This window comes from Bos indicus x Bos taurus, chromosome 13 (genome assembly GCF_003369695.1).
Source record: "Bos indicus x Bos taurus breed Angus x Brahman F1 hybrid chromosome 13, Bos_hybrid_MaternalHap_v2.0, whole genome shotgun sequence".
NCBI classification, from domain to species: domain Eukaryota; kingdom Metazoa; phylum Chordata; class Mammalia; order Artiodactyla; family Bovidae; genus Bos; species Bos indicus x Bos taurus.
In genome coordinates this window covers 42,755,977-42,900,155 of record NC_040088.1, presented here as the reverse complement: position 1 = coordinate 42,900,155, position 144,179 = coordinate 42,755,977, and the positions used below count along the sequence as shown (strand labels likewise).

The 144,179-nt window shown below is 44.4% G+C and overlaps 1 protein-coding gene across 3 annotated transcripts; it reads left to right on the top strand.

Moving 5' to 3' along the window:
• Positions 1-32,219: 32,219 nt before the first annotated feature.
• Positions 32,220-125,973, top strand: KIZ (kizuna centrosomal protein). 3 transcript variants are annotated; one of them, XM_027559585.1, is made up of 14 exons: positions 32,220-32,893; positions 40,519-40,581; positions 42,614-42,767; positions 47,547-47,639; positions 55,919-56,564; positions 56,947-57,262; positions 80,534-80,647; positions 87,297-87,447; positions 97,988-98,153; positions 99,028-99,087; positions 110,957-111,061; positions 113,081-113,177; positions 125,384-125,427; positions 125,825-125,973. In XM_027559585.1, the coding sequence occupies exons 1-14, from the start codon at positions 32,235-32,237 to the stop codon at positions 125,890-125,892; spliced, it is 2,736 nt and encodes a 911-aa protein (XP_027415386.1). In that variant the 5' UTR covers positions 32,220-32,234; the 3' UTR covers positions 125,893-125,973. The 3 variants fall into 3 exon arrangements, with proteins under 3 accessions (XP_027415386.1, XP_027415387.1, XP_027415388.1); XM_027559586.1 differs by lacking the exon at positions 47,547-47,639; XM_027559587.1 differs by lacking the exon at positions 80,534-80,647.
• The last annotated feature ends 18,206 nt before the right edge of the window (positions 125,974-144,179 follow it).

Genomic DNA, 144,179 nt, shown 5'->3' with positions numbered 1-144,179 from the left:
TTTCCCACATTTCAAGTTTCCAAATGTCCCAAGGTCACCAGGCTAATGACAGAGGCAGAACTGAAACTTAGGTGTGACCCAAGTCCATGCTGTACTGCTCTGCCTGTCCCAGAGCCAGTGTCCACGACAAAGTCACCAGGCCCATGAAAGTACATTTTCTGCATGTCCTCCAACATCAACACACAAAAAACTACTAGGCATGATAATGTGCAGACACATCTGATATCCTTAGCCATGAGGTGGGCTGCAGCAAGCCTTCTTTAATTGACAGAACAGAGAAAGTTTTGATCCAAAAAGGCAATTCAGAGCATTTAATTAAAAAGTGACTTGGGGTTGCATATAGGAGCAAACATGAGAGTCTCATCAATTTTTAGCCCTGGTGCCCACCCATCCCGGTGGTCTGCTGATCTTCCATTAGTGGTTCTACTAAAGGCCCAACTAACACACAACATTTATTTCACTTACTGCAGACACCCTGAGTCAGTTTTCCCACAGGCTTCCCCTGCCTTTGGAAACCTAGTGACTAAGGGTCCAGTCACATCGTAGAAGACTGGATCCCAGAAATGGAGGGGTTGTCCACATAGCCAGGTTCACAGGTTCTGGGATCTTCCTCCCACTCATATTCCCATTTTTCTCAGTTGTCCATGAGACCACTAGCCACTTTTGAATGCCCAGAAAGATGAATTATTCAGAATGTCTCCCGCACACCTGGCCTGGCTGATATGAGCAAGGTGACTTGTCTGCAGGAAGCTCCCTCCCTCTTTTCTCCTTTTTTCAGCATCAGTGGCCTCCAATCTTCCAACACATTCATGCTGCTGCCCCAGCTTCTTCTGCAACAGAAAAATAAACACTGATTTTATCAGATATTTTTCACTAAGACATCAGAGATTCAAATTTTCATCCCACTTCCCACTATTTCCCATCCATCTTCAACAGGTCATACTTGTATTTTTACAAGAGGACAATGCTTCCCTGGTGGCTCAGTGGTAAAGAATCCGCCTGCAAAGCAGGAGATGCAGGCTCGATTCCTGGATCGAGAAGATCCCCTGGAGAAAGAAATGGCAACACACTCCAATATCTTGCCTGGGAAATCCCACAAACAGAGGAACCTGGCGGGTTACAATCTGTGAGTTAACAAAGAGTTGGACACAAATTAATAACTAAATGACAACAGCAATGCTTGGGGCTTCCCTGGTGGTCCAGTGGCTCAGACTCCACATTCCCAATGCAGGAGGCCTGGGTTCCATCCCTGGTCAGGGAACTAGATCCCACGAGCCACAACTGGAAGATCCCTCATGCCTCAGTGAAGATCAAAGATCCTGCGTGCGCCAACTAAGACCCGGTACAGCCCAATAAGGATAATTTTTTTAAAAATGAGCGGGGTGTGGAGGGGTGGGAATCTTGACACAGGAAATATTGCCTCCCAGGGAGGGAAGTCTTCTAGGCACCTTCCACATGATCCCATCCAGTTACAGACCTGGTGATTTCTGCCTGCAGTCTGTGTCACCAAAACCTCCTGTAAGCTGGGAGGAATTCAGAATGATTAGGTTTTCAGAATAAGCAGCTGAAGACTCTAGATTAATCGACTAGAAATGAGCGCTAATGATCAAGTACACATCACTGCCTTCATCCAGCCCCTACTTCTCCGTCCTCCCTTTGTCTTTGTACAAATGCACATTGAAAGCCCATTGTGTGCTTCCAACACTATAAAGTTGGGACTTTATACTGGAACTCTAACCTGATTTCTCTGTCCTCAAAGAGCCCACGAGAAATAGTGACAAAGTCTCACAAGACAGTAAACAATTAAGGACAAAATAAAAAGTGTGTCTAACAAGAGGTGCCTTTAGTTGTTCAGAGAGGGCTGGGAGACCCGGGTGGACTAGCGTGATGGGAAAGGCTTCCTCTGTGAGGCAGGACAGGAGTCTGACTTGGGGATCTGAGTAAGTAGAAGAGGGAGCAGGGCAGGGGAGACCATATCCAGTTGCGGCCAGGTCAGTTCCTCCCACTCCCTAGAGGAGAAGCCTATCTCCCACCTTCTTGAATCTGGACATACCATGTGAACTGCTTTAACCAACAGAATGAGACGGGAGTAACATCTGTAGACCTGCAGTGCACAGGTCTTACAAGGAGCAGCTTGCATCTCCTCCCCTGGGAGCCCAGCTGCCTGCTGTGGGCAAGTCCAGGCAGAGCTACTGAACAATTTGGGACCATATGAAGAGAGTCCTGGAAGATAGAGGACACCTGGGTCATTCCACGGGAATAAGCCCAGCTGGCATTTCATGGAGACATGCCCAGCAAGCCCTGCCTGAATTCTTGACTCACAAAGTTGTGAAAAAAAAAAAAAAATTGCTGTTGTGTTAAGCCCCTAAGTTTGGGGTGGTTGGTTAAGCAGCAATAAATAATGGATACAGGGACTTCTGTATCCATTCTGTATTTACTATTGGTGGTTCAGTGGTTAAGACTCCTTGCTTTCAATGCAGGAGGCATGGGTTTGATCCCTGATCAGAGAATGAAGATTCTGCATGCCCGTGCAGTGCGGCCAAGAAAATTATTTTAATAAATAACTAACAGATAAAGTTTGGTAAAAGGGAAGGACACAGTGCTGAGCTGTTTTCCATATATGAAGACAGCACAAATAAAATGAGAATGAATGCACAGTGTTTGGGGGGCACCCTAAATTGAGTAAACCAATCTGGCTAAAGCAGCCATTTCAGATTAGCAATTAGGAGAACGCAGATCCAGAAACTGGGCCTGGGTAACTTTAATGTGGGAGGAGGATCTTCTAGGCCCTTCATCAATGCCCTCTGTAACAGACGCTGTCGATGCCCCATCGGCAGACCCCTGCCCTTATGCTTCATTGTGCTCCAGCTCAACATTCAGCCACCAGTACAGGCATTTCATTACTTGTGTGTCTTTTTGTTGTTTGGCCCCTGAACCCCACCTGCCTGTGCAACAGGCCAGAAATGCTGGGGAAAAGAGACCCTGTGTGATGAATGACTGATGGGAGTTGATACATACATACATCTCAGCTCAGGTGGACTCACTCTAAGGCAGGTATTCTACACTGGGTCCCAGAGTTCCCTTGGTAGAATTAAATCTCAGTTGCCCACAGTGGTAGCTTGGTTTATAATATACTCTAAGGGTTGTCTTTCCTTCCCTGTCATTCAACCCTGCTTCCTACTAGTATTTCCTGAGATCATCTCCCAGTAAACTGCTTGCCTTTGGAGAAACCCAAATGAAGATACTCTCATTTTACAGTTAGGAAAAATAAAGCCAGGATGCAGATTCCTCTGAGTGAGTGCTATAACAAAGTGAACCAAAATATGCAGTTTTTCAAACAAAATAGAAATTTATTTCTTTCCAAGTAATGGTCCAGGGTGAGAGAGCTCACTCTGCTCTAGAAAGTCATCTTATAAACCCAGGCCATTGGCGGAGCTTGGTCACTCTCGATATGTAGCTTCCATTAGCATCATTCCCAGCCAGCCGGACAGAACAGGAAGGTGCAAGTATGAGATGATGACTATGCCCATCACTTCCGCTTGCCTTCCATTGGTGAGAACTTAGTCACATGGGCCAAGTGCAGCTGCAAGGGAGGCTGGGAAATGTAGTCCAGATGAGCAGCCATATGCCCAGCAAGAAAAGAATAAATTTGCGGTTTGTGGCACACAGGAATCTCTGACATGAGGGTATTGGGTGATTGCCCAAGTGCCTGCAGCTAGTTAGTGGACAACTAGAACTACAAGCCTCTGCCCTCCATTTTTTTTTTCCCTTCTGCCCCCACACTGATTCCAGCCCTTACTGTGGCTGGTCTCAAATGTTATGCTTAAGAGTCTGACATGCTGCAGGGTCCACCTCCCCGTGTCACAGAGTCAGTAAAGCAGAATAAGCTTTTGGAACCCCTCTCAAGTTCAGTCCACATTAGATTGAACTTTCAAGACAAGTCAAATGGCATAGGGCCCACAGTCTCTACTGCCTGTGACCCTCTCTTCTAAGCAGAGACAACCAGCCTCACTGTTAGTCCATGCTGGCCCTTAGTACAAGTTTTTTAAAATTAATTTTTATTGGAGTATAGTTGATTTAAATGTTGTGTTAGTTTCAGGTGTGCAGCAAAGTGAATCAGTTATGCATATGCAAATATCTACTCTTCTTTAGATTATTTCCCATAGAGATCATTACAGAGCACTGAGTCGAGTCCCCTGTGCTATACAGTAGATTGCTCTTCATTATCTATTTTATATATAGTAGTGTGTATATGTCAATCCCAATCTCCCAATTTACCCGCCCCAAATTTCTAAAAGTAATAACAATGGTCCTCCCTCTTCCTCAAGGAAATTGACTGCCTGCCATTCAGCATAACAGTGTCTTTAAAATCCATATAAGTCTGAAATGGCAGTGATGTGAAGAGCACCCCTGGAGTTAGGTGAGGTTTTTCAAACTGTCAGTTGTATCACAAGTCCAGGCTAGGGAGAAAAAAGAAAGAACCGTGGGGCTGGCTGACATCTGTGATGATCAGGGACATTTTACAGTCATCACTGAAGAACTCAGACTTGTTCTTGGTTTGCCATTATCCACACACAAGCTAAGTGGTGAAACTCTTTCCTCTTGAGCATAGTATCAGCTCATTGCAGCCCACCCAGCATCAACACCTAGCACTGGTCATTGAAATATTAAAACAAGAAAAATGAGAGCAGACGGGACTAAGTGAATGCTGTTCACATTTTTTACATGCTAACCTGTATATTTTGAAATTCAGTTTTTCACTAGATTTGGATCATATATGTAAAAATTGTCTCTTTTTTTAAGGGCAGTGGAAGCAAATGACTTGAAAGAATTTGTTTGATGGCTCCACACTGTTCTTATCCCTCAAATTTAAAAAGTAATCTTTTTATCCTTGATAGAGATAGCACTGAGTTTTTAAATCAGTAATCTGCCCCTTAGTCATTCTTTAACTTCTCTTAAGAACATATATATATATATATATATATATAAAACAGTTAGGTTGGAAATAACCAGGGTGCATGTTGTTTAAGTTATTGACTGTCACCTGTTACTGTACATCCAATATTTTCAGTACAAGAATACATGGGTGCAGTTACCTTTGCATTGAACTCTACAAAGTCAGGTGGTACTCTGGATTTTTTTCCCCCTAAATTTCCCATGATGCTCAGCAAAAGCCCCTCCAAATGCAAACCCCAGTCTCATATGTGTTGAAAGTATGTGTCTAATCACCAAGAAGCCAAGCATTTATCAGGATAATCCTTCCAAACTCATCAACTTTAATGGTATACAGACGGCTTTTCTGGAGAGGGCTCATTAGTTAAAAAAAAAAAAAAATTCTCAAAATGTCAGTGTTCTGTGGCTTTACTTAGAGAGTTTAAAACATAATCAGAGTTCCCTGCCTTCCTCTTTAATAGCCAGTTTCTGCCTATATACTGCTTTGAAAAATAGTCAAACAAATGTAAAAAAGATAAATATCAGGCATAAACGAACTACTGCCAAAGGGGATAGGTTGGATGCATAAAAATGAGTAACATCAGAGCTACAGATTAAGAAACTGAATATGTTGGTGTTTAAAATTAGAATGGTTCCCCAAAGAATTGATAATGTTCCATTTAAGAAAAGAAATGTTTTCAAATCACCCCGCTGACTAGAGAAGTCTGAATCAAAGTCAGAAATTAATAAAAAAGATGCAGACAGAGACCCCCTAGTCATAAATAACAGAGCCGATTTGTATGCTTATAAAAAGCCTGCAAGGCCTGGCGGTGTCTATAGTTCTAAGGGGGAAAAAATTAATGAAATGCAAGAAGAAAACGGTAAAAGAAGAAATGAAGGTACTTGGTAGTAATGCTATTGTATTCTTGTGACACAATGACTTGTTTTCTTGGAAAGTAATTCCTTCATTGAGCCCAGGCAAGCACTGTATTCATTGTAAAGTTGTATATTTAGACCTATAATCTGGAGGGCTTGCCTGTGTTTAAAGCTCAGTGCTACCCCAGGGTCATTAGAGTACAAGAACAAAGCTCTATCATATTACTGCTTTGACACCAACTCAGAACTTTAGGGTAGTTTTCAGTGGCTTCAAGTACTTATATGGTCAGCAATGCAGGAAATAGAAAGTAGAATACTGAATGGGTGCGGTGTATACATCAAACGTGTAGGAACGTATAGACAGAGATAAGGACCCTGGCTGAACACCCTGTTACAGTGAGGTCAGCGCAGAACAATTCCAGGATATAGACAGACATGGAGTAAATTGAGCTGCAATGCACAGCTTGCAAAAATTAGAGTTGTCTGGGTCCCATTCAAGATCAAAGGGTTCCTTTCCAGACCCTATATCAGGAACAGGGCTCTGTGATGGGTGGCAGAAAGATAAAGGGACATAATCACAGCCGTGAAATCTTTAGTGTAGAGACAGGGGAAGCGGAGACAATGTGTCAGTTCAGGTCTGTTTCAATAAGATGGCATCATTCTGCAAGTGTTCTTTTTGTTGTTGTTTGTTTTTTAATTATGGGCCAACTCAGTGTTTTGGCTGACATGCTTGTGCTTTGTGGAAGACTGGTTGGTGGGTGGGGTGGGATTGGATGTGGATGAAGGTAGGAAGAAGACAGTGTGGTCAGGAGGAGAAATGGAAAGAAGTCAGGTAAGGACTTTGTCCAGTAGAATCAACTCACTCCTGCTGTGATAACTCAATTTGTGGCTTATGTATTTTATTTTTGGAATAAATAATATGCATAGATAAGGAGACCATTGAAAGGTACAAGAAGCAATATGGTGAAAACTTGTCCCCTTCCCACCCACCTTCCTGGTTCCCCACTATGACTCTCCCCTGCCTTGTAAATATTTCCATGTACAAATCCAATTGCTCAGTTTCAATCCCAATATTAAAGGAAAACAGTCTCCACCACAACAGCCTCCTCTCCCCCCAGTCCAACACTCACATCCTCCCTTCACTCTGTCCACCTTCCCAGGACGTCTATCCATCTGAGGGTCTTTAATACACGACCTACGGGCACCCTGACAACCCAGGCGTTTTTGTTTTTTTTTTTTTAAGGGGCAGGGTTATTACTTAATGATAATGACTTATTTTACACATTGTCCTCTGCTGATGTTTGAAAGATAAGACATTTGTCTGGGCAGACGCCTGAAGCCCTCGGAGAACGCAGGGAGACTCTGCCAAAACGTTTCCAAACAATAGTCACTGGACTGCCAGATAATTCAGAAACTATTTGTATGAGCTGTTTATCAAATTATTAACCGCACAGATGTTGTTTGGCTGAAGACCAGCTGAATCCCCTCTCTGGCAGCCGCGGAGACAAAGGTCTCCAGGAATAATTGGAGATGTGCATGGAATATTAAATTAATTTACTGCTCTTAATTCTTATGCAAATTCTGACCTCCGATGGCGCCTATCAATTACCCTGCGCGCAGTGAAAGCGAAGGCGACAGTTTCTTTTCTTCTCTTTGCTTTTTTTTTTTTTAAGAACTCGAAAAAAGGAAATATTTGCAATAAGCAGGCGGTAGGAGCACCGCGTAACTGGAATTATTTAATTGAATCTCCAAGTTTTCAGGGTTGTCCGTAGAGAATAAAATCTCAGGACTCGGAGGAGAGGGACGGGAGGGATGCGAAGGGCGCAGGAATTTGTGGGTTTGGCTGCACACCTGCGAATGGCGGGAAACACGGCCATGGGTAGAGACGGGTGCTGGCAGATGAAACACGCGCCTGCAGCCGGACGCGGACCTTAGCGATTCTGCGGTTTCAGCGCTGGTGCGCGATTCCGCGTGACCCCCACGCACTTGGCAAACCCGGGTCAGACATGGAAGCGCCTTTACGTCGGTGGACCGGGGGCTGCAAGGTCTCCATCTGAGCTCCGGTTTCCTTTTACTTATCTTGTAAAGGTTTTAACCTGTGTCTAACCCCCAACCAAAAATAAACAGACAAGCAAAACCAACCAACTAACCAAAAGCAAACAAAATCAGATTTTATTCTTTGCTTGAAAAACCAAACCACCACGCGAAGCGCGCCCGTCCAACTCCTACTGAAATCCCGGGTGGGCCGAAACGCATTTAATTGTCTCCTGCGTGGAGAAGTGAGCTTACTTTTCTCTCTGAACTAAGCAAACGCCCAGGCTTTGTTTGCGCTTGCGGCTTCAGCTCTGTGCGGCTTCTCCGCCCCAGTGGTGGGTTGTAAACCTGGGGTCTCTGAGTCTTTCATCATCTTTCTAATAAGGAAAAGCAAATCGGGCGCATAATGTCATCGGCCCCGGCTCGACCTCGCCAGGACCTCGGCGGCCCGACGATGTCTCCAGCGGCCCCCCGGCGCAGTCACGACGCGCCGCCTTTCAGCTCCTCGCGGCCCCCACAAAAGCCAGACAACAATATCAATTAATCATGCAGCCGGCAAACAAGGAGATTTATCCCGCGACAAACAGCCCCACCGAGAGCCGCTGAATGGGCGTGATTAGCATGTGAAAAGACGAGCAAAACTCCGCGGTTCAACAGCTAAAGAGCAATTTGATGGGGCTGGGATGGGGAAATTACTTGATTAGCGTCCGTCGGAGGAGAGCACGGTGACAGCCCCTCGGCCCGGAATCCGAAAGGGAACAAAACGCGCTGGTAAACTCGGCGACGTGGAGGGATAGCACGCGAGGGAGGGGAGCGCGGGGCCCCGCACTGCGGCCGTGAACCGGGCCGGGGCGGGTAGGGCTAGCGAGGGGATGACCCGCAAGCCGCGGCCAGCGCCCGAGGCCGGAGCCGAAGCGAGCCACGCGACGACGGGGGTCTCATCAACCTTACCCCGGGCCCCCAAGCCGGCACAGGGTGGACTCCAGTAATCCCCACCCGGGGCTGGATGTCAACCGCGCTGCCTTGCTCGGGTCAGAAAGAGGTGCGCGCGGAGGGAAAGGCCCACCCACGCGGTCCCGGGGTCCCCTGGTCCCGGGAGTACCCTGCGGGGGCCTCAGGGACACAGCCCGCCGGGCAGCAGCCTCCGCCAACTCTAGGGCTCCGGCCCCGGGTCCGAGTGGCGCAGACCGTTCTGCGACCGTTCCCCGCGAGGCTCTGAGGTTCCATTCCCGCGGACAGCGAAGATGGGAGCCAGCCAAGACCTGTTTCCCGGCTGTTATGAATTTCATCACCTTGTTCCTGTTTACTCGAAAAGCTGTCTCGTTTGAGCAATTTTTTTTTTCCCCCCCGAGAAAAGGGTTCCTTGGCTCATTCCTTCAGGGAGGAGGTGGGGAGCTGGGGCAGAGTGCCGCCCGCAGTGAGGACGCGAGGGCTCGGGGGAGGGACCTGAATGCAGCAGATCCGGGGGCCCTTCCTGGGCTCGGGTGGGCAGCCCCGTGCTTGCCTTGGATCCGCACATGCAGGGCCAGAGCTGGCGGCGTGGGAAGCAGCTTCTGCGCGGCCTCCTCCCAGGCCCCGAGTGCTGGTCGGGAGGCGCACGACCCAATCGCGGCCCGGGATCTGGGCTGGGTACACTCGGGCCTTTGGGGAGTCGCTTTTATTTTCTGGGGAGATGGGTGGCTGGGTCACGCGCTAAGGAGCAGGGAGACTCAGGGTTCGCAGGACGAGGACCAGTGCCCGGTGCCGGCACACTCGGGCGCCCACACTTTCCCCTCAACCTCCCAGTCGGTTCCGGAGCTAAAGTCTGCACCAATTACAGCGTTTCCACTTACTTTCCACTCTCTGGGCTCCCATAGCCTTCCCTCTAGACGCACGCCCACAACCCACTGCTCCTGGCTCCTCCCTGCGCCAGGGAAGGGAAAGAGTCCGACACCCCACCCCGGTCACCAGTCCCAAAAAGCCCAGACTAACTCCGTCTCCATCTCAGGACACCTTGAAAGGGTCCTTCCAGCTCACGGCCCAGATCTCAGTGTACCGCTGTCTCTGGGTAATCCTATGATGCGGCCTCCAATTTACCTGGGTGCGGGGAAATCTAATTCGGCCTTCGGTGAAGTACATTAACACAAAGGTATAAAGACTTCAATAGATTCTCCAAGGCCCCGGCCGTATTAAATTCACCCTGTCCCTTGGCACAAATGAACCGAGCAACGAGGAGTCAAATCTTGTTGTATATAAAAGGGTGGGGGCAGATCGCCCCCAACAAGCTGAACAATTGCCACCCAGTTGAACAGTGTCAATTAAACCGCAGCTCGTGGCCAACTTCAGAAAGCTCAATTCTTAATGAAACGTCTCCGGCGGCGGTGCGTGGGCAGCCCACTGGATCTCGCCCCCTTCTCCCATTTCCCTTCGTCCTCGCTCTCTCCCTCTCCACGCCGCGCTGAAGCCAAGTGAGGCCCCTTCTTCTTTCTGTCCCCAGTCGGACCCCGAAAATCAAGGCTCCTAACTGAGGACAGAGAGAGGCGCCGCGGCCCGCAGGCCTGGAGGGCGCCCTAGAGGCCAGGGCGCGGCGGCAGCGACACTCCAGCCAGGACCCCTAGACTCGCGAAGCTAAGGGCGCACATCAGCCGCGGAGCCCCAGACCCCCGGCGTTCTCCAAGTACGTCGGGCCGGGCGGACAGAGATCTGGGCGGTGCGCCTTTGCCACCTTTCTCCGCTCGACACTAAAGTGCCGCGTGGCCCGAAGCGCTTTCTGCGCGCCTCTAGGGCTGCGTATTTTAATTCCAAAGCTAAGAGGTTGAACCATCTCTAAGTTGGCGGGCGGAGGGAGCGGAGGCCGGAGACCGTTGGCTATTGAATGCCTTTGCCTGCGAGGTGGCAGAGCTGTTGCCACCAATAGCGATGGCTCTGGGCTGGCTCTATAGTTCTTTCTACGGGTTCTGCCCGGCGCCCAACATACTGCCCTGAAAAGCAAAAGAGGCCGCCGCAATTTATTCCAATGGGCGGCTTTTAAGAAGCTGGCAATTTGAACCGGCTGGGTGTTATTTAGTGCAATATGAAATCAAACGATCCTATTTCTCAAATAACAGTGTCTGTGTGGAGAAGCGAATCCTCTGAAAGGGTAATTGTCTGCTGATAGTGTGTCCCATTATACCCGATCTTGGCCTAAACGGTGGAGAGCCAGGGGTGAAATGAATGCGCAAACTCGGCCCGGAGAGGCCGCGAAGAGGCCGCGAAGAGGCCGCTGGACTCCCGTCCTGGCACGCTGGACCGACAACGGCCACCCGGTGCGCCACCAACTTAGACGTCATTTTGCAGGTGGCCGACATCACTAGACACGAGTGGTCTTGTGGATGAAAGAATAAAAGTAACTTCCTCCTCTCGAACCTTGGGGAGTCGTTTGAAATTGGAGATTGCCCTCGCCCTCACAGTGTCCTGGCGGCCTTTAGTCAGACAACAGATTGACTATAATCTGCGAAGGAGAACCTAGCTTGGCTCTCCTCACCACCACCACCAACCACCCCACGCCCCAGGTTAATATTAATATTGGGGATTCAGAGTCCTTCTTTCCAAGGACACACTTGCATCTAGGATCTTCTGAGTCTGGTTTCTTTAACTCGAATTTAATACCTGGGGAAGATGTGGGTGTCCGGGAAGTGCCCGTTATTCACTCGGCATGTGGCCTCTTTTTGGGGGAAAAAGTTGGCCCCTAGCTTTTAAACCGTTCTCTGTGGGTCCAGCCGCTGTGTTTGGTGGCAGCCGGATGCAGGAGTTCAGCATGTGTCTGAGAGAAGCACGGACGAGGAATAGATTTAAGGAGTGATTTTATGAAAAGAGACAAGGAGCAGCCCACAACCTCCACTTCTGAGCTTGGAGCAGGTGGGTGCCTGGGGTACAGTGCCAGTGCTCACGCTCCTGGTACCCGAGGTCACCTCTCTGTGGAATGACTCCCGTTTTCAGAGGCAGGAGCCTTTTTTTACTCATTAAACCAGCCCTACGAAGGCAGCAGCCTCCTCTGTAGAGCCTGGGGGTCTGAAGAGAGAGGGTGCAAGTCTGGACCAGTCCCACCCCAGAGAAAGGCACCTCCAGTGCCATGCCCGTGACCAAGGAGGAGATAATGCTTCTGGTCTATTCCTCCACCCCACCCCACCCCACCCTTTGAAATTTTTTTCTTAAAGAATTTTTTTTTTTTTTTTTTTTGGTGTGTCCCAGATAACCAGGAATTGTAGGTACCCTGTGCTAATAGAGGCGTTTCAAGCTGAGCCTACCAGAACCAATTTGTGGACTGTTTCTGCTCTGTGCTGTGCTGTGCTTAGTCCTACAGTCCTGCCAGACTCTGCAACCCCAAGGACTGTAGCCCGCCAGGCTCCTCTGTCCATGGGATTCTCCAAGCAAGAATCCTGGAGCAGGTTGCCACGCCCTCCTCCCCGGGGATCTTTCCAACCCAGGGATCGAACCCAGGTCTCCCGTATTGCAGGCGGATTCTTTACTGTCTGAGCCATCAGGGAAACCCAAGAACGCTGGAGTGGGTAGCCTACCCCTTCTCCAGGGGAATTTCCCGATCCAGGAATGGAGCCGGGGTCTCCTGCCTTGCAGGTGGATTCTTTACTAGCTGAGCTACCCCGGAAGTTTTGTTCTTCTGTTTTTGTGTTTTAATATTCTTTGGGGGTGTTTTGAGACCAAATATGTATTTCCTTTCACCCATCCCGTCCTGTGATCTCTGTTTACAAGTCCATTTGGTTGTTCATCACTCCTTCCCTTTCTTGGCGCTGCCTCTGAGTATCCGAGAAGCTGAGGCCGGATGGAAATTCCGCAAGTCGGAGCAGCCACGCCAAGGAAGCTCCCCCTCTTTATGGGAGGCGGTTCTGCCACCGCACCTGGAGCCCAGGCCACCGGACACCAGGCGGTCACTACTGGCGCAATCTCGGGGCTCTCCGGCAGAAGGAAAGCGGGAGCCTGGGTTCAGCCCGCGGCGTCCCCTCCAGGATTCGTCGTCAGGCTGAAAATACAGCCAGCACCGGTCCTCCGGCCAGGCCCCGGGCACGACCTGGACGCCCGGGCCCTTCGGAGCCGGATCGTGGCGCTTCCTCCTCGCTCTCCTGCTCAGCGTCTGTACCGCCCGGGGCGGAGTTTCCGAGGGGCTCCTGGGGACACACATCCCGCCTCTCGAGGGCCTCTCCCGGCTAAGCGTGAAGCCCCCACGACGCGATCGTGAAGTGATAGGCCACGCTTCCAATGCCTGTCAGTGGCCTCTCGGGTCCCCCTCCGAGACCGCGGTCCCCGCGCAGCCTCCGGGCGCTCAGCCCGCCTGCAGCACTAGCAGCGCCTGCCTGGCTCGGGGCAGGACCCTGCCTGGGCGCCGGCGACAGCGCGAGGACAACGGGCCCCTTCCCCGCGCAGGTCAACGCGGGCCTGTCGCCTCCAAATCTGCGCTCCCATTTCCCCTGCAGGAAGGGATGTTCACGCCCGAGCCTGGTCACCGGCCTTTAAGATGAAGGGAGTGACAGCAAGGCCCCTCCCCCCCACCGCCCCCAGTAACCTCGAAGGGGCTTAGATCGCATTTCCTTGCCTCCTCTCTAGTACATGAAGCCAGGAACCCCGAGATGCGCCCTGCGTTTTTTCGTCAGCCTGGAGGGGGTCTCCTGCAGCTGAGGGCTCCTGCGCAGCGTGAAAGCCCGTCTGTTCTCCTGGACGCGCCTGGACCTAGGGGTGCGCACCCCGCCCCGACCGCGCGGGACGGCGCTAGGGGCATCGGCAGGGGGAAGAGGAGGCTTGGATGGCTCAACCCGTCGTCCGCCACTGCCCCGCCGGCACGGAAACCCTCCCCAAACCCAGGAGCCGGGGGCGGGGGCGGGGGGGCAGGAAGAGACCCCGCGGGGTCAGTCCCCACCCCCCATTTTCCCCAGTGGTCGCGGAGTCCCAGGGACTCCCCAGGCCCCTGGGGCCGAGGAGGCCGGGAGGTAAGAAACATCTCCGCTTGCCTGGGGCCATTTTCCGGCCCCTCCGCGCCTTTGCCCGGGGAAGAGCCGGCCGCTTGTCCAGCTCTCCGGCTCAGACCTGGGCAGCCCGGGGCGCACGCTCCCCTCCCCTCTCCGAGCCACCCTCCCCCGAACCCCGCCCCGCCGCGCTCCCCTCCCGAGACCCACTGACCTTGGGAAGGCGCGGACCAGCCTCTCGCCGAGCCTCGCCAGGCGCAGCGCCGAGGATGAGCGCGGCTTTGCGCTCAGCGGAGACCCGCTCACTCGGCGGCGACCCGCTCACTCGGCGGCGTCGGCCTAGACTCCCCTCCCCCACGCCTTATAATTTAATCACACGCGATATTAAATGATCAAGCCGCTCATTAATCATCCTGCAAGTTATTGGGACCCAACACGCCGCCGCGTGTTTTGCCAGCCTAGGGATCCTTTCGCGGGGTCGGGGTGTGTCTGCGTTTGGGGGACGGGGGAGGGTGTTGAACCACTCGAGAAACACTGCGAGCCCCACGCAGGCTGGTGGGGTCTCTTGCCTGGAAAAAGGTTTGGAAAAGCACCGGCTGGGCTTCCGAGTTTGGTCGAGGGTTTGTTTAGAGCCCAAACGCAACCCTCCCGGGCCCCTTTCCTGACTATTTGGATTTTGATCACGGCGATTAAGACAGCCGATGGCGTTATCAATCAACAGCATCTTAATTTGCAGTTTTTCCGGAGGGTGAATTTGACCTGAATCTGTGCATCTTCATTACCTACTGTGGACGGTCTGAAATTAATGCGTTTGAAATACAGATGAAATCATATCCCTGAAGTCATTTCAAAGAATAACTTTCTCCCCAACTCAAAGGGGGCTCTCTCTTGCCTTTTGCATGATTATAGTTGTGAAAAAAAGAAAATAAAGGATTTTTTTCAATTAAATCCTTAATTTGAGGTTTTCTTTTTAAAAATAATCCATGTGTTTCACGCTAAAGTTTTTAGAAACTGGTTTTATTTTCTAGTTTTCCTCCTTCTATTAGATGGATTTTTTTTTTTCAAAAAAATAAACCAATGAGTTCATATGATTTGATTCCATACAATGAAAGAAAAAAAAGGCTCATAAAAAGTTGGCCTAGTGGCACAAAGGAGGGTAATTAGTTCTCAGCATTCAGGATCAAAAACACCGCAGAACAAGAAACAAAAGAGCGCCCCCCTGCCTCTAGAGGTGGTGGTGTAGGTAGGAATCTGTCAACCAGCATTTAAAAATTTTTCAGTTTGAAACTAGTCTTTTAAAGAAAGGAAATTCCCAAATGAAGTCCTTCCCACTGTGTTAGCATCAGCTAAGGCAAGTGTGTATCAAGAGAAGGCCAGCTTCTGTAGGAAAAGGCTGTGAATATAGTTTAGTTGGCAGTTTTCTAAACAAATCTTAGATACATGAAATTATTTCCCTTTTAAAAATATGAAAACAAATATCAAACCCAGGGCATGTTCAAAATCCTTAGCAGGTAAATTGCTTTTCACCTTTTCTACCAGAAATTGTGATCAATTTAGTAAGCAAATATGTACATACATCTTGACCCTGCAGTTATGCTTTACCATAGAATATTATTGATATTATTAAATGTATCCAAGACCTTTCTTGAAATATTTTCTCTCCTGTTAATACGTTGTCTGAACATTTCTACCCTATGAACACAAAGAGATAGGTATCAAAAACTCAACACACACAAACACACACACACACACACACTGCTGGGTGAAATTCATAAATCTTAAAAAAACTAGTAAAGAGAAAAATGCACCATAATATGGTGTGAATTTTTTTTTTAATAAGCCAACAGAGGAAAAAAATTGTCTTGAATATCTTTATCCAGAGAGTTCATGCCTACCTATATATTCTGCTATTGAGACAATTATTGTCCAGAGTGAGAGTTGACCTTCTGTTTCAGGAGCTCTTTCTAGCTACAGTGGGCCATTGGCAACTGCCTGCTGAAAATAAAATCTGAAGACTTGGTTTTAAAACTGGAGACTTCAGTATAACCTGAAATGATCCTGACGGTGTGGACAGGTGGACTGGGCAATTGACTTACTTTTGAAACACAGCAGGAGGACAAAGAGTACATGGAAACTTGTGGGAAAAAAACTGAAACACAAGTATTTTCTTGAATGGATCCACTGGAAATGAGAAAAATGAATTCCTTCCATTCATTTGAGTATTTTTATTCACGAAAGCTAGTAGCTTGTCTGTAAGCAATCTGCCTGCAATGCAGGAGACTTGGGTTTGATTCCTGGGTCAGGAAGATCCCCTGGAGAAGGAAATGGCAACCCACTCCAGTATTCTTGCCTGGAGAATCCCATGGACAGAGGAGCCTGGCAGGCTTCAGTTCGTGGGGTCACAAGAGTTGGACACGACTTAAGGACTAGACCACCATTCACGAAACTGTTCTTGCAGACATGATCTCATTTGAATCCCATGGGAATGCACAGATGAGACTGTATTCCTGCCCAGTCCCACCCACTCTCCAACCTCTGTGCATCCACCAAGTTCTTTCACCCAGACCATGGAAGGGCAGTTGAACAGTTTCCTTCTGAGCACAGTCATGGATGATAAGCCCTGTAATAAGTCTTGAAATCAGCCCTACTTCAACTTTCTTCTTTTTAAAGTTATTCTGGCTATTCTAGGTCCTTTGCACTTCCATATGAATTTTAGAATCAGTTTGTCAATTTCTATTTTTTTAAAAAAAAGCCCACTGGAATTTTGATTGGGATTCCACCGAATCTATTAATCAATTTGGGGAGAGTTAACATCTTAAAATTGTTGAGCCTCCTGACCCATATTTCTCTTCATTTCTTTAGATCTTCTTTAATGTCTCCTGGAAAAATATACAGTCTTCAGTCTACAGAACTTTCACATCAATTGTCAGATTTATCTCTAAGTATTTTATATTTTTATGCTGTTATAAAATATTTTTTTCAATTTTTTATTTCCTATTATTTGTTGCTGGCATATGAAAATGCAATCATTTTTTGTTTACTGATCTTTTGTTCAACAATTTTAATAAAGCTCACTTGTTAGTTGAGAGGCAGTAGAAACCAGAGATCAGACACAACCTTAGTCTGATGAGAGGGTATTTGTCATGTTAATGACATGTCAATGGGTGGACCTCTATTTCTCTATCAGCTGTAGGACAAGAGGATCAATCTCTCTGAGCTTCAGGATAATAATGCCTACCTTGCTACATTATCTTAGGGTCCACGGATCATGTGTGTTAAAGAGCAAATACTCAGTGCCTGCTGCATATTCTAAGCTCTCTATGGAAATTTGTGTTGTGCCTCCAAGTGCTAAGCACTCTTTAGGCCCTAAGTAAGTGCTTGAAAAGTCCTTATTTATTTACCAATCAAGAAGTACTCTCCATTAAGAGCCAAAGGCTAAGTTCTTAGTTAATGTATATGCTGTTTTTAAACATAGAAGAGTCTGTCAGAGTCCATTTCCCCTTGGTCCACCCTGGAATTTACCTTTATGGCTTCTCTCCAGCCAAAGGCATCCTGCATCTCTTTACCTGAGGACATTCTCTGGTTCAGGGGCTGCTTGGAAGAGCTCATGGAAGATTGGAACTAATAGGCAGCTAACATCCCAATGGCAACTCCATATCCCCCCATTAGCATGATTTCGTTCTTTTCTACACAGTCCCTTAGGAGTCCCTGCTGAATTGTGCCCACAGTGGTCACTGGCTCATATAGGCACACAGACCTGGCTTCTTCTCTCCTCTGTGTCACATCCTCTCTTTCTCAATCACTTCAAGGAATCACCTCCTCAATTAGCTATTTGTGCCCTAAAACATCACATGAGATCTGCTTTGGGGAATGGAACCAAGGCAGGTCATTTGACAAATGATGAAGCAAGTTAGAAGCAGAGCTAGAGTTAGAACCCAGGTCTTCTGAATCTAGACTATATCCTCTAGTCCTAGCGGGTATGGAGTGATACACTTGACACAATGATAACACGATGTCAAGAAGCATTTAGCTGGACACCGACAGAGCAGCACTGACTCTGTCTGCCTGCCTCCTAAGCCTGGTTTTACCAAGTATGAGCCTGACTGGATGTGGTTTCAAGCAGCAACATAAACAGCTAACAACTGAATGAGGGGCTCAGGTTCTGGTCACTAAAGCCGGGGAGGGAAATTTCTCTAAGGTAATGGAATAGTTGTGGTAAGGGGTATTTTTAAAAACTCTGCTAAAGCTGAAACTCCAATACTTTGGCCACCTCATGCGAAGAGTTGACTCATTGGAAAAGACTCTGATGCTGGGAGGGATTGGGGGCAGGAGGAGAAGGGGACGACAGAGAATGAGATGGCTGGATGGCATCACCGACTCGATGGACATTGGTTTGAGTAAACTCTGGAGTTGGTGATGGACAGGGAGGCCTGGCGTGCTTCGATTCATGGGGTCGCAAAGAGTCAGACAAGACTGAGTGACTGAACTGAACTGAATGAAAACTGAGAGAGGAGGCTTAAGGCAGTAGAGCACATCTGGACATTTGACTTAATAATGCAAGTTTTTAAAATCCCAGAAGTAGGTATCAGCAGCATCTCCTGGAGTACATGTTTCCATAAGCAGGGCATGTGTACCCATCTGACCCATTGGTAATGGTGGGTGTGGAGTTTGATGGTGTTCTGGGGTTCCAGAAAGATGCCTATCCCCATAACATTATTAAGTCAATTTTTAGAAAGTAAACAGAAGGTGCTACATTAAATATCACCACTGTCAATAGCATAGTATACTAAAAAAAGCAGGAAAGAAGTGATGGATTTGCTTCTCATGCAGTACCATATGGCTGCATATAGAATGAGGTAGAACTATGGTCCTATGGATATGACACAGAAAGATCTCTAAGACATATATATTAAGCGTAAAAAGAAGATGCAGAAATGTGAAAAGAATATTACCATTTATATATTAAGTGATACAGTAGCTAGAGATATAGAAATGGAGGTGGAGAATAGTATGAAAATTCCTTAAAAATATAAACATAGTTGCCATATGATCCAGCAGTTCAACTCCTGGACATATATCCAGAAAAGACAAAAACTCAAATTGGAAAAGTTTCAGGCCCAATGTTCATAGCAGCACTGTTTACAATACCCAGAACATGGAGGTAATCTAAATGTCCATGGACAGGTGAATATATAAAGAAGATTGTATACACACACACACACACGCAAATATATACAATGGAATATTACTCAGCCATTAAAAAGAACAAAATACTGCCATTTGCGGCAACATGAATGGACCTAGAGATTATCATACTAAGTGAAGTAAGTCAGACAAAGACAAATATCACATGATATCACTTATATGTGAAGTCTAAAAATACATATATAAATGAATTTAATTATAAAATAGAAATAGACTCATATACATAGGAAAACTTATAGTTACCAAAGAGGAGAAAAGGAGACAAGGGGATAAATTAGGAGTTTGAGATTAACAGATACACACAACCATATATAACACACATAATCAATAAGGACCTACTGTATAGCACAGGGGACTCTACTCAATATTCTGCAATAATCCACATGGTAAAAGAATCTAATAAACAATGGATATAGGTATCCATTGTTGAATCACTTTGCTGTATACCTGAAACTAACACAGCATTATAAGTCAACTATACTTCAATTTAGAGAAAGAAATACAGAAACATATGTGAGTTCCTGATGGAAAGGAACATGGAGACTGTTATGGGCTGAATTGTGTCTTCTAAAATTCACATGTCAAAGCCCTAAGCCCTTGTACCTCAGAATGTGACTGTGTTTGGGGACAGAGTCTTTAAAGAGGTGATTGAGGGGCCTCCCTCGTGGCTCAGTGGTAAAGAATTCACCTGCCAAGGCAGTAGACCCGGGTTTGACCCCTGGTCCGGGAAGATCCAAAGACTGTGGGGCAACTAAGCAGGTGCACCACGACTACTGAGCCTATGCTTGAGAGTCCAGGAACCACAACTTATGAGCCCATGTGCAGCGACTGCTGAAGCCCGAGTGCCCTAGAGTTGTGCTTGGGAAGCCACCTCGATGAGAAGCCCACATATACAACTGGAGAGTAGCCCTGCTCACCACAGCTAGAGAAAAGCCCGAGCAGCAATGAAGACCTAGTTCAGCCAAAAATAAATAAATAAAAATTTTAAAAAATTGATTTAGATTAAAAAAAAAACTTGATTGAGGTAAAACGAGGTCACTAGAGTGGGTGGGGTTAATCCAAAATGACAGGTGTCCTTATAAGAAAGGAGATTGGAATACACATGTGCACAGATGGAAAATCACATGAAGACACAGGGAGACTATGGCACGTCTGAGCCAAGGAAACAGGTTTCAGAAGAAACCAGCTCTGCCCAAACCTTGATCTCGGACTTCTGGGCTCCAGAACTGTGGGAAAAGAAAGTTCTGTTCTTTAAGCCACCCAGTCTATGGTACTTTGTTATGGGAGCCAGAGCAATTAATACAGGGCCACCAGAGAAGCCAGCTTCCACACTGACCATCTAGTCACACGGAGAAAATAATATCTTCTTCAGATAAAAGGCTCAATTCAGTTCAGTTGTTCAGTCATGTTTGACTCTTTACGACCCCATGGACTGCAGCACACCAGGATTCCCTGTCCATCACCAACTACCGGAGCTTACCCAAACTCATGTCCATCAAGTCAGTGATGCCATTCAACCATCTCATCCTCTGTTGTCCCCTTCTCCTCCCGCCTTCAATCTTTCCCAGCATCAGGGTCTTTTCCAATAAGTCAGTTCTTCTCATCAGATGGCCAAAGTATTGGAGTTTCAGCTTCAGTATCAGTCCTCCCAATGAATATTCAGGGATGATTTCCTTTAGGATTGACTGTTTCGATCTCCTTGCAGTCCAAGGGACTCTCAAGAGTCTTCTCCAACACGACAGTAAGCATCAGTTCTTCAGCGCTCAGCTTTCTTTAGAGTCCAACTCTCACATCCATACATGACTACTGGAAAAACCATAGCTTTGAGTAGATGGACCTTTATTGGCAAAGTAATGTCTCTGCTTTTTAATATGCTGTCTAGGTTGGGCATAGCTTTTCTTCCAAGGAGCAAGCATCTTTTATTTTCATGGCTGCAGTCACCATCTGCAGTGATTTTAGAGTCCCCCAAAATAAGGTCTCTCAGTGTTTTCATTGTTTCCCCATCTATTTGCCATGAGGTGATGGGACCAGATGTCATGATCTTAGTTTTCTGAATGTTGAGCTTTAAGCCAACTTTTTCACGTTCCTCTTTCACTTTCATCAAGAGGCTCTTTAGTTCCTCTTTGCTTTCTTCCATGAAAGAGGTAACATCTGTGTATCTGAGGTTACTGATATTATTCCTGGCAATCTTGATTCCAGCCTGTGCTTCATCCAGCCCGGCATTTGGCATGATGTACTCTGCATAGAAGTTAAATAAGCAGGGTGACAACACCATAGTTTAAAAGCATCAATTCTTTGGTGCTCAGCTTTCTTTATAGTCCAACTCTCACATCCATACATGACTACTGGAGAAACCATAGCCTCGACTAGATGGACCTTTGTTGGCAAAGTAATGTCTCTGCTTTTGAATATGCTATCTAGGTTGGTCATAACTTTCCTTCCAAGGAGTAAGCATCTTTAGGGGGTGATAAATGTTCTAGAATTAGATAGGTGTGATGGTTGCACAACTTGATGCATATGCTAAACACCACTGAACTGTACACTTTCAAATAGTGAATTTTATCTTCTGTAAACTATACTTCAATTTTTGGGAGGTTTTTATTTTTATTTTTAACTATTTTTTCTTATTGAAGTAGAGTTGATTTGTTAATACAATGTTGTGTCAATCTCTGCTGTACAGCAAGGTGACTCAGTTATACACCTATGCATTATTTTTTTAATATTCTTTTCCATTATGGTTTATCACAGGATACTGAATATAGTTCCCTGTGCTAATATACCTCAGTTTTTTTTAATGGCTACTTTGTCCCATCAGCCAGTATTTTGGGATGGTTCGCTGGGCTGGGTTCTGGTCCCAAAGCTGGGCTGAAGAATTCCAGAGAAATAGATGCCAATCTCTCTTTCTCTGAAGAAGACTTAAAGTTGACTTATGGTAGCGAACCATTGCTTTAAAATACTCGCTGTGCATTATTTAACTAGCTGAAGGACTTCGCTACTGTTTGAGTGGTTAAGAATGTACCTTCCAAAGGAGGGGACTCAGCTTCGATCCCTGGTTGAGGAACTAAGATCCCATATGGCACTGGGCAACTAAACCCACGTGCTACAGCTAGAGAGTTCACATGCCTCCATGAAGACCTAGCCCAGCCAAAAAACCAAGATTCGAGTTGAGTCCAACCCCAAAAAGTCCATTCCAAGAAGAAGCAATGCCTCTGTCACACCTCCACACACCCATACCAGCTTCTGCTTCAGGGGCAGCGGCCCATTCCCTCCTATTTCCCTGCACCCACAGCCACTTGCCATTGTGAGAAGCCAGGGAAGACGGAGGCTGAGAGCCTGGGCTCTGTGCTGTCTCATGCGGGTTGAAGCACCATACCTCCTCTCTTGAGCTGTGTGGCCTTGGCTGGATGGCTTACCCTTGCTGTGCCTCAGACTCCTCGTCTGGAAAATGGGGATGATGTACGTAAACAGCTAGGAAGAGCCTCTGTTCATTTGAATTGTATGATGCTATTTACCAGTGCATGCACGCACACACACACACACACACACACTAAAAAATTGAAGCAGTCGCCATTCCACTTTGGTGACATGGGAAAGTCCTAGGAAAGTAGGAATGCTCTTTGTCCTCTAAGAGATGTGGGGACCATTGCTTAATGAATATCTTCTATGGGCCAAGCCTGTTCTAAGAGTTTCTCAAATGTTACTTCCCTCTTGCCACACATATAAATAAAAGAAATCAATAAAAATTATTTAAGGGAAGCCCTAATAAATAAAACTATGTATTAATTTATTATTTATTAAGCAGAATTTTCTGATAAACAATTTATTACTTATCAAACACATTTATTAATAACTTATTATTTATTAAGTAAAACTGTTTAATACATAATATATTATTTACTCAATAAAAGTTAAAGTAGAATTTAATTTTTAATTGTCTACTTCTAGGCTATTTTTACATTAGAAATTAGCTTATTACTTATTAAATTATAAAATTTATTAAATAAAAATTCAGTACTCTCACTTTAAATCAGCAAAGTGAAGTATTTAAGATGTTAAGAAATGTCACAGAGCTGCATAGCTGATAGGAAGCAGTTGTTGTTTAGTTGCTAAGCCGTATCTTTGCATCAGGTGACCAAATTATTGGAGTTTCAGCCTCAGTATCAGTCTTTCCAATGAATATTCAGGGTTGATTTCCTTTAGTATTGACTGGTTTGATCTTCTTGCAGTCCAAGGGACTCTAAAGAGTCTGTCACTATCACCATTTTGCAAATGAGGAATTTGAAGTACAGCAGGGTTAAGTAAGCTGCCTAAGGTCACACAGCTTGTAAGAGGAGGTGATAGTATACAGCACAGAGGGGAGCCCAAACCCTCAGCCTCTGTATTCTGTGTCTTTTCTAGGACACAATAGCAAGTGTTTATTGCCTCAGGGAGGGTGTTCTGGGTGCCAGTCACCATCCAGATGCCCCAGGAATGAATAAAGCCGACGTTTCTACAGAGACACAAGCCATGGATAATTGCAGACAATATGAAGAGTAGAGCATTCTACACCCAGTGCCCCGTCACCTGGTAAACACGATCACATAGTCATCAAACTCAATGGTATTTATTATGGAGAATCCTTTGGTTTCAACCTGTCTTGAGTTTTAAGAGCAGCGCATCCCTTTGTTTCCAATCCTTGTAGTTAGGAGTATTGTTGAACCTTGGCAAGAAGTGCATCCAAGTGGCATACAATTATGAAATCCACCAAATGAATTTTAAGGAGATTCTCAGGATTCAAAGATAGTTCACATGCGCAACCAGGGATACGGATAATCCTCAGCCAGGTGGAACCAAGCCACCATTCAGTCCTATGGTGCAGGGTTTGTCATTCCAAATCTATCGCCTCTGATGACTACTTTGTCAACAATGGGAGGATCCTAGAAACCTCATGGAAGCACAAATTCAGGGATTTCAGGGAAACTCTAGGTTCACAAGGGCTATGGGGCAGAGGGAGCCCAGTTCCTTTAAGCGACAAGTCTCTAGTACAGCCATTCAGTCACTCTGTTATTCTATTTTTCAGTTGTTATTTAGCTTCCATAGAATTTACATAATTTAGAGACTTACACATTAATTGTTGTTTGACATGATATGAAGTCAAATGAGATCTATGTTTTCTTTCCTGGAATTTGAACACAATTCTTATTGTTTTCAAATTAGCTACTACTAATGCCTTAGAACCAAATGCTCTTCCTAAGTTCATATATTGCTGTGTTAATTAGTCAGGCTTTTCCAGAGAGACAGACCCAGTATGATAGATAGATAGGTAGATAGATACACAGACATGCCTCATTGTTCTGTGCTTCACTTTATTGTACTTTGCAGATACTTGGTTTTTCACAAATCAAAGATTTGTGGCACCCGGCACCAAGCAAGTCTATGGATGCTATTTTTCTAGTAGTACTTGCTTATTTTATGTCTCTGTGTTAAATTTCAGTAATTTTCTCAATATTTCAAAATTTTAAATTCTTATATTTTTGATGGTGATCTGCAGTCAGTGTTCTTTCATGTTACTATTGAAAAAAATTATGACTCACTGAAGGCTCAGATGATGGCAAGCATTTTTTTTAGCAATAAGATATTTTTAATTAAGGTATGTACATTTTTTTAAGATATAATACTGCTGCACACTTAATAGACCAGTAAAGTGTAAACATATGTACTGGGAAACCAAAACACTTGTTTGACTTGCTTTATTGCAATACTTGCTTTATTGAGGTTGTCTGGAAATGAACTTGCAATGTCTCCAAGGTGCACTTAAATCTGTACCTAGACAGAGTGAGAGAGAGATTAATATATTTTAAGGAATTGGCCTATGCAGTTATTGGGACCAGAAAGAGCTAAGTCCATTGGGCAGGCCTGCAGACTGGACATAACAACAGAAGATGATGTTGCAGTCTTGAGTCTGAACACAAGTAGTCTGGAAGCAGAATTCCTTTTTATTCTGGGGACTTCAATCTTTTCTCTGAAGACCTTCAACTGATTTAGATGAGGCCCACCCACATTATTGGAGAAGGAAATGGCAACCCACTCTAGTATTCTTCCCTGGAAAACTCCATGGACAGCGGAGCCTGGCAGGCTACAGTGCATGGGGTCGCAAAGAATCAGGCACGACTGAGCAACCAACACTTTCACCTGCATTATGAAGAGCAGTCTGTTTTACTCAAAATCCTCAGATTGAAATCTAAAAAATACATGCACAGCAACATCTAGACTGGTATGTGACTAAATAAGGAGCATTGTGGCCTAACCATATGCAGATATGCAGATGACACCACCCTTATGGCAGAAAGTGAAGAGGAACTAAAAAGCCTCTTGATGAAAGTGAAAGTGGAGAGTGAAAAAGTTGGCTTAAAGCTCAACATTCAGAAAACTAAGATCATGACATCTGGTTCCATCACTTCATGGCAAATAGATGGGGAAACAGTGGAAACAGTGTCAGACTTTATTTTTTGGGGCTCCAAAATCACTGCAGATGGTGACTGCAGCCATGAAATTAAAAGACGCTTACTCCTTGGAAGGAAAGTTATGACCAACCTAGATTGCATATTAAAAAGCAGAGACATTACTTTGCCAACAAAGGTCCGTCTAGTCAAGGCTATGTATGGTCATGTATGGATATGAGAGTTGGACTGTGAAGAAAGCTGAGCACTGAAGAGTTGATGCTTTTGAACTGTGGTGTTGGAGAAGACTCTTGAGAGCCCCCTGGACTGCAAGGAGACCCAACTAGTCCATCCTAAAGGAGATCAGTCCTGGGTGTTCATTGGAAGGACTGATGCTGAAGCTGAAACTCCAATACTTTCGCCACCTCATTCGAAGAGTTGACTCATTGAAAAGACCCTGATGCTGGGAGGGATTGGGGGCAGAAGGAGAAGGGGATGACAGAGGATGAGATGTTTGGATGGCATTACCAACTCAATGGACATGAGTTTGGGTAAACTCCGGGAGTTGGTAATGGACAGGGAGGCCTGGCGTGCTGCGAATCATGGGGTCACAAAGAGTCGGACACGACTGAGCAACTGAACTGAACTGATGGCCTAACCAAGTTGACGCATAAAATTAATGACCACACTTCCCCTCTTGATCACTATTACCTACCACCAAGGATGGCATCTCTCCTTCTACTTCCTGCTTCCTGATGAGTTATGACCTCCACCTCTCCCCCACCATGCTTGACCATCTTTCTACTTTATTTCTAGATCTTCATTGTTCTGTGTAGAAGCCATCAGATACACGGTCCTAAAATATTAATTTTAACAAATTAAAATAAAATGAGATTCAAATTTCAGTCCCAGGCTTGCACTAGCTACATTCAAGTGCTCAATAATCACATGTGGCTGGTGGCTACCATACTGGACAGTACAGAGTAGAACATTTCCATCATTGCCAAAGGTCCCAATAGGCAGAGCTGCTCTAAATGTTTATTCACTCTAGCTTTGCCTTTGCTATCTAAGCCTCTCTCCTCAGACATTGACTCTCACTGAATCTCAGAGTTCTACTTTTGCCATCTCCTTTTCCTTCTGGAGAGTCCTTTGAGTGCCCTGCAAGTTTAAGCAACTGGCCTAACATCACACTGCCACTTCAATTCCCAAGTCTATCCTTTCTTAGCCTCCATTCTATACGGCCTTGAAACTCACCTTAGTTACTTATCTTTTTTTATTTTTCTTGAAAGAGATGTGTAAAGAATATACTATGTGACCCAGAAGGGTTTTCATATATACATAGTTTACTGTTTGGGAAAGCAGTATTCTATATGGCCTTGAAACTCATCTTAGTTACTGATCTTTTTTTATTTTTTGACACTACCACAAGTTTATAATTTCGACACTACCAACAACTGGCCAAGAACATGGTGGTAGTGTGATGTTAGGCCAGTTGCTTAAACTTGCAGAGCACTCAAAGGTCTCTCAATAAATTCTCATTGAGGATGTTGCAGAAAGATAGTTTGATGCATCTGTGTAATTCTTGCATATGGAATGTTTGTGTATGGGTTAGGATGAGTAATGCTAGCTGCTGAAACAAACAATCCCAAAAGATCAGTGACTCAACACAATAAAGGTTTACTTCTTGCCTAAGTTATAGTCCTATGCTCTTTATAGCCATTCACTCTTCTTCCAGGGCCTCTGATCTCTTTTTTGCATCCAACTGGTCACCTAGTTAAAAGTGGGAAAGATAGTACAGGATCTTCAGGTCTGGAAGTGGCTGCATCTCTTTTGCTCAGTTTTATTGCCCAGATTGGGTCAAATAGACCCAAAGCACTGCTAGAAAGAATGAGAAATGTAGTCTTTCTGAAGGCTAAGGAGGAAAATTAACACAATGGCAACCACACAGTGATCTATCACAGTATGTAGAAGAAAGCATTCTATGTCAAGGAATACTGCTTTCCCAAAGAATAAACTATGTATATATAAAAACTCTTCTTGGTCACATAGTATATTCTTTACACATCTCTTTCAAGAAAAATAAAAAAAGATCAGTAACTAATGTGAGTTTCAAGGCCATATAGAATGGAGGCTAAGAAAGGATAGACTTGGGAATTGAAAGAGTCTGTGTTTGAATTTCGACACTACCACTAACTGGCCAAGAACATGGTGGCAGTGTGATATTAGGCCAGTTGCTTAAACTTGCAGGGCACTCAAAGGACTCTCATGGGGTTTAAATGAGGACTCTCATGGGTTTGCACTGGTGTATGCACTCAGTGGCAGGAGTGGCTAAAGACATAAATATATATATAGTGGCTAAAGACACACACATACACACACACACACATATGTGATGCTGTGGACTTTCTCCCACTTTCTATTTTTTGAGTCATCTCTACTTACAGACTGTGCAGTGATTGCAAAATGATACTTTCTTGTGTTAATGTCTGTTATGGGTTGAATCATTTATTGTCTAACCATGCCCCCAATTTATATGTTGAAGTCACAACTCCCAGTATCTAAGAATGTGACTTTCTTTCAAAGTAGAGTCATTGCAGGTATAATTAGTGAAGATGAGGTTATACTGGAGGAAGGTGAGCCCCTAATCCAACATGACTGGTATCCTTATAAAAGGGGAAATTTGGAAACACACATACACATAGGGGGAATGCCATGTGAAAATAAAGGCAGGGATTCAGTGATGCATCCACAAGCCAAGGAATGCAGAAGATGGCTAGCAAGCCATGGAAGCTAGAGGAGTGGCATGGGATAGATTCTCCCTCAGTGCTCTCAGAAGGAATCATTCCTGCCAACACCCTGATCTCAGACTTCTGACTTCCAGAACTATGACACAATGAATTTCTGCTATTTAAGCCACCCAGTGTGTGGTACTCTATCATGGTAGCCCTGGGAAACTAATATAATGTCCAAGCAGTTATTGACTCAAATACAGAGAATTTAATTTTAAAATGTTTGCATGGTGTCCACATTTTAAAATGTATAATGTTAATTTCAGCATATTTCTGAAATCAATTTTCCATCCATTGATTCAACTGTTTCAGAGCTACAAAAACGGCAACTTCCTAAGAGTCACTCTAAGATCCATATGACTAGCAGGATTAGAGAGTGGCTTTTTTTGCTGTTTGCTTAATGGGACTATTAGGGAACCATCTTTGGAACTAGCTCATTAATATTACATAAGTGACTGATTGCATCACCTTTGCCAAGTCCCTTATCTAACCCATACCTTTCTCCTCCTCTGAAAAACAAGAACCTGAGGCTACATTCCTCAACTAATTTCCAACTAACAAATTCTGTGGCTTTCCAACAAGCCGTTCTGTGGCTTGTAAGAAACCTTGCCCATCAAGGAAGACATGATGGCCTGTCATCCACATAAGCTAAGAGCAGAGCTGCTTACAGAAATCAGCTCTCCTAATATAAAGGGACTTAAGAGCAATAGTAAAGGAGAGTGCTCCAGAAAATTAAATATTCAAAGTGAAGAATGGTATATTAAAGGTCTGTCACCATTGAGAATGCATAATTTTAGCATAAATACTCTAAAAATATTCATTTAATTTGCTAGGTGTTATTGTTAATAAACAGATCCCGCACCTAGGTTTGTCATATGTCATTAATAAATCAGCCCAAGAATGCAAATTACAATGATTTTGAATTATCTATTAACTGTTTAATTGTATTTAATTTTAGACTCCTAAAATGGCCTAATAAAAATCTGGGATGCTAAAAGACTGCTTAATCTGCTTACTCTGTGTATTTGCTGAAAGGAATTAATTATATTGTTTGGGGATTTTTTTTTTCCTTGAAAAACTAATACTGGTAGGGATGGACCTACATAGAGTATTGTCAAACATGCATTTGTTTTTTGCCAGGGTTGTAGTAGAATATTGTTTGCAGTAAAATTTGTAAGGTAAACCTTTGCTCACTACCATGGGATCAACTTGGTATAATGATTTGCTCTAACAACTAAATAAAAGTAACTTCAGTACTACCCTTAGATTCAGGCAGAAGGCCCCTGCTCTGGCTTCTATATGTTACAGAGCCTGCTCTGGCCTTTGTCTGTTCATGCCACTCCATCCAAGGTGAGGAAGCCCCAGGGCCAGGGGACATGCTTTCCTGGAGGTCTCATAAACACATACACACACCCTTCTAGGACATATTCCAGGTGTCCACCACCCTGACATCTCCTGGTCAAAGGGGCCTAAGCTCCTTTCCAAGGATTAAAAGACCCTGCAGGAATTCTCCCTTTTATGAAGCCACCTTGGACAAGGTAGGAGAACATATTTTATCTACAATTTGTCATCTTGATTTATAATTGGTTAATATTTGGACAGATGGCATGAAGGTCTCCATGCATCCTCTTGCTCTGGACCTAACATATGTGAAAAGGAGGCTGAGTAACACCATCATTTTATTTTTAAAATTTTATTGGAGTATAATTGCTTTACAATGTTGTGCTAGTTTCTACTGCACAGAAAAGTGAATCAGCTATACGTATACATATATCCCCTCTTTTATGGGTTTCCTTGCAGACCTTTGAATGGTCCATCTCTTCTGTTGATGATTTATTTCCTAGTTTAAGTCACACCTGTCACACAAGTAAGTGAAATTAATGGCTGAGAAAAAAAACACAAAAGAAGTGAAGAATAAGAGACTAAAGAAATTCTACAGCTTCTTTTTTCCTGTGGGTTTTAGAGAACGGTTATTGTTCTTCAGGAAGTTTTCCCCCAAATGAGTGATGATGATAATGATAAAAATGGATTCTTCTTCCTATGTCCTGGGCCCCCTTCTAAACACTCATACACACTAATGAATCTTATCATTACAGAAACAACACCGGCAGATCCTGCAGTAACGGCCTCCCAGTTTTACACATGAGGAACCCTGAACGTGAAGAGGTGATTTGTGCGTGGTCACACAACTGGACAGTGGAAGAAGCAGCAGGCTCCAGAGTCCCAGATGAAGTATTGTCCACCCAGCTCTGTGCAGAAATGTCAACTTTGCAAGCAACTTGCTAGCAAGTTCCCCCTCTTTACCAAACATTAATGTAACCTGCAGCCTTAGCCACAGCCTGAGGGGCAGCACAGACTTTCAAGTAACAGGGTTCTACTGTCAGGGTTGAACACTGTTGCTAAGGACTGAGCATTTTGTCTTTTTCATATTTTGTTCTGCATTTAAGTGCTGGTATGGGAACAAACCCTTTCGTGGATCACAGCCGTGTCATGGCAAAGGGGCTTGTGTAACTCAGTGAAGCTATGAGCCATGCCATGCAGGGCCACTCAAGGCAGAGGGGTCATAGTGAAGAGTTCTGACAAAACATGGTCCACTGGAGGAGGAAATGACAACCCACTCCAGTATTCTTGCTGCAAGAACCACGTAAACAGTATGAAAAGGCAAAAAGCTATGACAATTACTAATAGCCCCAGGAAGAATGAAGTGACTAGGCCAAGGCAGAAACGACACTCAGTTATGGATGTGTCTGGTGGTGATAAGCAAAGCCCAATGCTGTAAAGAACAATATTGCATAGGAACCTAGAATGTTAGGTTCATGAATCAAGGTAAATTGGGTGTGGTCAGCAGGAGATGGCAAGAGTGAACATTGACATCTTAGGAATCAGCACAATAAAAAGGACAGAAATTTATTTCAGATGACTACTGTGAGCAAGAATTCCTCAGAAGACATGGAGTAGTCAACAAGTCCATAGTCAACAACAGTTGACCCTCGTAGTCAACAACAGTTGGAAACGCAGTACTTGGATGCAACTTCAAAAATGACAGAATGGTCTCAGTTCATTTCCAAGGCAAACCATTCAACAACACAATAATCCAAGTCTATGCCCCAACCACTGATGCCAAAGAAGCTAAAGTTGACCACTTCTATGAAGACCTACAACACCTTCCAGAACCAACACCAAAAAAAGATTTCCTTTTCATCACAGAATATCGGAATGCAAAAGTACGAAGTCAAGAGATATCTAGAATAACAGGCAAGTTTGGCTTTGGGGTGGCAAAATGAAGCAGGCAAAGGCTTACAGGGTTTTGTCAAAAGAACATTCTGATCATAGCAAACACCCTTTTCCGACAATACAAGAGATGACTCTATACATGGATATCAGATTATGTTTGCAGCTGACAATGGCACCCCACTCCAGTACTTTTGCCTAGAAAATCCCATGGAAGGAGGAGCCTGGTAGGCTGCAGTCCATGGGGTCGCTGAGGGTGGGACACGACTGAGCGACTTCACTTTCACTTTTCACTTTCATGCATTGGAGAAGGAAATGGCAACCCACTCCAGTGTTCTTGCCTGGAGAATTCCAGAGACGGGGGAGCCTGGTGGGCTACCGTCTATGGGGTTGCACAGAGTCGGACACGACTGAAGCGACTTAGCAGCAGCAGCAGCAGCAGCAGCAGCAGTGGCTCAGAAAATGAGCTCTTTACTGCAAAATTCAGGCTTAAATTGAAAAAAGTAGGGAAAGCCACTAGGCCATTCAGTGAAAAAAGAGTATTAGTTACTCAGTCCCATCTGACCCTTTGCTACCCCATGGACTATACAGCCTGCTAGGCTCCTCTGTCCATGCGATTTCCCAGGAAAGGAAAAGTCGGAAGGGGTAGCCATTCCCTTCTCCAGGGGATTTTCCTTACCCAGGGATCGAATCTGGATCCCTGCAAGGCTGGCGGATTCTTTACCCGCTGCGCCCTTAGGGATGCCAACACTCAGCAAATTCTGGGAAGAAGGGAGGGAAGGAGTGTATGCACCTAGTCAAATTAAAGCAGTTTGATGCCCACCCCCGCAAAACACACCCATCACGGGATTACTCTAGCCCAGCCTCCATCCTCTTTACCGTGGAGGGGCGAGGATCAGGGGTCATCTTCAGACCTGGCCTTCAGAGAAGGGCCCCGCCCGAAGGAGGGCCAGGGTCTCTCCCTCAAGAACTCCGAACGGTTAGAGGAGAGGAAAGCCCCAGTCTCGCGGCAGGGGTTGGGTGGGGGTGGTACAGTGAGGCCTTGGATACCAAGTTACAAGCCCGCCTCTCCACCATCCGTACGCAGACTCGGCCCGCCCTCTTCCGGGGCGCCCTGCCCCTCTTGGCCGTCTGTCACGCCCCTGCAGGGCGTCCCGACACCGAGGCGTGTGCCCCGGCCTCCACAGCTCCTCGCCCGGGCCCTCTTGGCCGTCTGCCCCGCCTCTGAACGGCGTCCCGCCCCCGAGGCCGTCTGCCCCGCCCCTCCACGGTCCGAGCCCCGCCCCCTGCGCGGCGTCCGGGCGCCGTGTCGGCTCGCGGTGCATGTTGGGGCTGTCGCCTGGGACAACCAGGACCTCAACCGTCCCATGACGGAGCGGAGCGGCCGCGGCGGTGGGACGCGCGGGGCTTCCGCGCTTCCGAGCCCCGACTACTATGAGCAGGTGGCCCACCTCCAGCAAGGGCTGCGGAACAGGTACGGCCTAGCTGGGGCGGGGGCGGGGAGTCAGCCGGCCCGAGGGTCCACGGGAGCCCCGCCCCCGACCACGGTTCCCCTGGGCTGGAGTCCAGACCAGCCCTGTCCCCCAAACTCCCGGAGGACGGAGTTTACCGGAGACACTGCCCTCCACCCCGCCGTGGGAGGTCCCCGGCGGGAATGTCCCTGGATGCGCCCAGGAGTGAAAGCCGGAGTCTCCTGCCTGTCACTCTCAATCAAAGCGTGTGAGTTTCTCTGGTCCCCTTCCACACTCCCCTCCCCGGCCCTTCAGGTTGTCATCACGCCCTGACAGCCGCGCTCCCTCGGTGATGACAGGCCCAGGAACGCAGGCGGAAGAGTGTGTGTGTGTGTGTGTGCGTGTGTTTGTCAAACATGCGCCCTGTTTAAATGCACGAGACTTTTACAGGGCCAGATTTCCAGCGGGAGAAGTCCCAACTTTAAGATGGTTCGTGATACGTTGATTAAGACATGAAAAGATGAGAATCACTGAAAACCGCTTGATCACTGTAGAGAGAAAATTACAAAGCAATTTACTACAAATATCTACATAAAAGATTGGTTGTTGAAGCTATTATTTAGCTGCTAAGTTAATTGGAGTTGGAAATCTCATTAGTCGACAAGAAAGGAAATAGAATTTTGGATCTTTTGATAAATAGCACTTTTAATGAGTGTTTAAAAGTTACAGAGTCATTTTACTGAAGAGGGGTGCTGCACGCAGTGATGATTCTGAAATGACAATAGTTACATGTAAGGTAAAGGCAGAAGTTACTGGTTTTGAAAAGGAATTGTATTCATCCTATGCTAAATTTAATTCCTATCAGATTATTTATAGAGCATCTGCAACAGGCTTCCTTAATCTTCCTCACCTTTTAATTTATTATTATTTATTTTGTTTAACTCTTAATCTTTCTACGTCTTGTTTTCTTTCTGACATACCACTGCACACCCACCCACCCACTCACCTCTCCTCCAACTTAAAAAAAATTCAGTTCTTGTAGTGCCTTCCCTGTGCCAAGTATGAATCAACCAATTCCTGACATATGTGCATTCTTCAAGACTTCTAGGTAATGCATCAAGTGCATTATCCTGCCTACACTGAAAATTCCAAGAGGACAGGAGCCATATAGAGCTGGACCTTCGGCTCATGTTAGAGTACCTGAAATGGCAGAGGGACTGGATACATGTTTACTGAATGAGTAGAAGTGTCAGCCAGCTAGTGTCCCCCAGCTGGTGTCCAAAGTCAACCAGCTAGTGTCCAGGAGTTGGGAATGTGTTATGTAGAACTGAGTAGCCACTCATTTACCACTAAATAGTGATCATTTTCTGGTCAATCAGGAAAACTGGCATCATGATATTTCAAAAATGGTATTAAATGCACACACCTGATAATTAAGGGACAAAACATTGCTCTGTGCATCATACACTTAAAGGGCTCGTTGACTCTATTCTGTTAAAAGAGTGGCTTCCTTACCACAGGCCTTGAGTTATTTGTATCTCTTAACCCATGTTCTAATTTTATTTTTATTTTAATTTTTTGGTCTTACCATGTGGCATGTGGGATCTTAGTTCCTGGACCAGGGATCAAACCCGCAACCCCTGCATTAGAAGTGCAGAGTCTTAACCATTGGACCACCAGGGAAGTTCCCCTTAACCCAGGTTCTAATTTTAAAATGTTACTAGTTTGAATGATAGCATTAAAAAAACAAAAACGAAGTTAATTGTGAGTTATCATTTTTGTTTCCTGTGCTCAGAACACCTGGCCATTTATAGTCCTTATGGTATGATAACTGTGTAATGATTATTACTCACTTTATGTTTAATACTTAATGGTTGCACTGTTAAGCAAGGTGAGGCTGTTGAAATTATATAAAGAATCTGAGTCATGCTTTATAGCTTATTCATGGTTCTGCCTTGGGAGATTTTTTTTCATTTTTGAGTCAGTACAAATCTGTTACTGTGTGTATTCATTTTTCATTTTAAAAAGTCCCTAACTAACTCTAATGCATAGGTAATAAACACAGAGGCAAATAACTTTGGATGCAGAGAAAACTGCAAGAGAAATGTAGAAACCAAGCTTCTAGTCCATGAACAGTTATGTGACCTTGAGCTGGTCATTCAGCTTCTCTGACATGTTCATCACCAGAGATAGGGGCTTTGAGGTAAAGTAAGGCCAGAGATTTTTTTTTTTTGTCTAGTAGAGCAGTGAGATTCTGTTTTGTCTAACAGAAGCAAAAGATATTAAGAAGAGGTGGCAAGAATACACAGAAGAACTATACAAAAAAGATCTTCACGACCCAGATAACCACAATGGTGTGATCACCAACCTAGAGCCAGACATCCTGGAATTCGAAGTTAAGTGGGCCTTAGGAAGTATCACTACGAGCAAAGCGAGTAGAGGTGATGGAATTCCAGTTGAGCTATTTCAAATCCTAAAAGATGATGCTGTAGAAGTGCTGCGCTCAATATGCCAGCAAATTTGGAAAACTCAGCAGTTGACACAGGACTGGAAAAGGCTGATTTTCATTCTAGTCCCAAAGAAAGGCAATACCAAAGAATGCTCAAACTACCACACAATTGCACTCATCTCACGTGCTAGTAAAGTAATGCTCAAAATTCTGCAAGCCAGGTTTCAACAGTACATGAACTGTGAACTTCCAGATGTTCAAGCTGGATTTAGAAAAGGCAGAGGAACCAGAGATCAAATTGCCAATATCTATCAGATCATCGAAAAAGCGAGTTCCAGAAAAACATCTGCTTTATTGACCATGCCAAAGCCTTTGACTGTGTGGACCACAACAAACTGGAAAATTCTTCAAGAGATGGGAATACCAAACCACCTGACCTGCCTCCTGAGAAATCTGTATGCACGTCAGGAAGCAACAGTTAGAACTGGATATGGAACAACAGACTGGTCCCAAACTGGTAAAGGAGTATGTCAAGGCTGTATATTGTCAGCCTGCTTATTTAACTTATATGCAGAGTACATCATGAGAGACGCTGGGCTGGAAGAAGCACAAGCTGGAATCAAGATTGCTGGTAGAAATATCAATAACTCACATATGCAGATGACACCACCCTTATGGCAGAAAGTGAAGAAGAACTAAAGAGCCTCTTGATGAAAGTGAAAGAGGAGAATGAAAAAGTTGGCTTAAAGCTCAACATTAAGAAAACTAAGATCATGGCATCTGGTCCCATCACTTCATGGCAAATAGAAGGGGAAACAGTGGAAACAGTGTCAGACTTTATTTTTTTGGGCTCCAAGATCACTGCAGATGGTGACTGCAGCCATGAAATTAAAAGATGCTTGCTCCTTGGAAGGAAAGTTATGACCAACCTAGACAGTATATTAAAAAGCGGAGACATTACTTTGCCAACAAAGGTGTGTCTAGTCAAAGGTATGGTTTTTCCAGTAGTCATGTATGGATGTGAGAGTTGGTCTATAAAGAAAGCTGAGCACTGAAAAATTGATGCTTTTGAACTGTGGTGTTGGAGAAGACTCTTGAGAGTCCCTTGGACTGCAAGGAGATCCAACCAGTCAATCCTAAAGGAGATCAGTCCTGAATATTCATTGGAAGGACCGATGCTGAAGCTGAAACCCCAATACTTTGGCCACCTGATGCGAAGAACTGACTGATTTGAAAAGACCTGATGCTGGGAAAGATTGAAGGTGGGAGAAGGGGACGACAGAGATTGAGATGTTTGGATGGCATCACTGACTCAGTGGACATGAGTTTGAGTAAACTCTGGGAGTTGGCGATGGACAGGGAGGCCTGGCATATTGCAGTCCATGGGATCGCAAAGAGTGAGACACGACTGAGCAGCTGAACTGAACTGAGAGCAGTGAGCCTTAAAGTAAAAGAAAGTTGAAAGCTGTTAGTTTTGCAAAGCAATGAGCAATGAATATTATTGTCTATATCCTATTTCAGTGTTTGGATGTACCTGTTTGTTTGATCAATCCCAGTGACTGTAAGGACCTTTGTCTCCTAAAACTGGAGCTGTTTTGATGTCTGCAACCGCAGGTAGTCACAGCTGGTTTGTCAGTCTGGAAATGTCCTGGGAATGAAAGAGAAAAACAACTTGTCTTTTCTCAGTTCTCTTAAGAGGTGGGCCATCGCAGTGTTTAGTTCAGGTCAGTTGCTTAGTCGTGTCCGACTCTTTGCGACTCCGTGGACTGTAGCATGCCAGGCCTCCCTGTCCATCACCAACTCCTGGCAGTCCACTTCGTAAGTGGTATATTTTTAACCCACATTGTCTTAGCTGTTGTCACATATAGATGTAATTTTATATTCTGAATTTTTTCCTTTTTGTTTAAGGTGTTTTCTGGTGTTTTCTCCTCATTGTGATGAAGGCCAGTCACTGAATCTAAAAGAGCTTGATGCAGTGATTTGTTACAATGTATCTAGTGCCACAAGCATGGTAGCAACATGAATGTGGAATCGACTCTTAAAATCATATAAAAACATCCCTTTGAAAGGCTATTAACCAACCCCAGTTTTTTCAGTGCCGGTATTGATTCAGAGTGAGATACCATAATAGTCCAGAAATTGATGCTGCGATATTTGTTGAGTAAAGCTGAAGATGGTATTGAGACAAAAACAGAGTAACAAGTGGCTTATAAGGAGAAAACTAAAGCTGGTGGCTATGCTTTGAGGACCACCCAGGTGTGTAAAACTTCAAAAGGTCAGGTCTAGGATGAGGTGATGCAAACTTGGACCTGTGAATATACATCCCAGGGCTGGGTATTTAAAGATTTTGAAATAGAGATTTAAGGTGCAGAAATTGCAAGATGATCCTCCCAATAAGCCTTTCTCTGGCTTTTTTGTTGGGGTAAATATCTTAAGTCTTAGATTGAGAAGAACAGATAGGAAAGTCAGTGTTGGAGTGCTGCCGTGTGGATGTGTTCAGAAAAATGAGCCTGTGAGGAAGAGGTAATGAGATCAGCATCATTTTGTCTGGAATTAGAAGGCCAAGAGGTGTTTGACTGTGATTTTTCAGTTTTTGAAGTGTTAGAGTAGAGAAGTGTGACCAGTGGATGTCTGTGTGTAGTGAAGATAGAGTAGGAATGAGGAAGTTTTACATTCTTTATTGAAAAGAACTGGTTGTTTGAGAGCTGATGGATTTCCATAAAGACTGTGGTCCTTTTCCATGTGAGGGGTGAATTTTTAAAATTATTTTAAAACAAGGCCAAGCTTACAGAAAAGTTGCAGGTAAATAGGACAAAGACTTCTAGTATTCCCCTCACCCAGATCTCTCAACTCTTAACTTTTTATTTCATTTTCTTTCCCCCTTTCTATTTGTCTGTCTGCCTGTCTAAGAGCACGAGACTTGTCCAAACCATTTGAAAAGGGCAGGTATGTGATGCCCCTGACACGGTTACCAAATAACCCTTCTTGTCAGGAAACTAACATCCATATACCAGTCCACAAACTCCAATCAAATTTCAGCAGCTGTCTTAACACCTTTTTTTTCCTGGTCCAGGATTCCACCTGTGAACCTGTGTTAACATGTCTCTCCAGCCTCTCCCAGTCTGGACACATTCCCCTGTCTTGACCTGTCTTTCGTGTTCCTCGCAGTTTCATAGGCTACACCTCTCATCCCAGAGGATAACCCTCCAGCTGGGTCCATCTGATGGTTCCTTGCAAACAGACAATGATCACGCTTTACTGGCAGGAGCACAATAGGCCTGAAGAAGGACATCAGGGACAAAAGTCATAGCCATGTTTAAGGACCCTCTGCCCTCGTCATTTAGTGTTAAATTGCTTACACTGTCCAGTCAGCCACTCCTTGTTATCATACTGATTGTGAAATCTTAGGGAATAAAAATCTCTAACATGGAAGCCGTTATGCCATATTTACTTCAAGTTCACTCTTAGTAATGAGAAAGTAAAGATCTGTTTGAAGCTACTAGTTTAAAACTGGTGATTCTACAAGTTTTTTTTCTTTTTTAAACATAGGCACTTCCCAGCTAAGGAATGGGTTGTGTTCCACAAGCAGAGATTAGGTGTTTGGGTTTTGGACACCATTTTCCCTTTAAAAGAATTTTGGCTAAACAGTGGTTTTCATTCTAGATTACACTGAGCAGAGAAATTTACTTATAATAAAGCTAACAGTATAACCTTTGGGGGTTTTAAGGGAAAAAAATGACTGAAGGAAAATAGAAACTAACAATCAAGGGCTCCCAAGTGACCATGCCTCAGCCCTTTCCCACAGGGAGCCACTGAACCCTTCCTTTGCCGGAATCCTTGTCTTTGATTCACAGTCTTTTTTTTTTTTTTTTTTTTAAAGACATTATACGATTTCTTTTTCACCCTTAGTTAATGTTAGCTTAAATTAGCAGCATGGCTTCAGTTGAAGCTGTTACTCTGGTGGTCATGGAGCAGAGTCTGCGGCTGAACCTCCCCAGGGCTCTTTTTGAGGCTGGAATGGCCTCCTGTCCAGTGGTTTTCCTCTCCAGCCCCTGGGTTTTGGCCACTGCCACCGTTTCTGCTGCCCAGTTTCCCCTGCTTCTCACCAGACCAGGTGTGCAGGTGGGCATGCCCGCTCTGTCCTCCAGCTTCCTGCCAGCACTCATCAGAAAGCTCAGAAGCCTGCGTGGCGTAGTTCCTGGGAATGGCAGTCAGTGACCGATCATGATGGTGTTTACAGGTTATACAGGGAAACACCCCCAGATCACAGTCATGGTGTCAGGGACCTGGTCTCCCCTAAACGTGAATGAGGCCAGGTCTGCTTCTCAGAAACCCCTTCCTGACTCAGCCATGAGGTCCTGCCCAGGATCATCTGGTGGAAAACAGAATGAGCCCCCAACCTGCAGTCCAGGATGGTTTTAGGGTAGCCTCGTGTCTAGACCTGGCGGAATCCTTGTAGCTCTCAGAGATGCTGGCCATGTTGTATTTTACATGTTTATCTTGTGTATTGTCTGTCCTTACCTCTTGAATGTCACTGGTTTAGGGTAGGAGCCTTAGTTGGCTCATTCACCAAGTCAATCTCCAGGACTAGAGCAGAGCCTGGCTCATGAAGGCACTCAAGAAATAACACTTGCGGAGTGAATGAACCTGCTTTCCAGGCTTTTCTCACTGCATTTCCACATTTATTTTGAAAAGCTTGTTCTTTTTGCTTCATACTGGTGTCCTTTCTGCTTTTTGACTTGCCTAGTGACTGCTAAGTTCTTTTGTGTCTTGAGTTTCACATGCAGCTGGCATTTTCTGCTTCTTAAACCAGAGAGGGTTTCCCTAGTAGCTCAGCTGGTCAGGAAGATCCCCTGGAGAGGGGATAGGCTCCAGTATTCTTGGGCTTCCTTGGTGGCTCAAACAATAAAGAATCCGCCTGCAATGCGGGATACCTGGGTTCGACCCCTGGGTTGGGAAGATCCCCTGGAGAAGGGAACGGCTATCCATTCGAATATTCTTGCCTGGAGAATTCCATAGACAGAGGCACCTGGGAGGCTATAGTCCATGGGGTCGCAAAGAGTCAGACATGACTGAGCGACTTTCACTTTCTTTTCACTTCAGACCAGAGAAGCATTTTCAAAAAGGAGATCATGTTCTAAATTTGACTGCCTGTTACTGACCAGTGTAATTTATTCATGAAATACTTCTTTATTATAGCGAAAAGAAGAGATTGGACCTGGAAAGGAAACTTTATGAATATCATCAGTCTGATGTATGCAGGTAAGATATGACAGCAGAAAATTTTAAGACCAGTTTGCCTGGCTCAGATGGTAAAGAATCTGCCTGCAGTGCAGGAGACCTGGGTTTGATCCCTGGATCGGGAAGATACCATGGAGAAAGAAATGGCAACCCACTCCAGGATTCTTGACTGGAAAATCCTATGGACAGAGGAGCCTGGCAGACTACAGTCCATGGGGTTGCAAAGAGTCGGACATGACTTAGTGACTAAACAACAATCAAAATTTAACCCTAATGTATGTTACAAATACCATAGTTGTAGTCCTGTTATTATTCCTTATTTTTGATGTGTAAATGTTTCAAGTAAACACTGTAATTTCATATAATCACTATCAAGTATAAGAATAAATTTGATTAAAATAGATTTTAAAAATTATTATATTTTCATTATTTGGTATCTGTATAATTTCAGGAATCTATTTTGCTTAAATATCTTAAAAATAAGATACATTGTAGTCTTATCTTTTGGGTCACAATTTAAACATGGTGCATCTGTGAGTGATTAAGGCATAATTATTATAGCTGACCTTTCAACAAAATATTAGGCAGGGTTATGTGGTATTTCATTTTGGAGTTTCCAAACATTTCTTTATTTTGGGGAGCTCCAAAATCACTGCAGATGGTGACTGCAGCCATGAAATTAAAAGACGCTTGCTCCTTGGAAGAAAAGCTACGACCAACCTAGACAGTATATTAAAAAGCAGAAACACTACTTTGCCAACAAAGGTCCATCTAGTCAAAACTATGGTTTTTCCAGTAGTCATAGGTATGGATGTGAGAGTTGGACTGTTAAGAAAGTTGAATGCTGAAGAATTGATGCTTTTGAATTGTGGTGTTGGAGAAGACTCTTGAGAGTCCCTTGGACTGCATGGAGATCCAACCAGTCCATCAGGAAATCAGTCCTGAATATTTACTAGAAGGACTGATTCTGAAGCTGAGACTCCAATACTTTGGCCACCTGATGCAAAGAACTGACTCATTGGAAAAGACCCTGATGCTGAGAAAGATCAAAGGCAGGAGGAGAAGGGGACAACAGAGGATGAGATGGTTGGGTGGATTTGATGAACATGAGTTTGAGTAGGCTCTGGGAGTTGGTGTTGGACAGGGAGGCCTAGTGTGTTGCAGTCCATGGGGTCGCAAAGAGTCGGACACAACTGAGTAACTGAACTGAACTGAAACGTTTCTTCACAATTTGAGCAGAGTTACAATCCATTTGCTATTATAAAATATTTTCATAATACAGTGCATTATTGCAGTTTCTAACAAAAATTTAAAATATCTAAATGAGACCTTTTGGAGCACTTTAAATTTCTAAATTTTTTAAAATGTTTATGGGTTATAGTGTATAGTTTGATTCTGTTTCTATATGAGCAGGTAGGAGAAGGCAATGGCAACCCACTCCAGTACTCTTGCCTGGAAAATCCCATGGATGGAGGAGCCTGGTGGGCTGCAGTCCATGGGGTCGTGAAGAGTCGGACACGACTGAGAGACTTCACTTTCCCTTTTCACTTTCATGCATTGGAGAAGGAAATGGCAACCCACTCCAGTGTTCTTGCCTGGAGAACCCCAGGGATGGCGGAGCCTGGTGGGCTGCTGTCTATGGGGTCGCACAGAGTCGGACACGATTGAAGTAACTTAGCAGCAGCAGCATGAACAGGTAGTTTTGAAGCTGTCACATAAAAGAATGTAATGGGCTGTTTACCTGCACAGGGCCACATAGACCCTGCTCTTGACACCACACTTAATTTTGAGAAAGAAATCCATGTAAATATGTGTGAATGGTGTAATGTGGTCTTGTGTCCATTTCTCAGGAGAGTTATGCCTAGAGGTGATACCTCAGTGATGTTGCATTAATTTCCTCTCTAAAGATGCATATACATTCTGTCCTTTGGGCTGCAGCATTTGGGTAAAATATCTTAGAATACACTGTCTCATTAACAGTTTTGTTAAAGCAAATCCTTAGATTTGTCCAAGTCTAACTCCATTGTTTAAAAATCTGCTTTTACTCTTCTAGAGCTAAGCTGAAGTATATAAAACTAAAGAAGTACCTGAAGGAAATATGTGAATCAGAAAAGAATGCTCGTATTCGAAACCAAGAATATTTAAAGCAGTTCGAGCGGATCCAAGCTAACATTACTGCAAGTTTAGAGAAGCTGCAAGAACTGAAGGTGGTGTTTTGTACTGTTTTTTGTTTATGTTTTTGTTTTCTTGTCTTTTTTTGCTAAGATTGGGACTGGCGAGAATAAGTTTCAGATCTGTGACAGTCACTAACGTTAGGTTGTTTATCCAGAAGATTAACTGTCAGTTTTTTCCAGGAATTTATTACCATATGGCCACATTTTGATCAGACAGGTTGAAATTGCATGTTCTCAGATTTCTGCTTTAGTTGACTTACTGGAATATCTGTGCTTTGTTATACTATATAAGTGGTTAACTTAAACAGGCATGGCCACCAGCCATACCTGGCCCCTCACCCGGTACCTGGTATCTCTTGGCATCATCAGGATATCTTGCAGAGACTGGCTCCTTCTTCAGAGGGTTCTTTTTCTCTGGTGTGGGCCCCTCTGTTCTGGGCAGGCCAGGTGTCAGGAGGAAACTGAGGGGGAGAACTGGTCCAAGGAGTTGGTCCTCATGCCCATCGACTCTGAGAGTCAGAATAGCTTCCCCTTCCCTGCCGTCTCTCACCCTGGCTCCCCACTCCCTTAGGCTGCTTGACAAACTGTGCCAAACGTGGAAGGCGAGGCTTCATTTCTATTTGTGCTGCTCAGGGCTTTTACCTGACTTAACCCATCTGCTCACCGGTTACAGGAGAAGTTGGCTTCAGCATTCCTTTTTTTCCCTCTTGAACTTTCCCTCTGCTACTGCTGCTAAGTCACTTCAGTCGTGTCCAACTCTGTGCGACCCCATAGACGGCAGCCCACCAGGCTCCCCCGTCCCTGGGATTCTCCAGGCAAGAACACTGGAGTGGGTTGCCATTTCCTTCTCCAATGCATGAAAGTGAAAAGTGAAAGTGAAGTTGCTCAGTCATGTCTGACCCTCAGCAACCCCATGGACTGCAGCCTACCAGGCTCCTCTGTCCATGGGATTTTCCAGGCAAGAGTACTGGAGTGGGGTGCCATTGCCTTCTCCGGAACTTTCCCCCTAGCCTTGTATTATAGAAGTTTTAAATATACATGAAAATAATTATTATAATAAACATTCGTGCTATGGTCTGAACGTTTGTGTAAGCCTGCCCAAATTCATATGTTGAAATCCTAACCCCACAAAAGTGTATTATTAGTGGGTGGGGCCTTTGAGAGGTGCTTAAGTCACAAGGGTGGGGCTCTCATGAATGGGATTAGTGCCTCATAACAGAGGCTCCAGGGCACTCCTGGCCCCTTCCACCTGAGGACACAGTGAGAAGATGGTAGCCCTGAACCAGGATGGGGGCTCTCTCCAGAAGGCCACCTTGATCTTGGCTTCCAGCCTCCACAACTCATCAACAATTCCAATTGTTTATGAGCTGCCCAACCAGTACTGTTTTATTATAGCAACCTAAATGGACTGACATCTTGTGATCTATCCAGATATAAATATAAATATTTATAACAGTTATAAATATTTTGCTATATTTGCTTGGCCTGTGTCTCTGTATGTGTATTTATTTTAAGCTGCAGAAACCATGACATTTCTCCCCTAAATACTTAAGTGTGGATTCTCTAAAAACAAGGACAGTCTTCTCCATAATCATACCATTATCACATCTAAGAAGATTACTAATGATTCCATAATATTTAATATTCAGTTGATATTTTAGTTTCTGCAGTTCTCTTCAAAAGTCTGTTTTTCCAGACCAAGAGCCAACCAGGGCTCACATGTTATATTTGTTATTGTGTTCTATTTTAATCTGTTAATCTGATTTGGTCTCCTACCCCTCTTCCTTTTTTTTTTCCCCCAAATGATACTGACTTTTTGAAGAAGGCAGGCCAGTTGTTTCTAGGATGACTTACATTCTGAATTTGACTTGTTATTTCTTTGTGGTGTCATTTAACTTGTGTAGTGTTCCCTGTATTTCTTGTGAACTAGAAATTCAGCCTAGACTAGCACCTCCCAGTAGAGCTTTGTGGCGATGGGAACCTTCTCCCTATAGATGCTGTCTGATACAGTTGCCACTAGCCATACGCGGTTGTTGAGCACTTAAAATGTAGCTTGGGACACTGAGGACTGAGTTTTGGTGTTAGTTAAATTTAAATAGTCATGGCTGAAGTTATATACACCCTGATGTATCCAGTCAGAAGGTATATGAGCTATGATGTCGGGTGGTCCTGCTTGAGCGAGGCTGAGTTTGATGTCTTGGTTAATACGGCAGTCTCTAGGTCTCTCTATCGTAAGGTACCTTTCTCTGCTTTGAAAATTAGTAAATAATCTGCAGAGTGGTGGCTTGGCATCTTGGGAATACCTTGTTTCTCAGCAGCCTTTTGCCTAGTGGTTTTAGGATCCATTAATGGTGCCTGAATCAGTTATAGTGGAAGTTGTGAAATGTTTCTGATTTGATTTTATCTTCTATCAATACCTTTATTAGCTGGCATTTCATGAAGAAGACCCTCCTTTCCTCCTCCTTCTCCCTCCCACAATTCACTGTGGGCTTGTGAATTTTTATTTCATCATTACATTACCAGTTACTGTAATTATTCTTTTGCTCTTCACATTTTCCTGTCCTTTTGACAGGATGTTCCAGGTTTACCTTCTGCTTCCCTGCCTCAGACCTGGAATTAGGCTCTTATGTGAGGAGCTGTGAGTATAGTTCACAGTGCAGCTCTGTACCCCTTTGAGTGCAGAGGGGTACTTAGAAATCAAGGTTTGGAGGTTGGCTGTGCTCAACTAATAGTCTTGACTACAGCCCTTCAGGTTGTCCCCTCTCAGCATTCAGGTAGAGTGCTTAAGCCTCCGTTCATGAATGTAAACCAGAGAATCAGCGGTGCTGTGAAGACATGCCCCACCCCTCCTGCCCACTTCATCCTCTCCCCCAACCCCCACTCCCCACCGTGGCAGCTTGTCATTAGCATTTTCCTCAGGTGTCCTTTGGTCTTGTCTGTTTGGCTTTTCTCTGAAGCTGATCCTGAGACAGGGTCTGGCTGTAAGTGGCTTTCATGGGAAGTGCAAGGATGCTGCAGGTGGGTAGCTGAGACAAGGAAGAACAGGTGACCGAAACGGGGTGTTGAGTCAGCTCCAGTCGGCACATGGAGATTAATCCCACAGGGACGCTCCACCGGGTGGTTCAGAGCATTTGGGAGATGCAGCTCCCGGCTGCCAAGCATCACTGGTTGAGGGCTGATGGAGGAGGGGTACAGAGGGTGAGGTTTCATTACCCATGTGCTCTTGTGGGCAGAGCAGCCTCCCCAAGGGCTGAGGAGCCTTCAGCACAGAGACAGGGTCGCTGGAACCTAGGAGCACCCAGAAAGCTTCTGGGGTCGTATGAGGAGCATTGCCAGCCTCCACTTTAGCCTCCTTCATTCAAGTGCCAGGCACGGGGCTGGCATGACAGGGCTCAGGGAAGGTCCCCAGGGTGGGGGAGCAAGTCCCCATCTGGTCCTGTGTCTCCTCCCCTTGAAATCCTTGAGCATAAGAAAACATTTGTAAGCCATAGGAAGAAAGAGTTTTTGCTTAAGACTTATTATTTAATAAACCTCTTTATTTTTGGTGTTTATTTTGTAAACCACCTCTCATCTCTTTTTAAAGATATTTTCTCTTGGCATTTGTAGAGGATGCCTGCTTAAAGCTCTTGGGCTTAAAAATTAAATATCTGTTGAGTTCAAAAGAGTAGATATAGAACAGAAAGAAGTAAACTGGATTTTCTTAATTGCCTTATTTCTTTATCTTTTCTTGGCTTATTTTGTCATTTTTACTGGCCTTATGAAACTTTGATTTAATTAGGTATCTCTTTATAACATTACTGCCATCTATTGTGTTAATAGCACTGTGATAGAGAAAAAAGAAGTCCCTGCTTAACTTTACTAAAAATGGGGCATCATGTAATACGTTTTAAGATATTTTGAGGGAGACAAGTCAATTTTGGTTATTATTGTCTGTTCACTTTTTGAGTGTCAAAACAAAAACTTGGGCCCATTTTGTATTTAGACTGAGAACTGAGAAAACAGTTTTCTAATTTTATTATCTTATAGGTGTGTTTCTAATTGCAGAGCATCACTGCCTCGTTTGGAAAGTGTTCTGTGATGGAAAATTATCTGTGATGACCATAGTCAAGGGCTTTTTAAAGCTTTAATTACTAACATATGAATCAAAGTTTTATTATACTTTGAACAAAGCTTTTTATGCCTTGCTTTTAAGGAAAAGTCACTTCATAATGGAGTCATTTTCATCAGTTGGAGCGTGACAGTGACACTGACATCTCTACGTTATTAGGGCCAGAATAAACCTGATGGCTGCGGTGCTGATCACAGAGGTCCACAGTGCATGTGTATCCCTGAGAAATGGCATGTGTTTCCAGTTGATGGTCTAGCAAATAATACCTTCAGTGGCTGTGATGAATAGGACCGGGATACTGTGTAGATATCATTCAGATAAGAAATCAGTAGGATTGCTTTCTTTTCCCTTTTTAAGGACAGAACTTTTCAGAGAACATCATCTAATGTGTTACTTTCAAGATAAAATAACTGGATTTTCATGTAGCTTAATATCATCAAGGTTTTATTTCCTGAATTGATGAAAGGCTAAGTAAAACTTCCATCAATGCTATTTTATTTAAAATATATAACATTTTACAGAATTCAGCTCTTGATATGTGTTGTTTGTGAAATTGTGTGGTTTCTAAGATAAGCTAAATTTCTCAGCTGTATCAGCTTCTACTGTCTCTTCACTGTTCCTTTTATGTTGTAAAGACTGAAAAATATGGACAGGTGTTGGTTGTAATAATATCCTCCACAAAATCAAACTTTGTTTATTTTTAGATTGAATTTGAGACTCAAATTAAGAAGATGCAGCTACTCTCAAAAGATAGCCTGGGGAAAAAAGGTGAACTGAAAGATGAAGACAAAGAAAAGGTAGTAAGTTAAAATGATAAACTTTCTGTTAACAGAGGATTTTTGGAGTGTTCATCTTTTAAGATATTGTTTTAAATAAGATCATCTTGTTACAAAGATCTTTTTGATTACACTCTAAGTGATTGTTTAAAGACATTTGCTTATAGAGTATGGCTTTAGTGTATAATTCAATTAAACTTGCCGAAAGGCAGTCACTGTGGCTGCAAAAGAGATAGAGCCCAAAGAAAACCTCAGTGTTGTCAGCAGATGAAATTGTGTTTTTATAATGCTTTGTAGCTGCTTTTTTCTTCATTCCAGAAATGTTTTAAATGAGCGGTAAACAAAATGGGCATTTTGCTGCTTTTCTTTGTATACATAATTTTGTACATTTTAACCTTTTCATAGATAAAGTGGAAAGAAAGGATTGCATATCTCAGCAGCAGACAAAAAAGAACGGCAAGGAATACTTAAATAAATTCTGCTATGTATCTGCCGTAATGCAGGCTTCTAATCCTCCTCCCTATCTCCATATAAATGATTCTGTTCAAGACCATAGATGTTTTCTTCACTAAAAGCAGTAAAGCTCTTTTAGATGAAATGTCTAAAAACATCTTGTAATAACTTGGAGCATGCTGGCAAGAGTAGTCACTTGTGACTATGTGTGAAACCCCCTCAGCAAGTCGATATTGTAATAAGCAAAACCGGGAGCATCACTCCATTATTCAGAGAAGCCAACAGCGTGCTTGCTCCTTAGGCTGCAGCATTCATTAAGAAAAGCTTCCTGGGCTGAAAGCTGGAAACAGATGATAACGGGATATGATTTTCATATTTAATGCTTTCCTTGGAAGAGTATGTGTGCTACAGATTGATAGAAGAATCAACTGCTACTTTACTAAAAGACTTTCAGGTTTGCCCTATAGCTACCGATGGAATCATTCAGCCAAGAAATTAACTTTTTCTCCTTTTACCTGCTTTATATATCTGCTAAGCAGGCTGCCTGGCTGCCAGTAAATGTTATTATGCAGTTAACTGTTTGGTATTTAAGACTCTTATCAGAAAAGAAACAGAGGCCACACTATTTTGTTTTTATAGTAGGAGCAAGGTTTTAGTTTTTCTTTTTTTTCTGTGCATTAGCAGGCATTAATCTGAGTTTATAGAAAGTTTTAGTTTTCTTTCCTAAAGATTAAAAAGTTAAAAAACCTAGAATTTAGAGCATTCTTTAAACTGTAGGATACAAAACACCAAGCCCCAGCAACCTTGACCTATATGAAAAGGCCTTTAATGATAAATGACTTCTTTGCCATTAGATGTACACCAAATGTGGTGTGATGTGATAGACTTCTGAGCCATTCAGGCAGTCTTTCTGTTTGACATTTGGTCGCGAAATAATTGACATGTTTTTAAATCTATGATCCAGTTTGTTCTTTCTGTGCTGTTCCTGATAGTCACGTTGTTAGTATGGCAGTGTCAATGGTACTTAAGTAAAACGGGAGATTTTTTTTTTTCTATTGGTACAACTGATTCCTTACCTTATGTATAGTTATACAGTTTCCTTTTCAGTCATATTTAACATTAGGGCAAGAGACATATAGCGGCCAACCCCCTAACATGTTACACAGAATAATTAGAAGTGTTTGCTTTTTACTGAAAAGTGTTACCACCTTAAAAGCTTTGTCTGTTTGCATATGTAAGAATCAATTAGGTAACACTTTGAGACATATATAAGTTTCCTTTTTTCAATTTCCCATTGATGTTCCATCAATTAAAAGGTAAAGCATTACAGCAAAATCCCAAAGTAGTTCAGTCAGTTCAGTTCAGTTCAGTCGCTCAGTCATGTCTGACTCTTTGCGATGCCATGGACTGCAGCATGCCAGGCTTCCCTGTCCATCACCAACTCCTGGAGCCTACTCAAACTCATGTCCATTGAGTTGGTGATGCCATCCAAACATCTCATCCTCTGTCGTCCCCTTCTCCTTCTGTCGTCAGTCTTTCCCACCATCAGGGTCTTTTCCAATGAGTCAGTTCTTCGTATCAGGTAGCCAAAGTATTAGAATTTCAGCTTCAGCTTCAGTTCTTCATATGAACATTCAGGGATGATTTCCTTTAGGATGGACTGGTTGGATCTCCTTGCAGTCCAAGGAACTCTCAAGAGTCTTCTCCAACACCACAGTTCAAAAGCATCAATTCTTCAGTGTTCTACTTTCTTCATAGTCCCACTCTCACATCCATACATGACTACTGGGAAAACCGTATCTTTGACTAGACAGACCTTTGTTGGCAAAGTAATATCTCTGCCTTTTAATATGCTGTCTAGGTTGGTCATAACTTTTCTTCCAAGGAGCAAGCATCTTTTAATTTCATGGCTGCAGTCACCATCTGCAGTGATTTTGGAGTCCAAAAAAATAAAGTCTGTCATTGTTTCCAAAGTAGTTAATACTTACTAAATACTAAACTAGAACAATTCCTTATCATTTGGGGGTGTGTTTTATCTTTCATTGGAAACCTGTGCACCTCTTCTTTCAGCATCATATGAGTTAGTCTCTGTGCCTGGAGCACTGGTCTCCAGGGACTGGCCTTAGCCCCGTGGTTGAATTCAGTGGATCATTGTTGAGCGAGTGCTCTGTTTGAGAAGCAGAGGTCCCTCTAGGAATGCCATGATGCTTGCCCTCCAGGTGTTCTCCACAAAGTGCTATTCTTTCCCAGGCCCAGGATAGTGTGTGCTGAGGGCCAGCTCCATGGAGAAAGAGGGTTCACTTCCTCTGCAGTGCATCCTCTGCGGCCTGGGGAGGAGGTACCGTGTGAGCTGACATGAAGGGTGGGGCAGGTGCCAGTCCCTGGGGATGTGATAGATATTCTCCAGTTTGGAAATGTTGTGAATGAGGGAGTGGAAGCTGGAAGCCTGGTGGGCAGCCGTCAGCCTGGCTAAGGGCCAATGTTCTTACAGGAAGTGGGAGAAGATGAGCTTGGAAAGGACCATCGTGGAACTCCGTCCCACGCTTAGTGATTGACATCCCCCCCCCCGCCCCCGCCCTGAATCATTGTGCGTGCACGTGCACAGTGGGGCAGGTGGAGGAAGCGCTGGGGCGCAGAGCAGTTCCATCAGAGGTGGGGGAAGGCAGGCCTGGTAGTGTGGTGTGGGTGCCCTGGGGGAAGGAGCTCATGGAGCGAGGAAACCAGGCTTTGTTCAGACGCAAGGAATGAACCAGAGACCCTGAGTTGGGGTGGCCATTGAGATGGAAAACACCAATGAAGGGGAGAGGAGCTTTCAAATTCATGATAATTCTGAGTTACAGAAGGATATCTTTAAAAAGTGATTGTGCACCTTTCAACCAAAAGCAGTAACTTGGATGCTCTACTAAGAATGATCAGATAGTAGTTGTCTATTTTTTCAGGGTGGAACTTTGGCTCGGTTTTATAAAAGGGCACCCAGTGTGTCCATGCCTCCGGTGGCTGCTCTTCAGAGTCATGTGTTCTCTTCAGTAATCATTGGTCTGTTCATCCCCCACACTTGTTTCTAGTATTAATCCACTTAGTAAACTCTCATTGTTGTTAATTAGCAGGAAAGACAAAGTTCAGGTCTCAGTTTGAATCCTCACAAATTTTACTATCATATAGTCATCCTGCTCTATTATACATGGTCATTTTTCACTTTGGGGTAGACTCTAATACCATTGGTCTCTAGGCATGTTCTTCTCCTTGCCCAGTTTTATTATTGTATCAACAGTGACTAGGACATGTACCTAAAAACACATCGAAACATATGTTCCCAAAACATATGTACCATATGGAGATGGCATTTGTGAATGAGAGCATAAACTTTGAGGTGGGGTTTCTGAAGTTTCTAAACTGTTATACTGTAAAATATATGCCCCTAAAAGCAGAAGTGAACTGGATACTTCACAGAAAAATTATACCCTACCAGGGCTGAAGAATGTAAAGGACGAGAGAATTTCATCACAGGGCTGGTTGAGGAGTTCCACTTCCACTGTTGGAAACTTCCCTGCCAGGGTCACATGGAAAATGGCTGTGCAGGTTGTTATTTCTGCTTCTAATCCTAATAGTAAGAACAGGGAACAGTCACTGCACATCTATTTTACCAAGGCCTTCAGTAAGTACTTTATATTCATCAACTCATTTAATCCTGTCGACAGTTCTGGAAGTAGATACTGTTGTTACCCTCATTATAGAGGAAGGCTCAGAGAAGTTGGTTGACTTGCCAAAGGCTGCACTGCTTGCAGGAGCCCAAGTTCAAACTCAGACCGTGTCCATCTTATTAGCTATCTTGCTGCCACTGCCTTCTAAGGTAGTCTGGGTGAAAGCTCTTCAAAAGTTAGGAGAAATCCCTGGTCGAATAAAAGCAGCCTTGTCTCGTGGTGCAAAATATTTCAGGTATCCATTTAGATGCATTTTCAGCTAAGCATAGGAGAGACTGAAATGGTCTCCCTTGCTGCTGGACTAGTCCAGTTGGATCAGGTGAGATGGGATTCTGTACTGGTTGAAGTGGAGTGAGAAATTAGACATACACTTCAGATTTCATTATGAGGAATTCTTGTGTTATTGTGTAACCCAGTTTGAGTTTAACTCAGTTTTGAGTGCTGTGGCGTAACGGATGGGCAATGGAGTCCTTGTATCTGGGTTTGAATCCTGTGACCAAGAGCAAATTGTCTGCCCTTGCTAAGTCTTCCTGGAGTGGGTATAACAAAAATGGTCATTTCAAGGGTTTAAAAAGTAACCAACGGAAGTTGGCTTGACACCTGGTAAGTGCTTGGCACATGTCCACTGATCCTTCTGTCGCTGTAGTCAGCCATCTTCCTGTTCCCCTGGGGTGGCCGTGCTGAGGAGTCCTGACGTCACACCACTTACTGTGGTACTGAGGCCAGAGGTACCTACCAATTAGGAAAAGGAAAGGAAAGCCACCTGGTGGTAACATGTATTAGATGATTTTAGCATGATGTCAGTACCAAAAAACTTACAAGATGTACCTTTAAAGCCTGAATTTAATGGACCCATTTTGAAATTTTGGTAGTTCCGACTTCTATTGGATTTATTGGCCAGAAATGTCTCCTTTTGGCTACAGTTGTGAAAATTTGGTTGAGTCTCTCATCTACCCCAGTGGCAAAATGAAAAGTTAAAAATCACATTGTCATGGAGTCTCAGTCTGCCTGGACTGCCATAACAAAACAGCCCAGACTGCGTAGCTAGAAAAACAAATCTATTTTGTCACGGGCTGGACATCTGAGATCTAGGTGCCAGCTGGGGTGGTTTCTGGTGCGAGCTCTGAGTTGCAGACTATCCTCTCTCTCTGTTCTTGTGTGTCCTTTTCTCTGTGCATGTGTGTGGAGAGAGAGAGATCTCTGGTCTGTTCCTAAGCACAGCAGTCTACTTGATTGATAGACCTCATTTAACCTTTATTACCTCCTTCTAAGTTCTATCTCCACATACAGTCATACTGGAGGTTAGGACTTGAACATAAGAATTTAGGGAAGGACACAATGCAGTCTGACATATAATAAAGTGAAAGAATTCCTTCAGGATTGTTATATGTAAATTTTTATTAAGGGATTTGGGGAAGTCTCACTGGGACTTAAGGACTTGTTTACATAGAAACTAAGAGCAGTAATAGTACTGTGTGAAAAGATGGAAATTAGGTCTGACAGCTCCATTTTTCTATTCTGCATTCATCATGATACTAATTTCCTTATCTGTGGGGAAAAATAATAAGAAAAATAAAGATTACTGCCACATTCTGCAAAACATGCAGAATAACATAAATATATTTTTCAAAGTGCAATAACGGTCAGGGTCCACCTGCTTTAAAAACTGTAGTTGGTGATTATTAGCTGAGACATTGTTACAGTAGTTCTAAATTTGCTGCTGTCTCCAGCAGTGTGGCCTTTCCCCCTTCCCTCAGTGAAGACGAACCCCTGGTTTTAAAAGTTACCTTCTGTTCACTAATAAGTCTTTTCAGTTATATTCATTTGCTTTGCTATAACTTTCTCCATATGCTTTCAGTTTATTTAAACTAAAAAAAAAAAAATTTCACCCATTTCTTCTGTTCCCCACTCTTCCACCTCTGGCAACCATCAGTCTGTTCTGTGTATCTGTGAACTTGGTTTGTATTTGTTTTTGTTTTTGTTTTTTTTAATCCAAATGTAAGAGAGATTGGGCTTCCCAGGTGGCTCAGTGGTAAAATTAAAAAAAAAAAAATCTTCCTGTCACGCAGGAGATGCAGGTTTGATCCCTGGGTCGGGAAGATCCCCTGGAGGAAGGCATGGCAACCCACTCCAGTATTCTTGTCTGGAGAATCCCATGGACAGAGGAGCCTGTCGGACTACAGTCCATAGGGTTGCAAAGAGCATGCACACATGTAAGAGAGATTATACAGTATTTGTATGACTTATTTCGCTTAGCATAATGCCTCAGATTTTTTTCACATTGTTACAAATAGCAGGATTTCCTTCTTTTTTACAGCTCAATAATATGCCATTGTGTATTTGTACCACTTCTTTACCCGTTCAGCCGTTATTGGACTCTTAGATTGCTTCTGTATCTTGGCTATTGTGAATAATGTTGCAGTGTACATGGGGGTGCAGATATCTTTTCAAGATAGTGCCTTTGTTTTATTGGAATTGCTAGATCAACTTTTGAGGTATCTCCATACTGTTTTCCTAGTAGCTGCACCAGTTACATTCCCAGCAACAGTACACAGGGGTTTCCTTTTCTCCACATTCTCACCAATACTTGCTATTTCTTGTTTTTAGTAATAGCCATTTTAACATGTGTGAGGTGATATCTAACTGTGGTTTTCATTTCCTTTTCCCTGATTATTAGTGAAGTTGAACATGTTTTCCTATGCTTTTTGGCCCTTTGTATGTCTTCTTTGGAAAAATGTCTATTCAGACTTTTCTGCCCATTTTTTTTGCTCTTGAGTTGTATGAGTTCTTTATACATTTTGGATATTGGCCCTTTATCAATATATCAAGACTTCCTGTTGTTTCAGCTGGTAAAAAATCCAGCTGCAATGCAAGAGACCTGGGTTCTATCCCTGGGTTAGGAAAATCCTCTAGAGAAGGCAATGGCTACCCACTCCAGTATTCTGGCCTAGAGAATTCCATGGACTGTATAGTCCAAGGGGTCACAAAGCATCAGACACGATTGAGTGACTTTCACTTTCATCAATATATCATTTGCAAATATTCCCTCCCATTCGATAGTTTTCCTTTTTGGTGATGGTTTTCCTTGCTGTTCAGAAGCTTTTTAGTTTGAAGTAGTCTCTCTTGTTTGTTTCTGCTTTTGTTACGTTTGCTTTTGGTGTCAGATTCAAAAATCATTGCCATGGACTTACATTAAAGAGCTTACCATCTGTGTTTTCTTCTAAGAGTTTTATGGTTTTGTAAAACATTCAAGTCTTTAATTCATTTTGAGTTAATTTTTGTGTATGGTATTAGCTAATGATCTAGGTTCATTTTTTTTCATGTGGCTGTCTAGTTTTCTCAACAACTTTGTTGACGAGACTGTCCTCTTTCCATTGTATATTCTTGGCTCCTTTGTTGTAAATGACCACATGTATGGGTTTGTTTCTGTGGTCTCTGTTCTGTTCCATTGATCTATGTGTCTGTTTTTTTTTTTTTTTTTTTTATGGCAGTACCATACTGTTTTCATTACTGTAGCTTTGTAATATATTTCAAAATAAAACAGCATGATGCTGCTAGCTTTGCTCTTATTTCTCAAGATTGCTTTGGCTATTTGGGTCATTTGTGTTTTCACAGAAATTTTAAGATTGCTCTGATTCTGTGAAAAATTCCGCTGGAGTTTTGATAAGGATCACATTGAATCTGTAGATTGCTTTGGCGATTATGGCCCTTTTAACAATATTAATTCTTCCAATCCATGAGCACAGACTATTTTTCCACTAATTTGTGTCTTTTCCAGTGTTTTTCACTAATGTTTTATAGTTTTCAACATGAAATCTTTCACTTCCTTGGTTATATTTATTCCTAGGTATTTTTATGTAGTTATGAATGAGACAGTTAATTTCCTTTTCTGATATTTCATTATTAATGTATAGAAACCTTCTTTACAGTCCAACTCCCACATCCATATATAACTACTGGGAGAACCATAGCTTTGACTATAGCGACTGAACAACAACAAAACACAATGAGTTTTATAAAACATGGTAGGTGTTGATTTCATTGGTCATGCTTCCTTACCTCATTTTGTTCCTGAAAACAACCTAAATAACCTCACTGTTCACAGACAGCATGTTTAACTCTTATTCATGTCGTTTGGGGCTGCAGGTTGTAATGCCGGCAGAAATTAACTCAGGGACAGCCATGTCAAGAGGATTGTATCAACCAGCAACCATCTTTATGGGCCGCCAAATGTCAGCTGTCTCAGGCATTGGAGATTTCACTACAGAGCGGAAATCTCCCCAACCCACAAAGAACTTTTCAATTCCTGACCCACATTCACACCAGCAGACAGCCCAGAGCAGTGATGTGACAGGCAGCCGTGTAGTACAAACTCCTGGTGACACACAGTGCTTAAATAAGTCTGACAAAATAGATGGAAAGACATCTCTTCAGATTGGTGAGAAAACGCCAGTCACAGCCAGCGCATTGTCTGAGGAGGAACAAACTCATTGCTTCGAGATAGGAAGCAACGCATGTCAGAGCAAGAGTAATTTATCTGAAGGCAAAAAGTCGGCCGAACTCCATTCCCCGTTATGGGAGAGATTAAGTCCGGAGAACAGAACCACTGATTTAAAGTGTGACAGTTCCAGGAGATCAGAGGGATCAGAGGGAGAAATACTGACACGGGAGCATATTGAAGTCGAGGAAGAAAGAGCCAGACCGCCAGTCTCTCCGCTGTCAGGCTCAGAATCCTATGCATCTGAAAACGAGTGTCCTCAAGAGAAGCCCCCTGCCAGGAAAGCTTCCTCAGGTGGGGTGAGAGGCTAAGACGGTTTGCTGATTTTTGTCAGTATTTAGTTTTTCTGGGTGGTGATGTGTGTTAAAAATACAAAATACCGTCTTGTCGTATCTGTCTCAAAGCAAAGTAGTGACTGTGCCAATGAATTCCGTTCTAATGCATTCTTAAATATGTCCATAGAAGTACCTTTACAAACAAATTCTCTGATTTTTAAACCCACTGTGATATTTTAAAAATATTTTTAATGTGCTTTAAAAAAACACCACAGTTACTTGTGGATTGTTTCTGCATGTTCCTAGCTGATGAGTAGTTCTGCTCTGAGAGGTAGAGCATCTTACCTCTCCCAGCTCCCTGAAGTCAGTGATTGGCCATCTGTTCATATTCCCTGTTACAGATCACCTTCCTTGTGAGGACTCACAGTCACAGGAGCCCTTCAGAAAAAAGCAGGAAGAGCAGGAGGAGGAGAGTTTGAGCAGTAGCAGTGACCTCACAGTTTCTGTAAGTGAAGACGATCTGATTTTAAAGAGTCCAGAACTACAGACAAATCTGGGAGACACAATGGAGCAAGAAGATGGAACAGAGACCTTAAATGTAATCCACTCTGAGCAAGAAAGAGATGCCCCATCCACCGGAAAACCTAACTGTATTTTGCAAGCCCCAAGCACTCCTGATTCACCAAATGAGTCCTTCACTAACTTGCCAGCAAAGGAGTAAGTCATTCATTTTTTTTCACTGTTCAGTTTTAATTATAGATATTTTTAGAGACCATTCCACTGGGAGTATATTATTGAACACTCAGCTGTAAGTGTGTAAGTCCCTTAATTCTCATAAATAGTCTTTTGGATAAGGACTAGTTTCTTTTTTTTTTTAATGAAGTAGCTTTAAAACTCTGAGTATCATTGAAATCATGGTGACTGGCAGTTTATAATGATATCTAAAGAATCCCTGGTTAATTCATAAGTAATTCCCTCCACTTCTTACCCACCATTCTTTTAGAAAACCAGTCATTTTGGACTTGTAGTAACACAGGTGACAAACACTTAAACTTTTGGGAATTTAATTTTTGAGACTGAGAACTTTGTATCTAATTAATTAATTTGCTTAATCCTTCTATCCCTTTCCCTTGTGTCATTTTTGTGATACAATTAAATATGCATTAATAAGTTTTAATAAGTGTATATGTAAGGCAGCTTTCCTTTTCTCAGTGTAAATGTGAGGACATTGGAGACTTTAAGGTTCAAGAGGAGTGTCAATGTTATATATTTTGAGCACTTATAAAATCCAAGTCATAAAAGTTCAAGTCAAAAAAATTCATTTTTTTTTTCCACGAGCTCCCCTGGTGGCTCAGACGGTAAAGAAATCCACCTGCAATGCAAGAAACCCAGGTTTGCTGTTGATTGGAGGTAGTGGAGTTGTAGGAAACATAGAAACAACATGTTGAGAATCAGTTCTGCAATAAGGGTAGCACTAATAGCATCAAATATCTTACGGGTACAAGGAACCTCAGTAAACAACGCAGAGTAGAGCTCACCATCTAAGATGGGACACTAGGGCTTCCCTGACAGTGCAGTGGCTAAGACTCCATGCTCCCAAGGCAGGGGGCTTGAGTTCCCAGGGCTTGAGCTCAGTTGCTGGTCAGGGAACCAAGATCCCCATGCCACACAGAGCGGCCTAAAAAATAAAATGAGGACACCAAGGCCAGGGGTGTAAGATTGACACCTAGGCGGGGGGCCAACCCTCCATACAGCCTCCCTGCCCCCATCCCACCTTGGAACATGTGACACTGTGATGCCATCACTCGCTCTCCAGCATTCCCAGTAACAGTGAAAAGCCAAGTGGATTTCTTGCACATGAGGGTGTTATGTTTTCTTTAAACTACCAGTGTAGCTTTTAATATACTGCCTCTTACCACTCATTACCAATTTAGAATGAAAAGTTTATAGTCTAATGGACTTCAAACTGATGTTTAAGAAATATTTATTAAGAGCACTTAAGTATAAAGTACTTGTGCTGTAGATGGAAGAACCATTGTGGTGCCCATCCTTGGGAGATTCGCTTTATAGCAGAGGCAAGCCCAATGGGGTTTTTCTAGTAATGGTACTTGCCTCTCATTGAGGAGGTATGGGTTATTATGTACTACATCATTAGAAACTTTATTACTAAGAAGAGAATGTTTCTATTTCAGGTGGTATTTGCCTTCTTTTTATAGCAGTTCTTGCACAAGTTGGTATTTTGGTAGGAGGAGTAGTGGACTTACTCAGGACTCAGTCCTTTTTTGAAATGAATAGGTTGAGTATGACTGTAGAATTAAGGATGTTCTATCTCCTATTCTATATGAATGACTGTTTCTTGTGACCCTAAAACCATCTTCTTGAAATTTTGGAGTATATTTTACCAAAAATTGTTGGAAACTAAGCATTTGAGTTGGAGAAGGCAATGGCAACCCACTCCAGTACTCTTGCCTGGAAAATCCCATGGACAGAGGAGCCTGGTAGGCTGCAGTCCATGGGGTCGCTAAGAGTCGGACACGAATGAGCAACTTCCCTTTTCATTTTCATGCATTGGAGAAGGAAATGGCAACCCACTCTAGTGTTCTTGCCTGGAGAATCCCAGGGATGGGGGAGCCTGGTGGGCTGCCGTCTGTGGGGTCGCGCAGAGTCAGACACAACTGAAGCGACATAGCAGCAGCAGCAGCAAGCATTTGAGGAATTTTTGAAGGTTTATCTTAATAGAATGCCCCCAGAATGAAAGATCAGTTGGTGATGCTGGTTTTCTGTGTCCATGTTACTAAATCTGAGTCTGTTGATCTGTGGTGAAAGTCCTCCCCAAGCATAGATTGACAGTGGTTTTACTTTTTTCCTTACAGTGGTTTTAAGTAGTTCTTGTTAACTCGCAGACTTCCCACATCTCTCGAGACCCTGCATTCTCTTCCTTTCTCTCCAGCCTTTGCTCTTCTCCTTTGCTCAGAGGGTTATTTATTAATCTGAGCCTGTGGCTTCATATTTACAGAATACCGCCCTAATGCCAGAGCTTCTCAGTTTACTTTAGTATCTTTTGGGGGCCTGAGAAAAGTTACTAGAATGAATTTTAGTTAACAAAGGTGAAGAGGTGGGACAAAGGAAGACAGCAAGAATTGAACAGGAAACTGGACCCTCCCATTTGCTGAGATTGATGATGATGACTTCAGGCATGTCTCGGAGATACTGTAGAGACACAATGAAATGAGTCTCGCAAGAAAGCAAGTCACACAAGTTTTTTGGTTTCCCCGTGGGTCCACGCTGCAGCATGTCTCAGAACTTTCTTTTATTCTTATGGCTGAATTGTATTCCAGTGTATGGATAAACCACATTCTGTTTATCTACTCACCTGTTGATGGACCCTGGGTTTGCTTCCACCTTTAGGAGCTTCTCTGCCTTCTCTTACGGACACCTCCAGACCCAGACGTAGAGCCCCATGCTGTGATTCCTGCACCTGAGCTGTAATTACAAGCTGTAATTAACCTTTCTCACAAGCGCACTTACTAGAATGAAGCTGGGTAAAAGAAATGTTAAAAAGGAGGACCTTGAATCTTGTATTTTCTTAAGGAGTGAGCAGTTCGCTACAAAGTTTGGCCCAAAGCTCTAGGACTTTGAACACTAGATATTCGTTATTTGTCATGTGACAGGTGGTTGACCCTGTGTCATTTGGGGCTACAGGGATAACTTGGCCACTTGTCCCTCATTTTGGGGGATTAGTTCAGCCTCAGTCACCCTGGGAGAGGTAGTGGGGTTCTCAAGACAGCAGGAGAGAAGTCCAGTGCACAGATGCTCTTTAAGTATCTGCTTGCATCCTGTTTGCTAACGTCCCATTGTCTAAAGACACCCACAGGGTCCAGCGCAGAGTCAAGAGGTAGATAAAGACAGCCCATCTCTTGTTGAGATGAGTGGCAGAGTTGCATTGCAAAGGGTGTGTACCCTGCAATGAGAAGTTTATGGTCAATTTTTGTAACCCACCACAGTACTTTAAGACAAATTCAAATAGAGATAAGCTCGGTGTGAGTCCAAAGGGTCGGGACAGGTTTTATACAGGTGTTGATACAGCATCTTGAAGGATGTCCAGGCTTTGAGTACAGAGGAGGAGGGTAAGGGGTGGAATGGATCTGAAGAAAGAGTGCAGGTACAGAGAACACAAGGGGTGGGGCTGGGGGGCAGGCAGAGGGCCTGGCTGAAGGCTTGTCTGGGAGCAGCTGTCAGAGTGAAGGTTTGGAATGTCACCATGGTTGAGAAAGGCCTTCAGTGCGCAGTTAATGTACATATAGTTCATCTCTATGTTCTGCAGAGCAGTTGAAGGCTATTTTGAGAGAAGGGTAATATGGTAAATCACTTGATTTAGGAGAAACAGTGTCTTCAGGATGACTTACCCACGAGCTAGCCAGAATTCTGAGATGGCCCCTGATATTCCTGCCCACTGGTGTGCCTCTGTGTGATCCCCATACCTGCAGTGTGGACAGGACAGTGAGGGTGGTGGAGCGCCCTCCTGTGATCAGGCTGGCATACGATGGAGAGGAAGAGTCTTGCAGATAAAGTAGCTAGAGGTGTATCCAATTTTTTTAAGGACCAGCTTTTTGTTTTGTTGATTTTCTTTCTTGTTTTCAATTTCATTGATTTCTCCTCTAAATTTTGTGATTTCTCCTGCTTGCTTTGGATTTAATTTGTTCTTTTTTTCTCGTTCCCTAGGGTGGAAGCTTAGCTTATTTATTTTAGATCTTCCCTCTTTTCTAAAACATCTATTCAGTGTTATAAATTTCTCCATAGGCACTGATTTCACTCCATCTCATAAATTTTGGTAAGTTGTATTTTCATTCAAGATATTTTAAAATTTCTTTTAAGACTTCTTTGATTCATTTGTTATCTAGAAATGTGCTATTTAATCTCCAAACACTTTTAGATTTCCTATAATCTTTGTTATTTTCTTTTGATCTGAGAGCATACTTTTTATGATTTTTGTTCTTTAAACTTTGTTGAGGTATGTTTTATGACCCACAATGTGGTTTGTCTTGGCAAATGTTCCATGCGAGCTTGAGAAGAATGTGTATCTTACTGTTACTGGATGAAGTATCCTGTACATGTAAGTTAGATCAGGTTAATTAATGGTGCTCTCCACTTCAGCTATATCCTTGCTGACTCTTTACCTGCTGGATGTGTCAGTTACTGATGGAGGTGTGTTAAAATACATAACTGTAATAGTGGGCTTATCTATTCTTCCTTGCAGTTCTACCAGTTTCTGCTTATGTATTTTGATGCTCTGTTGTTGCACGCATACACATTAAGGATTTTTATGATGTTCCTTGGTGTGCTGTTTTGGGTGTTTGTCCTGCTTGGTGTTCTCTGAGCTTCCAGGATCTGTGGTTTGGTTTATTTGGAAAATTCTCAGCCGTTATTTCTTCAGATATTTCTTCTGCTCCGTTCTCTGTTTCTTCTAGTATTCCCATTACTTTTGTAAGTTTTTTTAAGAGACTTCCAAACTGTCTACCAGAATGGCTGTAGCATTTTGCATTGAGTGGCAGTTCCTGCCACTGCCCGTCGTCACTAGCATTTGGTGTCATCAGTGTTCTGAATCTGGGGCATTCTCGTAGGTGTGCAGTGGCGTCTTATTGTTGTGTCACTTTTGTTTATTGTTTGTTTATTGGCCATGCTACGCATCGTGTGGGATCTTAGTTCCTGGACTAGGAATGGTATCAGTGCCTCCTGCGATGGAAGCTCAGAGGCGTAACCACTGGATCGTCAGGGAATCCCCATCATTATTGTCTTAATTTGCATTTCCCTGGTGACATATGATGTGGGACATCTTTCCATATGCTTATTTGCTGTACGTACATCATCTTTGGTGAGATCTCTCTTAAAGTCTTTGGCTCACTTTTAATTGAGTTGCTGTATTTTCTTACTGTTGAATTTTGAGAGTTCTCTGTATATTTTGGATAACAGTCCTTTATCAAATATTTCTTTTCCTGCAAATATTTTTTCTTGGTGTATAAGTTGTCTTCTCATTCTCTTGACATTATCGTTTGCAGAATATAAATTTTTCATTTTAATAAAGTCCAGCTTGTCAATTACTTCTTTCATGGATCCATATCTTTGGGTATGGAAAAGGCCTTTCCATACCCAAGGTCATCTAGGTTTTCTCTTATATTATCTCTTAGGAGTTTTATAGTTTGGTGTTTTACATTTAGAACTATGAACCATTTTGAGTAAATTTTTATGAAGGGTATAATGTCTGTGTTTAAGTTATTTTTTCTTTTTTTGCACTGGATATCCACTTGTTCCAGCATATTGATGAAAAGTTAACTTTTGGGAGGCTCATTTTCCTTCATTTGAAGATATTTCTATGTTTTTTAATTGAGATACAATTGACACATAGCCTTCCATTAGTTTCAGGTGTACAGAGTAGTGATTTGACATTTCTATGCATTGGAAATGATCATCGCAGTAAGGCTAGTAAGATCCATCACCACACATAGTTAAAATTTTCTTCTTATTGTGAGAATTGTAAGGATTTACTCTCTCAGCAACTTTCATATATACAGTATTCCTAACTGTTGTCATCATGCTCTACATTACACCCCCAGAACTTGTTTTGTAACTAGAAGTTTGTGCATTTTACTGCCTCCATCCATTTGGCCTCCTCCCACCCTTTGCCCGCCTCTGGCAACCACTAGACTCCCAGTCTGTTCTCTGTATCTATAAAATTCAGGGTTTTTTTTTTTAGATTCTATATGTAAGTAAGATCATACAACATTTGTCTTTCCCTGACTGACTTATTTTATTTAGCATAATGCCCTCAAAGTTCATCCATGTTGTCACAAATTGCAGGATTTCCTTTTTGTTGTTGAATAATATTCCATTGTAAATATATACCACAATTTCTTTATCCATTCATTCATCAGTGGACACTTAAGTTTCTTCTGTATTTTGGCTGTTGTAAATAATGCTTCAGTGTACATGGGGGTGTATATATCTTTTTAAGTTAGTGTTTTCATTTCCTTCAGATAAATACTCAGAATTGAAATTCCTGGGTCATATGGTAGTTCTATTTTTAATTTTTTGAGGAACTCCCATACTGTTTTCCATAGCAGCTGCACCAGTTTGTATTCAAACCAACAGTGCACAGAGGATTCCCTTTCCTTTATATCCTTGCTGGCACTTATTATTTCTTGTCTTTTTAATGATAGCAGTTCTTACAGGTGTAAGAAGATACCTGATTGTGGTTTTGATTTGCATTTCCCTAATGATCAGTGATGTTGAGCACCTTTTCACGTACTTGTTGGCTGTACTTATTTTCTTTGGAAGGATGCCTATTCAGATCTTCCACCCATTTTTTTAATCAGAAGCTTGGATTTTTTGCTATTAAGTTGTATGGGTTCTTTATATGTTTTGGATATTGACCCCAGTCAGCCATATGATTTGCAATTATTTTCTCCCATTCACTAGGTTGCCTTTTTATTTTGTTGCTGGTTTCCTTTGCTGTATAGAATATTTTCAGTTTGAAATAGTCCTGCTTGTCTGGTTTTGTTTTCATTGCCTGTGGTTTTGGTGTCATAACCAAGAAATCTTCGCTAAGACCAGTGTCAAGCTGCTTTCCCCCTGTGTTTTCTTCTAGGAGTTCTGTAGTTTCAGGTCTTACATTTAAGTCTCTAATCCATTTTGAGTTCATATTTGGTATAATATAAGGATCCAGGTTTTTTTTTTTTTTTTGTCTATAGCTATCCAGTTTTCTAGCACCACTTGAAGAAGAGATTGACTTTTCCCCATTGTGTATTTTCCCTATCTTGACACTTTTGTCCAGATAAGAGTGGCTATATATGCATTGATTTATTCTGTTCCATTTGTCTATATGTCTGTATTTATGCCAGTACCATGCTGTTTTGATTTCTGTAGCTTTATAGTATGTTTTAAAATGAGAACATGTGTTCTCCTGCTTTGTTCTTTTTTCTCAATGTTATTTTGGTTACTCAGAGTCCTTTGTGGGTCCATATGAATTTTAGGATTGTTTGCTTTTTTTGTAAAAAAAAAAAAAAATGATGCTGGGAGGTTGAGGAATTACATTGGATCTGTCAATCATACGGGGTAGCATATACATTATAACAATATTAGTCTTCTAATCCGTGAACATGAGTTGTCTTTCCATTTATTGGTGTTTAATTTCTTTCAATAGTGTTTTATAGTTTTCAATGTACAAGTCTTTAGCTTCGTTGGTTAAGTTTATTTGTAAGTGTTTTGTCCTTTTTGCTGCTATTGTAAATGGGATTATTTTCTTAATTTCCCTTTTAGATTGTTCATTATATAGAAATGCAACTAATTTTTGCCTGTAGACTTTATATCCTGCAACTCTACTAAAGCATCATAGTGTAAATGCATTTTAAAGCCCCATGGGCCCCAAGAGGAACATTAGGAAATAAACATGCATAGGAAAGCAGCTCAAGGACTGGCTCCACATTCAGTGTCAGGAAGCTCAGAAGGAACCAGAAAAGGTGTCTGGGGAGAGTCTGCAGTGAAGAGTGTGGAGAACCGAGGGCCAAGCTTGTGCTGCAGATGCCAAATAGAGTGTTTCACGTAGGGTTTAGAGAAGATTAACAACCTTCCCAGGTCACACAGCTGGCTGGAGGTGCAGCTTACGTCCGGACTGACTGGCAGATGCCAGACTCATGCTCCCAGTTTCTGTGCTCGAACATATAAACCACAACCAGTATGATGATGTTCCCTTTAGTAGCATCAACTCTGTGCCAGGCACTGTTGTGAGAGCTTTATTTATAACAGTATATTTATTCCTGTTGTCATCACCATCTTACAGAGGTGGAAACGGAGACACAGTGAGGTTATGTTCAGGGTCAGCATGCTTTGAACTCAGCTGTCTGGGTCCAGAGTCTGCACTCATAACTGTCTGCTGATAACTCTCTCCACTGCCTGCATAACTGGAGTGTCATCAGGCATAATATTTCTTCAGGTTGAATGAGGACGCTCAAGAAGCAAATAGATTCTTTACTTAGAAAAAGAAAACCAAGCATCAGCGTTTTGACCTTTGGCTCTGTCCATATTGATTTTGGTGCTTCCCAGCCTCGTATAAGCTGGTGCAGTGCTATATGCCTTTCTTCCAGCTTGAACGAAGTACTTGTAAAGTTGCTTTGTTCTTTCTCCCCATGGAGCATGCCTGAAAGCAAAATGTAATGCTGCCTTTTACGCTAAGTCAAATGAAAGCCTTGGTTTCTCAGGGTCAGAAAAATGCAGTCATATAGGTGGAGTCTCATCCAATGATTTTAATTTTGCCCCTCTCAAAAGTTAAGTGTAAGAAGGAAGTTCTTACATCTGAGAAAACACTTGCTGCTGGAGTCATGTTGCCTGGAGTAATGGTTTACAACTTTCACATTGGCCCAGAGTTTACTTAAGAGGCACTGGAAGCATGTTGTTCCTTCCAGCATGATAAGACCTTCAGATGTCCGCTCTCTGTTGCTCGTTTGTCTTCATTATGCCTTGTTTTTCCTGGACATGACCTCTGCCCCTCAATTCAGGTGCTCCCCTGAGCTTTTTTCTCGCCACTCCACGTATTCTGGCATTTCTCCTCAAAGAAAGGTCCTGCGTTACACTTATGGAAAAAATAGCCCAGTGCCAGGGTGGGGTGGGGTGGGCAGTGCGTCCCCTTCAAGTTCTACCTGGCATTTCATTCTCCAGTCTTGCCTGTGCCTCTCCTGTTAGCTCACCTGTTTTGATCTGACATAGCTGAGGCTTTTCTTATCTTTATTTTGGTTTAAATTTTTAAAAGTTCATAACCAGGTTTTCAAGAGGACAGGAATCCCGAGACCCGATTGTCAGCAAAGTAGGCAGTAATTACAGCCACTGTCACCTGGCGTGTGAACAGACGTTGAAAAAACTGTCCATTGGCCAGCCTCAACCCAGTGTCCCACCTCTGCCAGCCGTCTCATCATAGGCTGCTGGCCTCGGTCAGAAGAGGTGGGGACCTGGAGTGGAGCCCCAGGGTAGGGGAAACAGAGGGGCACTTGAAAGGCTACAGCAGGAGAGCTGCTTTCACCAGCAGAACAGGTCTGCTGATGAAAGTTCTCTCCATTTTTGTTTGATTATTTATTCTGATTCTTAAATGCTCATCTGTATGTTCAGGTTTTCATATATTTTTGAGTCAATTTTGAAAATATGTAGTATACTAGAAAGAGATCCATTTTTCTAAGTTTTCAAATTTGTGGGCATAAATTTGTATTTTAGAAATCCTGCTTATGTCAATAATTATGTCCCCTTTTTTCTCTGCTCTTTTTTGGAATTACTTTTATATATATAAAATACATGAGTTTCAGGAAGAAACCTAAAGAGGATTTACATTTGCTCCTGGCAGCACCTTGGGCAGAAGCAGTCCTGGGTCACATTCACCCAGGTCTGAGGAGTGAGATGGGTTGAAGCCAGGCTTTGGTCCCTCTGAGGGCCAGACTATGTCTGTTTCACCCTTATCTGTAGGAAGTAGCCCCGAGTGTCCAGTTCCAAGTATGAATCATTTATTAGGGTTCCCCTTCCTTGGTGGACCTGGACTTCTGTTTTTATTCTCTTGCTCTCTAGGGTTATCCAAAGATGACCCCACTACATCAGCTACCTTTTCAGACATTGGCACATGCCCTTCAAAGAAAAGGTGCTCCAAACATTAGGGTCATCTCTCTGAATTTCCTTTTTCTCCAAATTTTGATCCTGTAGTTCTTTCCTAGAATTTCCTTTTTCTCTAAAGTTTGATCCTGTAGTTCCTTCCTACTTTGTCTCTCTAATGCTATCAAAGACATACTTTATACACACACACACACACACACACACACACACACACACACATATATGTATTTTTCTTAATGCAAGGATTAGCCTGCATTACCTTGATGGCACTAAATGAGGCTGAAGTCCTTCTTGTATATACTTTTTAAAGATAAGTGTTATTCTTGAAGTATAGCATGCATGCAGAAAAGCAAACAAATCTTGAGCATGCTGCCGCTGCTGCTGCTAAGTTGCTTCAGTCGTGTCCGACTCTGTGCAACCCCATAGATGGCAGCCCTCTAGGCTCCCCCATCCCTGGGATTCTCCAGGCAAGAACACTGGAGTGGGTTGCCATTTCCTTCTCCAGTGCATGAAAGTGAAAAGTGAAAGTGAAGTCACTCAGTTGTGTCCCACTCTGAGCGACCCCATGGACTGCAGCCTACCAGGCTCCTCTGCCCATGGGATTTTCCAGGCAAGAGTACTGGAGTGGGGTGCCATTGCCTTCTCCGAATCTTGAGCATACTGCTCGGTTAATTATCACAGGTGACTACCTGGTCCCCCACCCAGTCAATAAACAATGTCAGCACCCAAGCCTGCCCCTCCCTTCTTCACTGTGTCCCCTGCTCCCGTCTCCTTCATAATCACTTCTGCTTGGCCGCTTCTTCCTTCCTGAAAACCTAAGAAACCGGATCTCGTTTGGTCCCTTTCCTTTGTCATGATGAAGTGCATAGTTTTGTCCCAGTCCTTTCTCATTTGGTTTGCTCTTTACCTTTTTAATCTATTCCTGGGACGGCTTTCTCCCTTGTATATCATGTTTCTCCCCTTGTGACAAGCCTGCTCAAGCCTGTTAACAATTTGTCCCTTTAGATTGTACACAATACTTTGCTGTTTTCCTGAGTGTGATTTCTAGAAAGCCTTCCAAGCTCATGATTGTCTGCTGACACGTAGAATATGTGATTTCAGGCTGTGATTGTGTTTTGTAAACATTTCAGGCTGGACAGTTACCCAGAATACAAACCTGTTGCCTTATTTCTCGGGCTAGCCCTGCCCGTCACAGGAAACAAATCAGGAATTGTTTGGTTTGAAATGTTCTCTTGATCTCACCTTGCTCAAAATGTGCTATGAAATTGCAGGAAGAATTGCAGAGCAGTGACATTTTGCAGCTGTCATCTGGCAGGTATGACTATTGACTTACCGAGCTTGACTTCTCAGTTCTCATTTATCACCCTCATCAGATTCACATTTTGGCACAAGCACCTGGCACAGTGGCTGGCATATGTTGGTATCTGATAACTAATTAGCTTGTGGTAATCTGATACGAGGGATTCAGAAGTCAAGAATCAGGGACGTCCATGAGGTGAGACAGAAATGGCCAGCCTTTTTCTCTTCCTTCCAGCTTTTTTGAAATATACTTGATATACACCACTGTATAAATATAAGGTGTACAACATAGTGATTTGACTTATACACATCACAAAATAATTACCACAGTAAGTTTAAAGAACATCCATCAGAATTAAGAAATAGAAAAAAATTCTCCTTGTAATGAGACTGCTTCGGATTTACCCTCTTAACATAGACTTTCATATAACATGCAGCAGTGGGCCAGCCTTTTTTTCTTTCTTAAGTTAGAAATGAACTTGGCTTCTGTCTCTCCCACTTCTGATTCTTGGCCATTTGTTAGATTTAATTTCTAGCATCAAAGAATCCGCATCCTGATAAAATGGGTGTTTTATTTTTCCTGGTCCTTTTCATTGAGAAGTGGTGGGTATGGTGCAGAGTAAGCATAGCTTGCGCTTTGCATCAGCACATAAGATCACAGTGAACCCCCAGAACTCAGGGTTCAGCCAGAAGATAATCATCCAAATGGATGTGATAAGTTTTCCCCCCAAAATGGGATCCCTTCCAGAACCAAGAGAATTAGAGTAGAAAATGTATCATAAAGGAAAACCCTCGTCTGAAACCTTGTGGGGTTCATTGAAGCCAGGGTGTATGAGCAGCTGGACCAAGGTTCACCTGCAGCAGGGGAAGGCAGAGGAGAACTGAGGAGTCACATTTCAGCCCTGTTCTGGGGGGACAGGATTGAGCCCCAGCCTGGGCAGCTCCAAGGGTGTCGTCTGGGGTGGAACAGTGGTGTCTCACCACCCTGCACCTTCAGTTCAGTTCAGTCACTCAGTCGTGTCCGACTCTTTGCGACCCCATGGACTGCAGCACGCCAGGCCTCCCTGTCCATCACTAACTCCTGGAGGTTTCTCAGACTCGTGTCCATTGAGTTGGTGATGCCATCCAGCCGTCTCATTCTCTCGTCCTGCTTTCAATCTTTCCCAGCATCAGGGTGTTTTCCAATGAGTCAGCTCTTTGTATCAGGTGGCCAAAGTAATAGAGTTTCAGCTTTAGCGTCAGTCTTTCCAATGAATATTCAGCACTGATTTCCTTTAGGATGGACTGATTGGATCTCCCTGCAGTCCAAGGGACTCTCAAGAGTCTTCTCCAACACCACAGTTCAAAAGCATTAGTTCTTCAGTGCTCAGCTTCCTTTATAGTCCAACTCTCACATCTCACGCTGCAGCTTGGCTTACCTGGAATCTTTAATGTCTCGTTAGGGATCAGCTTGCTGCTGCTGCTAAGTCGCTTCACTCGTGTCCAACTCTGTGCAACCCCATAGATGGCAGCCCGCTAGGCTCCCCCATCCCTGGGATTCTCCAGGCAAGAACACTGGAGTGGGTTGCCATTTCCCTCTCCAATGCATGAAAGTAAAAAGTGAAAGTGAAGTCGCTTAGTGGGTCCCACTCTGAGCGACCCCATGGACTGCAGCCCACCATGCTCCTCCATCCATGGGATTTTCCAGGCAAGAGTACTGGAGTGGGGTGCCATTGCCTTCTCCGAGGGATCAGCTTAGGCTGTTCTGTAAACTTGACATGCTAATACGTACCACAGTGATGAACATCTCTGTCTTCTTGGAGTAGGGCAGGGGGCGCCTGCCTTGTTTAGTGGCCCCAGAGCTCCCCCTCCTGTTGCTCTCCCATCATCTTGACAGGTGGCCTCTTACTGTCTCTGGTCACTTCCTTCTTCCCCCTCCACACTCCAAGCGGAAAGATCCCTTTTGCTGCCCTGATCCTCTCAGTTCAGCTCCACTCAGAGCTCACGCCCAGAGTGTCCTCAGGGCAGATGGCCCCACACCCACTGCAGTCCCTTTTCCTCACCCTGAAGTGAACCAGGAACCCCCTTTCAGGTGGGCTGCCCAGCTCGGGCAGTGCCCCCCAGTGACTTGGAGGTGCTCACACCTGGGCCCAGCAGTGGGGCTTCTGCCTCCTTGGCTCTGACCACACTGTGTAGCCACACCCTGAGTGTCCCTGGGCCAAGGCAATGCCCACTGGCTCCCACCAAACCCTGCACTTCACTGTGAGCCCCTCTCAAGGTGGGTGGGTGATGGTGGGGAAGGGTCCTTGGGGCAAAACTGGGACCTGTCTCCAGTCGTCGGGTGGAACGCGTCAACACTTGGCTCCTCTCCATCTTGCCGCTGTTTTTTTCCTCCTCTTCAGCTCCTCCCGGCTTGGCTCCCCTTTCACAGTCCCCCTAACTGATATTTCTCACCTCTGAAGAACAGTCTTTGAGCCACGGTGACAGGCTTCTGAAAGAAAACAAATCACTGTGAAGGTGGGATTAGAGAAGGGACATTGGAGCTGAGGACCTGAATGAGAGGCTTTCCCTTGGGGGGTGGGGGGCATCATGGGGAGTGCATGCATGTAAGACAGCCGAAAACCCAAAATGAAGCAGGAAGTGAGCTTTTAAAACATCCAAGATATGTGTTCTTGTACTTTCACACTTGATCTCACCGTTTGAGTCCTTGTTGGGCGACTCACTCTGTTAACTTAACCTCCAGGAGAATCTGAACCCAGTGGGGAGGAGTCCTGAACCCCGTCCTCCATGGTGTCCAACTGACTCTCACTTTTTCTCACTGCTCTCCCTCATCAATGTAAATCTGTTTTAATTTGCTTCTCATTTTGATGGACTGAATGTGTCTGAATCTGCTGCTTCAAGCAATTCTAGACTCATTTCTTCCATCACAGTGATGCTCAGATGTGTTCTACTAGAATTACCCTGCAGTGAGTAAAAAAAAAAAAAAAAAAAAAAAACCTCTTCTCCAGGTCTGTAGGAAAATGAATCTTTGTGATTTTGAGAACTTGCTTTTTCTAAAACTTTGGTCCCTGCTGTGGCTTGCCTAGTAGAGCATGAAAAAATGCGTGAGAACATCGAGTGAGTAAGGACAAATCTGTAGGAAGCCGCTGATCTTGTTAGCTTTGATGGGTTGGGTTTTTATCATGGATGTGTGATTGTTATATTGTACATGTATATTCATCGTCCACTCATAAAACTTTTTCTGATTTGTGTGATGAAACGAAGTACATCAGCACGTTGGTGTTCTGCACAAAGTTCTGAGAACTCCAGGTGTCCTGCCACCTTAAACACTGAAAGTGAAAGGAAAGTGAGGTCGCTCAGCCGTGTCCGACTCTTTGCGACCCCATGGACTGTAGCCCACCAGGCTCCCCCATCCATGGAATTTTCTAGGCAAGAGTACTGGAGTGGGCTGCCATTTCCTTCTCCAGGGGATCTTTCCAACCCAGGGATTGAACCCAGGTCTCCTGCATTGCGGGCAGATGCTTTACGGTCTGAGTCACCAGGGAATCCCCAAACAGTGAAAAACACTGCTTTCTAGACTCTAAACAAATTTCTTATGGTACTGGCTCATGGCACTGACAGTCCTTACTGTTCAGCTGAAGTACGGATCATGAGAACACGTGCTGACCGTGCTTGTTGGAGCATAATTACATCTGTCATCATGAGCATGGGCTTCCCTGGTGGCTCACCATTAAAGAACCCGCCTGCAGTGCAGGAGACACGGGTTCAATCCCTGGTTTGGGAGGATCCCCTAGAGAAGGGAGTGGCACCCACTCCAGTATTCTTGCCTGGACAATCTCATGGACAGGGGAGCCTGGTGGGCTACAGTCCATGGGGTTGCAAAAGAGTTGGATACAACTCAGTATACGACTAAAACAGTAACAGTCATGAGCATACTTGAAATTGGTGTCCACTGTTTTGAAAGATGCAGTTACTCCGAATTAGGGATGTGCTTGTCTGACATCCTCCGAAGCCCAGCACTGACAGGAGATGCTGTTTCACCTAATTCCCAGCATCTACCCAAGAGGGCCAGTTAGCATGGACTGTTTCCTTGCTCACATCCTGCCGACCTTTCTTCCACAGTTAATTCATTTATTCATTCACAATGATAATTTGGTATCATCTCCTTTCCTGTTTCTTCTTTTTGTCTTTGGGATTATTTTAGAAGCTTCTTGGATGATTGAGTATTTGAATAGTAAAGTGATTTGATTTTTTCATTGCAATACAGTATTTCAAGGGAAGGTAGCAAGCAGGCACAGTCTTTCCCATGGTGCTCTGCTCAATTTTTACTGGACTCCTGCAGGAGGGGGCAAGCATCAACAGCCAAGTGTTCAGTCCCTTCATGCTGGTCCCTCCCTGGGTGCTGCTTCTCCCATTTCAGTGTCATCACTGAGGTGGACCTGGATCACTGACTGCCCTGGATGGGACTTCCATTCATCAAACATAATTGGCATCGTAAGAACATCACCTGTCCTGGAGAAGTGACTTATATACTAAGTTATTTCAGGGTCTGACCACTGCCTGAGCCTCAGTGAGCTCGTCCACCACCCATCATGCCTTCTGGTCTTCCTCATGTGCTGGAACTGTGCCAGCCCAACCTGAGCCTCCTAGTCTCTTCTACAGATACACACACACATGCATGCACACACACACCCCAGTGCATGCAAACATATGGAGACAGATGTGTAATAGCACAGCGAAAGTCTGATGTTTGGTTTAGGGTCCTCCATCAGTCATTATGCTGCAGCAAAGTTGGTTCTACCCTGACAGTAAGATGCCCCTTTACCAAAAGCACCCACTCAGTTCAGTTCAGTTGTTCAGTCGTGTCCGACTCTTTGCGACCCCATGGACTGCAGCATACCAGACTTCCCTGTCCATCACCAACTCCCAGAGCTTACTCAAACTCATGTTCATCACGTTGGTGACTCCATCCAACCATCTCATCCTCTGTCGTCCCCTTCTCCTCCCACTTTCAATCTTTCCCAGCATCAGGGTCTTTTCAAATGAGTCACTTCTTTGCATCAGGTAAGCAAAGTATTATAGTTTAAGCTTCAGCATCAGTCCTTCCAATGAATATTCAGGGATGATGTCCTTTAGGATTGACTGGTTTAATCTCCTTGCAGTCCAAGGGACTCTCAAGAGTCTTCTCTAACACCACAGTTCAAAAGCATCAATTCTTCAGCACTCAACTTTCTTAACAGTCCAGTTCTCACATCCATATATATGACTACTGGAAAAACCATAGCTTTGAGTAGATGGACCTTTGTTGGCAAAGTAATGTCTCTGCTTTTTAATATGCTGTCTAGGTTGGGCATAGCTTTTCTTCCAAGGAGCAAGCGTCTTTTAATTTCATGGCTGCATTCACCATCTGCAGTGATTTTGGAGCCCCCCAAAGTAAAGTCTGTCACTGTTTGCATTGTTTCCCCATCTATTTGCCATGAAGTTGTCAGGCGAGTGTATGCTCTTTGGTTCTGTCTTGTCACAACAAAGATTTGGGGTGATGGACATTAAAGCCCCCTCGGCATGTCACAGCTCTCGGGTCTTGGACAGACTGTGTTATAGCTCTCAGGTCTCGAATGGACCGTGTTATAGCTCTTAGACAAATCAGTGTTACCCCTCTGTTTTATTTAGAAGATAGCAGGAAAATCCATCTTCGAGGTGTGAGGGCATGTCGATCCAAAGACGTGAAGAGGAGAGCGCCCCAGCACGCGGGAGAGAGCGAGCGAGAGCCCTTTGGCTCCTCTTTTTATGTTTTTTCCTTCCCCCTGGGCCTGCTCAATGCAAATTGGGCTTAGTCAGGAGTGCTGTTCTACCTGAAGTCCTCACTCAGGTCCTCGGACCTTCCTTTGACTGTCCTGTTCTATTTTTGCAGGCTTTTCCCTTCCTTGTCTTTTAGCCACCGCCATTTTGGACTCCTTTTCCCTATTCTAACTACCTAACAAAGTTATGGGGCCGAATGCCATGATCTTAGTTTTCTGAATGTTGAGTTTTAAGCCAGCTGTTTCACTCGCCTCTTTCACTTTCATCAAGAGGCTCTAGCGTTTAATTATAGAACCAGTAATGATAATGTTTAATAAAAATTCTTTACTATGTTCATAGTATTATATTTTTTAAAAATTTTCCAAAATATGTGGCCTGATGGTATTAAGTTTTGCAAATGCATCAAGTAGTCTGATAAGTCATTCACCCTGCATGTTCATCGGAGAAGGCAATGGCAACCCACTCCAGTACTCTTGCCTGGAGAATCCCAGGGACAGGAGAGCCTGGTGGGCTGCCGTCTATGGAGTCGCACGGAGTTGGACATGACTTAAGTGACTTAGCAGCAGCAGCAGCAGCTGCTGCATGTTCATTTTTGCAGCAGGGATTTCAAGCCAGGCTCTGCAGACCTGTTGCATGCACCTCTGATTGGAGAGCGCAGCCAGCACCCTAAGGGAGACACCCCCCTGGTGACATGTCAGGGATGTAACAGACACCCTGGGAGCAAACGTTTTCAGCTTTCACTGCCCACCCCCATCAGGCAGGGCTGATTTTTATCCACCTGGCTGTGAAATTTGGGACCCACAAAAATTCTTGGCTACTAAGAACTGGGTTCTCGGTTCAGACTGGTTCTTTCTGTTGAAGGGTGAAAGGAGAACACCTATTATAAATCAAGCCTTCCAGAATCTCATTAAGGAACTTAAGAAAACAGGTAGTCTTGGAGAGGCAGTAGTTCTGAAAACTGAAGTGGGGCCAAATAAGAATGTCTGTTTGGAGGCCAGTGAGAAAGGCAAAGGTTTTGCTTGTCAGGCCTCTGCTGCTTTAAAGAAAGAGCCGCCTCACAGGCGCGGGTGCCGGGGTCCCAGCTGTCAGCGCCATCACCCGGCCTCCAGGTGAAGACAAGGAGCCTTGTTTCCCGGGTGAAGAGAGGAGCCTTGTTCGTGACCCCTGGCCCGCAGCACCGCAGACCCTTGCCCCCCACCCCGGCCCCGGCCTTTGTGCTGCGGCTCCTCCTCCCTCCCTCCAGACTTTGTGCGCCTTTAAGTGGCCCCCAGGAAGGGACCACCCAGGGGGCTGCACAATGGGGGCTGAAGTAGCCCCTGAAACATAGGTTTCTTGAGACAGGCCGTGAAAAGAAAAGTACTGTTTAACTATGTACATGTTTGTCCTTTCTACCACCGTTTTGTGTGGCTAACAAACCCCCGCACCCCCGCACCGCCCCCTCGAGTCCAGACTCCTCCAGGGCCGTACCCCCAGCTGTTCCGGCTGCTCCTCGTTCCTGCTCCCAAGGCGCTGCTGCCTCAGTCTGCTTACATGCACGCCTTTGGATGGATGGTCAGGAAATTGGTATCAGAGCAAACAAATGATGCTTGCCTGATGAAACTGTTTTATCAGTCATCCTCAGAGTCAGTGGCTTGGCACTGCTGCTGGGTGAGATGTGTCTGTAGGACCACTCAACAAAAGCTGGCAGCCGGAATTCAGTTCTCAATAGCCATTCACACCTCTGTAAAAGGATTAGCTCCGGCCGATTGTTAGCCTGTTTAAATCTTAATTTGCATCTTTATGGAGGTAGGGCTTCTCGGGGCCTCTCTGCTGCTCAGTGGGGTGTGTGTGTGTGTGGGTGTGTGTGTGTGTGTGTGTGTATACACCTGTGGGTGGGCATCACGGGAGGTTTTCTCTTACTGGCGAAGGTGCTAAATTGCTTCAGAGGATGTGTAAGCGACACAGATTGAATTAGCTACTTCAGTTTTGACTAACCTTGGTTGGGCTTTGGTTCATTAGTTACGTTGGGTTTGGCCAAAAAGTCCATTTTGGTTTTTCCTTACAGATTGCAGCAAAACCGACCAAACTTTTTGGCCAACCCGATCAGATCAGATCAGTCGCTCAGTCAATTGTGGGTTCAGAACATGAGGTGCGTGAATGCATTCTGTTACTTCTGTTTAAACTCAGGAACCTCATGGGTCTTAGGATTTTTCAGTGTTGTTCATTGTAATCAATAAATTTCCTTGGGCATTAAATGGAGAAAAACAGACCTAGGATCTGATGGAATGATGGTTTTAAAATAATCTATTCTATCCAGACCATGTGTTCTTAGTGAAAAGATCAAAGTCACCTTATGTTTCAAAAGGAAAGTATGACCTACCAAAGCTGTGAGTTTCCAGGCGAGGATTCTGCAAGCTCTGGAATCCGATGGAGACTAGCAGGCCGTGTTGCCTTCTTCCCACCCTCACGTGTGTGGGTTATTTCTCCATGACATACTCACGTCTCACCGCCGCCTCTGTGTGTGATGCCTTCGTGTTGTTGCTCTTTCTGAAATAGTTTCCTCCCTAAAACTTTGTTCTGGATAGAACCAACTGCCTTCTGATTCTTCCATTTCCTTAAAGAGACAGTAAACATCATCCATAAAACTTTCAACAAGTAACACTGTGTTGTGTAAATTGTGTAAGCAGACTCATCCCTGTCTGGAGTCTGGGCCCACACTATGCAAAGACTGTGTCTCCTGGAGAAAATGAAACCCCAAAGTCAGGCTCCCATCACTGCAGCTGAAGCACGTGCTCACCAAGTGCCCCGAAGATGACAACCAGGGCAGATGGGAAAGTCATGTGCTGGAGTCAAGGAGAAATTTATTTTCTGTTTGCCAAGAAGTAATTCTCAGTTTGTGATACTGAAAGAAAAAGCATCTTTTCTCCCTTTATTTCTTTTTAAAAAAAAACTCTACCTTGACTGCTCACATTAGCCTGGCATGAAGTTGCTTTCTTGTAAATAATGTCCTGAATTCTGTGTGACTGAAAATGAAGCTTTCTCAGAAAGAAATTAGTTTAAATTTAGCCAAAACATAATTTATTGCGTGCTTAAGTATTACTGGATAAAATAAAATTATGTTAAAGCAGCCATTTGTGTTACTAGCAGTTGCTTGTCCTCAAGCAGTTTTGTCCTCTTGCTGGACCTCACAGAAAGCAAACGGATGGTAGGGGCCCAGTGCCTTGGTGCCCGGACACCCTCTCCCCAGGAGAGAGACGGGCTGTCAGGCCAATGCTCTTCTAGCTGAAGTGTTCTGGTAGGAATGCAAATAGAAGACAGGGAAGAAATTGAGCTCTTGAATTTGAAAATGGTATTTTCATCACACATCGTCTTTTAACTCTGTACATTGTGTGAATTATTTAAGTTGTTTGCAGGCAAGTGTTGATGGATATTTTGCAAATTAAAGTCTGTCACATGGGGAGATAAGTATTAGAAATCCTCAACTCAGAGCCACTCATCTTTTGGCATATAAGGTTAGGAGTTAATCTAGGGTGGGCCATGGCTCCGTGGGGACAGTGCTGGTGGCTCTCACTGACCATCTTGTAGATCATTCCTTGCTGAGCCCTGGAAGCCCTGGGCCGGTGTGACACCACCGTGTAAAAACAGACTGTAACAGCACACATGTCATGAATTATCTCATGTGGGTTTAAATCTTGTCCTGTCATTCAGCACACAGTGTCCTTAAGAGTGTCGTCAGCATCCTGTGAAATCCCAAGTACCCTTGCTGTTCTCAACAGGCCTCTTAGTCATGTGGGGAAGACTTGTCAGATGGGGCATAGCTGGAGGACAGCACAGGGTGGGGTGCTATCTGCTTCATGCTGGAGGAACTCAGGGATGAGAAAGATCCCTGTGAAGGAGGCAGTTGGAGACACTGCCAGATAAGTGTGGGGGCAGTTGGTCTGAGCAGGCCTGACATCTGGACTCCGCAGACTGCTAAAGAGGGAAGGCATTTGGCGTATGATTGCTCACTGGCCCTGCCGTGGTGGTACTTGGGATGGAGATGGGGGGAGGATGCTGGAGTCGGGGAGCATTGTCCGTAAGGAGTTTATAACAGTAACCAGACCCCACTGATCGGCTTTCTCTTCTCATCATTCCTAAAAGTGGCAGAGGTAAGATACTTGTCCCTGGGGGGCACTGCCACATTCCACCTTGGCACAGCAGCATGAGCCGTCTGCCAAGCTCCCCTGCTGTACTTGGGTTTGCAAGGATACAGAAGCCACATCCCTTGCTTGGGGCTCAGCCCTGGTCCCCCTGGTCGGAAAGTGAGTCTAGAGGCCATCTAAGCTGGATCAAGCACAGTTTTTAACATTCTTCTGAATAGTTGCACCATGTTAAAATCTGAGAGATGTCCTATAAAAATAAAACTAGCAATGGTGAATTTCCAGCTTCTCTTAAAAACTGGAAAGATCTAGCCTCACTGAGACACTCTGCCATGGGAGCCTGGGGTGACCAGCCCTTTAAGGTTGACACGTGCCCCAGCCTTTAGCATCCTCACCCCACCAGCAGTGGGCGTGTGGGTCCTCCCTGTCTGCCGCCCACCACCACACTCACATCTGCGAGCTCGTCCCTGCCACCCAGAGCAGAGGGTCCGTCCCCTGGCCCGTCTCTCCCTCACCAACCCCGTCCACAGCTACAGCTGCCAGGAAACCAGCCATGACTCAAAAACCCACGATGTTTATCGCTGTTTCTTTGCCATAGTTTTATATTGAATCTTATTTCCTGTTACTGTCCAGTCACCACCCCAGCCAGCTTATCTCCTTGCTGGGTCCCACCCCCTCTTAGCCTGGCTTTCCCTCGCCTTTGCCTTGCTGCCACCTGGCTTCAGCTATGGTCTCCCTCTGTCTGCATCCTGCCTGGCACAGGGCCCTGCCCCACCTTCCTGACCATCCTTCCCTCTACGTATCATTACTGCTCTGAAATTGGCTTATCTTCATCTTCTTAAGGGCAGGTCTCACTCTGTGAATTGGTTGATGACAAGATACAGCCTTCTAGGGAGAATCGGGACCCAGAGTTTGCCTTCGAAAAAGCTGGTAGACATAGGTACTGCATGCACATCCCACGGGCAAGGAGGTTTGGGGCAGCCAAGGGCAGGCAGTGAGGACCCAACATGACATGGGCCACAGGCTCAGGGTTTAGACAAGAGCTGGGACTTGGCCTGGAGCTGGGGGTGCCAGCAGAGGGGCCCAGAGTCCAGAACAAGGCTTGAATCTGGGGACCTGTTTCTATTTCCTGCCCAGGGTAAAGGCCTGCTTAGGGTGGGGCGGGGGGTGGGGGGAGCCTCCAGTGTACAGGTGGAGCAGGTCATTTTCATCCTTGTATCATCAGGCACATGGCCATCGAATGGATCGAGTAACTTAGCCCAACCATTAGATCTCTCCCAACCTTTAGACTGATTACAAATTAGTAATACTTTGCTATGAACATTGCTTTATAAGTTGCTTCGTTTTCCTCTTGGGGAATGTGTTGTATATTGCCAGCTACATATATGATCAGTTTCTTTAAAGGAGAAGTATTTTGTCTTTGATATCTTCTCCCATGACTTTTTAGAATCATGCAGTCAGTGTTTTTTTTTTGTTTTTTTTTTAAGGAATTTACTAACCAAGCTCTTTGGAGACTGTTGTGACCCTGACAGACCTAACCTAGAACAATTAACACCCCACCAGTGTCCCTGTGGACTGCAAATAGATGACAAGGGCTAAATCCCTCTTTCCACTCCTTCCTGTTCTTTCTAAAAATAAAGAAAATTTCATTGCAGTGGGATCTGAATGGAGAAATAATAGTCATTTTTTTCTGCATTCAGAAATAGAGGACGTAACCTCTACTTCAGCCAGCAGTTTTCAATTTCTTAGCAGTGACAATTTAAGTAAATTTCATGTGAGTGGAGATCTAACTTTGTTATGATTGACAATGTGAAATTAGTCTTTTCAGCTGTTCCGATTATCTGGCATTCTTATCAGTGAGGTGGGATGTGCAGTGAGATTGCACAGCTGTGGATGTGAACCTCACTGAAGTCTGCAAAGGGTTAAAAGCCACTTCCTCTGATGGATTTAAAACAGCCACCTTCTCACAGACAAGTTTTTCAAACCACCCCATTTTATATCTTTGTCAAGAGACAGTGTAGTTGCTGCATCTTTATGTTTAGATTATATTACAGATATATTTCAATAAACCACGAAGAGCCACCATAGATTCTAGAAGCTGACCGTCTGGGCTCAAATAAATATCTCCTGCGGCACCTGTTTTATTTTATAGGCTCTGTAACCACAGTGACATCCTACGAGAAGGCCCTGATGCCTACAGAACCGCTGTCCTTCACCAGCTCCCGCAACTCTGCCCCAGGGGTGGCAGTGACAAAGAGCAAGTCAGGTATGACAGTCCTCAAGTTGCTGCTGTGGTGGGTAGGCCCTTCTCGTTCCCAGATAAGGGTGGAAAAACACTGCTGTACACAGTCAGCTCTGTGCTGGGCACCCGGAGCATCGATTTAACTGTGGCCTCACCATCTACTTCTTTGTGAATGTATTTGTTTCTAATTGTTAATTGGATACATCTGCTCAATTCCTGCTCTTATATCTTGCTCAGTCCCTGCGCATGTATCTGCTGAACCCCTGCCCATAGCAACATTTTAAGTGGGGAGGGAACACGGGTAAGCTCAGTCTCGCATGTTCACATAACTTGGTGAACACCCAGGTGGTAGTCCAGCAGAACCTCCTGCTGGACAGGTGTCCTTGCCAAATCCAAACCCCAGATGGGTCCCTGCATTTCCAAGGTCATGCTGGTGATGCAGGCCTCTGATGAATATGGTTCCTATACCAACAGCATCAACAAATCCTGGAAGCTTGTTAGAAACGCATGTTCTTGGGTCCCACCCCAGATCCACTGAACCAGGGGTCTAGAGGTGGGGCCCTGCCATCTGGGCTTGAACGGATGCTTACCTCTGCTCCCTCAAGTGTGACAGCGCTGCTCCAACCATGTGTCTTCAGTGGCTCAAAAGTGGGCGTGAGCAAGCGGGGTTAATTGTTTGCAGGGTGGTTGGCACACATGAGTCATGGTTCTTTCTGAATCAGTCAGAAATCTATCCATGCACCTTCTTGGCACTCTGGGTGGCTTGTCAGGGCCAGCATTACAGATAGATAATATGTGTAGTGGTTTCTCCAGTGCTGCCCCTGGTAGGTGCCTAATTCATGGGTGCATGAATGTTACCAGTGTCCTTACCCTGATTTTTATTTGGGGGACTGACTGAAGTAAAGTCCCCTCACTGAAGTCTGTCCCCACCGTTTTCCAGCTGAGAACAAACGGCTGCTCAGGTGTGGTCAGCCCACCTGAAAGGGCCTTGTCTGGCCGGGAGAGTGAGATGGCTTTCAGGTCTGGTTGTCTTACATCTGGCGTCTACTGTCTTTTCTGTGTGTCATGCAGACTCTTTTGTATAAGTATATAAACAGGCATGATAACGTGGTTTTCAGAGTGGAATTCGGCATAAATCCATTGTGTATCGGGTCCCATCAGGGCGTGAGGAGCCATCCGGGTAATGGTCTCTAAAAGGACCTTGTCCCAAGAAAATGTGGCTGATCACAGGACTACATCCCATGGACCGCAGAGTGAGGGTCACCAGTGCTGAACGGAACGTGTTTACATCCACTTCTGAATCTTGCTGTGATCTCCACACTACAGAGAATGTGGGACCTGCCCATCCTGGTCAGTAGCTTTTCAGCTTACAGCAGTGAAGGGCAATGCATGGAAATCCTCTTTCATGTTTTTATCATGCAAAGTGAAGATAAAGGCAGTCTTAAAATGCCCTTTACAAGGGTGGGAGAAGCTGGCTAGAGAGGAGTCTCTCTGGCCATTTGGTGATTGTGTGCAGCAAGGCTCTTCAGCTGGACCCGCCACTTCTTTCTCACCGTCTTCTGTGTCTGTTGATATACTGTTTGGCATAAACCACAGTGGTGGTATGTCGCATGAAGGCACATATGCATTTATAATTCTCTCTGTGGACTGAGTTGTTAGACTAGGTGATTCATCATGTGACTCTCTTAACCTGGGCTGCCAGACTGTGGCGTGGTGATAAGATATGCCATCTCCATCGACTCGGCCCGCGTTTGTTACAGTTTCTCAACATGCATAAATAGAGCGTCCTTTCCCATTATGAGAGGTTGCATTTTCCATGACTATTGATCTACAGTTATGTATAAATCAGCTTTCCAAGAAGAAATGATCTTTCTTTATGACCAACACAAATTTTAAAATTAATATCTGGAGCCTTCGGAACTGTGTCTCTGCCACAGTCACTTTTTAAAGCCAGATAAAGAAGTCAGGAATGGTTCCTGAAGTCACTGTTGTGGTCTGTTATAATCAGAATTACCCCGTGTCATGACTGAGGATGCTGTTCCTTGCACACTGATTGCCACTGGCTCCCTCGCTAGCCTCAGAAAAAGTCCCAGGTGTCTATCTGACCTCTGAGAGACAGGCAGTCAGGTCTTAGCTGCCAGTTCTTCCTAACAGGTCTTAATCCTGGCATCATGCTCCCCTGCCCTCTGCATGTTCACCACCTCCTGTGCCCTCAGTGCCCAGGAGGTATTCCTAGTGCTGTGCTGTGCTTAGTCACTCAGTCGTGTCCAGCTCTTTGCAACCCCGTGGACTGTAGCCCACCAGGCTCCTCTGTCCATGGAATTCTCCAGGCAGGAATACTGGAGTGGGTTGCCATGCTCTCCTCCAGATCTTTGCAACCCAGGGATTGAACCCAGGTCTCCTGCATTACAGGCAAGGTATTGCTAGGTATTTCCCTAAATGGGGTATTCCTGTCTGCCAGGGACAGCCCTTAGACCGAAGCTGCCAGCTGGTCCTTCCAGAAACACAAATTTGAAGAGAATCATCTACTTCTGTTTCTCAGTTGTTAGTGACATTGATGTCAGCTGGGCAGAATGGGAAGGCTCTAACATCGTATGGACTCCTGAAAGCCTGTAAACAGAGCCATGTTTTGTGTGGCCATGGCCCTGCTTGTGCCCCTGACCAAACCTTGGCAAGCAACATCCGTCTCTTTGCTTCCATTCAATCCAGAAAATGGGACACCTGGTCCACAGCATAGATTGGAAAGATAGATTTCTGAATTCTCTATCACAAAATGAAGCCTCTTCAAAGAAAAAGGACAAAACCATTCCTATCATCATTATTATTATAATAACAATAATTTTTGTTATACCTGGGATTAAATGTTGTAAGACCTTCATGTGAAAGGCTTACTGTTACTAGTAAGTTGTCATTTTAGACAATTATGAGTTTTTAAAATATGATGCATGTCATTTGAGGCAGTCTATTTTAAAAAAAATTGTTCTTTATTGCCTCCTGGAAAATGTATTTTAACATAAAAGTGATTAATCACTTTGTCTTCTATAGAAACCGTAATGAGACTACCCATGAGTTTATGTCTTTTCCAGGTGCAATTAATTGTCTCTGTCCATTGCTCCTTTCAGATACATTCACCCCATTGTGCTCTCAAACCAATGCTGAAGAATTGTCAGGTTTATAGGATTTGGAGTATATGTAGAATCTATTTTATTCTGCTTATGTTCAGAATAAAATTCAAGATATTTATTATTTTGTCTGCATTTAAGATTTTGGTCAGATTACCCATCTGTTGTAAATCAGTTGTAGTTAGGAAATGCTGATACCTTTGCTTAAATTGCAGTTTTCTCATTGGAAACCATTATAAGTGTATGAAATTCATTATAGACTTTAAAATCTATTTTTAATTAGAGGAGTATATAATTGAGCTGACATCATGCTTTTTTTTTTTCCTATGTGACATTGATACTAGAAACTTTGCAAAGTGAAGTGGACAAGAGAGGAAAAAACTCCTTTAAGTCCTCTGAACTGCTCCGTAGGTGTTCTAATTCTGTCTGTTTGTGTAGAACCAGGGGCAGGACTCCACGCAGGGTCCACCATGGCCCAAACCTTCCTGGTTGCCAGGTGTTGGCTTAGCCACTCAGAAGTCACAGATTCTGATGCTGTTTCTCCTCCAGAAGTTCATTTGCTTTTTGAGCCTGTGGGTTTTCTCCTTTTATGAAGCAAGTGTAATAATTACAGGAAACCTCAGCTAGTGCTTTCATGCCAGGACACAAAGGATGGTTACAGTTGGAATAGGTGTTAGTGACCAGAGTCTTGCCCTTGGCTTTGCTTCTGCAGAAACCATGTGTCTCAGTCCCGAGAGAGGCTGGTGTCTGATAAGTCAGTGCATCCCAACTAACTCATCCTCCTTAAACTTGTTTTCAAGTTGAATTCAACCTAACTAAACATGCTTTCTAGATAGAAACAATTGATTTTACTCATTATGAGAAATATACTTGATGACTGGACTAGAATTTGACCTTGGCCCATGTGTGCGTTTTCCTAGGAGGGAAATCACTGTAAACCCAGATGCAGATGCAAAGGGTAACTCATTGACATAGAACAGAACAGAGGACTTGGAAGCTTTGTGATGTTGGTGAGGTCTCGATGTCACCAGGAGAGACAAGTTGCTCAAGGGCCTTCCTACCAGACCGGCCAGGAACCTTGGAATCATCTGGGGAAGTTTTTAAATAAGTTCAAGGATTCCAGTGATGCATCCCACTTTATTCAAGTCTTGGGGAAAAGCAGGGGTTAGATCAGGCCAAATCTTATAACAAGATTTATTTTCAAAGGTTCTGAATTACACCTAGACTTTTTCCCCATTTTATTATGAAAATTTTGAAACATACAGAAAAGTGAGAAAAACTGTAATGCCAACATACCTACCACCCAGTTTCTACCACTGACATTTTATTACACTCCCAAATCTGTTTTCCATCCATCCATCCATCAATTCCAATCTGTTATTTTTATGCATTTCCAAGTAAGTTGCACATATTAGTACACAGATTTTTAGTATATACTTTGGCATGTTTTGGAGAAGGAAATGGCAACCCACTCTGGTACTCTTACCTGGAAAATCCCATGGACGGAGAAGCCTGATAGGCTACAGTCCATGGGGTAGAAAAGGGGGGTTGGACACGACTGAGCAACTTGACTTTCACTTTGACATGTTTAAACATCTACAGAAGTAGGCGTGAATATAATGAAGTCCCACGTACCCTCTCCCAGACCCACAGTTGTCAACATTTTGCTAGTTTTTTTTTTTATCTTTCCCTCACCCACACTTTTTCTTCAGTAGTTTAAGACAGACAACATTTTTTCCTCTCACAAATACATCTCTAACGTACAAATATTTAATACTTGACCACTTAAGACAATTCTTTGTTACCTAGTCCTTGTCAGTTTGCTTTGGTTTTCTCAAAAGCAATCTGTCTACATTTGCAGTCTTTGAATCAGGATCCAAATGTAAACTGTAAACTGCTGGTTGGATCGGGATCCAGAATTATATTCCAGGCAGGTAATTCTGGCAGAACGCCATCACAGGCAGTGCTGGGCCTTCTCTCTTCACCGCCTCAGGCAGCACGTGACTGTGTCCCTTCGCGTGTGCTCCCAGGACTGGGCTGAGGACTTGGGCACTGGCAGACGGGTGCCTCTGATTCAAAGCTTCCATCATGCCGTTTCCTCAACATTCTGATCATTTCCTAGGTGCATTCATTAATTTGGACTTAGAGAACAGTGACTTTTCTAATGCAGCCCTTTCTTTGCATCTATTAATTGAAAAAACTTTTCCCATCAACTACTTGGTAACTCTGAATTTTTTTTTTTAATTTGTGTTTTTTGTTGTTGACCACAAAGGCAGGACAAATGCTTGACTCCATCCCTTTAACCAGTTTCCGGAGTAACAGGTTGTTTCTCTAGCAGTATCCAAAGGTTGGTTTGTTGATACTTTAGTGGTAAAAACACACATAAACATAAAATTTACCACCTTAACCATTTTAAGTGTACAGTAGCATTAAGTACATTCACATTTTTGTGCATCAGATCTCTAGAGCTTTGTTGTCTTACAGAACTGGAGCTCTGTCCCCATTAAACAAGTCCCCAATCCTCCTTCCCCTAGCCCCTGGCAGCCACCACTCTACTCTGCCTCTGCATTTGACTGTTCTCGGCATCTTATGTAAGTGGAATCACACTGTTTTTTTGTGACTGGCTTATATAATGGAGTAGAATGTCATGTTGTAGTACATCTGTGTTGTAGTCTGTGACAAAGATTTCCTTCCTTTTCAAGGCTGAATCCAAAGGTTTTTTATTATTTATCTTTTAAATGAACTCGTGTATTTTTATACATGCACCGCGTTCCAATCCATGTTAGTCATCGTTCTTTTGGCTCTCACACTGTCTCGTCTTTGGCCAGTGGGTGCCTCTTTGGCACAACCCCTGAGGCCTGTTCACACAACTCAGGGTCCGAGAGCTTCCTCCCTTCCTGGGACAAGGTGCTCCAAGCTCATCTGATGTGTTTCCTGTCCCCGGCCTGAAATATAGCACACTTTTCTTCCGTTTAATATCTAAATACTATATTTTAGGCAGCAATATAGGCTTATGTTGGACTTTTTCCTAATAGTAACTTATTAAAAAAAAATAATGAAAGCACTGCACGAGTATAATAAGAATAAACTAATTGAGGTGGAGATATGAACTGTTGTTTGCTTTACATTTAAGAGGAGCCTGACCACCTCTGCACTAGTTAGAAACAGTGGCCACACGTCAGAATCGCTCTGAGAGTCTTAAAGAAAGTCTCAATTTGCTGGGTTCCCCACCACCAGACTAGTTTTCCTGAACTCTGAAGCAGTGGCATGAAGTACCTAGATGATGCAAAACCCCCCGGGTGGTCCCAGGGTGCAGACAGAGTTGAGAATTCTCATCTATCAATGATATCGTAACTAAAATAAAATCAAAGTTACCCCCCAAAAAGAAACCTGAACTCTGGAAATCCCCTTATCCCAGATTATATTAGGTTCCAGACTTTTCTGTGTAATCTGTCTTCTGCTATCATGATTGTGGGGACCTTTAGCAATATAGGACTCATAAGTCACCCAGCATTGCACATGTCTAATGGACTCCTAATTGTGTTTCATAGGTTTGAACAAGCACCAGCCTCAGGCTTATTAAGGACACGATCGGGTCAACATATTGCCGCCCTGAAAGGACATGATACTTTTGTCCAAGAAGAGGAAGTAGCGAAGCTGTCTGAAGTTTTCCTGGTCAGCAAACTGGACCAGAGGACAAAGGTTAATACTTTTTATTCTTTAAAATAAGTTTCAAATTGTACAAGTTAGTCATTTGAGAAAATAGTTAACATCCTTAACAATGATTAACATATTTGAAAAATGTAAATTGTAAGTGAGCTTTTGTGGTTGGTTGGATGAACTTTGATCTCAAACCTTTTGCATAGTGTTTTGTGTATACATTTCAGGTCCTTTCTTACAGAAGGTTAGTTAACTCAGGGCCTGTAGGTAACCTATTTAAACATACCTACCGCAACATTTGTCCAGGGAGCTCAGGAGCCTCTTGGAGAATTCTGGTTTTCTTTCTCTACACCATCCTTTAAACATACTGTGTGGTCATTTTTGTCAACTCAGCAAATATGTATTTGTCCACTTCTGTGGATTAGGCAGCAGCCCAGATCTATGAGGGGGAGAGAGAAAAATCCCATCCAGCCCCTTCTCTGGGGGATGGCAGAGTGGGTGTCTGCAGTGGGAACACGGCAGAGGGCTTAGACCCTCCAGAAGGGGAGCCAGGCATCTGGAGAAGCAAGGAGGGCAGACCTGATGTCTGAGGGAGCCAAGGGGCATGCGAAGGTGACCCTGAAAAGCCAGGCAGGATTTCAGCAGGCTCTGAGGGGGTGGGTGACAGACTTAGGGGCCAAAGAACAGGTCAAGAAAGTGCACACTTTCCCAGGAAACAGAGCCATTGTTGTGGCTGAGGAGCAGACTACACCTGGGGACAGGGAACAGAAGTTGTACAGGGTCTGGCCCGGCTCAGGAGAGGTGTTCATGGGTTCAGCAGAGTTTGAGAGCCACAGAGTCCCTTGAGCTGAGCTGCAGGAGGGGCCTCAGGGAATTTAGTCCCTGTGGACTGGGAGGGGGACAGCCAAGGATGCACCCAGCCGTGGTTCAGCGAGACAGTCGGGAGTGGACTGAGCACTTGCACAGGTAGAGCAGGTCATGCTGGAGCAGAGTCATGGAGCCAGTTCCCAGGGAGGTGCAGTGGGTGGGGCTGGAGGGCAGAAACTCAGGTCCAGAGCAGCCCATCTGGCTAGTGGATCTGATCCCTAACCAGGGATCCAGCTCAGGCCCAAGGCAGTGAGAGAATGGAGTCCCAAACATTGGGCCACCAGGGAATTCCTCCAAGTATGTTTTCACCCTTACACATGCTTAACTCTCTATATAACATAGAGTTTTCTGGCTTTAATACTTCTTTATTTTGATTATGCACAAAGTTCAGGATTCCATAGGAGCCCCCACTGGAGGCAGTCCTTGCCCCTCTGTCCCAAAGCCACAGCCTGTTTTGCAGCCCTGTCCAGAGCCTCTGTGTTGCCCTCCAGCCTTTCAGGGCACCTTCAGCCCTGCCCAACACCCCCTCCCCCAGTCCTCTAATTAGAAAAGAGTAGAAGGACTTTTTAAAAAGCATTTCACACATACACACATGGAGCGGCACAGTGAAGCCACCGACCCACGTCTGCATGTGTGTTACCCCTGCACTCTGCAGTTCCCCACCCCTTCGCCCTCCCCTCTCTCCTCTGCTCCTGCCTCTGCTCCTACCCTTGCTCTTCTCTCTCTCCTCATCTCCTTTCTCCCCATTCTCCTTCTGGAGTGGATTATTGCAGGTAGAGATACAGCCCCTGGGTGCCCCTCACAGATCCTGCCCTTTTCAAAGGTAACCTTGTGCACATCCTTCCTGAGCACATTTTCATTTTACTGCGCTGCATGTGACTCAGTAACCCTCAGTTTTGTCTTGTTTGTGGTATGGCATTGTCCGTGTAAATGTTCTTGAAGAAAGAACTGTGTTCTTTAGGAAGAACAGAACCATTGCTTTTTAGATTCTTTTTCATATCTGTTGATAAATGTAGATCCTAATAAGGATTTTGTTTTCAGGTTTTATTATCCATTGTATTTAGTTCTGTTTTGTAACAGCATTGTTCGCCATTCATACTCACTGCAGATACATCATATCTCAGTCACATCAAGGGCAAAATAAGCATTGGTCTACAGTATTGCCATTTACCATCTCCTTGTCTTTTTTTTTTAAGGTGATGTTTATATTAGAAAACATATTCCAAGTTCCAGACAAGCAGTTCACTCATAATTTTTCAAATAATAACTCCATAATTAATAGGAAGAGGGGTGCCCAATTGATAGCTCATTAGTCAAATAACCTTCTACCTCCCCTAGTAGGTATTTTGTTCCTTTTTAAATCACCATCTAGTGACAACCATAAAAATTACCAATAAATAAATGACAAAACCCATCCTTATAAATAGAAGCAAGCAGGCAGTTTCTAAATAGGTTGTGACTGAAAAAAAGCACAGCCCTAAAGACTCAGCCACCTGAGTGACATGGGCAGGACAAGCCTGGCAGATGTGAGGACAGAATGCTTTTCTGGGCTGTAGGACCATGACAGTCACAAATCAGCACAGTCAAGTGTCTTTGAGTTGTTGTCCTGTATAGACTATATATATATTTAGTAAATAATACGGTTAAATATTTCTCTGTAGATAAAAATTTTTAAAGTAAGAGATTTTCAAAATTTAAGAAAGCTCTAGTAGAAAATCATTTGATTAAGAGTCTAATGAAGCTGAGAAATATTTACTTTGATCTCTTGGGTAAATGGCTAATTAAACAGCCACATGTAAATGATGTTTACCTGTGGGTCCCTCGCCGTCAGCTGGAGTCAATCCCGTCTCTTGAGTAAATACATCATTAAAGCCGCCGAAACTCGGATTATGTCCCCCTGAGACTAGATAAGATCCACAGCACCCGCATAACCTATTAGGCAATTACATAATTGAGCTGCATGCTTTTAAATCAGGAAAATCTGTAATTACTCTATGTGGGAAAAAAAAAAAATGAGTTGGGTGCTTCATTAAAATACCAAGTACATTAATACTGCTTTTCTCCTAAGTGGTGCCTACTTGCACCCAGGGAAGCGTCCACAGGCAAAGCAGCCCAGCCCACCGGTGTCGTTCACAGAGCATGTGGAATCAGCCTTGGGAGTCCCCACCCCCTCCCTAAATGGTGACCTGGGGTGCCATCCTCCTCTCTTGACTACTCGTTCACTGGCTCGTGTGAATACGTCCCCTTTCTTCTCATTGCTACTTTGATACCGTCTCCTTCCTCTCCTGTAACCCACATACAGCTTCAGTGATGACACTTGTACTTCCGTTTGGACACTGAACAATTACTTCTGGTCTGCAAGGTTCTTGAGGAAGGGTCAGTTAAATCTGTGTATGAGGGGAATAGCCATGCTGTCAACATCCCTGGTTTTTCATTCTCTTGCTCTTCTGTATCTGCATTAATAACATTGATTTCCATATGAAGGTTTTTTATTTTATTAAGTGTTTTCACATTCATTTTCTCTCTGTACCACCCACTGCAGAAACCGTATTCTTGTAGAGCTAACATATGTTTTCTTTTTCTGAAAAACATAGCAGGAAAAAAACAAACTTGAAATATTAAGGTAAACAGAAAGAAGACAAGACAACTGCCTGTTACCCAGCTCTCTGTATAGAACTTTGTTGATACTGAGATGTGTGGTCTTTAGTATATTGACCAACATGGGTTGTGCTGTGTGTGGATGGCCTCCGTGACCTGCCCCCACACCATGTCACAGGGAAACCTCCTTTCACACCATCACATGCTCTCCATCCTTTCTGACCGTTGCGCAGAGAGAGACCCCTGTGTGGCCCTTCCACTGTCTCTTTAACCAGGCTCCTGGTGTTGAACATTTTAAGTTGTTTTAAATTTCTTCTCTAGTGAAAAAGTTTCAAAGAATATTTGAGAGCTCAATTTTTTTACAGATTCTCATGCTGTTTCCTGAGAATGAGTTCCTAGATGTAGATCTCTTAGGTCAGAGATCTTAGGTCTGTGCATCTCCCAGGCTTCTGCTCTGCACTGCCAGAACTCACCCTGGCAGGGTCATCGCTTACCAGGAATGGATGAAAATATCAGTTCTCTGCACTGTTTATGAAACCGGATACCATCAACCTTTTTTGAACACCAAATTTAGAAGTGCAGATGACAGCCAATTTTTTTGTGTGTTCATTTGACACAAATGCAGTGACAAATAGATTCAAGGGATTAGATCTTATAGGCAGAGTGCCTAAAGAACTATGGATGGAGGTTCGTGACGTTGTACAGGAGGCAGTGATCAGTACCATCCCCAAGAAAAAGAAATGCAAAAAGGCAAAATGGTTGTCTGAGGAGGCCTTACAAATAGCTATGAAAATAAGAGAAGCAAAATGCAAAGGAGAAAAGGAAAGATATACCCATTTGAATGCAGAGTTCCAAAGAATAGCAAGGAGAGGTAAGAAAGCCTTCCTCAGCAATCAATGCAAAGAAATAGAGGAAAACAATAGAATGGGAAAGACTAGAGATCTCTTCAAGAAAATTAGAGATACCAAGGGAACTTTTCATGCAGAGATGAGCACAATAAAGGACAGAAATAGTATGAACCTAATAGAAGCAGAAGATACTAAGAAGAGGTGGCAAGAATACATAAAAGAACTATAAAAAAAAATCTTCACGACCCAGATAATCACAATGGTGTGATCACCAACCTAGAGCCAGACATCCTGGAATGTGAAGTCAAGTGGGCCTTAGGAAGCATAACTATGAACAAAGCTAGTGGAGGTGATGGAATTCCAGTTGAGCTATTTCAAATCCTGAAAGATGATGCTGTGAAAGTGCTGCACTCAATATGCCAGCAAATTTGGAAAACTCAGCAGTGGCCACAGGACTGGAAAAGGTTAGTTTTCATCCCAATCCCAAAGAAAGGCAATGCCAAAGAATGCTCAAACTACTATACAACTGCACTCATCTCACACGCTAGCAAAGTAATGCTCAAAATTCTCCAAGTCAGGCTTCAACAGTACTTAAACCGTGAACTTCCATATGTTCAAGCTGGATTTAGAAAAGGAAGAGGAATCAGAGATCCAATTGCTAACATCCGTTGGATCATTGAAAAAGCAAGAGAGTTCCAAAACAACATCTATTTCTGCTTTATTGACTATGTCAAAGCCTTTGTGTGGATCACAACAAACTGTGGGAAATTCTTCAAGAGATTGGTATACCAGACCACCCTACCTGCCTCCTGAGAAACCTGTGTGCAGGTCAAGAAGCAACAATTAGAACTGGACATGGAACAACAGACTGGTTCCAAAGTGGGAAAGGAGTCCATCAAGGCTGTATATTGTCACCCTGCTTATTTAACTTATATGCAGAGTACATCATGAGAAATGCTGGGATGGATAAAGCACAAGCTGGCATCAAGATTGCCGGGAGAAATATCAATAACCTCAGATATGCAGATGACACCACCCATATGGCAGAAACCAAAGAGAAACTAAAGAGCTCATCACTCTTTAGTGATCTTTCATCATTTTGTTGATGAAAGTGAAAGAGGAGAGTGGAAAAGTTGGCTTAAAACTCAGCATTCAGAAAACTAAGATCATGGCATCTGGTCCTATCTCTTCATAGCAAATAGATGGGTAAACAGTGGAAACAGTGACAAACTTTATTTTGGGGGGCTCCAAAATCACTGCAGATGGTGACTGCAGCCATGAAATTAAAAGACACTTGCTCCTTGGAAGAAAAGCTATGCCCAACCTAGACAGCATATTAAAAAGTAGACACATTACTTTGCCAACACAGGTCTATCTAGTCAAAGCTATGGTTTTTCCCGTAGTCATGTATGGATGTGAGAGTTGGACTCTAAAGGAAGCTCAGCACTGAAGAATTGATGCTTTTGAACTGTGGTGTTGGAGAAGAGTCTTGAGAGTCCCTTGGACAGCTAGGAGATCCAACCAGTCCATCCTAAAGGATATTTATCAGTCCTAGGTGTTCATTGGAAGGACTGATGTTGAAGCTGAAACTCCAATACTTTGGCCACCTGATGCGAAGAGCTGACTCATTTGAAAAGACCCTGATGCTAGGAAAGATTGATAGTGGGAGGAGATGGGGATGACAGAGGATGACATGGTTGGATGGCATCACTGACTCAATGGACATGAGTTTGAGTAAACTCTGGGAGTTGGTGATAGACAGGGAGGCCTGGCGTGCTATAGTCCATGCGGTCGCAAAGAGTTGGACACAACTGAGCGACTGAACTGAACTGACCTTTATATTACAACTGAGATCAAACTCTTTCCTCTCCCTGTTTGTTAGCCTTTTGTATTTTCTTTTATAAAATTTGCCAGTTCACGTTCTTTGTTCATTTTTCTATCAGGTTAGTCATATTTTTTCTTACTGACTTTTGAGAACTCTCTATATAAATTTTTTCTGTTTGCTATAATAGTTTGAGCAGTTTGATTTTCATCCCTCACTTTTCTTAATGGTGTTTGGATACAAGCCTCTTCCATTAATATCTTCATTTATCAATTTCTGCATTTGAATATCACAATTGCTAAGTTTGGGGATATAAATTTAGAGTTAGCCTAGGTGACTTTTAGGGTTCTAGACTTAGAAAGATCTGCATTTAAACTGAACTTTAAGAAAATCCTAGAGAAATCGAGGCAGTTAACTCTAGGTGTCCTGCTGAATGTAATTCATAGGATGGTTTATGTTCCATGAGATCTGAAATATGGAGATGTCTTCCTCACTCATCCTGCAGATAGTGTATACTTTGGCATTGAATTTCTAAGTGCTTTCTCCTGGCTCCTGGGAAGGTTAGAACAGTGAGGAACTAGTTTGTTGATATTGACTTAGGCTGCAGACTGCTGAAAACCATGAAACAGTATCCAGCCCCCCACCCCACCCCTCCTCACTGTACCAGACTGGCTCCAAATGTATGAGAGGAGAAAAAGCCTTTATTGCCTAACGGATCAGATGGAACCCAAGCATGGGCCATTCATAAACACCATCAGAAGGTCCATCTTTGGTGAATTTTTCAGATAGAAGGTCCCACTTTGCAGAGCCCTTCAGTCCCAGGTGGCACATGCATGGCAGCTTGCTCTGGGATTTGGTTCCTTTGCAGGTATGGGTTCATGTTGTCAGCGTCACTCTGCAAACTCCTTCCGTCTGGGGCCTTCTTAGAAATGCACCCTTTCAAAGATCTGCACACATCTTGAGTAGGTATCACAGGTGTTCTTCATGATTCTGCATAAGTTGTTTTTGACTGATCCTTTGAATGGACCTTCTGACCCATCCTTAGCTGAGGCTGACTTTTGTTTCTATCCCAACTTGTCATGATTCCTTCCCTGTGAGGGACTTATCTTGTGAATTCCTCTGCAGATGACCCACTGGGCAGATTTGCTGCCCTCTCTGTTGGCCTCATGGTCCAGCAGAATCAGATCAACCATTCTCATGCTGTGATTTGACCATCCATCAAAACCCGTATAGATATAAAGTACTTATCTCTGAGGAGTTACCTCTAGAATTATCTTTAATGTTCCTATCAAAAAGCTAAGAGAAATCCCAGAGATATGAGTATTAAGTAGTAACGATAAATGGGATAAAATATACAAAATAAATGAAACCTGTAGAATGCCCAACACTTACCATGGTAAAAATTTTAAAAAAGGGCTCCAGGTAGAGATGATGGCATTGGTGGTACTCTCACCAAGCTTACAAGGGGTTGTTAGAAAGACGTTTGTAGCTATAATACTTTAGTCTGTGTTCTTTTGAAGCCCAGGTGGAACCCAGTTGAAACAAAAGAAGTTCTTGTAGGAAAGGGACGTGTAAAACAGATAGCTTATGTGTCATCACCAGGGACTAGTGAGAAGTTGTCTGAGTCACTGACCATCCAGGACAGTCTCCTCTGTTTGCACATTGCACAGTAGAAAGTGTAGAAACCCTCAACAGGCTTTTAACAACTTTATTCTTAAACCATGGGTTCAGACAGTGGCTATTGTGAAGTCATGCTAAGAAATTATCACTTACAGCTATTGTATGAGATAATACAAAGGTGCTTTAGGTGAAGTCGCTCAGTCGTGTCTGACTCTTTGCGACCCCATGCACTGTAACCTACTGGGCTCCTCTGTCCATGGGATCTTCCAGTCAAGAGTACTGGAGTGGGTTTCCATTTCCTTCTCCATGGCATCTTCCCGACCCAGGGGTTGAACCCAGGTCTCCTGCATTGTAGGCAGACGCTTTACCATCTGAGCCACCAGGTAAGTCTCATGATAATACAAATAAGAAATACATATTTGAGGCCCTGTCATAATGTTTGGATTATTTTAAATATCAGGAAAAGGAAATTACAGCTTTAACTGCAGAGACTAGGCCAATTCTTTTTGTTCATCTTTGGAAATGCTTTCCAAATAGCCAGGATTATTGGGTGCACAGAGGAGGCTCCCGCTCTCTACAGGAACAGATTCGATTAGATCAGGATGGGTGGAGATCTCGAAATGAGGGGAAAGCCAAAGGCAAGCACCTTGCTGGGGTGTCCAGGCCAATAACAGTGGCCTTGGCCAAACTCACCAGGCTGAGTCGTTGAGCTTCCGCCTCAATGATTCTCCCTGTCAAAGCATCATGTCCTTTCACGATGACAAGCAAAGAGTAGAATCTTCCCCTTTGTTCACTTGACACTAACCTTGTTACCACTTCACGCTTGGGTAGAAGATGGCCGGAGAGGCTGTGCCCAGCTCCCCTTCACATTCACTTGCAGGGTCTCAGGTCCATTCCCCACACGGTAGGTTTACTGCTGCCATCATGTCCCAGGGAGAGGTCGGCACCACTAAGCAGTCTTCCACTCCAAATGGGGGAGAGAGAGACATGTGCCTTGGCAGCCAGACGGTGACATTGTGTTGATTGTTCAGCTCTGGTCACCAGTGTATTTTTAATTCTTAAGAGAAGAATGCTGACCCAGATGTGAAGTGTCACAGCTATTAACCTATCCTGTTAATTGCCACATTTTCTCTATGTCTCACATTGGCTGTGATCAGATCTCCACCCACCTCCCTGCCCAGGACACTTGGAGTGGCACAGATAAGACCGTTCTGTGCCTGGAGGAAGCAGACAGGCTGTGTGGCCACTGAGTTTCCTGAGCTCCCTGGCCGACTTGGTGGCAAAGTGCAGAGTGTCCGTATCCTTGACTGAAGGTTATGGTTTCCAGCGAGGTCTGGTCTCTCTTTGCTTCAGTGTACCCTCCTCAGCCCCTAAGTCCTTCCACAGTCCTCCTTTTGGAGAAAGTTCAGGGGTCATTTGAAGAATGAGGATACTGTAAGGTCACATTTTTCCAAATCTCCTCAAGCCAAACCAATTCTGTCTCACGTGCCTGAAAGACAGAATTCAGGCCATGAGAGAATGGATCTGGGATGTACCACCTGGGTTAACAGAGTTAGTCATGGCTCACACACATCCTTCCCAAGTAAAAAGATACCACACTACAGTCCACAGAAAACATCTCCTTGTGAGTGTAAATTATCGTGAAGAATTAAATTATGCTGGAAAATAGCCTAGTGTTACTTTATCTTGAAGACATTTTCTTTTTTTAAATTTTATTTTATTTTTAAACTTTACATAATTGTATTAGTTTTGCCAAATATCAAAATGAATCCATCACAGGTATACATGTGCTCCCCATCCTGAACCCTCCTCCCTCCTCCCTCCCCATACCATCCCTCTGGGTCGTCCCAGTGCACTAGCCCCACGCATCCAGTATCGTGCATTGAACCTGGACTGGCATCTCGTTTCATACATGATATTTTACATGTTTCAATGCCATTCTCCCAAATCTTCCCACCCTCTCCCTTTCCCACAGAGTCCATAAGACTGTTCCATACATCAGCGTCACTTTTGCTATCTCGTACACAGGGTTATTGTTATCATCTTTCTAAATTCCATATATATGCGTTAGTATACTGTATTGGTGTTTTTCCTTCTGGCTTACTTCACTCTGTATAATAGGCTCCAGTTTCATCCACCTCATTAGAACTGATTCAAATGTATTCTTTTTAATGGCTGAGTAATACTCCAGCTTTCTTATCCATTCATCTGCTGATGGACATCTAGGTTGCTTCCATGTCCTGGCTATTATAAACAGTGCTGCGATGAACATTGGGGTACACGTGTCTCTTTCCCTTCTGGTTTCCTCAGTGTGTATGCCCAGCAGTGGGATTGCTGGATCATAAGGCAGTTCTATTTCCAGTTTTTTAAGGAATCTCCACACTGTTCTCCATAGTGGCTGTACTAGTTTGCATTCCCACCAACAGTGTAAGAGGGTTCCCTTTCCTCCACACCCTCTCCAACATTTATTATCTGTAGACTTTTGGATCGCAGCCATTCTGACTGGTGTGAAATGGTACCTCATATGGTCTTGATTTGCATTTCTCTGATAATGAGTGATGTTGAGCATCCTTTCATGTGTTTGTTAGCCATCTGTATGTCTTCTTTGGAGAAATGTCTATTTAGTTCTTTGGCCCATTTTTTGATTGGGTCATTTATTTTTCTGGAGTTGAGCTGGAGGAGTTGACATTTTCATGTAGTTTAAATGTCAGGAGACAAATCTCAAGTAAAGCTTGACGTAAAATAACATTTGAAGGCTGATCTCTGAGACCAAGGGGAGTGTGACCACAGTTTGTTAATTTTTTGTGTGTGCTTTTAAACCCTATAGGCAACTGCGTTATTGAAAAAAGATCTCGCAGAAGAGCATGACAACAGGTTGGCTGTTCACAGCAGCAAGTCATCTTGTAGTTTGCCATCTACTCCTAGTGATGAAAGTGGAATAAGGAATGGAAAACCCACTCTGTGGCCCAAAGGTGTTACTACAAGGGAACAAGGTAGCTATTGTTAAGGGTTCATCCACAGCAGAACTGCACTCAGAATCAGCGTGCCACCCTCTTTCTCAAAGTGTGCCCATAAAATAAAGCTGCTAAGCAATGCCTGTGATTCAGTATGTGTGATACATTACTCGTTTTATACCACCTTCCACTTCAGGAAAATACCTGAAATCCGAGAAGAATGGGAAACCTAATTGTAGGTCTTCAGTTCTGCTAAATTTCCAATGGAACTAGTTTTTATAAAGCTATGAAATATTAACAGAATTAACACCTGACATTAGGTACTTTTTTGATCATCCCGTAAAGATGGAGATGATTCCATTAAAATGAATTCCATGAAGTACTTTGAAGTTTTTTATATCACTTAATAGAATTTACTCATAATCAATAAATATTCTTTTAAATTATAATACAGCCTTATAAAAGTCTAAACAAATGATTAGGAATCCATGAATTTATGACCCCCCCCCAATTTTATTACCAATTTTTAGTCTCTAGAAATGGTGATTATTTTAGTGTTACTGGTAAGATGTGTCAGGAAACCACTGTCAGCTGTCCGGGACGTGAGCTGCCTGGGATGAGGTCAGAAGTTGATGACATGTGCTATACCTGAGGCCCACGTATGTTAAGCCCCACCCAAATATGATCAATGTCAGGCTAAACTATTTTGCATGAAAGCAGCATAGAGATATCTTAGCTTTTGAATAGGCTTTCTTCTAGGCACAGTGTATTTCAGACAAGAAACAAACTAACCAAAAAGAAAAGGTAGGGAGCAGTGCAGTTAAAAGGAATGGCAACTAAAAAACCAAACAAAGGCCGGTTCCATCAGTATAACCTTGAAATACATTGTTATTATCACTTGTTCCATTTTTAGAAGACAAGAGCAGAGAAGAGAGCACAGAAGAAAGCATGGCAGCGAGGATGCCCATCACAGGTAAGTTGACGGCTGCCTGAGGACCTGGGATTTTACTTTCTTCTGTAAGCAGAACAGTTTAGGTTCATGTTCTTGGACTCCGCCAAGAGCAGGCAGATTCAGTGACCATGTGCTGGAGCAGGAGCTCCAACCTGAGAGTGTGGTGACCTTCAGATCAGATCAGATCAGTCGCTTAGTTGTGTCCGACTCTTTGCGACCCCATGAATCGCAGCACGCCAGGCCTCCCTGTCCATCACCAACTCCCGGAGTGGTGACCTTAGGTTAACACAAACAGAGGTGGAAAATACTCAGGTCTGCTGAGTCCTTCAGAATTGTTGCACATTTGTGCTTGAGCGTGTCCCACCCCCATGAGCCTTTCAGCGCCTGCCTCTGTGTGTAAAGGCAAGTCCCCATGGGGACACCAGTCATTATATGGCCAACTACAGATGTGTCTGATTTCCTCTATTCTTTCTTATAATAATTGACTGTATCATTATTAAAAAAAAAAAAAAAAAGCAGGAAAAAATGTGCCAGACAGGAAGCTTGCTTGTGTCTCAGTTACAAAGCCCATCTGATCAATTACAAATTTTAGCAATAAGGTTTCGTTAAGATATGTTAAGGTTTCTGCTCATGTATTCGGCTTGTTTAGATGAAATCTGAATGTCATTACTTTTTTTAGTTTTAGAATATCAACAGCAGCAATTAGTATTCTGATCAGAATTCTATTTGTCATACATCTAAATTTACTAGTACCTTATTTTGTAAAGTGGTGTGCTACTTCATTATAAATTCAAAGGTCTGACTTTAAATATTTATACAAGTAAATACACCATTGCACCGAGATACTGAGGCATGCATCTGCATATGAGTTAGTTTTGTTGTTTATCAGCAAAGAGAACAGTTTCTTTTATGGCAGTACGATTCATGGCCTGATGATGAATTCTGAACCCATGTGTCTGCAATGAACTCCGATTTTGAAAAAGGAGTTTATAGTGGAGCAATTATTGTATATGTTCTGCATCAGATAATATTTCACTCCAAAATACAGAGGTTTTCTTTTCCTTGAAATATTTTCCCAGTGGTATGTTTATTGGATTTTTATTCTTCATTTTGAGAAAACTCTGATAGAGTCCCCTGTTTGTTTTTTTATTAGTAAAATTAATAAAAGTGTAGATGTTCCCAAACTACAGACATCCAGAAGGTCATTTGGGTGCTTTTCTTTTGTATCTGCCTTTGAGTGCAGGATATCTAACGACCTCTGAATTTGCTTCAGTTCAAATCACAAGGGCTTGTTGGGGAACCCTGGGGAACCAGGAAGTCCCCTTGTCTCCTATCGATCCCTGTCTGCTCAGCACTCTTTCCAGACGCCCCTGTGGTGAGTCGGTATTCCCACATTAGCACAGGTGTGATTTTCCCAGAGGACTTTTTAACTTAGGGCGAGCTGGCATGGGACATTATACCGTGTCAGGTGGCAGCGTGATGAGTCACTGTGCGTAGACACTGCAGGATGTTGGGCACAGTCAGCCTCGCTAGTGTCCGTCACCACATGTAGTTACAGGTTTTCTTTCTTTTACTGAGAACTTTTAAGGTTTCCTATCTCATCAGTGTTTAGGTACACAGTCCTGCGGTGTTAGCTCTAGTCCCTTCGCTGTGCATTCGGTCCCCGGGACTTACTGACTTTATAACCAGAAGTCTGCGCCCTTTCACCCCATCACCCGTGTCACTTAGCCCCACCCCCGTAACTTCCAGTGTGTCCTCTGTATATCTCAGAATTTCCTAGTAAGAGAGGAGGTAGTTAAGTATCATTGTTTCAAATCTTTCTTCTCTTCACGCAAGAAGAGGTATGATGTGCCTCAAAGTAATACAGGTTATTTTCCGTGAAGATTTTTTTTAATTAAATTATAATTCCAACAATCTGTCATTGATCTGTCACTGCTGCTGCTGCTAAATCACTTCAGTCGTGTCCGACTGTGCCACCCCATGGACTGCAGCCCACCAGGCTCCCCCGTCCCTGGGATTCTCCAGGCAAGAACACTGGAGTGGGTTGCCATTTCCTTCTCCAATGCATGAAAGTGAAAAGTGAAAGTGAAGTTGCTCAGTCGTGTCCAACTCTTTGCGACCCCATGGACTGCAGCCTACCAGGTTCCTCCATCCATGGGATTTTCCAGGCAAGAGTACTGGAGTGGGTTGCCATTGCCTTCTCCAGATCTGTCACTAGTTGGCAGCTAAAAAAAAATTCTTTGTGCCTATTACAGGCCAAAGAAATAGACATAACATAACCAGGAAAATGTGAAAAAGCTGTCCAAAGCATCTTCTTAGTGGGAACATCGTGGTTCTGCCCCAGCCACCACCACCCCCTCCTTGGCAGCTCCCAGCATGTGCCTGCCAGAGGCCTTGGGCGCCTCAGCTCTGCTCTGCTGTGGTTGTATCTATCGTTACAGCTGCTTTGATCTCTGAGTTCTTGATCTTGATCTCTTCATTAATGTTTGTGTCTTGCCATGATTATTTGGAGATTGGCCTTTGGTAAAGTAAGGCATTGGAAGGACTGATAGTGAAGCTGAAGCTCCCGTACTTTGGCCACCTGATGCGAAGAGCCAACTCACTGAAAAAAACCCTAGTGCTTGGAAAGATTAAAGGCAAAAGAAGAAGGGGGTGACAGAGGTTAAGATGGTTAGATAACATCGCTGGCACAATGGACATGAACTTGAGCAAACTGCAGGAGATAGTGAGGGACAGGGAGGCCTGGCATGCTGCAGTCCACAGAGTCACAAAGAGTCAGACTGAGCAGCAACAAAGTAAGGCAGGTGTATGAATTAAGACAGAATCCTCCCCCTTTGTAATAGTTCTGTTGAGGCTTCCCCATCTGTACAGGCTGCAGTCCTTCTAGAATATTCCAAAGAAAAGGAACATTTTCAAGGCTGCCCTCGGAGGGTTAAGAAAATGTGGTAGTCTTTGGCATCAGCCATTGCTGTCACCAGCTCTTTACTTCCTGTTCTGTTTCTTCACCCACTGAGCCTCTGACCTGGGAAAGCAGACCTCCTGCCCAGCCAGATGGTGTGTGAGGTGAGGTCGGGAGTGTAAAGGCACTAAGCCTGTACTGGACACACAGCCCACGTCAACTGTGGTTTACGTCGATCTTTGTGTGCATCTTATGTTGGTCTTCTGCACCGGCCCCACTGGCCGTACCATTTTCATCCCTGTGCATCTAGTTAAAAGGAACCTCACGTGTGAAACCCAGAGGGGAGAAGTGGGAGGGCTTGCACGGTGCCACAGAGGGAGTAACCATGAGATGGTCCCAGAGGGGCGCCCGGGCACCTCCGGCCTGGGATCCTGACAGCAGCTCGCTTTCCTGGAGATACAGTAGCTACTCGCAACCGCCCAGCCCTGCGCTGACACGGGTCCTCATGGACAGCATCTCCCACTGAATCCATTTCTGCCAGAAGTTTCCACATCAGAAGGCAAATGAAGATTTGAATCCAAAGGACATTACCTCATCAGAGAGGAATCTTGAAGAGAGCTTCACGGACTTTGGGAACTTCTCATTATATTCATGAAGAAACCGTCCAAGAAGAGGCCCAAACGGCAGCTGCAAGGGCTCCTGGCGACCTCGCTGGTGAGGGCCCCATGTCCCTGTATGGTGTGTGGTGGGTGCCTCGTGGTGGGGGCCAGGCAGCTCCCCTGGGGAGCTAGGAGCTGGTGCAGAGCTGCACCCAGAGAACACAGACCCTTGGCTGCTCACATAGCACAGGCACCTGCTGAGGACTTGGAAGAGACATCCATCCGTGAACCATGGATGAACAAGAGCGAACCTTTGATCTGCTTGCTAACACAGTCCACCCCTTTCATTAGTATAGTTGTTCACCTTAAAGATTCCAGGTCGAAATCAAAGGTTAAGGGGATTATCTATGAGTGTGTGGGTTTCTTTATACAAGAATAGTATATAATCTGCATATATGTCACACCTCTACTTCGACTGAATCCAGGGATGGCCAGAGACAGCCAGAGACTGGGTCCTCACCCTCCTAAGCCTCTAACATCTCTAACCGTCATAGCAACCCTGGAGGAACACAGACAGTTCTCCAGATGGCCCAGCAAACTTGGAAAGATTGAGAGTCCTTTTCAGGGCCATCAGATCAGATCAGATCAGTCGCTCAGTCGTGTCCGACTCTTTTCGACCCCATGAATCACAGCACGCCAGGCCTCCCTGTCCATCACCAACTCCCGGAGTTCACTCAGACTCACGTCCATCGAGTCAGTGATGCCATCCAGCCATCTCATCCTCTGTCGTCCCCTTCTCCTGCCCCCAATCCCTCCCAGCATCAGAGTCTTTTCCAATGAGTCAACTCTTCGCATGAGGTGGCCAAAGTACTGGAGTTTCAGCTTTAGTATCATTCCTTCCAAAGAAATCCCAGGGCTGATCTCCTTCAGAATGGACTGGTTGGATCTCCTTGCAGTCCAAGGGACTCTCAGGAGTCTTCTCCAACACCACAGTTCAAAAGCATCAATTCTTTGGCGCTCAGCCTTCTTCACAATCCAACTCTCACATCCGTACATGACCACAGGAAAAACCATAGCCTTGACTAGACGAACCTTTGTTGGCAAAGTAATGTCTCTGCCTTTGAATATTCTATCTAGGTTGGTCATAACTTTCCTTCCAAGGAGTAAGCATCTTTTAATTTCATGGCTGCAGTCACCATCTATAGTGATTTTGGAGCCCAGGGCCATATAGCCACTCAGACTTAAGTATTTAAGCCCAAAAGTCCATCCATCTCACCAGCCAGCCTCTCTTGTTGTATAAGAGAGGCACCTGCCTCAGGGCGTCTGGATCAGTTAAAATACCAGCTTGTAACTTAACAAAAGATGAGCCCTGAAAGGATGCTCTTGAGAGCGATGAAGAACAAAGCCTGGAGAGGTGGGCAACTTGCGAGGATTTCTGAGTGCAGACAGTCCCGGGGTGGCCCTTGTAAAGCAGGGTTAGCCTGTACCCCTAGGTGAGCCTGAGACCACAAGAAGTACAGGACCATCAGGGCAGTATCTCCCTGGAGCACTTAGGCCAGGAATGAAGCCATGCTTGTCTAGATGAAGAAAGTCTTCCTCTGAACCACTCGCACCCCCAAAGGGAAGTTTCCCCCATTGGTACTTTTATTGGTATTTATACTCAATTTACCTTGAGAATTTGGTGACTTTTAATTTAGTAAATGATGCAGCTTATGCTAAGTGTCAGAGAAAACAGAGCCCCTGACACAATATCTGGCACACAGTGGGCACTCATTTTGTCAAATAAATGAATGAAAATGAGAATGTAAAGGAGTTCCTTTAAGTGCTTGTTGATTCAGGCCATCACACCGTCTCTTTCCATCAGTCACTCCACCAGTACTTTTCCCACCCACGTGCCCATCCTGGCAAAACTCATCTCCTTAAGCTCCATGTGAAAAGGGCTCTCAGCTTTTATCTCAAGAGGATTAAGCCTCTAAGAATGTCCATTCAGCCTCTCATTCTTTTGACACCAGTTCTCTTGGTCAAGCTGTGTTGAAAGTGGTTGCCTGACTGTGCCATTTCTCACTGATATTCTTTGGCAAGCTGAAATATTCCAGGTCAGTCTGTGGTCCGTCCCTTTAGAAGCTCTGTGGGAGGTCAGCCTAGGTTTGAAGGGTGCTGTCAGACTCTGGGCAGGGCTTCCCCAAGCATCATTGCTCGAGCTTTACCACAGAATGGGAGAAGGCTGGAAATGGACGATGGCCACATCGTCACAGGAGACTGGATCTATCCTGGGATATCCTGGGAGAGAAAACTGCAGTGACGACAGGACTGTGAAGGCGAATGGCAAAGCGCTTGCACTCCGGAGCCTGTCTTGAGTCTGCACCGCACCTGTTCTGTCCTGGAGATGCCTAGTCAGGTCCAGATGCCATGCCTGGGGCAGCCAGGAAAGCACTGTCTGCTGCTGGGTTGGCCCTGGCCCTGCCCAGGTGGCCCTGTGTCTGTGGTAGAAGTCAGGCTGCCATGGCTTCACCGTGGGGCCTGCTGCTCATGAAAGCAGAGAACTCCTCACTTCATATGCTGCAGGCTGGCAGCACCTATTTACTGTGGCTGTGGAGGAATGGAGGGCACCTTCTGGAAGAGCTCCTAAGCGGATACATTCCCAAGAATGAACTCAGAAGTGCCTGAGAAATTCTGCTCAGAGGCTGCCAGCAGAATCCCACGTGGACCAACCCGTGCACCAGCCACATCCTGAACTGGGTACCCCAGGACCTCCAGGTGTGAGCCCAGGCATCAGTCTGTATGTAACACACCAGGCAACTCCCTAAGCCTGAGAACCATGGAGCAGGGAGCCTCAGAGCTGAACCCTCCTTGTAGGTTATCCTGTGAACCACACTTCTTTTATGCAAGAGACCCCAGTGGAAAGGGGGGTAGGTCAGGCTCTAGATGCTTCGATGCAGTCAGGGCTCAGGGAGGGTGTGACTTTCCAAAGGCTGCTGTGACAAAGCATCACAGACTGAGAACCACAGACCTGTTTGCTCTCACAGCTGTGGGTGCTAGAAGTCCAAAATCAAAGTGGCAGCAGTGCCCTGTGAAGGCGCCGGGAGCATCCTTCCAGGCCTGCTGCAGCCTCAGGTCTGTGATGGCACAACCCCGGTCTCTGCCTCCAGCCTCGTGTCACTGCCGTCTCTGTGTCTGGGCTTCTGTGTCCTCTTCCCAGTGGGAAGTGCCCTCCCAGTCAGCAGAGTCAGTGTCCAGAGTGAATCCAGGATGAGTTCATCCTGAGATACTTCACCGAGTGCATCGGCACAGATGCTGTTCACAGAGCAGGTCCCCTTCTGAGGTACTGGGTGGATGTGAATTTGGGAGGAGCACTATTCAGCCTGGCAGGGGAGGGACTTCATCCTAGTTTACACTGTCGCCTCTGGGTCATCACCTACATGATCGCTCCTGGCCCAACTCTAGATGATGATAATGCTGATATTATAATATCATGATATTAGGATAATAAAGAGTCTTCATTCCAACTCTTCTCATCTTATAAATCACTGAGTGCAAATGACTAAAAATATTGTTTTTAAGGACTATTAATTATGCCAGTAAGATATAACTTCCTGATCAAAATGACTCAAAAGTTAAATATTCCATGACCTCAAGAGTTGAAAATTCACCTCCCGTGACTGAGCAGTGTTACATGGCTGGCACTGTGATTATGAATTATTGTGTGAAGTAGCATCAGCAAAATGGTTTCAGTTCAGTTTTTAAACATTCACTAAAGGTCAGTTACCAGCCTGGCACGTATTTTCAGGTGTAACCATTGAATCGTCCCATAGAAATTCAGGATGTGATGGAAACACCTCTTTTCTGAAGCATCTGTAGGCAACTGGTTGGAAGGAGGAGCTTTTCCCTTCTCTGAGCATCAGCCATCTCGTGCGAGAACAGAGAAGAAGCCCGGGTTGAGAGGTCCCCTGGCCCAGGACTGCTGGCGGCGTGGCAGTCTACATAGGACAAGTGATTTTGGTTATGGAGCCAACCTGTGTACCTTACGTTCACATAGACAGGTGGTGTTCTGTTGTTGTTTTTTTTAATCCTTAAATATAGATGAGTTTTCTGTATTTTCAGAATTGTGAAAGCACCCTTATCCTAATATTTTCTTGTTTTAATTTGAGATTACTGGACAAGTGATTTCTGGGTTTTCAGTAATAATGTTTACCTTTAGAATTAATTTTAGTATTCCATCCCACAATTTTTGTCTTATTTAGCAAAAACAGCTGGGTTTGCTGCATCTAGCGCTATGTGAATGAAAAGTCGGCCTGGATGCAGAAACACACGAAAAGCAACAGCACTGGGAAACCCAGGGACATAAAATATTTTTTGAATTTAAGTTTAGAATTTCTGCATGCTTCCTGCAGGAATCGCAATTATCCTCCCTGGCTCAGAGATGCCCGGTTCTTTCTCGGTTCAAGGCCGCTCTTCTCGCTGCGCTAATAGCGTTGTTCGCATCTCCTTTTGTTATTCCCTCTCTGGACCCAGCTCTTTCTTCACCAGGGATTTCCTGGAAAGCCAGGCCGACCCTCTGCCTTGGAGACACCCCTCAGAGGCTGGGGGACCAAGTGTTTATCTGGCTCTTGTAATGGGTTGTTAAAAGCACTTGTTCATCAGATATTTTCCTTTTCTTTTTATTTGTAGATTTAAAAGTATTTTAGCAGGTGTACATTTGCATATAAAAGAGAACGAAAGATAAGAAGTTGGGGCTTTTTCTCTCTTCCTCAGCGCCATCTCTCTCCTGCCTCCCTTTATTCAGCACATTTTCATTTTCTTTCTTGGTTCCCATTTTCTAGACACAAAATGAATATCAAAAAGGAAAAAGAAAACAATCTCAGGGATCCTTCACCACTTTGCAAGAAGATAGATGATTGGGTTCAGCCAGCTTGTGTGACCAAGTAGGGAAAAATAATTTTATCTTGTTGTGTCATCAGCCTGGAATTGATAGCCAGGGATAGATATTAACCCCCTGGACCCCTTGCCTTATTTTGTATTTTAAGCTGCAATATTTTCTACTTTTGAAACTCCCCATCTCAACACAACTTTGAGTATATGAGAGAAGCCTGACTGAGCAACTCACAGCTGCACGCTTGTGCTTGCATGTATGCTATTTCTGTGTGTATCTGAGCATATTGTGTTTTTAGAAATAGTTGTTTTATATAACTGTTTGCACTACTCAATATTTTTTGAGAGTTTGATATTACTGACGGGAAGAAGTATCTCTGTGGAGTTGGGAGTCACAGGCTACAAAGTGAAGCCTTAAGGGGCCACCCAGTCCTCAAATTTGTAGGCTTACAGGGTCCGTGCAGTGGTGAAGACTCAGGTCTCAGGTCTTTGCACCTTGAAAAGGTGCAAAGGACCCTTGTCGCAACCTTATTCATAACAGGCCAGCTGGAACCTCCAGCTTTATTCCCTTTCCTGCATCTGCTCACTCATTCATTTAATAACTGAATATGCACGGCTGCAGTGTGCAGCCTTCAACTGATTGATTCTTCACTGCCTTCTTCCAGAAAAACCTGGACTTTGATTGCCACAAATTCAAGTCTGTAGCTTTGCCTTATTATGTTTAAATCCTGGCCAGGTCTTCTAGGCTCTTCCAGAAGAGGGTCTGAATTGTTTGAGCACCACTAGCAAAAATTGTCCTCTTGCTTCCAAGGATTCTGAAATCTGGTTTGTTTGATATGGGCAGCTCCTTCGAAATCCCCAGGGGACTGCTGCAGCCTCCCTGCTGCTGTGTTGTGGGCTCTGCTGGGTCCTTCAGCGGGGAAAGCTGGCCCTGACATCCAGCTTGTGTCCCATGGCTGAGGTTTGTCTCTAGGGGTGCTTGTGCCTCATTCAGTGAACAAAGAAACTCTCCCTGCCCTCTGGTTTCAGGGTTGCAGGTATGTTCTAAGTGGCCTGGGCAGTGTTTTAATTTTCTTAAGGCAGAAATCTGGCAAGACTAGGCCCATTTTCTCACCTGGAAGCTGTCGTCTGTGGCCACAAGACAGCTGTCCGCCCCCCCAAGACAGGACGCAAATCCCCTCCTGTCCCCTTGCTGCCCTGCAGCCACAGGACCCAACCTCCCTCCCCCGTTGTCTGGCCAGAGTCACATGTGTGGTCCTGCCCGGCCCCCAAGAATCTGCACGTATACCCTGCCCCGTCCTTGCTGTCTGTGGCAGAATCTGTGATCCAGGTGCTGAAACTTCTCGGCCTTTATTTCTACAGGCTGCATAGCCTTCAGCCTCTCCTGGTCATTTTTTTTAAAACCAAACCTTGATTCTGTTTTTCCTTTCTGGGTCATCTCTCAGTGCTTGGGCTGCTGTTTTATGCAGCTCTTCTGACTAAAGAGTGAGGGGAGAAGGACTGGCGTCCTGAGCGCTGCTCCAGCCCCTCCAGCTGCTTTGGGGGCGCTGGTCCTGCCTCAGTTAGTGTCTGTTCCTCCAGTGAGTGCAGCTAATCCTTTCACCTTTAAATCTCCCTCTGCCCTGAAACCATTTACAGAAGCTTTCACCAGAAGTAAGGGCAGGCAGTGCCCCCGGAGGCCCTCAGCTAGCTTTGCCAACCCTGTATTACTCAGGTCCAGGCTGCCACATCCCAGATAAAAACTGTCCAGGGGCCACCAGTGACTCTGCTCGGAGAAGGACCCCAGGAGGTCTAAGGATCAAATGCCAAGGAGGAGCTGGGTTAGGAAGGAGGCAGGCTCAGGCTGAATGGGTGGGAAACGTTAGCTTTCTCCCTTCAAACCACTGTATGTGGACAGTGGACACAGCTCAGGGAGAGATTCTGGAGTCCTCCCCGTAGGACAGGCAGCAAGCACCCGAGGGAGATGTGGGGCGTGTGACCATGGCCCCTAATTTCCAGGTGCTAGGATGGTCCCTGCACCGAGGCTGCTCACTGCCCAGCCCTCCCTCCCAGGCTCAGGCGAGCAAGGAGATCCATTCTGTCTCATATTTGGACAGAATGCTTAATCCCCACCCCACCCGCCAGTCTGAAATCACCTCGCAACAAGTAACATGAAGTTTTGCACAAAAATTCTCTCTGGAAGATAAATAACATGTGTTCTTGATTTCTGAGAAACCTGAGAGCCGGCTCGCTGGAGTGAAACGATTCCCTTCAGACGGTAGACAGACGAGCCCAGCTTCCAGCTCCAGCCACCAGGGGCCTTTGTTCACCCAGAGGCTGCTCTCTTCTCTTTCTTCCTTCTTCTTTCTTTCTTAAAAAAAATTCTTTCCATCTTTGCTCTCTTTGCCATGCCCAAATAAGTTTAAATGAATGCAGAAATAGCACATGGTCATTAAAGTCTGGACTTGTATCATAAAAGCTGAAAAACTTTTTGGTTGATCTTCACAACTGCATGTTCATCTCATTTACAGTGATTCTTTACCTGTTCAGAAATCAGACACCCCACCTTTGACTTCGTTAACACCTTACCCGTGCCCCAGGTTGCCTTACAGGGACTCTGAAGTGACAAGAACGTTAGAATCAATCAGAGTATTACGATGCACTCCTGTCCGAGTTGCCCTGGGACAATGGGCCAGGTCACTTCTATACACACACACACACACACACACACACACACACACACTTACTTACTTTCCCCTTCTGCATGTGCTGCGTCTGCTGTTTTCTTTAGTAAAGTTTTCAGAATACACGTTCCAGTGTGCACTGATTTCACAACCCAGCAATGTTTTTATTTTTTTAAAAGTTTCCTTAGAATTTATTATTTTCAAAATAGAATCCCTGATCTGTACTTTTTTAAATTAGATAGCATTTACTACTCCAAAATAGGATGCTCATTTTAAATGCTTGTTTTTTATCTCGAGTGATTCTGAGTAGGTAAGTTATGTTTTTTCTCCTTTCGGTAATTTTTAACCAGTAACAAGGGCCTCGTGGTTCAGTTCTTAAACAACCAGCAGGAGCAGGAATGCAGCCCATGGCAACCCCCGTAGTTTGTGGCCCTGTGGGGAGCATGGGGGCCGTTTTGCTGTGTCACTGCTGAAACTCTTAAGTCTCCTTTCTCCACTTCACCCACGAGGCCTTGAGACCTGAGGCAGCGGGAAAGCCTGCATCACTCAGGTCCTTCACGGGACCTCTCTATAGTGCTTTCCCCAGCAGTCTTCCCCACTTAGAGAAGGACCAAAGGGTCTGTGGGTTGTTTCCTGTTTGTCTGTATTTTGTTGACTGTGCTTTTGGTGCTGTATCCAAGAAATCACTGCCAAATTCTGGAGCTCTTCTCCTACCCTCTCGGAGCTGAATAGTTTTAGGTCTTACATTCAAGTCTTTAATCCTTTCTGAGTTGATTTCTGTGTGTGATGTAAGGTAAGGGTCCAACTTCATTCTTATGCCTGTGGGTGTCCTGTTATCTGTGCCTTTTTCTCACCTGTAGAAACGAAAGCCTACCAGAGGCTGAAGCAGTCCGCCCTCCAGGGCAGCACGCACCAGGCCGGAGATGGATTCCAAGAGGCCACAGCCCCCACGTCACAGCCGCCAGGTGAGCAAAGCGACACTGGGAGCCCGAAGCCACCACTCGGGCTTGTGCAGGGAGGGTGTGCTCTCTGGAGTTTGCTTTGTAACAGGCTGTCACCACCTTAGGATAAGCCAGGGCTCCGTCCTGAATAGCAGGCGTTTGGAAGTGGCTTCCTTCCAGGATGTGTGCTGCCAACAGCCTATGGACCCTTGGAGTCTGCCTGGCGTGTCATGACAGTGCCATGAGAGACACCCCAAACTCCCTCTCTTCTCACACCTTCCAGTTTGTTAACCAGTGGTGGGGTGTGTCATCCAGGCTGTCTCCCTTGTTTGAATGTTGGGGGATTTGAGCTCCTTTAAGTAAAAAGACTGAACCCCAATAAAAGCTCAATTTTTAAGCTTAAATGTAGTTCCTTCAATCCAGGATTTTTGTTTTAATTGTAGTCTTCCTTAGTTTTCTTGAAGGGAAAGGCTACCCACTCCAGTATCCTGGCCTGGAGAATTCCATGGACTGTATAGTTCATGGGGTCGCAAAAAGTCGGACACAACTGAGCAACTTTCACTTAATTTTCTTACATGTTTTATTGTATTTTTATTATTTTTCAGTGGTTTCTACTTTATTACATTTTATTTTTTAATATAAGTTACTCCAGCTCCTATTGTGAAGGTAATGGATTAATACCAGAAGGAAGTGTACTTTAACGACTTTATAATTTTGGGGGCTAGGGGTGGGTACGAGCTGCATGGCTCATGGGATGTTAGTTTCCTGACCAGGGATCAAACTCGGGCCCTTGGTAGTGAAAGCACGGGGTCCTAACCACTGGACTGTCAGGGAATTCCCTCTAATTTTTATATAAACCAGCCTACTGGAACTTCACCTGTAAGAATGATTTCTTAGCATCACATAATTCCCAGTCCATGTTCAAATTTCCCGGTTGTCCCAAGGATGTCTTTATCAAACAGACATTTCGGGGGGAATGTCAGACATGGTCCCAGGCAGTGCTGGGCATGCGCGCCGATCTCAGAGCCACCACAGATTGAATCATGGACGTGTCACGTGTCGGTCAGTACACCCGTCTCTACAAGAAGCCACTTTGTTCTCCTGTCTGAAAAGACCCAGTTCATTTAAGCAGGTGCAGACCGTCTAGGGGCTGAACGTGGGCACTTTGTTAAGAGAACTGCTTTGCCTCAGAGGTTACGAGCAGACACACAGGTTACAGGTTAGGAAAACAACACACGCCTTTTGAGGAGGTGCTCATGCACCCTATAGCCACAATCTTAGGTGACTGCCAGGCTCAAACTGGTAGTAGAAGCATCCAAGGCTGAGGGCACCCAGGAGGCAGAGGTCAGGGATCACCCCGGCCAGCTCCAGGGAAAGGGCTGGACGGTGTGGGTTCCCCATTAGCCTTTTCAGGATAGTTAAGGAGTGGCCTCAGTGGTTCTCAGTTCAGTTCAGTTCAGTCTCTCAGTCATGTCCGACTCTTTGCGACCCCATGGCACGCCAGGCCTCCCTGTCCATCACCAACTCCCGGAGTTCACCCAGAGTCACGTCCATCGAGTCAGTGATGCCATCCAGCCATCTCGTGTTCTCAGTAGAGGTTTATTCTCCTCTGCAAGAAGGAAAAGTGCAGGGTCTGGCAGAAGGGCTTAAAGGTGGGTGGGCAGGCACTGTCATCTAGAATACCAGTTAACGCACGAGACTGGTTCCCAGCTCTCGCTGTCTCAGTGATCTGTCGCTGCCCAAGTGTTACAACAACACGAATCATCCAGAGCTTAGGGCCACTGTGGAGACTCTGCTCACACATGCCTCGTGGTCATTTCAAATGGTGCTGTTTGAGTGGCTTCGCTTTCTACTCACTCTGTGTCAGTATCACAGGAAACCACCTGTGATAGCAGGTTATCAGGGGAACTCCTTCGCTGTCATTCCCCGCCTTGCATTCTGTGAACAGCTCTTTCTCTGTTGACATTTGTTTAACATGTTAGGGCTTCTTCATCCACCGCAGCGGCCACACTCACTCTCCACGTTTGTGCTTGCTCCTCTCAGGTTTGAAAACCGGCAGCGGGACATTCAAGACAAAGACAACTCACAAAATCGCTTCGGAAGCGAGTTCTTCATCCAGCGAAGGGAGTCCTTTGTCAAGGTAAAGTCGTGGAGCCTTTCTGAATCGTGCCAGCAAGACGAGAAATGTCAGTCCACCCAGGGTGAAACTCTTGCTGCAAGTGATTTTGTTGGGTGACTTGATGGAACATTATGGTTTGGGTTTTGTTTATCTGAAGTGACAGTTGAAACTTTAGTCTACCTTTGAAAATATTTGCCCCAGAGCCAAGTATTGTTTTGCAGCTGTTGTTTCCTTGGTTTAAGACTCCATTGACACCTCAGTGAACCACAAATTAGCGTCTACAGCTGCTCGCAGTAGGGCTGCTTAGAAACCACACAATGGAGGGCGTCAGGAGAGGGCAGAGAGAGAACGCAGGGCCTTAAAAGAAATAAAGTGGCCTGTTTCTTCTTTCGGAGACAGCGGGTATATATACAAGCAATTGTTGGATATTTGTTTTTGTATTCCTCTTTTTTTACCAAGTATTTGGGCTGGACTATTATTTCCCTTTCTGATGTTTTCTTGCTTATTTTCAAACGTGAGAATTTATCTTTTCACATTTTTTAAACTGTAGTTTAAAACTGTAGTTTTTGGAGCAGTGATAAGCCAGTTGTGTGCTAGATTTGCAATCAACATAAAATACTGATTGTGCAGTGGCATTGAGTCACTGAGGAAGAGTTTATGGGTAGGAGTAGAAGCAGTTGTCTGATGACATACCTACCTTTTCGCTTTGAGCTAAATATCTTTTAAAACAACATACAGTTGCCTTTGCAACAACATTTTAAGGGGTTAAAAGATGTCCTATAGATGATTACGTTACATTTGAAAAATTACTTGCCCTAGTGAAATTTTAAAACAGAAACTTTACATTTCTGACATTCCATAAGATTAACTTTACTTGTTTAGAAATGTAGTATTTTTACAGTGAAAAAAAATCATTTTCATTTATGTTTTGAAAACTCTACAGTATTTTTAGGACCTGGAATATATTTAAATGAGGTTGATCTTCTGAAATTAAGTTCTTGATTTTAGAAACTTGATATGTTCAATTTTAGGGAATCACTCTTAATTTTTAGAAACTTATTTTTAATACCTGTGTTTTTATCTATGTTTTTGAAGGAAGTGAGAGATAATGAATTATGGGATAAGAAGAGTTTTAAAGTATATTTTTATGATTTTACTATAAATTCAAGTTCTAGGTCTCCTGAAAGAAATTTTAAAAGATAATAAATTCTACAGGCAGTTTTTAAGGATTAATGTAACCATTTGGCTTAATAATACATCCCTTTAGTTTTTAAAGATTGTTAGAAGTGTTTGTTTTAGAGGTCCTAAAAAAAAAACAATTCTTCTTAAATTTTTCTTATATATTCCCTACTTTGGGCAATGTTTAAACACATTCAGAAAGCAGTCAGATTCTGTAGAACATTTTCTCAGTCTGATCGTTTGACATTTCACAGCTCGCATCAGTATTTCATTATAAAATCAAACTTCTTTTCCCTTCAGTTTGAGGCAGGGGCCTTTTGTTATTACTGTCATTTCTGCATGGAATTTATTTCCTAAGTTACAAGTAATCACATCATCCTCTTTAAGGAGGAAAAAAAAAAAAGAGCCCTTCAAGAACCCTTGGTTCTCCACACTTGATAATAATCCAGTGATGAAAGTTCTGGGCTTGAAGTGTGTGGGTTTGGCTCACGGTTGGTCACGGTTGGTTCTTGTGCTGGGTTTGGTGTTCATATGCCTCCCCAGGCTCGCTCTTTGTGCCTGGACTCACTGAAATTTCTTAGAGGCTTACATTTAAGGACCCCACTTACTGCAGTCATTCCTCGTGCTTTATTGCTTTTACAAGTGGTCTCGAAACCCAGTACTCGAGAATAAACATAACAGCGCAGTGCTGCTGTAGCACTTTTAAAAATTCTTCTTTGCTCTATTTTGTCAGTGAGCTGATGAGCAACCTCAAAAAAAAAAAAAAAAAAAAAAAGACCTTGCTGGACCTTTAAAAAAAAAAATGGCTTCCTCTGATGTCCTAGAGACAATAATTATGATGTGCTAGTTAAGCCCAAACTACAGCTGAGGGATTTTACTTTAAAGCAGCGGCTTGGGCGCAAAAATGCATTTATAGCTCTTTGTCTGCACCTCATTATGTGTGGGCCTGATTCATTAAGTAATTGGTTTGCAGTTGTTTACATGAGTATTAAGGCCTTCCTTTCAGCCGCCTTTGAGAGATACATTGTGCAAATGTTGCCTGTGATGAATGCAGAATGAGGGCCAGAGGGTCCGTCCTATTGGCTAAACAGTGCGCTCTGTTGAAAAGCCAGAGAAAGGGATTGGGCGCTGCTTTGCATAGCAATGACTTTCTTAATAAGCGTTACAGATTAATACACACCAGCTATAAAAGATGCAAAGAGATACTCTTAGCACATTTATCCCTGCTCATTTCATTGTGATGGTGGTGGGGTCCCAGTGCTTTCATATTCCGTTTTCCCGAGCCTCGGCTTCAGTGCCTGAGCCGTAATAGAATCCGATGTTTATTGTATTATAAATCACGGGCAAGTAGGCAGATCGGCAACAGTTTATTATTAAAGATTCTTTCAGTGTAAATCTTTTCTCCCATTGTATTTGCTTGAGCAAAATCATTTTGTGGTTGAGTGGGGATGAAAGGCATAATGTACGAAGGAGTGAGTCCTAATAGGAAGCTGTTCTCCGAGTAAAGACCACTCGTCCCCTTTTGTTCAGGGGTGCATGCCGGAGCTTCCTCTCCTCCGCAAACATTGTCTCTCCCCACCTTCCCCAGGAAGCCGTTTCCACTCTCCCGGATCCATGTATTCAACCGAAGAGAGTATTTTAACCGCCTACCACGTTAACTGCAGGTTACTGCCTGGATCAAGATAACCTTTACCGAAAGAAAAGGAAGTGTGCTTGTAACATAATTGCCTGGGGAAAAGGTAGCAGAAGTCACCCGGCCGCCCCACCCTGGCAGGGCCCGCTGTGGGTGGCTTTCAGGGCCAGCCTTGCGGCCCCGGAAGCGGCCGGTGGAGGGCGCCAGGCAGCAGCCGTGCTCCAGTGGGGCCGTCCTGGCTCTGCTTGCCTGGCCCTGGGGCCACTTCCCCTGGGATGATCTGAAGATCTCAAGGAACCCGTAGTCCAGAATAATAAACACGAGGTTTTCCTGGATGGCCTTGAGGTTCTAGGGTAAAAGCCCCGTGTCTCTGGCTTAGCAAATCTACATTCTTCTTAAATTCTACCAAAGTAGCAGCTTCCTAAAGATTCCACATGTTTCTTGTCATAAGCCCGCCTACTTTACCCCCACCCCCACCCCGCCATGGCCTGAAAGAACAGTCTTTGCTTGATTGGCTGAAGGGAAGGAGTAAAGAAATTGACCCCTAAAAATGGCATCTGCTGCAGGGCCCCTGGTTGACCATCAGGGGGCGCTCAGACTTTGTCTAACTAAAGCTTTCCGCCTTCAGTAGACCTCGAAAATTTAAAATCAAGGATTCACAGTGGTTTGTTGGCACGCTGATTGCAAAATTTTTTTTGTTTCTGAATTGTCTTTTTGCCTTATATTTTTCCAGAAATATGTCTGGAGGAAAATTCTAGATGAAGACGCTATGTGAGACATTTTAATAACTGATTTTAGCCAGTGGTCAAGATCATTAGAAGTTACAGAATTCAGAGTCTAGAGACCACGTCTTCTCATAAGTCAGTTATTCTTTGCTGGCTTTTGATCAGACCCTAGAACTGCAAGGACTCTTCCCACGGGGGGCCCTTCCTCATCGTCCCCAGCACCAGAGGCCAAGTTCTTGGCAGGACCCTCGGAGTCTCACTGCCACACTTGATGGACGTGGCCTCAAAGCCACAGTAACTTGGGTATGTTTGTTAATGGGCTATACATACATTTTTCTTTCAAAAATATGATACTGACCATGAGGTTGAGAGTCAGTGTGTTACTAATATTAGAACCCCCCCAGCTCTGAGGAGCTCCTGGGGCCTGCACCATCCCCGCCCCACCCCGCCAAGCCTGGGCCTGCCTCCCAGGACCCTGTGCTCACCTGACAGCCCTGACACTCCTTCATAAGCACAGCTCGTCGCTGCTGTGACTTAATGAGCCGTAGAACTTCCCCGATGGCTCAGATGGTAAAGTGCATCGTGGGAGACCCAGGTTTGATCCCTGGGTTGGGAAGATCCCTTGGAGAAGGAAATGGCAACCCACTCCAGTACTCTTGCCTGGAGAATCCCGTGGACAAATCCATGGGGTCGCAAAGAGTCGGACACGACTGAGCAACTAACACACTGTAGGAACCCATGAGTTTTTCAGGTCTCCCTTCGTCTCTATTTGCTGGCCCCACAAACCTGAATCCTTACAGATGTCCTTGCCACCTCATTTTGTACCTATATTGACTCTGGTGACTCAGCTGGTAAAGAATCTGCCTGCAGTGTGGGAGACGTAGGTTCGATCCCTGGGTTGGGAAGATCCCCTGAGAAGGGAAAGTCTGCCCACTCCAGTATTCTGACCTGGAGAATTCCATGGACTGTATAGTCCACAGGGTCGCAGAGTCAGACAGGACTGAGCGACTTTCACTTTCATGTTAACTATGTAGACTATTTCTAGCAATATTATTAGCTTTTGTTCATATTAACGTGAACAGTCGACACTGTCAATTTCAGCTGTTTTCTCTAGTTACCCGTGTCAGCAGGATCACATCCTAGGTGCTCACGAGATGCTGTGCTTAGAATAAGACCTGCTGTTTAAGACCCTGGCCAACCTTAACTTCTTACATGTAGCAGGGCTGAGAACAAAAGTGATTTTGATGAGAGTTGTCCCAATCGTGTGTCCTAATCCCTTATCAACAGCAAGGGAATGTATAAATAACATGGGAAACTGAGATGGCTTGATGGACAGACAGAGGGAAGACGTGCGATGAAGCCTGAGTGGTGGAATGTTGACAGGTGGGCACACGGTGCTCCCTGTGCGGAAGGGGAGGTTCCACCCTGCCGGGACACTGTCCTGTTGGAATGCGACCGGTGGGGCGCGGCCACACCTTAGTCTAATCAGCTATCCTGGTGTTTGACCTGAAAGAGCTCTGTTTGGAAATAGGACCTCCAGTCCAATGGTGAACTTCTAGGGGAAAAAGAAGAACCCACAAACCCTGCCCTCTTGGACTGCAGGAGTCACCCATGGGGCCGGGGAGGGCGGACTCCCTGGTTTACTGCCTAGGCGTGAGGTGATGGCCCTGCTTCATGAAGGCCTCAGTGGACCCAGCCCTGGGCCTCTGTCTGGTTCTGGGTGCAGCCTGCAGGCTGAGAGAGCTTTTACATTTTTTAACAGTTGGGAAAAAATCCAGAGAAGAATAATGCTGCCTGACACCTGAAAGTTATATGAAATTCAGGTTTCAGCGTCTCTACATCAAGTTTGATCAGAACACAGCCACATCCACTAGTTCACATACTGCCCGTGGCTGTCTTCGTGCTGTAGCCAGAGTTGAGTAGTTAACAGAGACCACACACCTGCGCTGTTTACCCTCCACAGCTCACCTTTGCTGCCTCTGCCGCACAAACCGGAGGTGTGACATCCACACCATCGGGGAAGTTCAGGCCATCGGGGTCCAGATGCGTTACATCTGATGGAACACAGGGACCTAGCCCATGGCCTGTAACCTGAACTCTTGTATTCTTATGCTTTCAGAAGTGTTTTTGGTTTGGGTTTTTCTCTTACAGTACCTTACGGTAATAGGTGCACAAGATGGCTCTGTCTACACCCAGGAGATTTCTCACACCATCCCCACTGGCCTTGACTTAGCTTTAGATGTTAGATGTGACCCAGAGAAAGAAATATTGACCCTGCAAATCACATGTAATGAAAACCAACCTTGCATTGCAGTGTCACATCGACTTGCAGGGATGGCTTCCCAAAGGGAAAAATACTTGCTCCTAAGGGGTGAGATGGAGAAGGCAATGGCACCCCACTCCAGTACTCTTGCCTGGAAAATCCCATGGACAGAGGAGCCTGGTGGACTGCAGTCCGTGGGGTCACACAGAGTCGGTCACGACTAAGCAGCAGCAGCAGCAGGGGTGAGAATGGTGTCGGAAACACCCAGGAGCATCTTCCACCTTCCTTGGTGAACACGGATGTTTAGTTTTGAAATACGTTTCTGGGTAGACACTTGAACAACCTGATCTGAACTCAGATAAAAATAGAAACATGCAGATTAAATAATCTAACATCAAATGTTGATCAAGTAAGTGCCTTTAAGCAAGGCCCTGTGATTACTGAGGCTCACCTGTTCCTTCTGCATGTATTGCTGAGCACCTGCTAAGGGCGGGACACTGGGTACCAGGCACCGAAACAGGTACAGTGGATGTTCTCATGGAGCTGACAGCCTAAGGGCAGTCACATGTCAGTGTGTAACAGAAATGGCTGTGAAAGAGCAAATTTGATGAAGACTTGGGTATGGAGGATGGGGTGGAGGGGATGGGGAGGCTATAGCAGGAAGCCCAATGAAGTCTAGACATCAACCTTGGAGGTGCTGTTCAGGCTTCTTTTGCCAAAAGCAGTGGGAAGGCATTGAAGAATTTTCATTTTCAGCAGGGAGGCAGAGTAATCAGAGTTGTGTTTCAAAAGCTCACTCTTACTGCCAAGTGGAAAGTGGGCTGGAGGGAACAAGGTGGATGTGGTGTCACCAGTTAGGGGGCTGTTAAAAGGCAGGTAGAGATGCTACTTTGGCCGACCAGGTTGTAGCGGTGCCAGCAGATAGGGGACTAGTGAGGATTTGGGAAGTGCAGGGAGGTAAGCTTGGTAGGACCTAATGACTGATTGGGTGTGGGAGAACAGAGGAGTTGCGAAGGGTTGGGAGGGAATCAAGGCTTGGGGTGCCATTGGCCAAGACAGGAAAAGGGCCCAGGTTTGGTGAAGAAGCATGAGTTTGGTTGTGGGTGGACATGCTGGCTGGCATGCTGGCCATGAGATGCTTCAGAGGCAGCCAAGTTGAGCCAGCCAGTGAGCTCTGGACATGCGTGTGGAGCTCAGAGCAGGGGCCACGTGGTAAGGACCTGGCGTGTGCTTACCTGCCTCTGTGCCCTTGTCTTGCCCTGGCCTGGAAATCCCTTCCAGCTGCCACAGTAGAGTCCAGGGGGTGCCTTGCTTCCCTGGGATCTTGCAGCCACACTACCACCTACCCCATCATCCACCTGTTCTCTCAGTCCTCCCTGTAGTGCTCCTGCCAGCCCCCTGCCAGCCAGGTGGCTCTAATTATTTGAATATCAACTGGCAAATTAGTCTCTCTCTGCATCTTTATAGCATTGTTATATGCTATAACATATAGCATATAACTGGGGCAGGCTGACCCCTGCCCCAGAGTGAGCCCCGTGTCCTCGTGAAGTGGGAGCTGGATAAATAGTAGACACAACCCGCAACAATATTTTTTTTGGATCTGTCTTCTAAAGGAAATAAAAGCAAAAATAAATGGAACCTAAAAAAAAAATTAATGGGACCTAATTAGACTTAAAAACTTTTGCACAGAAGAGGAAACCATTGACAAACCAAAAGACAGCCTACATACAGACCAGGTGGAAATATTTGCTAATGATATGACTGATAAGGGGTTAATATCGAAAATAAAGAGCTCATACAACTAAATAAAAAAAAAACCCCTATTAAAAAATGGGCAGAAGACCCAAATAGACATTTTTTTTTTCAGGGACATGGAGATGACCAACAAGAACACAGAAAGATGCTTCAAATTGCTAATTGTTAGAGAAATGCAGATCAAAACCACAATGAGGTCAGAATGGCCATCCTTATAAAAGACCACAAATAACAAATGTTTGTGAGACTGTAGAAAAGAAGTAACACTTCATACATTGGTGGGAATGTAAATTGGTGCAGCCACCGTAGAAAACAGTATGGAAGGAGGTTTCTCAAAAAAACTAAAAATAGAGCTATCATGCTGCTGCTGCTAAGTCACTTCAGTCGTGTCCCACTCTGTGTGACCCCATAGATGGCAGCCCACCAGGCTCCCCCGTCCCTGGGATTCTCCAGGCAAGAACACTAGAGTGGGTTGCCATTTCCTTCTCCAATGCATGAAAGTAAAAAGTGAAAGTGAAGTCTCTCAGTTATGTCCGACCCTCAGCCACCCCATGGACTGCAGCCTACCAGGCTCCTCCGTCCATGGGATTCTCCAGGCAAGAACACTATCATATAACCATATGATAACTATCATATATAATATAAAGAGCTATCATATAACTCAGCAATTCCACTCTTGGGTATATATCTGAAAGAAATGAAAATACTATTTGAAATGATACATGCACCCTGATGTTGCCAAGATATGGAAGCAACCTAGGGGCCCACCAGCAGATGAGTGGATAAAGAAGATGTGGTCCATGTGTACAGCGAAACCCTGCTCAGCCACAAAAGGATGAAATTTTGTCATTTACATCAACACGGGTGGACTTGAAGGATTTTACACTAAGAGAAGTAAGTCAAAGAAAGAAAGACAAATGTTGTATGATATCCCTTAATGTAGAATCTAAAAAAAAATACAATAAACCAGTGCTTGTAATAAAAAAACAGGCTCATAGACACAGAGAACCCTATCAAGGACGTCCTGTGTAGCACAGGGAGCTCTACTCGATAATCTGCTAACGACCTATGTGGGAAAAGAATCTAAAAGAGGGTGGTTAGGAACTTCCCTGGTGGTCCAGTAGGTAAGACTTTGTGCTTCCAGTGCCAGGGGCCCAGGTTTAATCCCTGGCCAGGGAACTAGATCCCACCTACCTCAACTAAGAGTCCACGTGCCGCAACTAAGAACTCGCATACCACAGCGAAGATTGGAGATCTCACGTGCTGCCAGTAAGACCCAGCACAGCCAAAAAATAAATATTTTTAAATAAATAAAAAGAGTAGAGGTATGTGTATAACTGATTCACTTTGCTATACAACAGAAACTGGTACAACATTCTAAATCAACTATACTCCAATAAAAAATTTTCAAGATACAATGAACAAACTAGTGGTTACCAGTAGGGTGTGCTAGGGGAGGAGATTAAGAGGTACGGGTTTTATTGTACAACACGGAATATAACCAACATTTTATAATAACTATAAATGAATATAACCTTTCAAAATTGTGAATCACTGTGTTGTATACATGTAACATATAATACTATACATCGGCTATATCTCAAAACAAAGAAACAGGTACCAAGTTTAAAGGGAACATTGACAGATGTTGAGCCTAGAAAATTATGCCTTCATGGAGCTTCTTTTCTGGAAAAAAAAAATGTAAATTATGGCAGCTGTGGCAGAAGGCAGATTTTCAAGTCCTAGGTTAGCCCAAAGGAACAGAGGTGAGTCCCCAGGGTTTCTGGAGTCACTGCTGCACAATGGTCCTCGCCCTTTCTCAGCCCTCTTCCCAGCTAAAGGCCAGAATCTGCCTTCATGGAATAATCTCCAAATGTAAACTCGAGTGAAAACTTCAACAGAAACATGAGAAAAACATCGGAATGTCAAGCCATACACAAGCAACTATTTCTTTTTTAATATCCCCTTGACCGTTTACTAGACAGAGTGCCTGATGAACTATGGACTGAGGTTCGTGACATTGTACAGGAGACAAGGATCAAGACCATCCCCATGGAAAAGAAATGCAAAAAAGCAAAATGGCTGTCTGGGGAGGCCTTACAAATAGCTGTGAAAAGAAGAGAAGCAAAAAGCAAAGGAGAAAAGGAAAGATATAAACATCTGAATGCAGAGTTCCAAAGAATAGCAAGAAGAGATAAGAAAGCCTTCTTCAGCGATCAATGCAAAGAAATAGAGGAAAACAACAGAATGGGAAAGACTAGGGATCTCTTCAAGAAAATCAGAGATACCAAGGGAATATTTCATGCAAAGATGGGCTCAATAAAGGACAGAAATGGTATGGACCTAACAGAAGCAGAAGATATTAAGAAGAGGTGGCAAGAATACACAGAAGAACTGTACAAAAAAGATCTACACAACGCAGATAATCATGATGGTGTGATCATTCACCTAGAGCCAGACATCCTGGAATGTGAAGTCAAGTGGGCCTTAGAAAGCATCACTATGAACAAAGCTAGTGGAGGTGATAGAATTCCAGTTGAGCTATTTCAAATCCTAAAAGATGATGCTGTGAAAGTGCTGCATTCAATATGCCAGCAAATTTGGAAAACTCAGCAGTGGCCACAGGACTGGAAAAGGTCAGTTTTCCTCCCAATCCCAAAGAAAGGCAATGCCAAAGAATGTTCAAACTACTGCACAATTGCATTCATTTCACACGCTAGTAAAGTAATGCTCAAAATTCTCCAAGCCAGGCTTCAGCCGTACGTGAACCGTGAACTTCCAGATGTTCAAGCTGGTTTTAGAAAAGGCAGAGGAACCAGAGATCAAATTACCAACATCCGCTGGAGCACCAAAAAAGCAAGAGAGTTCCAGAAAAACATCTATTTCTGCTTTATTGACTATGCCAAAGCCTTTGACTGTGTGGATCACAATAAACTGTGGAAAATTCTGAAAGAGATGGGAATACCAGACCATCTGATCTGCCTCTTGAGAAACCTATATGCAGGTCAGGAAGCAACAGTTAGAACTAGACATGGAACAACAGACTGGTTCCAAATAGGAAAAGGAGTACATCAGGGCTGTATATTGTCACCCTGCTTATTTAACTTCTATGCAGAGTACATCATGTGAAACGCTGGGCTGGAAGAAGCACAAGCTGGAATCAAGATTGCCGGGAGAAATATCAATAACCTCAGATATGCAGATGACACCACCCTTATGGCAGAAAGTGAAGAGGAATTAAAAAGCCTCTTGATGAAGGTGAAAGAGGAGAGTGAAAAAGTTGGCTTAAAACAACATTCAGAAAACGAAGATCATGGCATCTGGTCCCATCACTTCATGGGAAATAGATGGGGAAACAGTGGAAACAGTGTCAGACTTTATTTTTTTGGGGCTCCAAAATCACTGCAGATGGTGATTGCAGCCATGAAATTAAAAGACGCTTACTCCTTGGAAGAAAAGTTATGCCCAACCTAGATAGCATATTCAAAAGCAGAGACATTGCTTTGCCAACAAAGGTTCGTCTAGTCAAGGCTATGGTTTTTCCAGTGGTCATGTATGGATGTGAGAGTTGGACTGTGAAGAAGGCTGAGTGCTGAAGAATCGATGCTTTTGAACTGTGGTGTTGGCAAAGACTCTTGAGGGTCCCTTGGACTGCAAGGAGATCCAACCAGTCCATTCTGAAGGAGATCAGCCCTGGGATTTCTTTGGAAGGAATGATGCTAAAGCTGAAACTCCAGTACTTTGGCCACCTCACGCAAAGAGTTGACTCATTGGAAAAGACTCTGATGCTGGGAGGGATTGGGGGCAGGAGAAGAAGGGGACGACAGAGGATGAGATGGCTGGATGGGATCACTGACTCGGTGAACATGAGTCTGAGTGAACTCCGGGAGTTGGTGATGGACAGGGAGGCCTGGCATGCTGTGATTTTGGGGGTCGCAAAGAGTTTGACACGACTGAGCGACTGAACTGAACTGACCATTTACTACAAACCTTAAAGAATTTAAGTGTAATTAAAAGCTTGGATGGTGCTCCCAGAGATGACTCTCACATGCATGACAGTTGGGATGGAGAAGGTGATGGAGGTGGGCACCACCTCTTACAGAGCCACCTGCTCGGGCCAACGGCTTCAGTAAGCATGTCAGCCAGCGTCAGATGCATCCTTGGACCCTCACATTTTCGTGTATGTGACACATGGAAACCTGAACACAGGTGACAGGACACTTGAGTTTTCTCCACCCAGAGTCAGTGTCCTTAATTAAGCACACAGAGTTTATTGTGAACTCCTTGTTAAATGGTTGAGTGTTAGTATCACGGGCTTGATGGAGGTAAGTTTTGTAACCTCTTGGCTTACTTCTCGCTGCTCCCGGGTCATCTACTTCCAGCTGGGCTGGCAGTGATGAGTTGTGCCTGCTTGTGTGCCCCTGGGCCTGCCTCCTGCCTTCCCAGCGAGCGGGAGACCAAGGCTCCTGGGACCCTTCCACCAGAGAGCATCAATCAGTAGGTGCCTCTGGGCCAAGGGGACCCTGACATTTGCTTTCTGCTTTTAAAACTTGGGGAGTAAACATAAACTTCTTGGCCTCTCAGTGAGTAACAAGTGCCTCTTTCCTCACTTACCCATGTAAAACTATTAGTCTTTTTTTCAAAATTTAGGTTCTATTTCTTTATTTTACAGGCATGAAAATGAAGGGAAGCTAACTACCAATTTAAAGTCTAAAGGTAAGAGAAACAGTTGGAGACCAGACTGTCATTTTGTGTTTTAACAAAAAGGGTGGTTTGTGATGTGTGGTGTCATCTGCACCTTTAAGGGAGATATGAGGGGGTGGAGAGCCTGCCTGTGCTCACGGCCCGAAAGTCTCCCTGGAAAGACCCGTGGCCTCTACAGAGAACAGGAGGCTTCTCCCTGGGAAGGACCCGGAGGCTTCTCCCGTGGCCAGGGACCACACAGTTTTAACTTGCAGGTGTGAGTTTGCCAGGGATCCTGGCCTGTGTTCTAGGCACGTCTGCTCACGTACACCACATGGGGTCCCCAGGAAGCCCTTTGTGGGCTGGGTTGGTGAAGTCGAGCTAATCAGACTGTAGAGATGCTGAGCTGCTCTCTGGTTTTCTCTTTCAGCCTTCTGGAGCGAGTCTGATGAGAGTAACTCAGACATCGAAGCTGCTCTACGTCCCAGGACACCATAACACATCCACCAATGATTTTGGTGATTTTTATGACTTATAAGCTGCAATATCTGTTAGAAATAAAGTTTCCAAACAAGCTAAGTCCCTGTGTTCAGATGTAATGTCCAAAATCATTGTGCCCTTTTAAGTTTTCTAGTTGTTTAACATGAGAAGTTGGTCCCTAACAATCTTAGGGACCATATTGTTATTCCAGTGGAATTTCATGATGTAAATATAAAGTGGCATATTTGTTTTGAAGCGTTATCAAAAAGCACAGTGATGAATACAGTGCCCATCAAAACCCAGTTGGTTTCTTTGTAGAAGTTGACAGGCTAATTCTAAAATTCATAACAAAATTCAGGGGACCCAAAATAACCAAGTCAGTCTTGAAAAAGTTGGAGGACTCGCACTTTGCAGTTTTGAAACTTACTTAAATGCTGCAGTAAGTGAAGATAGGGTAAGTAAAGATGGTGTAGTAGCTCAGATGGTAAAGCATCTGCCTGCAATGCAGGAGATCTGGGATGGATCCCTTGGTCAGGGAAATCCCCTGGAGAAGGGAATGGCAACCCACTCCAGTATTCTTGCCTGGAGAATTCCATGGACAGAGGAGCCTAGTGGGCTACAGTCCTTGGGGGCAGGCTACAGTCCCAGAGTCAGACATGACTGAGCAACTTAACACGCAGACAGTTAAGACCGTGTGGTACTGCGAGAAATACTGATTCACATATAATCCGGAATTGATGATCCAGTCATAAACTGTCAAATTTATGATCAGTTGATTTTCAGTAATGTTGCCAAGACCATTCAGTGGGGAACGAACTGGTATTTTCAACAAATGATGCTGAGACAACTGGACAGTCTAATGTGAAGAGATGAAGTTGGATCTCTACCTCACACTGTGTACAAACAGTAACCCAAAATGGGTCAAAGACCCAATGTAAGAGCTGAACTATCAAATTCTGAAGAGGAAACATGGGTAAAAACCCTTGTGACTTGAATTAGTCAAGATAACAAAAGCACTAACAACAGAAAAACACAGTCAAGATCATAAAGACGAACATAGAAACGGTCACAGGCCAGAGGAGACAAAGGAGATATGACATCTCAGTGAAATGTGGGACCCTGGATTGGATCCTTGAACAAAAAGAGTGGACATTAATGGAAAATTTGGTGAAATCCAAATCAAGTCTGGAGTTTAGTTGATAAAATAGGGATTCCCTGGTGGCTCAATCAGTAAAGAGTCTGCCTGCAATGCAGGAGACCCAGGTTTGATCTCTGGGTTGGGAAGATCCCCTGGAGAAGGACATGGCAACCCACTCCAGTATTTTTGCCTGGAAAATCCCATGGAAGGAGAAGTCTGGCAGGCTACAGTCCATGGTGTCGCAGAGTCGGACACGACTGAGCAACTTCACAGCACAGCTTAGCTGATAGTGATGCCTGGTGTTGGTTTCTTAGTTCTGACAAACGCACCACAGAAATGTGAAATTAGGGGCTTCCAGGGTGGTCCAGTGGCTAGGAATCCAAGCCCCCCAAACGGAGTCCAGGTTCCATCCATGGTCGGAAAACTAGCCCACATGCCACAACTAAGACCCAGGGCAGCCAAATAAATAAATAACGAATATTTTTTAAAATGTGGGATTAGAGGAATGTACCACTAGAGGAAACTGAACCTGAGTGAAAGGTACATAAGAACTCTGTGATCTTTGCAGCTTCTCTAAAAATCTAAACTTAGTCCACATACACACAAGTCCAGTGGTCAGCATTATTGACGTTTGGGTAATTGCTTCTAGAGTTTTTCTATGCATATAAAACCCTTTAAAAACTCTTGTAAACACTTTTAATTTTAATTCTAGATTTTACCAAGTTTAAACAGCTTGCTTATACCCACTAAAAAAATAAAACAAGCCCTTCAGCCAGGATGCTTCCTAGATATTGTCAGGCGTGCTGATGGAACATACAGAGTCCTGCCTCTGCATAGCTTCTACTAGAGGCCACACATGTGAGCACTGATGCTGGTCCCGAGCAAAGCCTCGGGTGGTGCTGGACTTCAACATGAGTGTATCTTACATTCAGTAGTGGTAGGGAAGGCCTGGGGCCCAATGCCATTACCAGGCAGAATTTTCCATCGAAAATTAATGCATTTTATTTTCAGTTACTTTGTATTTATCTCCAGTGACCCTGGTTTAAAAAGAAGTGGTATAAATTTCCCTTTTCAAATACTCTTTAGGGGAAAGAAGATAACTGACTTTTGAAAATATACGAAGAGGGGGCGCTCTGCTCACCAACAACTTGCTAACCTATTTTGGGGTCTCTGCCGGGGTTAAGCTCCCAGGGAGGCCGTGCACTGGGCCCACAGCTTGTCTTGTTTCCCAGGTAAGAGCAGAATCACAGCCTAAGTTAACAACCTGTGTTTTCTTTTGCTCTCTAACAACTGCCGCACTCAGAAGACTGGCCCCAGGCGTTGGCGTTCTTCCCCCCTACATCAGCCCGAGCTCTGACACTGGCTGCAGGTCCTACAACTCTGTTCCATTCTGGTAGTATCTGGAGTTAGTGCAGACCCCAGTTTCCTGGCTCAGTCCCACAAGGCTAACCCCTACTTCAGACGCCAATCAGAGGTTGTAGGGCCCCAGATTTCCAAAATATCCATCTGATTGCTCTGTAAATTGAGGTCCCCACAACTTGAGTCTGATAATCTGTCAGAATGGCTCACAAGACCCAGTGTAACCCTTTCTTACATTTAGCAGTTTATCATGAAATATGATCAAGTACAGCGGAGACCATCCAGGTGCAAAGATGTGCAGGGTGGGATCCGGGGAAAGGGCACGGAGCTCCCACGTCCCCACTGGGTGCAGTCCCCTCCCGGCACCGCCACGTGCTGAGCAACCCAGAAGCGCTGTGAATCTTCGGTGATTTTACGGCAGCCTCATCATGTAGGCATGATTGATTATTAACTCCACTTCCAACAACCTGATTGTCCATTGACAGATGAACGGGTGAAGAAGATGTGGTACATATATACAATAGAATACCACTCAGCCATAAAAAAGAACGAAGTAGAGTCATTTGCATCAACATGGATGGACCTAGAGATTATCATACTAAGTGAAGTAAGAGAAAGACAAATACCATATCACTTTCATGTGGAATCTAAAATATGATACAAATGAACCTGCCTATGAAACAGACTCACAGACATAGAGAAGAGACTTGTGGTTGCCAAGGGGGAGGGGATTGGGAGAGGCATGGAGTGGGAGGCTGGGATTAGCAGATGCAAACTATTACACAGAGAATGGATAAGCAACAAGGTCTGCTGTAGAGCACAGGGAGCTATAGTCAATATCCCGTGATAAACCATAATGGAAAAGGATACAAAAAAGAATGTATGTATGTATAACTGAATAATTTTGCTGTACAGGAGAAATAAACACAACATTGTAAATCAGTTATACTTCAATTAAAAAAACAACACACCTCTAGCCCCTCTTCACTCTGCAAAGAGGGGGAGCCTGGAGCTGATAGTTTCAAGCTTCTAATCATGGCTTTGTGTTTTCAGTGTCCAGCTCCCTCTCCTGCAGCACTCCAGGAACCCCCACCCCCACCCCAGAGCCACCTCATTAGGAAAAAAAAAAACCACTTCTTTGCCCAAGGAATTCCAGGGGTTTTAGGAGCTCTGTGTCAGAAACCAGGGGCAGAGATCAATACATATTTCACAATCTCTTATTTCACCCTAGTCAAAGAAACAAACTTTGTGAGCTTGGTTAATATGATGAAATCAATCCTGGGAACCCACAGTGTTGAGAATTCAACTCTAGATCTGGGGTGACCACCCTCCCAGCTCTACCAAGTGAAGTTCGGATACAGCTTGATCAAGCTGCGTATCCTGACACTTCCTGTGTGTCAGACTCTGGGGGACTAGTCTTTGGGAGCACAGGGCTGGATCTGATATAGTCACTGACCTCGGGCGCCCTCACTCCAACAAGGGTGAAAAAGCCTGAAGCTCAGCACATTGTGTACAGCCCCTTTGGTAGATCCTTTGTCCCTGAAGCTCTGAGCAGCGAAAACACTATTCCTCCTGCGGCTGAGTTGGGGAACTTTCACGTGGGAGGTGACATTAGCACAGGACAGGCGGGGCCTGGAGGAGCAAGAACACTCCAGGCAGAGAAATGACCCCAGCAAGGCCCAGAGGCATAAGAGAACTGGTGCAAATGAAACGGTCCTCACGTGAAACCAGTGCAGGACGTGTGTGGCAAGGATGAGGGCTGGAGGGGCGCCCGAGAGGAAGAGGGGCTACAGACTGTGGGAGCAAGGGGGGAGGCTACAAAGTGTGGGTGATTGATGCCAAGGTTGTCTCCAAAGAAGATCCAGACGCTGGAGAAGAGCATTAAAACCAGTGAGAGTTTTGAGATAAAAGCAATTTCAACAATTAACAGTATAGGGACTTTCCTGGTGATCCACTGGTAAAGAATCTGCCTTGCAATACAAGGGACATGGGTTCGATTACTGGTCAGGGAACTACGATCCCACAAGCTGCAGAGCAACTGAACCCATGTGCCACAATGAAAGATTCTGCATGACTCAACGAAAACGCTGTTTAGCGACTGAGACTCAACACAGCCAAATAAATAATACATTTTTTTTAAGGTTAAAAAAAAATCAACAGTATAGTGATACACCCAGAAAGCCAGTTTGAAAATATTTTTTAAAGATGCCATTTACAGTAATCAAAAATTACATGTGAAAAATCTTCAAGTTTTTAAGCCATCAGTGAAAGACGAAATTTAAACATCTATTGACAGTAGAGAACTACACATTTATGGATGAGAAGATTCTATTTTCAAAAGTACAAGTTCTGTCCAGATTAATCCCAGAAGTCAATGCCATTTCAATCAAAATCCCAACAGGTCATTTCCAAGAAGTTGACAAGCTGGTCATTAAGCTTGGAAGGAATTTAAAGGTTCAAAATGGCCAACAGTTCTGCATAATAAAGAGAAGATCTTACCATAGCAAACATCAAGATTTATTATCAAGATCATCATTAGGTCTGTGTTCCAGGCTCAGGGCTGGAAACTTGGAGCAGAATGTTGCTCAGTTGCTCAGTCGTGGCCACTCTTTTTGCGACCCCATGGACTGTAGCCCGCCAGGCTCCTCTGTCCATGGAATTTTCCAGGTAGGAATACTGGAGTGGGTTGCCATAGAGGCCCCAGAAAAAAACCCAGGCATGAGATCTGGGTACAGACAGATGTTTCAGAAACCAATGAGGTGGTAACAGACTTTTCAGTGAATGATGCTGGACCAGTTGGTAATCCACATGGCAAAACACAAAATTAAGTGTGTTATGCTTCAATCATAAAGTATTTATTTTGCTTCAATTATCTCTCAGCGGATAGCAGCATCTGTAATGACCCTTTGTCAGTTTCTGAAGGGAGCAGCCCCACACCCGCTCCTTGAGCCTCACCCTCCCCCAGCTCAGGATGTGGCCTTGCTCCTGTTCAGCAAAGACTGAGGTCGAAGCTTCTGGCTGTCCTTCCACTGCCATCTCTTAATACCTGGCATCTTCTATCCTTCCCTCACTGCCTTATTTCTCCCCTACCATTCATTCATTCATTCATTCTCTCATTTATTCACTTACGCATTCAGGGTACATTTGACACCATTTTCCTTAGTACATTTTTTCTGTTTTTTTAGCTGGCTAAATGTACATAAGATTTGCCGTCTTAACCATGTTTTAAATGTACAGTTCATTAGTATCACATACATTCATAATAGTGTGCCAATTGTCTTTTTATTTAAAGATAAAAATATTTTTCATTTTTAAATAAACTATTTCCACAACTCATCTCATCTTGTAAAACTGAAACCTGTTCCCATCGCACAATAACTCTCTGCCCTCCACTCCCCCCAGCCCTGACACCCATCCTTCTACTTTCTGCCTCTATGATTTTGACTAGTCTAAGAACCTCACATAAGGGTGCCTTCTTGTGACTGGTTTATTTCATTCAGTATAATGTCCTTAAGCTTCCTTCATGTTGAGCACACATCAGAATTTCCTTTCTTAAGACTGAATAATATTCCATCATACAATTTCCCAGGTGGTACAGTGGGAAAGAATCTGCCTGCCAATGAAGGCGACATGGGTTGGATCCCTGGCTCAGGAAGATCTTCTGGAGAAGGAATTAGCAACCCACTCCAGTATTCTGGCTTCGGACATCCTATGGACAGAGAAGCCTGTCAGGCTATGATCTATGGAGTCCCAAAAGTGTTGGACATGACTGAGCGACTAAACAACAACAATATTCCATTGTAGGTGTGTGCCGTATTTTGTTTCTCTGTTCATCCATCAGTGGACACCTGGGTTGCATCCATGTTTTACTTATTGTGAATAAGGTTCTTATTCACTTATTTTTATGAACATAAAAATGACCTCTTTCCCTGCTTTCCATTCTTTTGGGTATGTCCCCTGAAGCAGAATTGCTAGATCATGTAATTCTGTTTTTAATTTCTTGAGGATCTGCCATCCTATTTTCCACAGTGGCTGCACCATTTTAAATACATTCCCACCAACTGTGCATAAGGGTTTGAATTTCACCAACACTTGTTATTTTCTGGTATGTTTTTATAGCAGCCATCCTAATGGGTGTAAGGGGGTAAAATTTATACATCACACTTAACACAGAGGAAATTCCAACTAGAATAAAGAACTAAAGTGAAAACGAAGACTTTAAAACTCTTAAAGAAAAAAATAATAGGCAAGTGTCTTTATGACTTCCAAGCAAGGAAGAATTTCATAACACACATAGAAAATGCACAAACTCATAAAGAAAAATATTAATAAATATTACATTGAAACTAGAATGTTCTGTATGAGAACGACACCAACAAGATGCAAAGGCAAACCATGGACTAGAAAGTGACATTTGCAGGATGTGAGTCCGTCAGAGCTCTGCAGCTAAAACACATAAAGAACTACACATCAACAAGAAAAATGTGACACAGAAAGATGAACAAAGGATTAGAATGAGCGATTCATACGAAGAGTAACCTACATGGGCAGTAAACATGAAAAGGTACTCAAACTTACCAGAAAAGCAAACAGCAAAAGGAGAGTACAACAAGGCAGCTTTCTATACCCAGAGGACAAGGCAAGGATGGCAGGCAGATCCCTCTGAGCGTCAGGAAGGGCACCAGGAAAGAACTTGCACGCACTTTGAAGAGCACATTTATATCAAGCACCATTGCAGATGGTGTCATAACCTGTGATGCTATGGTTCTGTAACCGGAAGTGGGGTCTGGCTGCTCACCTCTCAAAAAGCAATGAAAGAGGCAAGGTTGGTGGAAAGGAAAGTTTGCTTTATTTCAGGTGTTCAGATGCTGGCTGCTTGGAGGGAGGGCAGACATCAGTCCAAAGGCTGACTCCCTCCACTGACTATCAGTGTACAAGAGCTTTTATAGATGGACGGAGGGGCTGCATGTAGAAACAACACAGTCAGCTCTTGAAATTGGTCATTGGTGATCTGACCAGCATCATCTTGATTATTTTAAGTACAATTAATCTTCATTTCCAGGGTCAGTTTGTTTCCATTTCTTGAGGCCAATTCTTGGAATTGTGGCAGCTCGTGTCATGGCTGGGGCTTCCCAGGTGGCTCAGTGGTAAAAAATGGAGACCTGGGTTCAATCCCTGGTCTGGAAAGATCCCCTAGAGCAGGAAATGGCAACCCACTCCAGTTTCCTTGCCTGAAAAATCCCATGGACAGAGGATTCTGGTGGGCTACAGTCCATGGAGTCACAAAGAGCTGGACACAACTTACCAACTGAGTAATAACAACAAATGTCATGGCGATAGTCTGCTCATCATGTAGTGAACTTCTCCATCTGGTGGGGGTTTCAGTATCTACCAGACAGCTCACAGAATATGGCCCAGAATATTATCTATAGCCCTTGAGAAGGAACTGAAGGTCCTTATTTATGCTTAATGACTAAACTAATATTATCTTTCCTTTGTTTCTGCATGTTCTCACTTCTCTGATTAAACTTATTCTTTGGCTAAATATTTCCATAGACAAAAAGCAGCAGAGGGCATGGGCGGTGGGGGGGCGGGGAGGGGCGGGTAGAGAACCATGGGATCCTATTCCATTTCAGTTCCATCTCTAAATATATACTTGACAGTCACATTGTCCGTACACTCATCACCAGCTTCTTGTGACCCCTGAGAGCTTGAAATGTGGCTCATCTAAACCAAGAAATTCATATCGGATTTGAAGACTTTGTATGAAAGAAATACTATAGGGTGTTTCACTAACATATTGGTTATATGTTGAAATGGTATATTAAACAAAAATACGTTAGTAAGATTAATGTTATCAATTTGTTTGTATCTTTTTTTTAATGTGGCTACTAGAACATTTTCAGTTACATACATAGCTCTTGTCTGTGGCTTAATTATATTTCTAGTAAGAAAGTCTCTGTGCAGAAACTCTGTTGTAAACACAAAGAGACACGATCAAAATGTTAATTGTTCTGTTGTTTGAAATGGCAAAAATTGGGGCACATTAGTGCCCACTGCCAGGAAAACAATGAGAAGCACATGTTGCTGAAAGATTTAAACTGTGAGTAAAACCCACGTTAAAGTGAAAGACACAGAACAATTCACTGTATCATTTGCAGGGAAGGAGGGGGCATTCAGATGAAGTGAAAATGTAAAATGTGGGCAGAAGAGACATAATCAGATCCTGCAGAGTGACCGGCCCTGGAAAGAGGACAGCAGGGCGAGCCGTACGTACAGAGATGATGCACTCAGAACAGCTTCTTTCAGTTTAAAAACCAAGTGTGCTAGGCAAATGTGGCTAAGTGCCAACTTTTGTCAAATACTCATCCAATCTGAGTGTGGCCCTGTGACATCTATGCTATGCTATTCTCTACATGTTTGCATGCTAAAAATAATTCATCGTTTTTTAAAGAAACGGTCGTGAAGAGATTTGTATCTCATGCAGAGGGGTTTGGACTTTATTCTTTCGGTCAACGTTCAGAAGCCATAGAAGGGTTTTAAACAGGGGACAAGATTTCCTTTTGGAGGAAGCATTTTGGCAGCCTCATTTTAGGCTCACCCAGTCCAGCTAATAAAAGTCAAGAAAAAGATTTCATCGCTTCCGACACATACTTTTCACCTCGTTTAAACAGCTCTGAGACTTGGGCCACCTTGTGCGAAGAGTTGACTCATTGGAAAAGACTCTGATGCTGGGAGGGATTGGGGGCAGGAGGAGAAGGGGACAACAGAGGATGAGATGGCTGGATGGCATCACTGACTCGATGGATGTGAGTCTGAGTGAACTCCGGGAGTTGGTGATAGACAGGGAGGCCTGGCGTGCTGCGATTCACGGGGTTGCAAAGAGTTGGACACGACTGAGAGACTGAACTGAACTGAACTGAGACCAGGCTGTGCCGTGCTGGCCAGTCGGGAGTCAGGGCGCGGGTGTTGCTGACGTCGGCACTTGCAGAATGGGCAGCAGGCCCCTGCGTGAGTGTCCTGGGGATGATGGAGCGGCCTTAAATGCTGCCCAGGCTTGCTCCTCAGGGTGCAGAGAGCAGCAATGCTGACAAACCTCAGTATCAGCGACTCTGAATCAAAGCGTGATCTATGTGATTTACAAGGATGGGTTCTATATGTGTAGGACTTTTAAAACAGTGTTAACTTTCTGAATTAGTTCATAGTTTCCTTTTTATGTGTGCGTAAGAATGGAATTTTTTTAAACTTTTTATTTTGCATTGGGATAGAACTGATTAACAATGTTGCGATAGTTTCAGGTGAACAGCAAAGGGACTCAGTACATATATATGTATCCATTCCCCCTGAAACTCCTCTCCCATGGTGGATTTTTTTTTAGTTAAAAAAACTTTTTTTTTTTTTAAAGTTCCCTAGTGGTCCCTGGAGTGATTGAGACTCCAAGTTTTCACTGTCAGGATCCCAGATGCTATCCATGGTCAGGGACCTAAGATCCCACAAGCCACAAGGTCAAAAATAAAAATGAAATTTTTAAAATCATGGTAAAATTCACGTAATGTGAAATTTACCACCTTACCCGTTTTCAAGTATATGGCTCAGTGGCTTTAAGCACATTCACCTTATGCAACCATCGCCACCATCTGTCTCCAGAACTCTTTTTATCATGTGCAGCTGGGATTCTGGCCCCTTTATGCAATAACTGAGAAGGCTGAGCTCCAAAGAACTGATGCTTTTGCATGGTAGTGTTGGAGAAGACTCTTGAGGGTCCCTTGGACTGCAAGGAGATCCAACCAGTCAATCCTAAAAGAAATCAATCCTGAATATTCATTGGAGGGACTGATGCTGAGGCTGAAGTTCCAATACTTTGGCCACCTGATTCAAAGAGCCGACTCATTGGAAAAGACCCTGATTCTGGGAAAGATTGAGGACACGAGGAGAAGGGAACAACAGAGGATAAGATGGTTGTATGGCATCACCAACTCAATGGACATGAGTTTGAGCAAGCTCCAGGAGATAGTGAAGGACAGGGAAGCCTGGTATGCTACAGTTCATGGGGTCCCAAAGAATCAGACACAACTGAGCAACTGAACAACAAATGCAATAACTCCCATTCCTGCCACCAGAACAAACCAGTCTCCAAGTCTCACACAGGTCCGTCTGATCAGTAGGGGCTCCTGAAATCACAGCAGAACTCTAGTCCAAGGAGTCTGGAGGGGGTTGTTTAGCGAGGTGCCCTCAGGGGCCTGGTTGGAGGTGGGGACCACTCTGCCATCTGTGCTGTCAGTGCCCACCAGCCCTGGTCCAGGAAGCCTGGGGCGGGATTGTTCGAAACAGAGAAACCTGAGCAGAGGCAAATTCTGTGACTTGGAACCACAAAAGTTGACCTTGCTTGAACTCTGTCCCTAGGGACCCATGCCTGTAACTCCCAGTAGAGTCCTCTGCAGGGTCCCGATGGCAATGGGACATCACATATCCTCCAGGATGAGACCCTGTCAGGGCCAGTCCAGGCTGAAGACCTTATGAAGATCTTCTGAAAGGCCCATGTCCTGGAACTTCTCATCTCAGTGAATTGCTCCTCTAATGCGTTTCCTTTCCCAACCACCCAGGTGCCTCTTGGGCTCCCCTACCCCAGGCTTTCCCAGTTGCCACGTGGTCTGAGGGTTGTGCTGTTGACGGGTGGGGTTGTTTATGCCCAGTTCTCTGTCTGGTCAGCTCGTGAGTTCCCTCCTTCCTTTCCTCAGCCAAAAAAAAAAAAAAATGAGGAAAGCAAACAACTACAAATCCTAACAGCTTTTATCCAGTTCTCAAGCTTTCACCCACTTTCAGTGCTCCTGTCACCAGTGGTTGTGTCATCAGCAGAGTGCTTTGGGGACAATCAGATTTTGATGCATCAAACTGGCAAAAACACATTAAAGGAGATCTCAGTAATTCCAGCCCCAAATCCAAGCAGATAAGGATGAGATTACTCAAGAACAGATGCCGAGTGACAGAAACTAAACTCATCCAACGAGAAAGCTCATTAGTATTCATCACCCAAGACCCCAAGTCTAACCGCTTTGGGTAGTGGGTTTTATATATTTATTTCAAAATCATCTGGAAATCTCTGGCTCCTGGAGGTAGCTCCCTTTAAATCTTTTTTGAAAGACACGGTGCCGCCATTTGCCTGCCTCCACTGATATTTTCCATTTCCTCAGGCCGGTCCAGCCTTTGACACCAAGACTAATATTTGGTGACAGATGGCTCTGTGAGCTTCTGGTAAGGCCATATCTCACTTTTGGAATGCAAGCGATAACCGGGTGCCTCTAGAGACTTATTTATTATACTATTATTACGTGCAAACTCATTTGTTGTAAAACATTCTGCCAGTCAACTTGAACCCTCTCTTCCCCAGCTGTCACGTTGGCAGCTCAAAGGACAGTGACAGCTGATGCTGATGGACAGGACGTCTGCCATCTCCTGTCTTCCCAAATTTAAAGCCGGATGCTTCCCGATCGAGGGAACATGCTAGAGACAAGAGCTAGGAAGGCACTCTGCAGCATCCTGCTGGTTAATAACCATGGAGGTTTACTGAGAGTCCCTTGGACTTCAAGGAGATCAAACCAGTCAATTCCAAAGGATATCAACCCTGAATATTCACTGGAAAGACTGATGCTAAAAGCTGATGCTCTAGTACTTCAGCCACCTCATGCAAAGACTTGACTCACTGGAAAAGACTCTGATGCTGGGGAAGATTGAGGGCAAAAGGAGAAGTGGGCAGCAGGATACGGGATGGTTAGATAGCATCACCAACTCAGTAGACAAGAATTTGAGCAAACTCCAAGAGTTAGTGCAGGACAGAGAAGCCTGGCGTGCTGCAGTCCATGAAGTCACAAAGAACTGGACACAACTTAATGACTGAACAACAACAACAAGTTTACCAAGTGGCGTTTGCAGGGTCCTGTTGCCAGGCTTCCTAGCACTTGTGAGCATACTTATGGCAACGGTATGAAATCAGCTGAAAGCAGACCACCTCGCTTTCTCCAGAGTCACGGGAATGCTGTCAGTCTTCCATCCTGGTCCCAATTATTGCCAAGGACCAGTTCTTTCTCCTTTTCAGAGATGCCAGCATCCAATCTCCAAGCTCAAACATTTCTCATAGACACCTTGGCAATAATATAAGAAGTAATGATTTATTCAGTCACTCACTTAATAAAGGCATGCAATAAATACTAGCTAATGGTATTATTGGGCTTTCCAGGTGGCACTAGTGGTAAAGAACCCACCTGCCAATGCAGGAAGCATAAGAGACACGGGTTTGATCCCTGGGTCAGGAAAATCCCCTGGAGGAGGGCATGGCAACCCACTCCAGTATTCTTGCCTAAAGAATCCCATGGGCAGAGGGGCCTGGCAGGCTACAGTCCACAGGGTTGCAAAGAGTCAGACGTGACTGAAGCAACTGAACATGCATGCATGCAATAGTGTTATTACTTGCTGTTTCCTGGTGGCTTCGCTGGTAAAAAATCAGCCTGCAATGCGGGAGATCTGGGTTCGATCCCTGGGTTGGGAAGATCCCCTGGAGAAGGGAACAGCTACCCACTCCAGTATTTTGGCCAGAAGAATTCCTTGGACTGTATAGTCCATGGGGTTGAAAAGAGTCAGACATGACTGAGCAGCTTTCACTTTCACTTTTCTGTGGAAACATGTTAAGGACAGGATAGACCTCTGTGCATGGATTCAATCAGGAGGTTACCTTTGGAGTGAGTCTCAGAGGACTAATAGGAGTTTGACAAGTGGACTACTGGGGGCTTAGTAGTTCTGGGCATGAGTGTGCCAGGGGAGGTGTTACCTGAACAGGTAACCATTTTTACCTGTGAGCAATTAGAATTTTCTTATGTGAAGAGAGCTCATGTTAGGCTCCTGAGTCTCCCATTTTAACCCCACGGTGACCTTAAACCTCAGCAAGTCCTCTTGGGAGAATGTGGGAGAGGAACGATTATTAATATATTGGATTGGCCCAAAAGATCATTCAGGTGTTTTTTTTTTTCCATAAGAACTTACAGGAAAACCCAAACGAACATTTTGAGTTTTCACGTGAAGGAACAGGTATATGCACAGTAATAATAATTCTCAGTTTGCACATTATCTTGCCCGAAGTTGAATAACTTCACAAGTTTCTTCTTCATTTTTCTTTGTTTTACTTTTATTTATTTATTTGGCTGCATCAGGTCTTAGTTTTGTCATGTGGGATCTTTGGTTGCTGCTCACAGACCCTCTATTTATGGCTCACGAGCTTCAGAACTCGAAAGCTCAGTAGTTGTGGCTCCTGGACTTAGCTACGGCATGTGGGATCTTAGTTTCCCCACCAAGGATTGAACCCACATCCCCTGCATCACAAGGCAGATTCTTAACCACTGGCCCATCTGGGAGGTCCCACACAAATTTCTTGGTATTGTGCGGAAGGATTCTGAAGGTTCCTGGGGCACTTATTGTCATGGCCCATCTGCAGGTTGGAGAAGAATTTCCAGACATGAGGCAAAATAAGAGAAAAAGAAAGTTTATTAGAGTGGAAGACACTGTTAGAACAGCAGACTGGTTCAAGGGAGAGCTGACCTCTTACGTGGGCTACTGCTGTTGCTGCTGCTGCTAAGTCCCTCTAATTGTTTCCGACTCTGTGCAACCCCATAGACAGCAGCCCACCAGGCTCCCCCGTCCCTGGGATTCTCCAGGCAAGAACACTGGAGTAGGTTGCCATTTCCTTCTCCAATGCATGAAAGTGAAAAGTGAAAGTGAAGTCGCTTAGTTGGGCCCGACTCTTAGCGACCCCATGGACTGCAGCCTACCAGGCTCCTCCATCCATGGGAGTTTCCAGGCAAGAGTACTGGAGTGGGTTACCATTGCCATCTCTGATGCGGGCGAGTAGCCAGTTTTTATAGCCTCAAGACAGAGAAAATTCCTACTGGAATGGTGGCATTAGGTGATTGGTTAGAATGCTATAGAGTGGTAGCAGGGTGGGTATTTTACCTAACATGGGATCAGGCAACTGGCAGGTTTAGATCCAGAGGCTCATGGCAACAGTTGCCATGGGGCTTGGTCAGTTCCAGAGATTTTTGTCCTGTGACCTTGATACAGGGCTCCACACATAATGTTGCCCTCATGTCACATGGGAGAGTCTGTTTTATTCTAATAAATGAATATTTAACAAATGTTTACAAGGACTTTCGAAGGTTTATTTGTGACCTGAATCCTTAAGGTGTAGTGCCTTTCCAAGAGTCCTCTGCGTAGACGGAAAGGACCAGGACCCCGGTTTAGCCAGCTCCCACCTCCAACCCTCTCCCCCAGGAAATCTCCAGAAACAGAATATTGCAGGGACCCCATGGGCAATACAATGACCTGGGAAATCGAATGTCTTCCCTGTTTCTTCCTACAAAAGCAGCTCTGCGAGAACTGGGTAGGGACAGATTGCATCCCATCTTCTCTGTGGCCTCAGGGGAAGAACTGCTGATTAAAAACGGAAGGTTGACATCATTCCCGCTGGGCAAACTTGAGATATTTGAAGAGACTCTCAACCCAGTAGGACTCTCAAACCCTGCTCGGAGCGAGCAAAAGGAGACTCAAAGCTTTCCCCTTGGAGGCCCATCTTGGCCTGAGCTCATCATCAAATGAGGAGCGTGTGGATGTTTATGTGGCCAGTGCTGCCCCGGTCAGAAAAGCAGTCATCACAGCACCTCGCTTTATCACTTCCTGCAGAACCTAGATTCCAAGGCATGCCAAGCCTCTCTTGTCGGAACAGGGGAGATGACATTGGCCCACGTGAGTCTAGAGTAGCACACCGGCTCTCAATTGCAAAACCGGTCTGTGGCCTTATTTGACCCCTCCAGCCTAATGCTGCATCCATTTGCCAAACCCAACAAGCTCCTTCTTCAGGGCAGCAGAAAGCTGCTGAGATTTTAAATAGATGTCACATATTATTATAGCTGCCTTTTGGGGTCATGGCCATCTTTCTCCATTCTGGTGATTATAGGCAGGGACTCTGACCTAGCTATATTCTCATGGAGGGGGAGAGGCGGGGTGAGGGATGATCCCTGGCCCATAAGAAGCAGACCACAGGCTGGGGAGAGGCCCCTTGCCTCTTATCCCTGTCCACCAGCGCTCTGACCTGGCCTCCAATGCTTTCCTGATGAGGCTGTCTCTGCCTGGGCTTCCCTAAGTCCTGCTTGGATTCCCCACCTCCTCGCCTAGCACACGCAACTTGACAAGGAGAAAACCAACATCCCCAGGCCGGGACCTCAGCGGGAGCTGTTGGCCAGAATGGCAACACCTGGCCTCTCCATGTGATTTCTTGGCATCCTCATAACCTGGTGGATGAATTGAGAGAGAGCAAGAGACGCTTTCCCTTCAGACTGGAAGCTGTATTGCCTTGTCTAACCTGGCTTCGGAAAGGCAATGGCACCCCATTCCAGTACTCTTGCCTGGAAATTCCCATGGATGGAGGAGCCTGGTAGGTTGCAGTCCATGGGGTCGCTAAGAGTCGGGCCCAACTAAGCGACTTCACTTTCACTTTTCACTTTCATGCATTGGAGAAGGAAATGGCAACCTACTCCAGTGTTCTTGCCTGGAGAATCCCAGGGACTGGGGAGCCTGGTGGGCTGCCGTCTATGGGGTTGCACAGAGTCGGAGACGACTGAAGCAACTTAGCAGCAGCAGCAGCAGCAACCTGGCTTCAGGAGTCACATACTTACTATCCCTTCTGCCACATTCTGCACTGGGATCAAGTCAGTCAGGCCAGTCAAATTCAAAGGAGGGAAATGACGAGAACATGCTACAGCAGGTTCAGACCTGTTTTAACTTTACCATGCATCTGCACAATTGTCAAAGTTCACTGACTATTTAAGAACTGTTCACCATATGGTTGGTTGTGATATTATGACTTATCATAAGAAATATATATATATATATATGGTCTTGGTTTCCCAGTTCCTGGCACAGAGCTCCTGAAACTCAGGGAATTTTCCAAGTTCTGAGAGCGAGTAGAGATTTCTTTTGTGAGGTTAATGAGGCTGGAGAACCAGCCTTGATTGGATGGTTGGGAATTTCAGTTCCACCCTCTGGTTTCAGGGGAGGAGAGAGGGCCTGGAAATGGAGTCAGTGATCCATCATGCCCACCAGATGAAGCCTGCAGAAAAGCCCAAAGTGTAAGTTCGGAGAGGGTCCAAGTTGATGAACATATTGAATTGGAGGGAATGGTGGACCCCAGAACAGGAAAGCTCCATGCCCTTCTCACCCACTAGCCCCATGAATCTCTTCCATCTGCCTGTTCATAGGTGAGGTCCTTTTATAACAAACTGATAAGATAGTAAAGAAAGCTGAGCACCAAAGAATTGATGCTTTTGAACTGTAGTGTTGGAGAAGACTCTTGAGAGTCCCTTGGACTGCAAGGAGATCCAACCTGTCCATCCTAAAGGAAATCAGTCCTGAATATTCATTGGAAGGACTGATGCTGAAATTGAAACTCCAATACTTTGGCCACCTGATGTGAAGAACTGACTCCTTGGAAAAGACCCTGATGCTGGGAAAGATTGAAGGCAGGAGAAGAAGGGAACGAGAGAGGATGAGATGGCTGGATGGCATCACTGACTCAGTGGACATGAGTTTGAGAAAAGTTGGTTGGAGTTGGTGATGGACAGGGAGGCCTGGCGTGCTGCAGTCCTTGGGGTCGCAAAGAGTCAGACATGATTGAGCGACTGAACTGAACTGAACTGATAAGCTAGTAAGTAAAATGTGTCTCTGAGTTCTGTGAGCCACCCTAGCAAATTAATGACCTCCTGAGGAGGAGGTCATGGGCACTTCTGATCTACAGCCCCTGGGTTAGAAGCACAGGTTATGGCCAGGCCTTCAGGTGGTCTCTGAGGTCTCAGAGGAGGACAGTCTTGGAGGACTGAGCCCTCAACCTGTGGGACTGTAACCCAACAGGGACTGTACCTCCACAGAGACCCTTCATTCCTTTTCTTGTCCAAAACTTGCTCTTCTCAAGATTGAGGAGTGTCAACTTTTAAAAACTTTTTAAAAATGCACAGGGACTTCCCTGATGGTCCAGTGGCTAAGACTCTGTGCTCCCACTGCAGAGGGCCCAGGTTCGATCACTAATCAGGGAACGGGATCCCACATACTGCACTAAGAGTTTGCATGCTGTAACTAAAGATCCTGGGGCAACCAAATAAGTAAATCAATGTCTAATAATAATTTTAAAAGGCTGTTAAAAAATGCACAATGTGAGAATAACAAACTAAGTTTTACTTGAGGCAAAATGCGCTGAGAAAATGCTCTCAAGAGGTTGGGGGGAAGGTCAGTAAAAATGTGACCTTTGGTGAAGGGGGAAGCACATACCATCAAGTATATGTTTTTCCAGAAGATTTCTCCTAGTCTCGTGAAGCCTTTGCTAGTCGTAGGGAACCATCTTCACCATGGACGATTTCAGTGCTTTTTCTAGATATGGGGAGATACAAGAATTGGGCTTCTAAAATCAGCTCCTGGAAATATCTGCCTGAAGACATGTCCTGCCAGTCCTCACCCGCCCTCAGGACTGAGGGCCTCATTTCTGTTCTCCACCCTGAATTCCTTTCATGGGGTGTTGAAGGTCAGCAGCTGCAGCAGGACATGATTTAATCTTTGTAGAGGTAGATAAGTAGATAAGTATTAGTCCCTCAGTCATGTCTGACTCTTTGCAACCCCATGGACTATAACCCACCAGGCTTCTCTGTCCATGGGATTCTCTAGGCAAAAATATTGGAGTGGGTTGCCATTTCCTCCTCCAGGGGACCTTCCCAACTGTACA

Coding starts and splice junctions, on each gene's coding strand:
- KIZ (XM_027559585.1), top strand. CDS start 32,235: ATGCCCACCCCCGCAAAACACACCCATCACGGGATTACTCTAGCCCAG. Junction 57,263..80,533: donor ACTAACTTGCCAGCAAAGGA/GTAAGTCATTCA, acceptor TTTATTTTATAG/GCTCTGTAACCACAGTGACA. Junction 98,154..99,027: donor TGTTACTACAAGGGAACAAG/GTAGCTATTGTT, acceptor TTCCATTTTTAG/AAGACAAGAGCAGAGAAGAG.